General features: G+C 40.8%; 1 long non-coding RNA gene across 1 annotated transcript; it reads right to left on the bottom strand.

Annotated features, from left to right (window-relative positions):
- Positions 1–29,994: 29,994 nt before the first annotated feature.
- On the bottom strand, positions 29,995–133,449 carry LOC137301629 (uncharacterized). Its single transcript, XR_010958327.1, has 3 exons — positions 133,300–133,449; positions 49,439–49,490; positions 29,995–31,057 (listed from the first exon to the last, which is right to left on the bottom strand). It is a non-coding gene; the product is annotated as an uncharacterized lncRNA (long non-coding RNA).
- Between the last annotated feature and the right edge of the window lie 10,730 nt (positions 133,450–144,179).

The following is a 144,179-nucleotide window of genomic DNA, read 5'->3' as shown; positions in this document are numbered from 1 at the left end:
TAACCACTCATGCCCTCCACCCTGTCAGAGACCTGCCCTTTTGTTCCTTTCCTGCCCGCCTTTTCCCTGGCTCTTGCTTAAAGCTGTTCATCTCTAACACCTTCCAGTTCTGATGAAAGGTCATCGACCTGAAAACGTTAACTCTGCTTCTCTCTCCACAGATGTTGTCCGACCTACCGAGTGTTTCCAGCATTTTCTGTTTTTATTTCAGATTTCCAGCATCCAAAGTATTTTGTGTCTGTATAAAATATTGCATGTGGTATACATCCAAGATGGCAGATGGAGTTTAATTTAGATAAATGTGAGGTGATGCATTTTGGTAGATCGAATCAGGCCAGGACCTACTCCGTTAATGGTAGGGCGTTGGGGAGAGTTATAGAACAAAGAGATCTAGGAGTACAGGTTCATAGCTCCTTGAAAGTGGAGTCACAGGTGTATAGGGTGGTGAAGAAGGCATTCGGCATGCTTGGTTTCAATGGTCAGAACATTGAATGCAGGAGTTGGGATGTCTTGTTGAAGTTGTACAGGGCATTGGTGAGGCCACACTTGGAGTACTGTGTACAGTTCTGGTCACCCTATTATAGAAAGGATATTATTAAACTAGAAAGAGTGCAGAAAAGATTTACTTGGATGCTACCGGGACTTGATGGTTTGACTTATAGGGAGAGGTTAGACAGATTGGGACTTTTTTCCCTGGAGAGTAGGAGGTTAAGGGGTGATCTTATAGAATTTTATAAAATAATGAGGGGCATAGATAAGGTCGATAGTCAAAATCTTTTCCCAAAGGTAGTGGAGTCTATAACCAGGGGGCATAGATTTAAGGTGAGAGGGGAGAGATACAAAAGGGTCCAGAGGGGCAATTTTTTCACTCAAAGGGTGGTGAGTGTCTGGAACGAGCTGCCAGAGGCAGTAGTAGAGGCGGGTACAATTTTGTCTTTTAAAAAGCATTTGGACAGTTACATGGGTAAGATGGGTATAGATGGGATATGGGCCAAGTGCAGGAAATTGGGACTAGCTTAGTGGTATAAACTGGGCGACATGGACATGTTGGGCCGAAGGGCCTGTTTCCATGTTGTAACTTCTATGATTCTATGATACATCACACGTATAATACAGTACTGGGATGTTATATATATATTCAACATTAACATACTACATAAACTGAATGGCAATGTGATCATAGTGTGAAATTAATTTGAATCCTTTTCTTCTCTGTTACATAGCATTCCCAAATTTAAAAGTTATAGTGGTGAATTAATACAAGATTAAATGGTTTTAAAGAAACAATCTCAAATGAGTTCAAAATAGATTGGTATTCGATGATTCTGTTTTTGTTTTTACATTGGGCGATTATGGTGTCATCGAGGCATCTCTAGGAATTACTTTAAGAGACTAAACTGTTGAATTTAACGGCGGGGCGTTCATTGGTGGAATGTCAGATGTGCTTGCAAATTCAACTGGGATTAATTAAGTTAAATAGAGCAAATGTTTGAAAAAAAAAATGCCTGAGTGATGTGTAGCAATAGTGTGCTGAGAGCCTTCTTGTTGTTTTGTTTATTTTTTCAGTGTTGCAAACCAGCTTGTGTCAGGTTTCATCTGGCTAAAGCAATTAAAAAAATTTCAAATCACAGTTTTTGATAAACCATTGCTTGAGTACCCGCTGCTGCATAATTCATTTAAAAAAACACATATTTCAGTGAAAATAATTCTTGAAATGAATACCAATGTAACCCATATATTTAGATTTAAAGAGGTAAAAACTATCACGTAAATATGGGGAAACAACATAATCATCTTTGATATCAAGAATTATGGATGATTTAGGAATGTAGGAACATTAGGAACAGGAGTAGGCCATTCAGCCCCTCAAACCTGGTCTGCCATTCAATTAGATCATGGCTGATCTGCACCACAACTCCATTTATCGACCTTTACTCCATATTCCTTGGTACCCTTACCTAACCAAAAATCTATCTATCTCAGTCCTGAAAGCTCCAATTGTCCCAGCATCCACATCATTTTAGGGGAGAGAATTCTAGATTTCTACTACCCTTTGTGTGAAAAAGTGCTTCCTGATTTTGCTCCTGAATGGCCTAGCTCTAATTTTGGGATTATGTCCCCTTGTTCTTGATTCCCCCACCAGAGGAAATAATTTCTCCGTATCTACCCTATCAAATCCTGTTAACATTTTAAACACCTCGATCAGATCAACCCTCAATCTTCTACAAAGCGTAATATGTCCACAATTTAATCAATAAGTTAAGATGACATCATAAACCATGAAAATGAAACTTAAGTAGTTGATGGATGTCTTTTCGATCTTGAAGTTTAATTATAGCCTTATACTAATTTTCTACCATTTATTTCTTTTCATGCAGTTGTTGTTAAAATGGAAACAATTGTAATGACAAACAATGCCAAAGTTATTTTGATGTGGAGATGCCGGTGATGGACTGGGGTTGACAATTGTAAACAATTTTACAACACCAAGTTATAGTCCAGCAATTTTATTTTAAATTCACAAGCTTTCGGAGGCTACCTCCTTCCTCAGGTGAACGATGCGGAAAATTTTTCCGCATCGTTCACCTGAGGAAGGAGGTAGCCTCCGAAAGCTTGTGAATTTAAAATAAAATTGCTGGACTATAACTTGGTGTTGTAAAATTGTTTACAAAAGTTATTTTGATGATATCACTACAAAGATAATCTCACACTGTGCACAGGAAGGTAATAAGTTATTTTGCAATTTTAAAGGTACTGGATGGGCTAAAAATTGATAAAGAAGAGGTACTAGAAAAGCTAGCTGTACTTAAAGTAGATAAGTCACCCAGTCTGGATGGGATGCATCCCACATTGCTGAGAGAGGTAAGGGTGGAAATTGCAGAGGTACTGGCCATAATCTTCCAAACATCCTTAAATACGGGGGGTGGTGTCAGAGGACTGGAGAATTGCAAATGTTACATCCTTGTTCAAAAAAGGATGTAAGGATAAACCCAGCAATTACAGGCCAGTCAGTTTAACCTCGGTGGGGGGGGGGGGGAGATTTTTAGAAACGATTATCCAGAACAGAATTAACAGTCACTTGGACGAGTGTGGATTGATTAGGAAAAGCCAGCACAGAATTGGTAAAGGCAAATCATGATTAACTAAACTGATAGAGTTTTTTGATGTGTTAACAGAGAGGGCAGATGAGGGCAATGCAGTTGATGCGGTGTGTATGGACTTTCAAAAGGCGTTTGATAAAGTACGTCATGGTAGGCGTGTCATCAGGATTGCGGCCCTTGGAATAAAGAGGGCAATAGCAACATGGATACAAAATTGGCTAAGTGACACGAAACAGAGAGTAGTGGTGAATGGTTGTTTTTCGGACTGGAGGGAGGTGTACAGTAGTGTTCCCCAGGGGTCAGTGCTGGGACCACTGCTTTTCTTGATATATATTAATGACTTGGACTTGGGTGAACAGGACACAATTTCAAAATTTGCAGATTAAAAAAAAATTGGAAGGGTAGTAAACAGTGAGGAGGATAGTGACAGACTTCAAGAGGATATAAACAGGCTGGTGGCATGGGCGGACACATGGCAGATGAAATTTAACGCAGAAAAATGCAAAGTGATTCATTTCGGTAGGAAGAACGAGGAGAGGCAACATAAACTAGAGGGCACAACTCTAAAAGGGGTACAGGAACAGAGAGATCTGGGGGTATATGTGTGCACAAATCGTTGAAGATGGCAGGGCAGGTTGAGAAAGTGGTTAAAAAAGCATACGGGATCCTGGGTTTTATAAATTAAGGCACAGAGTACAAAAGTAAGGAAGTCATGATGAACCTTTATAAAACACTGGTTCAGCCACAACTGGAGTATTGTGTCCAGTTCTGGGCACCACACTTTAGGAAAGATGTGAAGGTCTTAGAGAGGGTACAGAAGAGATTTACTAGAATGATTCCAGGGATGAGGGACTTCAGTTACATGGATAGACTGGAGAAGCTGGGATTGTTCTCCTTGGAACAGAGAAGGTTGCAAGGAGATTTGATAGAAGTATTCAAAATCATGAAGGGTGTAGACAGAGTAGATAAAGAGAAACTGTTCCCATTGGCAGAAGGGTCAACAAGCAGAAGACAAAGATATAAGGTGATTGGCAAAAGAGCCAAAGGACATGAGGAAAAACTTTTTTACACAGCGAGTGGTTAGGATCTGGAATGCACTGCCTGAGGGGGTGGTGGAGGCAGATTCAATCATGGCCTTCAAAAGGGAACTGGATAAGTACTTGAAAATAAAAACTTTGCAGGACTATGGGAATAGGGCGGGGGAGTGGGACTAGCTGGATTGGTCTTGCATAGAGCCGGCGCGGACTCGATGGGTCGAATAGCCTCCTTCCATGCTGTAAACTTTCCATGAATCTATGATTCTATAAAGCAGAAATATAAGAGAATTAGAAGACTAATTTATATCATAATCTTTCAATTAAAGTTTAACAATTTAACTTATGAAAGGTTTTGATAAAATAAATTGGGAAAAACTATTTCTACTGGCCAGTAACGAGAAGACATAAAAGTAACGACTGTCAAAAGAATGAAGGGAGAATTTTTTTATTACATAGAGGAATGTTAGGACATGGTTTGCCCTACCAGAAACAATATTGGGTTTGGTTGCAAATGATTACATATAAAAATTACTAGGATGCATATTTGATTAGTACAGACGGTGAAGAAACATCAGCCCTCATTTTAGGCACTCTGACATCCCATAAATGAACACAATCGAGCATAACAAAGCAGAAATGTGCAGCAATTGATCTCCACCCACAATGCTCATCATGTGTACCTTCTAAGGGCAAAATGAACAGTGCAGGAAGGCCTCTGTATATTTCTTCTACATTGGCTTTCCTTTCATTTAATTTCTTAATTTCTTTAATTTTTTTCCTCGCCCCCTCCCACCTCACCACCCCCCCCCCCATCAGTCTTGCCAAAGGCTACCAATAGGCTGAAATGGTGTAAGAATTTTTACCCCCTCCTCCCACCTATGCGGCCACTTCTGTTTAAGTGGTCCCATCCCTTTATGTGTAATGTCTTTGATTGTTGGTATTGGGTGGTGTTCCTCATGATTGCTTTAAGTCCTTAGGATTGATGCATACTCAAATCTGATTATAGTTTTTCTCATCAATCACTACCACACTGGAGTTCCCCAATGGTGTCGACTCAATTACCTTTTTGTTTGTGCCCATCTTCTCCAAATGTGCTAGTTCTTTATTTTATCTCGTAAACCTGGTCTCCTAGGCACATGGGCTGCGAGTAGGTATTTCTGGATTTAATTGAATTTCATAGTCATCTGGCATACAATCAAAACCATCAGTCACATCCACTGTAAGTATGGTTACTGGTGAAGTATTATTAAATTGGTCTATCTTTACATTTGCTGCTAGCAGGCCTAATTCCACACAAGCTTTCTTACCAAGAATTGCATTAATGTCAAGATTTGCCATTGGCATTTCCATCCATATACTTTTTCCTGGTGGGAAACAGTTTCCTTTGCCCATCAGGTCTTACTTTGCATTTGGTGAAGTATATTAGTTTAATAGGTGATGTGCCTACAGCCTACATTGTATTGCTTCTATGTTATGGCATTGGCTTGTGCACTGGTGCCAAGTTTAACATTGATTTTAGTATTGCCAACCATGATGTCTTCAACTCAATCATCGTTATCAGGTAAAACAAATGGATCACAGACACAAAGTCAAATAGAGACATTTGTTTCACGCCCATCACTACTTTAGAAAAGTACTGATGTACTGCCTTCACTTGCATGGGCTGTGAAGTCATCTGAATCACTATGTTGTCTTACTATTGGAAATCTCTTCTTTAATTTATAATGCACATAAAATGGCAAATTAGCCGATATCTCACTATTTAAAAATCTGTAATAACTTTTGCCAATCACATGATTGATGCCCATTTGTTTATTACAGTAAAGGTTAATGTATACCCACTGCTGTTGTTCAATCATGTAACTCAGGACACCGGGAGTTTGGCTGTGGCACAATCTAAAGATGCGAATAAAAAGAAAGACCGAAAATGCTGCAAATGTAAAGTAAAAACAAGAAGTGCTGGAAATATGCAAGCATGCCTGTCTGAATCTGGAAAGGGAAACGAGAGGTTAATGTTTCAGGTGAGATCAGAACTGCAAACTGGTAGGTAAGCAATTCCTTTTATAGGACAGAACAAAACAGAACGAGGCACTGATGTTATCTGTTCTCTGCTCCCCCTCCCTTCATTTTGTCCTCTAATGTCCTATAAAGAAACTTGCTTACCTTCCAATTTGCAGCTCTAATAAAAGATCTACACCAAAAACGTTAACCTACCTTTTCTCTTTTCAGATGCTGGCAGACCTGTTGTGCAATTTTAGCACTTTTTGTTTTTACATGAAGATTCGGACCATCTTTTAGAGGTTCAGTATTATGGTTTGATTCTCTCCCTAAACCTCTCTACCTCTCCCTCCTCCTTTAAGACTCTCCTTAAAACCTACCTCTTTGACCAAGATTTTGGTCATCTGTTCTAATATGTCCTTATGTGGCTCGTTGTCAAATTTTGTTTGATAACGCTCCTGTGAAGCACCTTGGGATGTTTTATTACATTAAAGGCGCTAAAGAAATGCAAGTTGCTATTCTTGATTGTCAAGTGTGGGTGTGTTGCCATCTAGCAACTCTATCCCACATATCTATTGTGATATATACCTATTCAAGAATGTTGTATCTTATAATTGGTCATGCTTTCAGGTCACAGTCAGATCAAACCTAAATTCAGTTCAACAATTATTTATTTTCCATTATGCATGTCCTGTTACTGATTAATAGTGCTTCATTTTTTTTTAATATTCATTAATTAAATACCTACTGAGGTCTTGTGTGTTTACAAATGGCAATCCGTCCTTTTTCATCAGTTATTGTGGTAATGGTAGTTCATGGTGTAAAGCACAAAATGCAGGTAATCAAAGCGTTAAGTGGAATTTCATTAAGATGACAAAACATCAAACAAACTCTATATTAAGCTGGTAGCACCTTTACAAAGAAATGTCACTGAAGTTTACAATATGTTAGCTCAGTCGGTTTAGCTCACTGTCGAGTCTTCAATAATAATAAAATAAGAAAATCCCTTTGTCCCCAAGTGCTGTGTGTCCACAAATTAATACCACAGTGATGACATTTCTGGTTTATCACGCGGAGCATAAAAATTAGGGCTCTTTCAGCCTAAATCTAATTATAACAAACGAAGCACTCAATCAAATCGCCTGTTCTGCAGCACACAAAGCATTGGTAATGTAATTTCAGGAGATCTAGGCCATGACTGGTACGTCATGTATTAACAATATCTAATGTGGCTCCTGTAGGTAAATGAATATGCTAACAAGGCAAGGTCAATGCTAAATCTAATATCTTTAAGCTGTTTAATTCCAAATAGTCCTTAATAAATCAATTGACCAGGAGAGTTGATGCTTCTATCAATTATTCAGCAGACAGAATAAATATTTCAGATGATTTGATGGGCTGGCTTGCCCAGGTCTTATAGAAAGCTTTGCATTTCATTAATGCCTCACTTAAAGTTTTATACACTGGGAGATGCAGGTGATTTCATGTGTAGAGGATTCCCTGCCGTTTTGTAATAGCAGCTACCTTGCTAGATTTTAGTACAAAAGGAAGAAAACTAGGTCAATTTCAGACCCAAACATAGATGAGAGAACCACAGGAACTGATACTGCAAGTGTCCAATGGACATAATAATGTACATTTTATATATTGCTTCTTGTGATCTTTACAGGTTACAGGTCATTCTAATAACTAATATGATGGTATATTTACAAATATGTTTCATCTCATTAGCACAATAGTCAGTTCCACAAATCAAAGGAATTCAAGGACCTTCCTAAATCCAACTCCTGGAGCCACATAATAAAACTCTTTAGACCTCTTTACATCATCTAATATGCAAATGCATGATCTATCACAAAGACATCTAACACCATTGATAGGGAGCAGGAATTGATATACACTTAGCTTATTACAACTGTTCTTGACCAACATTTTTATTGTTCAAGTTTTTTTAAATGTGGAGTATTTACCTTTGTTGCCTAGTAATGCGATTATTATCTAATAGAGATGAGCACAAATGCAGGCCGGTCTGAAACAAAGTGGGTGGTACTAAAAGGGGTTTTATTTTATTTTTACTCAATGGAGAAATAGTAAATTGGAGATGAGCCACATTTATGCTTTGGCAGTGAGTTTGAGGAGAGAATCGTGATTGTAGCACTTTAGATCTTACCCTAATTTAGCAGCAATTAGATACACGGCCTGTAACTCATTCCATCATTTACCAGAAAGGTTTGTTTTCTGGATTTCTTTTGCTGCAATTTCCATCCATTTCCTGTTTTTTTAAGATTCCTTAATGTATCTCCTTTCTAAATCTAACGATTACAATTCTGACTCATGATTTTGGGAATATCTTCCTACTCGTCAACAGCCAAAATTCACAAAAGAAAATAAAAGGGAAGACAGGAAAAATGAGTTGCCTTTGAGGAGGTGGTGGTGAGCCTTCTTCTTGAACCACTGCAGTCCATGTGGTAAAGGTACTTCCACAATGCTCTTAGGTAGGGAGTTCCAGGATTTTGAACCAGCGAAAATGAAGGAAAGGCTATATATATTCAAGTCAGGATGGTGTGTGACTTGGAGGGGAACTTGGAGGTAATGGTGTTTCCATGCATCTGTTGCCCCTGTCCTTCTGGGTGGTGGAGGTCGTGGGTTTGTCCATTACATGTTTTCTTTTAGCAGACTATTTTTACATAAATTTGAATGCTTAAAAAATAAAAATCAGAATTACAAGAGTCGATTAAGGCCACATTTTCCCAATTTTTAATATTTTAATAAAACTTAAATTAATTATATTTCATTTCCATGTTAAATGCTTCTGTAATCCCTAAAACATTGAATGAAGCACGTGTCATGATTTATAGATTGTACAGAACCTCGAATAATTGCACTGCATCTCACCGTGCGGTTTTGAATGATGACCAAGGGATGTAAAAGAGATTTAATTCCATGAAATTTTAAAACATAGCTTCAATTAAAAATCAGAGGAAGAAGCATATATGGGATTGTAACCTAGTGCTTAACTAATTTGTATTAAGTGTCATCACAAAATGTATCATGGTGATCCTTAGCGTAAGTATTTCTTCAAAGCATTATATAGTCCACGTGGATAAGCGAAAGTTATATATCAGCCTCGTTCCCCACCCCACACCTTTTAGTCTTATGACTCTTACTTTTTGTCCATGTTTCCCTCACTTTGCCCCACCATTGGCAGCAGAACCTTCAGCCACCTCAGTCTCACTTTGGAACTCCCTCCCTAAATCCTTGTGCCTGTTCACTCTCTCGCCTCCTTTAAAAACCTTGTCAAAACCCCTCTTTTTGACTGAGCTCTTGGTCACCCATCCTAATCTTCCCCTCCGTAGCTCAGTTTCCTTTACTCTCTTTTTTTCCCATTTCTGAAGTTACCTTCGGGTGTTTTTACATTAAATGTACCATGTAAACACAGGCTGTTGTTGTACAAGGAGGTATATTTCTGTTTTTCAAAAGGAAGATGTTAATCTCTCCATTTTTTTTTGTAGACTTCTGTTTCCCATTAGATTTTTCCATGAAGTATGTTTCATTAAGGTTGGTGGCTACTTCAATTATGCAGAATATGGGCACAGTTGGAGTATTTGTCATGATCTGTCTGCTGTTAGGGATGCTTTCAGGGCTGAACTCTTAGGAAGCAATCATGGTCGATTGGGAAAACATTATAGGAACTGTTAAGGAGTGATTCAGAGAAATCATAGATGTCCGGCACTCTCTACTCTCACAGATCAGTAGGGATCTTGAGGCGATGCCTTCTATCAACAGGGATGTTTGTGCTGGTTGGCATTCATGGAGCTCTACACATGTGGGAGTACAGCCTACCTGAGAAAGCATAGAACTCAGTGTGATTATATTACAGGACTGCACTGACCCAGGCCTACCAGGCCTACTCACTGATAGAGGTAATGGGCATTCTACATCCCCTAAAGACCTTCAGTGTGCTTTGCAGATACCTGCACGTAAATGAGGTTTTCACCACACTTCTGGCAAAGTTACAGCGGCAGAGTGAGAGCAGCTCCGAGGGAATTCCTGGCCCTTCTGCCAATCTGTGCTGATCCTTGTTAAACCTTGTTATTCAATCATCGCAATGACTCCAGCTTAGCATAAAAGCACAGAAAGTCCTCATCATTTAGATTTATACCAGCAAGAAACTATTACTTCCTTGTGATAAGTCATTGACAAGGCCCAAATAAGCCTTAACAAACAATATTTTTGTCTCATTAATGGCTGTACACAATTTTTAGAATGACTGGGAAACCCTGAACTACGGCTTTTTACCCAGTTTCTCGCTCCTCTTAATATATTTCTCCATCACCCAGTGGAAAATATGTCCCAAGGTGACTTTTAGTGTGTTCATCACTCTCAAACAAGGAACTAAAATCTGAAGTCAATACGATTAGGAGAGGTAACAAATCATTCAATTTTGTGCTATCCACAAAACGAAATTGGCATTTTTTAATGCAATTTGTGACACTTCCATTTGCTGTCTGTGGCCGGAGCAGGAAATGTTGATTTTACTGCACTGCTGTTTCCTGGCTGCTCCACAGTGGAATCTTTCCCGTAAGCAGGAAGCTGAGCCCCAGACATAGCTTGGGTCACTGTCCCTGTTACTTTATGACTAACATTTCATGGAGAACGGTGTAGTTAGACTCCAATTAACAAGCTTTATGCTTGACTGCAAGTGCCTGCCATACCATTACAAGATACTCAGGAGTTCTCCCAATCTTGGTGCAATTATCAGCTATCTAGACTATAGAAAAGTATGATATATTTGGATGTCACTTTTTTTAGATTTTTCTGACCGATTAAAGTAAAGTTATAATCAGTTACTGGTTAAATAATTGTTTAATTAGTCACAATATATGTGACATATGGAACATTGCTTTCTACGAAGCAGTTATGAAGTACTTTGACTATGATGTACTGCATAAGGCTCCTGTAATTATTTAATGAAATAATAAAGGTCATTAGGGCTGTTCCTATACCATAAAACCCTGCTAATAGTGTATGCATATCATATTATGCATTAGTAATATTCATTACTGTATAAGTATAATATACAGCTGATGTTTTATATTATTTTCATTATTGTAGGCAACTAAAATGTATGCGGTATTGTATTTTACTCAATAAATGCTAGTAAGCAAGCTAAAATGTTTGTACATCAGTAGTTTATCTAAAGAATAACCTCAAGTTACATAAATATCTCCTTAGTATAAGCCACAGTATTGTGTAAATTGCTCCCTTATGCTTCCAAGGCCCATAAAGGACACCGCATCGGTTCTTGTCCATGATAATTCTTCTCTTGAACTCAGCAACTATGATGACCTAGTACCTGGAAAAGCCTTGCCTGAATAGGACAATGGTGAATCTGCAAGGTCAACTAGTGAAAAATAAATCACATAACAATACTTGCATTTATATATCACCTTATCACCCCAAAACATCTCAAAGTGCTTCACAGAGTAAATTACCTTTGAAGTGCAATGATTGTTGTTATGTAGCCAAAGAATAGAGGCAAGAAGCAAGATATTCGGATTATACATCAGCATTACAGGCCTTTAGCTAGAAGCATATTACTAATTGCTTTTGTTGCTCCATTCTATAATTCGCAAGAAGCAATTTTCTGACATTTCAGCTGCACCAGAACCAGGAAAGTAGCATTTTGAATTCCTATTCTGTGACCCTCTTTTACAGTCTTGTATTTAACTAAGTCAGAAAAATTGAGTTAACCTTTTGGGAACTGAACTTCCTTTGATGCGGCCAAACTACCTCAGAAGGAGAGAAATATCTCAATATTAGCAGGATGAGGACCCACAGGGCCCATAGGTCATCATTGACTCTTCATTCACTTTTCATTCATCCTTCAAGTTGGGCAAAAAATGAAACCTAGCTGATCTGAACAGTTACATTTGTATAATATTCCTAAATATTGGCCAGGCTCAGTTAGTAGCATTCTTATCTCTAAATCAGAAGTTGTGGGTTCATGCCTCACTATACGTCCGAGCGCATGCTCTAGACTCACACTTCGGTGCAATTCTGAGGGAGTGCTATATTGTCAGAGGAGCCGTCTTTTACATATGTTAAATGGGAGCCTTGTCTCATGGTACCATTTGAAGAAAAGTAGGCAGTTCTCCCAGTGTCCTGATTAACATTCCTCCCTCAACCAACACTATAAAAAACAAACTAATTAGACATTCATTAACTTGTTTGTGAGACTTTGCTGTGTGCGATTTTTCTGCTGCATTTATCTACAAAACAGTGATTACACTTCAAAAGTAATCCTTTGGTTGTAAAGTGTTTGGGTGATATCCTGAAGGTGTGAAAGGTGGGCTCATAAATGTTTCTTTCTCTGTCTACTATTTTGGTGGAGATATTAGCCTATTATACAGAAATGTTAAGGAAGCATACACTGATCTTGCAAAGCCCAATTTCAAGGCTACATGTATCAAAAAAGAGTTTCCGTTCACACAGATATTTTTGAAACTTCACCATCACTCTGCAATCGCACATCTGTACTCTAATTTCCTTGTGACTGTGACTTCCTTGTGCCCATTTACCATATTCTGCGATTTGCCCAAAACAAACTGTTTATCTTTCGCACAGTCAGATTGCTAACACAGCCCTATATTCAGTAACTTAATCACTGCCACTATCACAACATCACGCCAAAAACTCCTGCTGCTTCCATCACTACTTAACAAGTATCTTAACTTCGATCTCAATTTAAACATTTGTTAGCTCATCAAAGTGATATTAGTGTTGGGCAATGAAACCCTGTCACTTTTTCATCCATTATCTTTGAACATTGCATGGTCAGATTTAGAATGAGTCAAATGGATAATTATGTGGATTTTCTCTCTCTCCCTCCCTCACTCTCTCTCACTATAGAAACAAAGAAAAATTTATGGCACAGAAGGAGGCCATTCAGCCCATCATGTCTGTGCCGGTCGAAAAAGAGCTACCCAGCCTAATCCCACTTTCCAGCACTTGGTCTGTAGCCTTCTAGGTTACGGCACTTCAAGTGCATATCTAAGTACTTTTTAAATGTGATGAGGGTTTCTGCCTCTACCACCCTTTCAGGCAGTGAGTTCCAGACCCCCACCACCCTCTGGGTGAAAAAAATGTTTCCTCAGCTCCCTCTAAGTCTTCTACCAATTACTTTAAATCTATGCCCCCTAGTTAATGACCTATCTGCTAAGGGAAATAGGTCCTTCCTGTCCACTCTATCTAGGCCCCTCATAATTTTATACACCTTAATTAAATCACCCCTCCTCTGTTCTAAAGAAAACAACCCCAGCCTATCCAATCTTTCCTCATAGCTAAAAATCCCCAGTCCTGGCAATATCCTCGTAAATCTCCTCTGTACCCTCTCTAGTGGAATCACATCTTTCCTGTAATGTGGTGACCAGAACTGTACACAGTGCTCAAGCTGTGGCCTAACTAATGTTTTATACAGTTCTAGCATAACCTCCCTGCTCTTATATTCTATGCTTCGGCTTATAAAGGAAAGTATCCCGTATGCCTTCTTAACCACTTTATCTACCTGTTCTTTTACCTTCAGGGATCTGTGGACATGCACTCCAAGGTCACTCTCTTCCTCTACACCTCTCAGTATCCTCGCATCTCCCATTTATTGTGTATTTCCTTGCCTTGTTTGACCTCCCCAAATGCATTACCTCACACTTCTCCGGCTATAATATGTCTTAATCCTCAACTGAGAAAAGCATCCTCCACTTTGCTAGTGCGGTATTTTCTTTTCAACGACAACAACAATTTGTATTTATAACGCATTTTTAACATAAAAACACCCAAAGCACTTCACAGAAGCGTAATCATAAAAATAGATGCAGAGCAAAAGAAGGAGATATTAGGAGGGGTGACCAAAAGCTTGATCAAGTAGATAGGTTTTAAGGAGGGTTTTAATGGAAAAGAGGGAGGTGCAGAAGCAGAGGGATTTAGGGAAGAAATTCCAGTGCATGTGCCTAAGTGGCTGAAAGCACAGCTACCAATGGTGGAGTGAAGGGATTGGGGATGCACAAGAGACCAGAGTCAAAGGAACGGAGAGTTTGGAAAGGTTGTAAGGCTGGAGGAGGTTACAGAGATAGAGAGGGGTGAGGCCATGGAGGGATTTAAGCACAAGGAAGAGAATTTTAAATTGGACGCTTTGGGGGACAGGGAGCCAATGTAGGTCAGTGAGGGCAGGGATGATGGCCAAGCAGGATTTACTGGGGGTTAGGATACAGGCAGCAGAGATCTGGATGAGCTCAAGGTTATGGAGGCTGGAGGATGGGAGACCAGCATTGGAAGAGTTGAGTCTGGAGGTGACAAAAGGAGAGGCACTGGAGGAGGATGATATGGTTGACCATGTAAAAAGCTGCAGAGAGGTTGAGGACGACAAGGAGGGTAATGCATCAAAGTTGTAGAATGTCATTTGTAACTTTGATTAGGGCCATTTCTGTGCAGTGGGAGGGTCATGAACCTGATTGGAGAGATTCAAACAGGGAATTGCAGGAGAGATGGGATGGATTTGGGAGGTGACGACACATTTAAAGACTTTGGAAAGAAAAGCATGGTTGGAGATGGGGAGATGGTTTGTCGGGACAGAGAGAATGAGTGCCTGTTTTTTTGAGGAGGAGGGTAATGACTGTTATTTTTGAAAAGGAGAGGGACAGTGCCTGAGGGGCGGGAACCATTTAAAATGTCAGCTACATTTACAATATGCAAAGCAAAGTGTGGGGGAGGGGATGCAGCTGAACTTGGTGGGAAAGAAGTCCATGAGCTCCTCGTACTTGCTGGAGGAGAGGGCGGAGGGGGCGTAGGAGAGGTGTTTGAAGACTCATTTGGTAATGGAGAAAATAAGCCAGGGGTTATCTTTGCTCTCCATGATGATCCCAGAGTAGTGGGTGGTTTTGGCAGAAGGGAGTGAGCCTCGATAGCACGATGTGATGATGGATGGCTAAGCCAGTTGTGCGTTGGATATGCTCATGTCTGTACCCTTGGGACTGGAGGGAGCAAAGATGCCAGGGGGAATGGCTGAAATGGGATACTGTGAAGGTTTTGTTGGTGGACTACGGGTGGAAGTGAGGGAGTAGTTGAGCCAATCAACGGTTGCAGAGGTACCATGGTGAATGGAGGGCTAAAGGTTAGGTAGTTGGGAGTTTGAAAATGTAATAGTAAGTGACTTGGGGAAGAAATTTTTTCCAACAGTGGATGCGGAAGGAAGTGGAGTAGATGGGGGCATGCAGATCTGGGTGGTGAAAGATACAAGAAAATAGTCAGTAGTGGCCCCATCAGTGATCGAGACTACAGTAGTAGAGAGACCGCAGGATATGGCAAGGTCAAAGGGATGGCTGTGAATATGGGTAGGAGAGATGGAGAGATTTAGGGATGACAGAAGACCAGTGAATTCAGAGGGCAAAGGGAGCTGAGATGCAGATTGAAATCACTGAGGACAAGTTAGTTAATGCAAAGAATGAGGGAGGAAAGGAAGGAGGGTACCTCAGTGAGAAACTTGAGGTGGTGTTTGGGGTAGACAACAAAGATTTTAAAGGAGAGGTGAGAGGAGTGGAAGAGGGTGAGGTGGTCAAAGAAGAAGAAGGTATCAGTGGAGTAGAGAGAGAAACAAAGGTGTGCCTTGATGATAAGGGCCACACCATCACCATGACATATTGAGGGGTGCTGGGGGGGTGGGACAGGTTTATTTTTATTTATTCATTCATGGGATGTGAGCGTCGCTGGCAAGGCCAGCATTTATTGCCCCTCCCTAATTACCCTTGGGAAGGTGGTGGTGAGCCGTCTTCTTCAACCACCGCAGTGTGTGTGGTGAAGGTTCTCCCACAGTGCTGTTAGGATGGGAGTTCCAGGATTTTGACCCAGCGACGATGAAGGAACGGCGATATATTTCCAAGTCCGGATTGTGTGTGACGTGGAGGGGAACGTGCAGGTGGAATTGTTCCCATGCGCCTGCTGCCCTTGTCCTTCTAGGTGGTAGAGTTCACGGGTTTGGGAGGTGCTGTCAAAGAAGCCTTGGCGAGCTGCTGCAGTGAATCTTGTAGGTGGTACACACTGCAGCCATGGTGCGCCGGTGGTGAAGGCAGTGAATGGTGGTGGAAAGTATAGCCAGGCAGGGAGGCTTTAGTAAGGGGAAAGGTGTTGCCACCCGTGAGCCATGTTTTAGTCAACGTCAGGATATCAATACGATCATCCACAATAAGGTTGTGAATGGCAGGAGCTTTATTTGTGAGTGAACCAGACATTCTGGAAGGAAATGCAGAGGGGTGGTGATCCATTGGCAGAGTCCAAGAAGGCAGTGGTGAGTGAGATGGGAAGGAGGTTAGCCCCCAGCAAACATGTTGGATGGAAAGATTAATGAAAAAGGAGGATTGAGCAATTGGGGTTGCTGCATGTATGGAGAGCCTCAATGGGCCTTTGGCAAATGCCAAGAGAGGCACAAAAGGGAACCAGGACCTTATTCAAGAGGGATTCAAACCAAGATGGTGAAAGGAGAGTAGGCAGGCAGAGGAGTAGTAATGGGTTGGAGTAGGGATAAAGTACCTGAGAGGGAAGAAATGAAAGATGGCATGGCTGTGTGATAGGAAGGAAGGAGAGCAGAGAAAATGGCCTAAAAGGGGCCAAGAGAAGAAAGAAGAGAGATAGAAATAATGGGCTTGGTTCCAGAGCGACAGCCACAATGTACATGCACAGAGGGAATTCGGATTACATAGGCAGGCAGCGATTAGGAATGATATGCACTGATCATATGCAAAGGACAGGGAGGAGATGATATAAGACAGTCCAACATTAAAGTATGAGGCCTTGTGGTGGGATGAAGTCGGCTTGTGGACAGTGTGAAGTCAGTTTGGAGTGTGCATGAACTAATGTCTAGGTTCAGAGACAGTTATCGGAGCCATTTTCCCACACAAGCATCACCACAATCTTTTGGAATGACAATATTAATCTAATTTTTTGCTGTAAACCTACATTCACCATGAACTGAGTCAAAACTGTCCAAAGTATTTCACCTGATCTCCAAAGATCCACGGAAGAGAGGAGACTTTCATCCTTTCAATTTGGATGAGGTTCAAGTCAAGGTCTCAGAGGTGCAATGATGCTACTATAATCCAATGCACCACCCAGTCTCCCTTTTTATTTAAAATTTAAATGTGTTGGAACTGTCAGAACAAATACTAGACTAACTTGGCTTACCTGCAACTTAAATGAGGCTTTATGCCAATTCTCTATTTTATATACATGTTGTTCAACACTATTACAGACACAGCAATACGTAGACAAATGGGAGAGAATCCTTACAGGCCTTGCCAGCACTTTGTACAAATAGGCAACATTTTCACTTCGAATCATAGAATCATAGAATGGTTACAGCACAGAAGGAGGTCATTCGGCCCATCGAGCCCGTGCCAGCTCTTTGTAAGAGCAATCCACTTAGTCCCATTCCCCCGCTCATTCCCCGCAGCCCTGCAAATTTTTTCCCTTCAAGGGGATTCAAACAGATATTCTGCTTTAGATATTGTTGGGGGAGATGGCTTATCAGGGGAATGCAGCAAGAGCCAGGTTCGGGGCACCACGGGTGGCTCTGCTGCACAGGAGGGGAGGAAGAAGAGTGGCAGGGCTATAGTGATAGGGGATTCAATTGTAAGGGGAACAGATAGGCGTTTCTGCGGCTGCAAACGTGACTCCAGGATGGAATGTTGCCTCCCTGGTGCTAGGGTCAAGGATGTCACGGAGCGGCTGCAGGGCATTCTGGAGGGGGAGGGTGAACAGCCAATAGTCGTGGTCCATATTGGAACCAACGACATAGGTAAAAAAAAAGGGATGAGGTCCTGCAAGGTGAATTTAAGGAATTAGGAGATAAATTGAAAAGCAGGACTTCAAAGGTAGTGATCTCAGGATTACTACCGGTGCCACGTGCTAGTGAGTATAGGAACAGGAAAATAGACAGGATGAATGCGTGGCTGCAGGGATGGTGTAGGAGGGAGGGATTTAGATTCCTGGGACATTGGGACCGGTTCTGGGGAAGGTGGGACTTGTACAAGCGTGACGGGTTACACCCGAGCAGGATCGGGACCAATGTCCTCGCGGGGGTGTTTGCTAGTGCTGTTGGGGAAGGTTTAAACTAGAGTGGCAGGGGGATGGGAACCTGAGCGGGGCGTCAGAAGGGAATAAAATTGAGAGCAGCAAGAGAGGGGAAGACCCAGGGGAAATCTACAATACAAATAGTACAAACAGTTGTTCAAGAACAAGTGAGAGGGAAAAGCGTAGAGCAGTGGAAAGAAAGTGTACTTTAGGCACGACAGATAAAATAAAAACTAGAAGGCGTAAGGCGATTAACCCAGCATCAAAGCTGTGGCAGGGGCTTGGGAACCTGAGCAGGGAGACAGAGGAAAACGTGTCAGGAACGGACAGAAGGTATGGAGTAAAAGGTAAAGTGTTAAAAAAGGAAAAAGCAGGAACTAAGTGTCACAAAACATATTTGAATGTTCTTTATCTGAATGCACGTAGCATTCGTAACAAAATGGACGAGTTAACGGCACAAATAACTACGTATGGGTATGATCTTGTGGCCATTACAGAAACATGGCTGCAGAGTGACAACGACTGGGAATTAAATATGCCAGGGTATTTAACAATCAGGAAGGACAGGCAGGAAGGAAAGGGAGGTGGGGTGGCTATGTTAATAAAGGAAGGAATCACTGTAATACAGAGAAATGATATTGGGACAAAGGATCATGATAATGAAACAGTTTGGGTAGAGATAAGGAATAATAAGGGGAAAAAAACACTTGTGGGCGTAGTATATAGGCCTCCTAATAGTTGCAACTCTGCTGGAAGAAGTATTAATCAGGAAATAGTCGGGGCATGTAATAAGGGAACAGCTATAATTATGGGGGATTTTAACTATCATATAAACTGGACAAATCAAATTGGGCAGGGCAGCCTTGAGGAAGAGTTTATTGAGTGTATTAGGGATGGATTTCTTGAGCAGTATGTAACTGATCCTACAAGGGGACAAGCAACCTTGGACCTGGTCCTGTGTAATGAGCCAGGATTAATTAATAATGTCCTAGTTAAGGATTCCCTTGGAATGAGTGACCATAACATGGTTACATTCCATATCCAATTAGAGGGTGAGAAGGTTGGTTCTCAAACAAGCGTACTGAGCTTGAATAAATGAGACTATGTTGATATGAGAGCGGAATTGATTAAAGTGGACTGGGAAAATAGATTAAAGGGTAAGATGGTACATGAGCAGTGGTGTTCATTCAAGGAGTTATTTTACAACTTTCAAAAAATATATATTCCACTGAGAAAAAAAGGGTGTAAAAGAAATGACAGCCATCCGTGGCTAAGTAAAGAAATTAAGGATAGTATCCGACTAAAAACAAGAACATATAAGGTAGCCAAACTTAGTGAGAGGATTGAAGATTGGGAAGTCTTCAAAAGACAGCAAAAAGTAACTAAAGGATTGATTAAGAAAAGGAAGATAGATTATGAAAATAAATTAGCAAAAAATATAAAAACAGATAGCAAGAGTTTCTACAGTTATATAAAAAGAAAAAGGGTGGCTAAGGCAAACGTAGGTCCCTTAGAGGATGAGATCGGGAAATTAATGGTGGGAAACATGGAGATGGCAAAAATGTTGAACAAATATTTTGTTTCAGTCTTTACGGTAGAGGACACTAAGAATATCCCAACACTGGACAAAGAGGGGGCTATAGGAGGGAGGAGCTAAATACGATTAAAATCACTAAGGAATTGGTACTCAGTAAATTAATGGGACTCAAGGCGGATAAATCCCCTGGACCTGATGGCTTACATCCGAGGGTCTTGAGGGAAGTGGCAGTAGGGATTGTGGATGCTTTGGTAAGAATTTTCCAAAATTCTCTGGACTCGGCAAAGGTCCCGTCAGATTGGAAAACTGCTAATGTAACACCCTTATTTAAAAAGGGTAGTAGGCAGAAGGCTGGAAATTATAGACCAGTTAGCCTAACATCTGTGGTGGGTAAAAGTTTGGAGTCTATTATTAAGGAGGCAGTAGCAGAACATTTGGATAAACATAATTTAATAGGACAAAGTCAGCATGGCTTTACGAAGGGGAAGTCATGTCTGACAAATTTGCTTGAGTTCTTTGAGGACATAACGTACAGGGTGGATAAAGGGGAACCAGTGGATGTAGTGTATTTAGACTTCCAGAAGGCATTCGACAAGGTGCCACATAAAAGATTATTGCTCAAGATAAAGAATCACTGGATTGGGGGTAATATTCTGGCATGGGTGGAGGATTGGTTATCTAACAGGAAGCAGAGAGTTGGGATAAATGGTTCATTCTCGGACTGGCAACCAGTAACCAGTGGTGTTCCGTAGGGGTCGGTGCTGGGTCCCCAACTCTTTACAATCTATGTTAACGATTTGGAGGAGGGGACCGAGTGTAACGTATCAAAGTTTGCAGATGATACAAAGATGGGAGGGAAAGTGGAGAGTGAGGAGGACATAAAAAACCTACAGGGGGATTTAGACAGGCTGGGTGAGTGGGCGGAGATTTGGCAGATGCAATACAATATTGGAAAATATGAGGTTATGCACTTTGGCAGGAAAAATCAGAGAGCAAGTTATTATCTTAATGGCGAGAAACTGAAAAGTACTGCAGTACAAAGGGATCTGGGGGTCCTAGTGCAAGAAAATCAAAAAGTTAGTATGCAAGTGCAGCAGGTGATCAAGAAGGCCAATGGAATGTTGGCTTTTATTGCTGGGGGATAGAATATAAAAACAGGGAGGTACTGCTGCAGTTATATAAGGTATTGGTGAGACCACACCTGGAATACTGCATACAGTTTTCTCAGGGCAACTAGGTTTGGGCATTAAATGCTGCCCATGCCAGTGTCACATCCTGAAACAAAGACATACTTGGTCTTGAGGCAGTACAAAGAAGGTTCACTCGGTTAATCCCGGGGATGAGGGGGCGGACATATGAGGAGAGGTTGAGTAGATTGGGACTCTACTCATTGGAGTTCAGAAGAATGAGAGGCGATCTTATTGAAACATATAAGATTGTGAAGGGGCTTGATCGGGTGGATGCGGTAAGGATGTTCCCAAGGATGGGTGAAACTAGAACTAGGGGACATAATCTTAGAATAAGGGGCTGCTCTTTCAAAACTGAGATGAGGAGAAACTTCTTCACTCAGAGGGTAGTAGGTCTGTGGAATTTGCTGCCCCAGGAAGCTGTGGAAGCTACATCATTAAATAAATTTAAAACAGAAATAGACAGTTTCCTAGAAGTAAAGGGAATTAGGGGTTACGGGGAGCGGGCAGGAAATTGGACATGAATTTAGATTTGAGGTTAGGATCAGATCAGCCATGATCTTATTGAATGGCGGAGCAGGCTCGAGGGGCCGATTGGCCTACTCCTGCTCCTATTTCTTATGTTCTTATGTTCTAAGTATTTATCCAATTTCTTTTTGAAAGCCACGATTGAATCTGCTTCCACTACCCTTTCAGGCTGCGCATTCCAGATCATAACCACTCGCTGCGTAAAATATCGCCTGCAATATTCTCAGAATAAACATTAAATGACATGCCCCTGTAGGTCTTAAGGAGAAGGCCCACGAACCTCATACTAAAAGATCATTTCTGCTGCCCTCTCCCCCAACTCTTGAGGGTTAAATTTTACTGCTCACCCAAAAAAATGCAGTACAGATGCTATATCTGTCCAGGTGCATCAAGTAATGTTAATATAGTTCCTAATGCTATTACTTTTTCAGAACTACAACTAAGTTTGACGTTCTAATATTAAAGAACAAAACACTTTCTTTTGGGAAAATAAAATAGTCAGCCTCAATTTTAAATTTGCTTTTCAACTACAAAAATATTAGTAAAAACTAAAGTGTTTTATGCATTATTTCCAAAACCTTTTAGTTGTCACTCATGTTTGTTAGTAAAAAGATTCATGCATGTCCATTAAATTCACTGAATGGCAGGCCATGAAATAGTTTTTCCACTGCTCTGCCAATCCTTCCACTACAAATTCAATTTTGAGCTGCCAAAATGATTTTTGATCTCCAATTTAAAAAAAATATGATCTATTAGAAATATGTTCCCTAAGTGTTAACGTCATCTTTCATAGCCATAACATTATTATTTCTGTTCAAATCGCGTATGAAGCCATACTTCAGTTTTGCTTTTAATAGTTCCTCCTTCCATTCATCAACACTATTTTTCCTTGCATGCTCCACTAAAGACAATGCCATTTTCCCTCTCAACAGTGTTCTGAATTCAAGATGTGCAGAGCAATTCCGATGCTCCCTATACTTTTTATGGTACTGATAACGTTGAATGACTATTTATATTTTGTCAGGCTGTTGTTAAGGATCAACATTTTCATTTACAAACACATGTTGGATGCAAAGCTGCTCTGTGGAATGAGCTGTTGGGTTCTCTGCTCCCTTCCCCCCTACACTCCTGTTACCATGTATATTAAGCAGGGTGCAGGAAATGTGGTTACTTTTTAATAGTTCACATAAAAAAAGTTGAATCCTGATAAGTGTCCAACTACATTAGTAATAAATGTTATTTCCCGCACACCAGGAGTTGTACAGACTGCAGTTAAAATTTATACATCTCAGCCACTTAATCATTCGTTCAGCAATTCAACCTGAAGAGAAACAAAATGGAGTTGTCAACACTTACCCACAAGAATTGTCTTTGTGATCACTTTTCTAAAAATGTGTCACTCACTTTAGATGAAATTGAGCAATGGATTGAATGTATTTCATGATTTGAGGGTTAAAATATTGAAAGTTACAAACACTTGAGTCAGAAATTCTATACAATGGAAGCAAATGGGAAGTGGTCTCTTTATGAATACTGTGATCAACTTGGTGATGTTTGAATTAGGTATTTATTTGTTTGCAATCAATTGTACACATATCCTACAGACCTACCGAGTTTAGATGCTCCAAATTATGTGCAAGTCATGGTGCATTCACATTACAAGTTAGTGTGGGTGTAAAGGAGTTTCAACTTCACACTAACACTAACCTTAAGGTGTAAATCGGGTGTGAAGGCCCGAGCTGACTCCAAAGTGGAGTAGAAGGTGACTGCCTCCTCCAGGGAGTCTCACTGCTTTTTAATCATGAGTCCACATTTAAGCTGCATTTACACCATAACTGCAGGGTCAGTTCAAAACAACGCTGCAGTTATGCTGTGAAAGACCCTTAGAGTAACTACACTAAGCATATTCCTCTCATTTTCATTTTGCCATTACAGTAACTATGGAAACATTTTAAGCATGGTAGACAGTTCATTCTTGGGCACTCAGGAATGCAACATGTTTACACATCGATTCTGTCAAAGGCTGGTTACTTATTTAACTGATTTTTGAAAATCTGCTATACTTTTATTGTATCTCATTATATGCTGCCGTATTAACTTTTTATCAAAAATGAAAGTCACTGGCTAACATTTAAATGATAAAAACTTATGTTACCCCCCACAGCCTTGGCCAGATCACTCACTCAATGCTGCCTGCCGTTTCCCCCACACAACCATTGCCCCCCATTATGACCAGATCCTGAACCCTTTATTCTCGACCTACATGTAAATATGTACATATATTATGTAAACATTTATATGGATACATGTGTTCTATATGTTTACTTGTATGTGTGTATGAATCTCACTCCAAAGAACCTTTGTACTGCCCCACTCCAGCAAACATCACTGCCTTCAGGACTAGAGGAGTGAGAAGGAGAATTTAAAAGAGCAATGGGTTCTTTATTAACATACCCAGTATTGATGATCTCTAGCTTACATGCACAGCAAATAAAATAAAAAGTAACTACTGTGTTTCTGCAAAATGATATTTCAATTGAATTCTGTTTAATGTACGATGGGGAGAAATTTAACTCAAGGCCTCCTGTTTTTCTGATTTAAAATCGGCATTACACCTCAGAATTTTGTGTTCTGCCATGCCCGTATGCACTGGAAGTGCGCCAGATGCCATATTGGCTCAGGCAACTTTGAGTTGTCCTGGGCGCACACATGAAACAGGCATTAGGCTCCTTAAGTATGCAAATTGAGGTCCTACATCAGAGGTCCTACAAATGGGGGGAGCTTGGGCTGCTCATGTTCCACCTAGTTCTGCCAGGAATTGAGCAGCCTGACCAATGATCCTTAAAGGGACCACTGGAGACCGCGTAAAAAAAGGACCAGGAAATTTGAGGTTTTTATTTTTTGTAGGCCCAGGAGAAGCAGGCCCGTTGCCAGTACGCTGGAGGCCTCCACGAGATCACCTTCTCTTTCCTGCCGGACCCCACCTGTTAGCCGACTCAGTGTCGGAGTTGGCTAATTCCCCACCCTCCCCGGCCGGCAAGCGAAAGCGCGGCACCTGTTTGGCGCCCAAAGCTCACCGGTGACATTTGAATGAAGCCCAAAGCCAAAGTTGGCTCAGACCTCAGGTCAGCACGGACCGACGCGTGGAGCAATCGCTCTGCAGAAATTGTGCCCGTTTTTGGCCCAAATCGAATTTCTCAGCCAATATTTCCTCAATACAAGTTAAATTTAAGATTTTTAAATAATAACCAACAAAAACGTATGTTTTTTTTCTTGATCTATTGGAAATGAAATCTGATTGCCATAAAATGACAATCTTCAGTGATGCAGATAAATGATACTCTAAAAAGATTTTTGTTTAAATGTAAAACATCGCCTTATGAAAATATTGATTCCTATTGTGTGTAAGTGGTTTGATAGCAGGAAGCAACTTTACTGACACTTTGACTATTCAGTCACCAACCCTTAATGTTGATTGCACTGATGCTGTAATGGTGCGAGGGAAAGCTAGGACAGGTAGAACATTTAATAAATGTTAGTCTAACGTTAACAGTAAGGTTGTGCACATGAAAGAGTTAACTGCAGATAGAGAAAATGTTCTATTCCTCAAGAGTCCATGGGTTGAATATAGAAAATCTAAACATCCTTAAGGGGTTGGAGACATGACCCTCCTATGTCCGACTAAATTGAAAACGCAGGCTCCAAAAGATGTAATTTCCTACAAAATAAAAGGCGAGATCTCACTAAACATATGTGGTATAAAGAGTTCACATTAAACATGGCTTTCTGCTTGGTAACTGACAATCACCATGACACAAATCTCATGGGCAACAAATAAACCAATCATAGAGAAAGTCTCTTTGGTAGTTGTACTATAATCAGAAAATGACTAGGTACCACAAAAATCAAAATATGGACACTCAGTCTAGCATTTACAATGAGAGCAAAACAGGAACATTTCAATAAATGTACAAGTTGATACAGAGTATACAAGCAATTGCAAGCCTAGAAATAACTGTTAGCGATATTAGCGGATGAATGTCCCGAAATGTTGAACATTTTATGAGCACTATTTGAGCAGAGGTGTTTTAAGCAGCTTAATATGTACATTAAAATAATGGATAGAGAAATGTTTTTCAAATGAACTCCCTTAATATCAACAGTAATTGCTAGGCTGTAAAGAGCACACTATTGTAAGCCTGCACTTCTCTAGTTTCAAATTAATCTTTAAAGGAAAACTGAAAAAGTTCTGATTTAACTCCAACTGGAATCGCAGCTGCAACTGAAAAATTAAATGTAATATCCTGCAACGAGTTCCTAGCTGAGCTGTCCTCACTTAAGAGGGAGAATAGGAAGACCATGCTGCAGAAAGGTACCTCCTGTTGGTTGACCAGAGCGCCACTGATCGCCGCTCACAACCCACACAATCTGCTCTACGGGCTGTTTCCCGAGACACACATCGAGACAGATATCAACTGCTGCTGGAAGACCATCAACTTGGTGAAGGAGGCCCTTTGGTCCACCCAAAACCTGCTGGTCTTCCAGCTGAAGGAGTTGTCCACGACTGAATGTTGCCGACTGGCACACTCCACAGTCCAGGAGTACGTGCTGCAGGACGCACCAAAGCGAGGTGCAGCCTACGCAAAGGCTCTATGGGGAAAGGCCGCCGTGTAACGCCATCCCACCTTGTAGAGTACAGAATGTATTAGGAGGCATGTACTGTGTCTTGAATTGTAATAATGGGATCATAGTGTGTACGATCTGCATTGTATTGGTTTGAACTGTATTGCTTGAAATTTTGTTTTTCTTTTTACATTGAACTGCGTGCATTTTTAAATTTTATGAAATAAAGTATATTTTCAAATAAAAAGAAAACACAATCACAATCCGACTGAGGTTGGAAGTGTGAAGGTGAAAAATGGCAGTGGCGAGCTAATATGTGGAGAAATATAAGCATGCTTAAAAAATTCCATTTTCTCCATTTTCTTTACATAGAATCTACAGCACAGAAACAGGCCATTTGGCCCAACTGGTCCATGCTGGTGTTTATGCTCCACATGAGCCTCCTCCCACCCCTCTTCATCTAACCCTATATGCATAATCTTCTTTTCCTTTCTCCCTCATGTGATAATCTAGCTTCCCCTTAAATGCATCAATGTTATGTTTCCTGTTTTGCTTTAAATAAGTGAGCCCACTTTTATTTTTGCATTACTATAGTGATTCCAATTGATATATGCAGACTGGTACTTTCTGTTTACACTCAATACAAGTTCAACTATTTCCACTGGTTGGGGATTCTAGGAGTAGGGGGCACAGTCTAAAAATTAGAGCCAGACCTTTCAGGAGCAAGATTAGAAAACATTTCTACACACAAAGGGTGGTAGATGTTTGGAACTCTCTTCTGCAAATGGCAATTGATACTAGCTCAATTGCTAAATTTAAATCTGAGATTGATAGCTTTTTGGCAACCAAAGGTATTAAGGGATATGGGCCAAAGGCGGGTATATGGAGTTAGATCACAGATCAGCCATGATCTTATCAAATGGCGGAGCAGGCACGAGGGGCTGAATGGCCTACTCCTGTTCCTTTGTTCCTATGTTCCTAACAAACAGCCATTTATGGACATCATGCACTACAGCTCCTTATAGTTAACATAATCTGCAGACGAAATAAGGACCTAAGCATTTGAACTGAGTTAGCATTTAGATTGCTGACTAGATCATGGAAATGACTGTTTCCCTGGGCTGACTGGTTGCTTCAGTTTTCTGTTCATGCCCTGTGACACTGGATACAGCAAAGGCTGTAGGCACTGATAACATCCCCGCTATAGTGTTGAAGCCCTGTGCATTAGAACCAGTTGGCCCCCTAACCAAGCTATTCCAGTACAGCCATGACACTGGTATCTACCCAACAAAGTGGAAAATTGCCCAGGTATGTCCTGTCCATAAAAAGCAAGACAAATCTTACCAATTACCACTCTCTTAGCCTCCTCCCAGAAAGCAGTGTAATGATGGAAGAAATAATGAATAGTGTCATCAGCGACACTTACTCACCAATAACTTGTCTGCTGATGCTTGGTTCAGGATTAACCAAAACCACCTGTCTCCTGACCTCATCACAGTCTTGATCTAGACATGGATGCAAGACCTGACCAGAGGAGAGGTGAGATCAAGGCAGCATTTAACCTGGCAAAACTTAGGCCAATGTTGGTCAAAGGGGAAAATCTCTTGTGGCTGGAGTCACACCTAACACAGGGAAAATGGGCAAGGTTGCAGGAGGTCAATCATTGCAGCTCTGGGATATCACTGCCGCAGTTCCTCAGGATAATGTCCTTGGCTCAACTATCATCTCCATCATTAGGTCATGAATGAGGCTCCATTCATAACTCCTCCAAAAATGCAGTAGCCCATGCCAGCCTACAGGAAGACCTGGACAACATCCAGGCTTGGGCTGACAAGTGGCAGGTAACAGTCACCCCACATAATTGCCAGGCAATGACCATCTGCAACAAGAAAACACATAACCACCTCTTCCTAACGTTCAGTGGCACCACCATCACTGAGTCCACCACCATCAACATTCTGCTGGTCACTACTTACCAGAAGCTGAACTGGACCAGACATATCAACAACATGGTTACAAGAGCAAGGCAGAGGCTGGGTACGCTATGATGGGTGGCTCACCTCTTTACCCTCAGTGCGTCTCACCATCCACAAGGCTCAAGTCAGGAGTGTGATGGAAAAAGGCTCTGCCAAACCAACATTTTTGTGAACATTCCCTCCAACCCAACAGCACCCAAATGTTCATGACACCATGAGGAATAATAGGTGAATATTTTTGGTTGGTGATGGGTCTACTATATGATGTGTTGCTTTAGCAAAGGACATACTTTCACCTTTTTGGGGAAATATTGTTGAGTCACCAAAATGAAATGTAAATTTGGACAATTCATTGAGATTTTTCTAGACAAGCAAAGTTTTTCCTACTCTCATATTCTATGGTTGAGGTTGATTTCTTCTGGCTAAATAACCTCTGTATATATATCAGGAGGTCTGGAATATAAATAACATTGTTAGGTGCAAAAGCAATTCAGACTTTGTGTCAAACTGGCTCACTTAGTAACATTCTCACCTCAGAGTCAGAAGGGCGTGGGTTCATGTCTGACTACTGACTTGAGCACATGATCTTGTCTGACACCAGTGCAAAACTAAGGGAGTGCTGCATTGTTAGAGGTGCTGTCTTTTGGATAAGATGTTAAACTTGAGGCCCTGCCTATCTGCTCAAATGGACATAAAAGATCCCATGGGGATATTTGAAGAAGAGTAAAGAGTTCTCCAAAGGACCCGGCTAACATTTCTCCCTCATCCAGCACCACCAAAACTGTCCATTCATTCATTTGCTATGTGGGACCTTACTATGTGTAATCTGGCTGCTGTGTTTGCATATGTAACAGTGACTGCACTGAGACACTAATCCACAGGTTGTTGTGCACTTTGGGATGTCCTGAGAATATAATAAGCTACTATATAAAATGCAAACACTTTGAGAGCTCACTGCTTGGATTTCAGAGGTTCAACACCCATATATCCTGTGGAATGTACTTAATGTACCATGACCATGACAGAATAAGGTGGTTTGAGAGAGTAGTGCCATTTTTAACAATTTCATATTGTGTTTCTATATTTGCTATCGTATTAGATTTCTTATAATAACCAAATGGCAATGCTTAACTTAAGCTTGTTGATAATCTCCAGTGGATAATGTATTGATTCTAATCCGCTAAAAGCTAAGTAGTTTAAATATTTAACAAGAATAACATTCATCAAGACCTGCATACTTTGTAATGTGGGATTTTAGCACGATAGTTATACCTGACAGAAGGGAATGACTAAATCTCCATATTTGTAAATATTTACTTGTTAAACAATGTAGTATTTATATTCTCCATGCCAATAAGTAGGTTTTGTTTCCATTTTTACATTAAGCTCCAAATTAGTCATAATTTTTCTTTGTTTGATTTTTTTGTTAAACTACAGACCTCATTTATTTTTGGAGTAAAATCTAAATTGTTTTACTCCACTTTATTTCTTTTGGGGTTTGATTATGTCTTTGTTTTACTATGCATTTTGAAACATTAAATAATCCTCGCTTGAATGGATGAACACCACATCGCCCTGCTGTCCCGGCTTGAGCCCCAGGATAGCACTCCCAGCCACAGTAGATCTGCTCAAATGTTATGTAATATAGAAAGACATGACATGCCCTTAAAATCTCATTGTTTACTTTTAATCTTTGAAATGACCTAACCTTTGAAGTCTATAGCAGCATTTCTGTCACCGAAAGTAAAAGGCTTTTTTTTCCCATTTGCTATTGATAAAATGATCTATGTTCTGATCTCCTTTCCATCTATTGTATTTTAAGAGGTCATTGAAAATAAAAGATAATTAAAGATGAACACCGAGGACAGCAGAACTTATTGAACTTGTTGATGTTTTATTTATAGGTTAGGATAATGCTTGTGTTGGTGAACTAGGCACCATGGTAAAGGTAGCATATAATGAAGCAATATTGAATGGGGCAACATTCCACATTTTTAAATAATGAATGTATCTCTAATATCACAGTGTGAATCCATGTACACCTTCAATTATAACATTCATCATCAAGACAGGTATATTTAATTGGTAAGGTATGAAATGTAATTTGATGTCTGTAATGGGCCAGAAATTACTCCTGAAATAACGGAGGAACTCAATGGCCCTCTCAGTTTTTAGAGGTGAATTGAAGAAGCAAGTTCCTGCATTTGCACATGCGCACTAAAACGTGGAAATCGTGAACTTGCTTCTAATGGTTCGCCGGCAATATGACTTAGAATTAAAGGGCCATCGCACGCTGCAATCAGGGAAATCATTGAAAAAGCGCCAACCAGCTTATCTGCCCGGCTGGAAAGTAACTAATTACACCACCAAACAGGTACGCTTAAAAATACCAGGTCTAAACTAAGTTTTAAAAGCATGGTTAGTCTTAATGACTGCCAAACAACTAAAAATTAACTTTTATAAATGTGGCGTTTCATATTACTCCTTATTTTAGTAGTTTTTGGTTATTAAAAAAAACCATTTAAATAAAAAAATGAAATTTTTATTTTACTTTTCCCTTCTGTTTCTTTAATTTAATTCAATTATTTGTTTGGCTTTTTAGTGAAAAAAAAATATTTTTTTTATTTACAATGACATCCAGAATACTAACTTTAAATGAATGAAGTCTGCTTGTCTGCTTGAGCAATGCAGCCTGAATCTATGGGCGTGACTTCTCTTCCTGACAGATTTTGTGGGCGTGTCTTCTCCTCACAGACGTCTCCAGCCATGCGGCAACTCACGCTGCGCAGAGGCTGGGTTGATAGCGAGCATTTTGTTTAAAGTTCAAATTCAAGCAATTCGACATCACAGAGCCCGCAGTAAGTATTTTCGTTAATTAAATTCGCAGGAGCTGCAGTGAGCGTTGTCTCGCCGTTCTGCACGATTTTTGGTCCCATGTGTATATGTCAAGTACCTATGAGATAATCATGCACATCACAGTTTTAAGATTGATCATACAAGTGCAGTATTATAAACTGATACATTTTTGCAGTCAAGCATATGTACGAAACAATATTTTTCTCACATATTTTGATAATGTGACTTTACTGTCCCAGAGTGACCCTAACAAAAACACCTAATCAAATTCTTTTATTACACTTTGCTATTGTCACTTACTATAGCCTCAAACGACTATGAACAGTTGTAATACTGACATGGTCTGGCCTCTTCTTGGATCAAGGGATTTCACTAGGAATTGCCACAGATCATATATTTTGCAGTGAATGAGGTATGTTCATTCTCCGTCCTAAAAGTACAGGTACTTTTCTCTTCACTTATCTGACACTGATATAGATGCCATCTCTCACTCTGTTTCTCTCTCTTTATTCACAAACTCAAATATCCCACCCTGAACTTTTTGTTATAGATTCAAAGGAAGGTTATTCATGCAACCCTTCCCACCAATCATATAGTTCAAAGTACCTGAACTCTTCAAGACAAGGTCCCTAATAGTCTCTCCCTGATCACTTTCTTCACAGTATATGATCTGAAGTTAGATTCCTCACAGCAAACAGCATCTATAAAGTTGCGTTCTCCACATCATATTGCCTCTCATATTAGGTCCCAACTCAACCTTTAAAGTGAATTACGATAGCATAACTGTTATGTTATTGGACTAGTAATCCAGAAGCCTGGTCTAATAATCCAGTAGAACCTGAATTCGAATCCCACCTTGGCGGTTTGAGAATTTGAAGTCAGTTTAAAAAGAAATCTGGAAATAAAAAGCTGGTGTCAGTAAAAGTGACAATGAAGCTGTCAGATTGATGTAAATGCCCAACTGGTTCACTAATGTCCTTTAGGGAAGGAAACCTGCTGTCCTTACCTGGCCTGGCCTATACATGCATCCACTCCCATGCCAACATGGTTGACTCTTAACTGCCCTCTGAAGTGGCTTAGCAAGCCATTCATTTGTATCATCACCTTCTTGGGACAACTAGGGATAGGCAATAACTGCCAGCCTTCCCAGCGATACCCACATCCCAAGAATGAGTAATAATGAAAAAATCCACTTTTCAGCTTCACCTGCGTCCTCTTTCCACTTTTTGGTTCAGAAATGGGTCTTCCACCTTTTCAGATTTTGAAAGATGTTATCACAAGTAAAAGATATATCACCAGAAATCATTTCACATCACCCTCCATCACTGAAAGTCACCCCATATCATGCTACACCATCAGAAAGGATTCTGCGTGAAGAAGACTCTTGGCAGAAGCTTGTAAGGAGACCATCTACCCGCCCTGTCAGGCATGAGGACAGTACATGGCAATGGAAGGTCAGATATGGAACAAGAAAATCAACATAATAGAACAAAAAAGGCTACTGGTATGCACTAAGACAAGAAGATTGTCCTTTGGTATTTAGAAGGAGTGAACCCCATAAAATGTGGAGTGGATCTGTATGAGTGGTGCAGCTTTTTTGATGCCTCTAATAAGAAAATATTTTCATGCAATTTCTAAATAAGAACATTGACCCCCGACGGACTCATTACATTAGTGTGATGCAAGTCATATTTTTACATTAATTAAAATATTTAAATGTCACGACAACGATGACAATAACAAATCTAAAATAACTATTTTGGGTTACAGCATAATGAAGGGCAAACAACAGTGTCTGGTTCTGTTACAATTAGTCTGAGGCCCAATATGTCTTAAACACAATGGAAAATCTGTTTCTCCAGTAGGTCTATTAGAAATAATGTGAAATGAATGAGAACATCTAATGCTAAACAGTAAAGAACTATGAGACAACATTTAATAATTTAATTCAGACATGATATACTCATATTTTATTATTCCTATGCAATGCAATTAGATGTAGCTCTTCCTATTCTTCACTTATTAAACACGAAAAGGCTCATATAAACAATTATTTTTCTTTTTGTCTTATAGTGGCTAATAATACAGGACCTTACTGTTGCACAAAAATAAATGTTTATCATATAAATTTATTTTCTAAATTAAAGACTGTAATTATATGAAACACACTTAAACCTGACTATTCATTGCCCTCACATATCATCAATCAAAAAGCATCAGTGACTTGATTAATTGTGATTTAACATATATCGGTTTAAAATTCCCATGAGAGCAGGTTCTGAAAGGGTTAAAAGACTAGTTTTTACATTACATCACACATAGAAAAGGAGAAGCTAAAAAAAACACTGAGCAGAATGGACCAGCAGTAATAAATATGTAAAGAGTACACAGGGAAACCTTTTGATGGATTAAGTTGGTTTTTATCCAGTTGTCTGAAATGGAGTGAGTTAGTTAGCTATTTCTTTTCCCTGGCCCGCTCTTCACCAATTAAATGTATGAAGGTGTGACCCTACTGAAAGCGCTTTGAGATTAATCATATTATCTGCAGTGCCTGAATCTGAATGTCTACACGACCTTCTCCATAAGATTCCATTATCTTAAACTATCACAATAATCCTAGCTCGGGGAAAGAGGAAGAATCAAACCTAATAGATCGCAAATCAGATTAATCCACAATCTAAGTGGCAATTACACTTGGCACTGCCCTTGAACACCCAGGTGTAACCTTGAAATTCACATTTGCTAAGATGCTTCAATTGGATTGAGGGTCCCAGAAGGCCATGAGGGGGCAGCTGGCCAAATTTTACCTCAGTGCTCCGGATGCCCTATGGGAGAGCACTCTCAGGTGCAAAAAGGCACTATGGCCTCAGACAGCTTACCATAAATAAATGCCATTAACTGAGCAAGAGTAATGAAATTTCATTTAATTTATATGGGAGAAGAAAAAAAACTACTAAAGTAAAAAGAAAGGATTCTGGGAAAAGAAGCCATTAGCAATGGATACATAGCAGGCTTTTTTATCAACCGCATTGCAGTGTGTTTTTTATTAACTAGAAAACAATAACTAAAATAGTCATTAATGAAAAATAAGTTCCATTAACTGAAACAATAAAAATAAATAATTTCATGACTAAAACTAAATAATTAAAATCACATATAAAAGATGAACTAAAACAAAAGCTACTATGTGAAACCAAAACCACATTATATTATTGTCATTCAATATTTGAGTGCAACTTGATTAGCTCTATCTTTAAATTAGTTTTAAATACATGTCACTAATGATGCTTATTTTAAATTCAGCACAGTCAAATATAAGCAGAAGCTAATGCTTTTCACTTTAAAAGATTACATTAAAGTCAGGAGATTTTGGAATCACAAAGTACCAGAACAGAAAACATAGTGGGCCAGATTTTGCTGTAAAAATAATGGTGAGGTTAACCATTATTTCTGTGCAAATCGAACATCAACTTCTGGCAACCGCACATGTGCAGTTAAACGCGGAAATCCAGAAGTTGCTGACCGAGATGCCCTGCTCTGCCAAAAGCTGCGCGAAAATGGTATCTCGCCATCTGACTCACCATTCAAATGTATTGAACAGCGTGAAGTCCTGTAGTTATGTCATAGATACAGATTAAACCCACCAAAATAGTTAGGGCTTGCCCATTCCAGTGCAAGTACACTTTTAATGGTGTGGTAAGTCTTAATTACTACCAAACAACCTCTCTCACACTGAAAATTAACTTTTACAAGTGTGGAATCTCATTCCTTCAGCTTTTACTTACTGTTGGAGAATTAAACAGAACATTTAAATACGTTTTTTAAAAACTTTATCTTTCTGTCTCTTTTATTTTTCTCTCGTAATTCAAACTTTCTTTCCCTCTCTTTATGTCGCTTTCTGTACCTGATTTGACGTTGAATTCACTGTTCTAACTGATACTTCCTGGTTCAAACTCTGTGCTGTTTATTAATTATTGGTGAAGGAGATACACAGCTGCTTGCCCTGTTCACACAGGTCCCAGATGCCCTGTAGAGGGTGCCACGCTGTTTGGCTCTCTAACATACAGTAACTTGCCGTGCAAAAGCTCATAGAAAGTCTATGGGCAAGGGCAAGTCTAACGGACAGCTTGAACCATTCGTTCACCTCTCAGGGCAAGATCCGGTGCATAATTGGAAGAACAAAAATATTAACTCCAGTGAAGTAGAAAGGAAGCCACTGTTATAATTATTCCCAGCGTAAATGTGTCAGCTCAGGCTCAAAGCAGTTGGGTTTGAAATCTGTGCCAACTTTTCTGTAAAGTGCACCTAACTTCTAAACTTCTGGGAAAGTTATAACCCAAAACATACATCCACTTTTTAGTGCAAATTTACATATTCATTTTAATCTTGTAAAGGCTGAACACTTCCTGTCTATAAACCTTACTTTCTGTTGTCACAATTTTTCATCTTCCTTTTCTGTCAACATTTACCATTGTAAAAGAGAATGGGCCGGATTTTGCTCTGAACGGCGAACATCAATTAAAATGTGAAGGAATGAGACTCCATACTTGTAAAAGTTCATTTTCAGTGCCAAAGAGGTTTCTGGCAGTCATTAAGGCTTATCGTGATGTTAAAATTTTGGTTACACTTAAAAAACTTGACATACTTTTTTCTGGTGAGATTTGTTTGTTTCCATCAGGGCAGGAGAGGAACTTCGCGCCATTGCAGTCATTTCAATGGAGAGTCAACTGGCGAGATCTCCTTCCTGCAAAGCTTCTGGAGGAGCAGGGCATCTGGTACAGCAACTTCCGGATTTCCGCGTTTTACTGTTGTCGACGGAAGTTCCTCTACCAGTTGCACTGAAACGACGTTGAGCGCTGTTAGGCTTGCCATTACTTTTAGAGCAAAATGCAGCCCCATGTCAACACTTCCTACTCAATTTTGTTGTCAACTGTCACAGTGTAGTTGTAGGTTGTAGTCATCAGATGTCTCTGTCGAACAAATTTCTGGAGTTTCTTTCCCAACTCCAAAGCCATTTTGTGCATAAAAAAAAACTTGTATTAATCATGGACAATACAATGGGCAATTTACTAGATTCTTATTAAATATATGGACTGGCTATTAATTATTGTTGGTCATTTTAATCCCCAGAAGATGAATATTAATCTTAAAATATTTTCTTTCCTGCACTCATAAGGGTAAGGTAGCATAGTGGTTATGTTACTGGACGAGTAATCCGGAGTCATGAGTTCAAATCCCGCCACGGCAGCTGGGGAATTTAAATTCAATTAATTAAATAAAATCTGGAATAAAAAAACTAGTATCAGTAATGGTGGCCATGAAACTACCAGATTGTCGAAAAAACGCATCTGGTTCCCTAAGCCCTTTAGGGAAGGAAACCTGCCGTCCTTACCCGGTCTGGCCTATATGTAACTCCAGACCTAGAGCAATGTGGTTGATTCTTAATTGCCCTCTGAAATGGCCTAGCAAGTCACTCAGTTCAAGAAGGCGGCTCACCATCACCTTCTCAAGGGCAATTAGGGATGGGCAACAAATGCTGGCCTTGCCAGCGACGCCCACATCCCATGAATTAATAATAATAAATAAATAAAAGAAGAGCTAGGAACTAGTACCAAAGCTTAGTATAATTAATGTGCCAATGGAAATATTATAGTCACTGGTGGAATTGCTCTTTATCCACTGACTTAGAAAGAGCTGATAAGTCAAGAAGGTCCCTGTATATCAAATGCATGGAAATTTAGTTTAATAGAGATTATTAATTATTCAAACGTATCATGTGATATGTCTGCCATCTCTTTCGAGGTGTAACTGGGTGCCATCTTGCAAATTTCTTAAATGAAACAAACTATTAAATTCACAGCAGCAACTCAGTTCCAAATACTGCTATTTTCATCAATGACTCAGGAAGTAAATGAAATAATGTAGTTCCATGACGTGAAGAAAGTAAACCATCAAGCATTCATGGGGTGCAGTAAAAGAAAGAAAGACTTGCATTTATATAGTGCCTTGCACGACCTCGGGACGTCCCAAAGTGCTTTATAGCCAATAAACATAAGAATATAAGAAATTGGAGCAGGAGTCGGCCATACTGCCCCTCGAGCCTGCTCCGCCATTTAATAAGATCATGGCTGATCTTCAACCTCAAATCCACTTTCCCGCTCGATCCCCATATCCCTTGATTCCTTTAGAGTCCAAAAAAACAATCGATCTCAGTCTTGAATATACTCAACGACACAGCCCTCTGGGGTAGAGAATTCCAAAGATTCATAACCCTCTCTGCATCTACCCTGTCAAGCTCTCTAAGAATTTTATACCTTTCAATGAGATCACCTCTCATTCTTCTAAACTCCAGGGAATATAGGCCCATTTTTCTCATTCTCTCCTCATAGGACAACCCTCTTATCCCAGGAATCTATCTAGTGAACCTTCATTGCACCACCTCTAAGGCAAGTATATCCTTCCTTAGATAAGGAGACCAAAACTGTACACATTACTCCAGGTGTGGTCTCACCAAAGCGCTGTACAATATGTACCAAGACTTCCATACTCTTGTACTCCAACTCCATTCAATAAAGGCCAACATACCATTTGCCTTCCTAATTGTTTGTCATTTAAAAAATATCCTGTTTATCTATTCTTCCTACCAAAGTGAATAGCCTCACATTTCCCCACATTATACTCCATCTGCCTCCTTCTTGCACACCCACTTAACCTGTCTATATCCCTTTGCAGATTCTTTGTGTCGTCCTCACAGCTTACTTTCCCACCTAGCTTTGTATCATCAGCAAACTTGGATGCATTACACTCGGTCCCTTCATCTAAGTCATTAATATAGATTGGAAATAGCTGAGACCCAAGCACTGATCCTTGTAGCACTCCACTAGTTACAGCCTGCCAACCTGAAAATGATCTGTTTATCCCTATTCTCTGTTTTCTGTCCATTAACCAATCCTCTATCCATGCTAGTATATTACCCCCAACCCCATGAGCCCTTATCCTGTGTAACACCCTTTTGTCTGGCACCTTATCAAATGCCTTTTGAAAATCCAAATATACTGCATTCACTGGTTCCCCTTTATCTACCTTGCTAGTTACATCCTCAAAAAACTCGAATAGATTTGTCAAACATGATTTCCCTTTCATAAAACCATGTTGACTCTGCCTAATCATATTTTGACTTTCTAAGTGCTCTGCTACTACTTCCTTAATAATGGATTCCAGCATTTTCCTGATGACTGATGTCAGGCTAACTGGCCTGCAGTTCCCTGTTTTCTCTCTCCTTCCTTCCTTGAATAGCGGTGTTACATTTGCTACCTTCCAATCCACTGGGACCGTTCTAGAATCTAGGGAATTTTGAAAGATCACAACCAATGCATCCACTATCTCTGTAGCCACCTCTTTTCGAAACCTAGGTTGTCGCCCATCAGGTCCAGGGGATTTGTTGGCTTTTAGTTCCTTTAATTTCTCCAGTACTTTTGAAGTGTAGTCACTGTTGTAATGTAGGAAACGCGGCAGCCAATTTGAGCAATCTCCCACAAAGAGCGATGGGATAATGACTTGATCATCTTTTTAGTGATATTAGTTAAGGGATAAATATTGGCCAGGACATTGAGATGCACCAATATCTTGGAGGCAAATACGGGTGCGTTGGGTGCGGGAGGGGCTCCGCAAATCGCGCAAATCCCATTCGGGTTTGGAAGCCAGCTCCAACCCACCGGCTTCCAAGTTTCCAAGGGACCCACCTGTGTGCGGCCAGGCAATTCAAAACCGGAAGTCCCGCTGGCAATTAAAGCTGGCGGGATGTCAGTTAAAGAGCCAAATGTACCTCATTGAGGTACTTAAGGCACTTTACCTGTGACAGATGAAGGGATTAGAAAGATTTTTTTAACTTACCTGGGCGGCTTGCCCACCACTTCTGATTCACGCCTGGTGAAACCAGGTGTGAAGGGCCGGATCAGGGAACAAGTAACAAAATAAATTTAATACAAAAACATGCAATGAAGTGAAAATACTAAATGCACCTACCTTTGAAACCTGCTCCGATGTCCCCCTCTTCACCCTCCCGAAGTCCCTTCGATGTCCCCCCGATCTCACCCTCCCGATCTTCTCCTCCCTGATCTTCCCCTCTCCCCACCCCGATCTTCTCCTCCCCGATCTTCCCCTCTCACCCCTGATCTTCCCCTCTCCCCCCACCCCCCCCCCAATCTTCCAGTCCAGCGTCAGATCTTCCATCTCCCCCCCACCCCGGTTTTCCGTTCCAGCGCCGGATGATGTCTGGCTCTCTCTCTTTCCTGCCCCCCCCCCCCACCCTCGCGTTGCAGCTCCTGATGGCAGCCAACCTGTCAATCAGGCTAGCTGCCGGGCGCGAAACCCAGAGAGGACGTTAACCGCTATCGATCAAAGTGCGATCGCGTCAGAATAGATAAGTTTGGTTCAAGCGGGTTTGCTACGCGCCCAATCGCCACCACCCCCCCCCCCCCCCGCTGCCATCCCGCCTCCCCGCTAATATCGGGGCCTTTGTGGCACAAGTTGTAGGATGTAGACAGCATCACTGATTTCTAAGACGGAATCCCAAAATCTTAGCGGGCCATAAGGTGACACACTGTAAGGAGGTGCTTCCTCACAGAGACTTGAGAAGAAGGGAGATGAAGATCAAGTCAACCCAAACGTATCTGCAGACTCTGCCCTTAGAGAATAGTGTGAAGTAATAGAAGCTGATTAACAGTCTGACAGGCCGCGACGTAAACGCTCCTTCCACGGCTATAACCATCTTAACATCGGCCGATAGTGTGGTTAGTCCTATCCCACAGGAGGGTTTTACAGGCTCCCAAAACCCATATGATGGGTGGAGGGGGGTAGGGGCTACCCACACCCACCAGCACAAGTATCCTGCTGGATGTCAACGCAGAACTCAGAGCCGGAAATCCGGTCTCCATTTACCGAAGCGGTTTCGAACCTTGCACCTTCTGACTGATAGGTGGGAATGCTATCACTAAACCAAAGGCTCGCTCCCCATTGAATGATGTGTATCCCCTACTGATTGCTTATAAGTCAGCAACAGGAACGTAATATCACATAATATGGGAGAATCTAAAGAGACGAATAAATTGTTCTTTAAATTCCATATCACCTCTTTAGGCATAATATCATATGCACCATGGATTCAAATTGGGTTAATCTAAATCTAACCAATTTAACTTAAAAAAAAATGTATCTTATGCCATGAACTGCCAAGAAATACCATCCTCATGAATTATTTCTGCAGAACTATTGTTGCTCCTTATATGGACATCACATTCAATGCACTGCATTCTGTAAATGAAAGCAGCTGTTTCATTCTGATTCACCAGCCAAACAGCAAACACTCCCTCAGCAACTGCACTGTCACCCGATTTAAAGAACCCCTTAACCACAGCCAGTAACCACATTTCATCCCATCTCCTGTGATATCATGATGTCTCCATGCGTTATATCACATGCCTCCATGGTAAGTCTGCCAAACAGAATTCACTGTGTATGAAATGCTTTGAGACGTTTCTGTGAGGCGTCTTAAGGTGCTTTATAAATGCAAGTCTTTCCTATTCTACTTTTTTGACCAAGATTTTGGTCACCTTCCCTAATGTCTCCTTTTTGGCTCAGTGTCAATTTTTGCTGACAATGCTCCTGTGATGCGCCTTAGGACGTTTTATTACATTAAAGGTGCTATGTAAATGCAGGTTGTTGCTTTTTCTTCTTTTCCTCATTAATAAAATTCACAACTTATGTTTATGTTTATGCTTATGTTTATAATAAAACAAAACATGCCAGAGATTCGTTGACTTCAGTATTTTCCCATATGCCACTTAACTAGCTAACAATAAATTTGTTTGTGGATTGTGGCAATTGATAAATATTGGATCCTTGACTTATCATCTGTTTCCCCCCCGTAACTATTCCCCCCGACTAAGGATAGGAGGGCAGATGGGTGATCAAAAGGTACCTCCACGTCCATTCCAAATGTCAACCAGTAAGTGGTACTGAATTGTGGCTTGTCAGCTCTGTCTGGAATGTGAATCCATGCCTCCCAGCCTACGACACAAGTCACGAATGCACTGCACCATCACACCACCCATTGGGTCATTTCTCCCCACATACTGACTTGCTAATCATGTCGCTGAAACAAACATGATCGATGAAATAGCATGAAACCCACAATACTTATTATACAACCGGAAATGTCAAGGTGCAGCACTACTGAACCAATCACACAAACAGGCAACGGAGGTAGAGCACTAAATGAGTCAAAGGTCAAGCAAAGGAGTTTGCCCGCATGGTGAAGGTTGAGCCAAATATTAGAAATAAAAGAAACACAAGGAGAAATGTTAGTATGAATGAACTATACAAACAATACCTCTTAATTCTCCCTGTGCTCAAATTTCTCTTTTTGATGAGTATTTGATGTTGATCCTTGTTGATCTCAGACAAATATCAGCATGTTGGATGAGTTATTTAGGGAGGTGTCATAAGTTGATGCAGGTAAAAAGATTGTGGCTTTATCCAACTCCTTTCAGACACAGCAATTTGTGAAACCTTCTAATGTATTGATACTTTATTTTTCTCACCAGGCATCATTTTATGGTTAAACCATGTTGATCCATAACACATTAAATTTGCTATCTATGTCCTGGACTCCTTATTTGGGTATCACCATTCTGTGACACACAGTCAGCCTGCAGCTGCACATTTCTACCATTAGATGGAGCATCATAAGCCACAGAAGTTGCAGATCCCCATATCTATACCTCCAGCCATACCTATACGATTGCACTCTGAGGGAAATTCAATTCGGCCAGACTTCTTGTGGACAGCGCCATTGCATATCCATTAACGCTTTAATAAATGATCGATAAAATGAGCAGGAGAATTAATAATAGCGCCTTGGGACATTTATCCAAGTTAAAGGCGCTATATAAATGCAAGTTGTTGTTGCAGTCTGTCCATAATTCTATTCACTTATTGCAGAGCTTTAGCACAATAGCTGAGGATCATTGGTAAGTATGTTCTTATTTTAATAATGTGCATAGATTTAATTATTTTTATTAAACCTTTGCCAATTTGTATATATTTTATGCTGCAGTGGTATTGTGGGTTTTAGAGGAAGGTTCAGTCAATTTCAAAGGCTTGGGCCTATCCCAGTGAAACTTGAGATCCATGTGGGATGCAGTGACTGGGCTCCAAACCATCAACTGTGCATGACAAAGAGATAGTATGTGGCCGCCTTATTATTGCAGGTGCACAGAAAGGTTTTCAAGCAGGTTTTCAAGTAATTATCGGTCTGTCTGCAGGAAGGGTTATCAATCCTGTTAGGGTGTCACCTCACAGACAAGTTCAAGATAAGTATCTGTTCCATTATGCACTTTGTTCCTTTGCTGTGTCCCTACAATAATTCCTATTATACCACATTCAGTGGCCTTCTATGATTAAGTGGCAGCGTGTATTCTTATAACAAATTCCTCTGCAAACAATGGAAGCATGTTAGATCAGGGAAAATAGCTCATGTCCAGTTGATAACATTTTCTCATATGTACTTGCACGAGTTCGGTGAGAGAAGAAAGTAGCTGATTGAGTTCCCAGCACACTGCTGCTTCACTTCAGGAGCAGAATAATTCTGTTCTACCAAAAAAAAGATCCTACTTCATATCAAAATAAACATGGGGACCTAGGGTGGGTGGGGGGAATTTTGACTTTTGACTTTGACCAAAATTGACTTCATTGGAAATGAAAATCGGGAGAGCTGTATAATGGGAGGCTGATCCGATATTGCCAGTTTTATATTATCACCCAAAGTCAAAATTAGCCCCCAAGGAGAATTAACAAGGAATCATAAGCAATGGGATTCAGCATCGGGAAAGATAAAAGAAGGAAAAGGTATAAATAAATGAAATAAAGATGCATATTGACAGAATGCGATTGGTGAAGATTATTGCCGTCTTTGGGAGTGTAAGGTCTTGAGCAAGTGCCTGATGCTCGACATTACTTTGAGTTTCAATTTCCTGTACAAGACCGGAACCTAGTACTACAACACTGAACTCTGGTTATTCACAAGTGGCCCTTATTGATTTATACATTATAATACATTATATTGTAACACTTTTGATTTAATAGTTTACAAAATTCAAGATATAATAAAAAGGCATCCATTGAATAAAATTAAGAGTGCAAAACAAAATATAGGTTAAGGCCATGAATAAGATTCTTGTTTAAACGCAAACATTGGTTTATGTTCACAACAGGATTCAGTCTTATTACTGTCACCAAAGATTAATAATCACCAAAGTTGTAAATGTATATCATCTTTTAAAATATTGAAATGTAATTGAATATCCTTAAAGATGGCACGCTGTCCACAACAACAACCTTCCAATACGTCAGAAACTCATTAAAAAGCTTCATATGATTTGCCTTCGTTTGCTGCAAATGGAGCAAAGAAGTTTGCAGGATTCCTTGCATTTTTCCCACATCTGTTAAAGTCATTGTCATTCAAAAGAGAATTCATATGAATGATTTTCTTTCTTGTTTCATTTGTTTACGACTGGTGATACAATGTGGACAAAAGAGCCAGTTTGTGAAGCATGTGGTAATAAAGGAGTCTTGAATTCTTTCTAAGACAGGCATCATGTGAATACCAGAGGCTTTGAAAGCTAATGATGGTTTCAGCTTAATTTTCAATAGAATTCAATTAATATATTACTAAACTTGGTAAATCAGATGGCATGTGTACACATCTTTTGAAAGAAATGTAGACAGGAATGGAATTTGTGAAAAACACATTGCCAACATGTGGCCAAAGGCTTGTTTGCAGAAGCTTCCAACAGCAGTTATGTAATATAATTAAGTCCCATATTATCCAAGATGTTATCCATGCTTATGTAACCAACAGAACACGCCACTGTCATCATGCTATACTGTAATGAGCAGGATAAAGCAACCACTTCACACAATTTGGGATGTTGAGAACGAATTCTGCTGATTGAAACCAGACCAGTAAATGATCAAGAATGTCACATAGTCGTAAAACATACTAATGGAAGTAGAGTATGCGTCAGTGGGACCAAAGTAGTCTACTTCTCTTATGAAGCACTGTGACATTTTAAAACTTTGACTAACAACTGACTGGAAAGTCAGTTATGCTAATTTAGGACTAAAAGTTTTAAATAAAATGGCAGGATCAGCCTAACAAAGTTGTGCAGCTTCCCAGGTCACCCTCAAGGGATGTGCCTACATTTGGGATTTTGAGATATTTTGTCTAATTTTATATGTAATGATTTCTGGTCACCACAAATCAGTTATTTAAGCTCCCTATGATGGCATATTTAAGACCCAAACAGTGTGCAATGTTCTTTGTGTACCAAATGTATGCTGAATTGCGTTCATTCTCAATCAGGCTGTGTTGATGGGATTTTCCTACCTGAAAGAACTAACAGGAGTTGGGCACATTTGTCTTGGTCTTTACGTAGTTCGTGTTAGAGCTGTGATAGAGTCTGCAATTTCTCTCTGCTGCTGAAACCCTCATCCATGTTTTTGTTACCTCCAGACTGGACTATTCTAAAGCTCTCCTGACCAGCCACCCATCTTCCACACTCCATAAACATGACCTTATCCAAAACACTGCTGCCCATATCCTAATTCGCACCAAGTCCCATTTATCCCCCACCCCTGTGTTGAATGACCTACATTGGCTCTCGGTCCAGAAGCACCTCAGATTTAAAATTCTCATCCTTGTGTTCAAATCCCTCCATGGCCTCACCCATCCCTATCTCTGTATCCTCCTCCAGCCCTACAACCCTCCGAGAACTCTGTGTTCCTCCAATAATGATCTCTTGTGCGTCCCCGATTTCCTTCGCCCCACCATTGGCAGCCATGCCTTCACCTGTCTTGGCCCTAAGCTCTGCAATTCCCTCCTTAAACCTCTCTACCTCCCTCTTCTCCTTTAAGACGCTCCTTAAAACCTACCTCTTTGACCAAACTCTTGGTCACCTGTACTAAAATCTCCTTATGTAGCTCGGTGTCAAATTTGGTCTGACAACGCTCCTGTAAAGCACTTTGGGATGTTTTACTATATTAAAGGCACTATACAAATGCAAATTGTTGTTGTTGTTGCTCATTGCAACAGGTGACAGTAGTAGAAGTGAAATGCTGGGAATGAAAAGAATTAAAATATTACTAAAAGTAAAGTACAAATTCTTTAATAAGTGCAAAATGTTAAAATGAATGTTAAGTAACTTTTCAATGGACCCAATACTAATTATTATTATTACAGATCATATCAGCTAACAGTATCTAATTGAGTATCTTCATAATTATGTTTGATAAGATAAAATTGATTTAATGGAATCTTTGAACATTGTTTAACTTTGTGGCCCTTTGAAAAAAATTGCAACCTTTTCCATTTTCAGACATTGATGTCACCACGGATTGCAGCCAACTAGAAGTAGACTTTAAAGTGTCATTAGAAAAAAATTATAATTGAATACAAATTGAAGACAGACATGAGGCATAAAATAAGCTTTGTTTTATATTGGCAATTTACATTGTCTGAATGCCATTTCAGTCTGCATTTTATTGCACTGTGGCATTAAAATGTTCTTTTATGTCACAAACTGTAAATCGCACTGCTAGTCAATCATATCAAACATAAATATAATTTCAACATACATAAATAATATACATTGCTGCTAGAAATGGGCAGAGAACGTGATTGCATCAAAATACTGTACCAACGTGGCCACAAGTGGAGCAACATGAGAGGCTTTGTACATCAATGATTACATAGTAGCATAGCATTAGGTAAAGGAGTAGGCCATTCAGCCCCTCAGGCCTGCTCCGCCATCAAATTAGATCATGGCTGATCTGCACCTCAACTCCATTTTCCATCTTTGCACCATGTCCCTCACCTAATAAAAAAATCTAACGATTTCAGTCTTGAAAGCTCCAATTGTCCTAGCATCCACAGCCTTTTGGGGGAGAGAGTTCCAGATTTCTACTAGTCTTTATGTGAAAAAATGCTTCCTGATTTTGGTCCTGATTGGCTTAGCTCAAATTTTAAGGTTACGTCCTCTTTCTCTGGACTCCCCAACCAGAGGAAATAGTTTCATCGTATCTACCCTATCAAATCCTGTTAACATTTTAAACACCTCAATCTCCCCTTGGTCTCCTGTACTCAAGGGAATACAAGCCAAGTTTATGCAACCTGGCCTCATAATTTAACCATTGAAGACCTGGTATCATCCCAATTGTTTGGATATAGGGCTAAAGGGAGCAGTGCCCAAATTTGCAAACAATACTAAAAATAGGAGGCCTGGTAAATAATTCTGAGGACCAAAGGAAACTGCAAGGCAATATTGATCAGATGGTGGAATGGGCAAAAATGTGGCAGATGGAATTCACTGTCAGCAAATGTGAGGTGCTCCATTTCAGTAAAAAAAAAGTAAAGTGAAGTTGACGTGGAAGTGCAGAGGGATTTGGGGGTTCGGGTTCATAAGATATTAAAAGCAGCAGCCCAAGTGGATATGGCTATTAAAAAAGAAGCTACTGGAATACCGGCTTTTATGGTAAGAGGTATACAATATATAAGTCAAGATGTAATGGTGAATCCATAGAAAATCACTACAGTTGGAGTTCTGTATGCCGCAGTTTTGAACTTCACACTATAGGAAGGATGTTGTGGCTTGAGAGAGGGTACAGTGCAAATTCACTAGGAGACTGTCTGGTCTGAGGAAATACGAAGAAAGACTTGAACAATTGGAACTGTTATTGTTAGAACAGAGGAGATTGAGGAGTAATTTGATGCAGGTTTTTTAAATTATGAAAGGCGGGACAGAGTAGAAAGAAATTGGCTGTTTCCAATGATTATGAAGCCTAGAATGAGGAAACTATGATATAAGATTACATGTAAGAGATTTAGAGCAGAGTGCAGGAGAAATTTGTTTACACAGTGGGTTGTGAGGCTGTGGAATGCACTACCGGAGTTAGTGATTGAAGCAGAAACCATTTACGAATAGGTTAGACAGGTGTTAAGGAAAGGGGAATAAAGGGATATGGGTACAGGGCAGGCACATGGGATTAAGGCTCATGTTTGTATGGAGGATAAACACCAACACCGACTGGTTGAGCAGAATGGCTTGTTTCCATTTTGTAATTTCTATGCAATTTTATGCAACAAGGGTCTAGCCACCAGGACATGGAGTTTCTTATATTGGAACCAATTAAATCTAGGAGAAAAAGTGCCACAACATCCACACAACCCTACAGGCATCTGAGACATCGCAGGTTAGGGAAGAAATAGCCTTTAAAATAATGCCACATTATCTCATTCAAACATATAAAATTCTGACAGGGCTAGACAGACTGGATGCAGGGAGGATGTTTCCCCTGGCTGGGGGGTCCAGAACGAAGGGTCACAGTCTCAGGATACGGGTAGGACATTTAGGACTGAGGTGAGGAGAAATTTCTTCACTCAAAGGGTGGTGAACCTGTGGAATTCTCTACCACAGAAGGCTGTGGAGGCCAAGTCACTAAATATATTTAAGAATGAGCTAGATAGATTTCTAGACACAAAAGGCATCAAGGGGTATGGGGAGAGAGTGGGAATATGGTATTGAGATAGAGGATCAGCCATGATCATATTGAATGGTGCAGCAGGCTCGAAGGGCCGAATGGCCTACTCCTGCTCTTATTTTCTATGTTTCTATGTTTCTATAATGCATCAAAAGCATTGGATTTAACTTAAGAAAGAAATAGAATAGACAAAAGGTAAACAAGGCCATATTAAATGGCATTTGGAATGTATTGCTGGATGATGAACTTAAAAAGGGAAGCCATCTCCCCTACAAAAAGAAGAGACAAGCCAGGATAGGATGGGCACCTCATAGCATTGCACTGCATAGGGAGAAGAGAGGGCAGGCTCACACATCACACCCAGGGGAAGAATAAACAGGAAACTTTAGAATAGAGCTTTTGTGGATGCTCCTCAATAGGGTCTGTACATTTTCTTTTTGCTGCCAAAAGGACAAAAGATCGCACCAGGAAGTATACTGCTTAAGATCTCCTGCTGAATTCACAAGACTCAGAAACAATGGCACCTTACCTACGGGAATTGAGGGGTACTAGAAGGAATGAGGACGACTGCTGAAATGTTATACCAAAGGTCCATTCATCAGCAGGTTCTCACGTCATCGTTCCCCCAAAGGATCTTAACCCTTCTGCATATCAAGAAGAATCCAGAGAGATCTCACAAAATCTGAGATATATAGCAACTGGAGACGGTTCCCAGAACAGGGCAACCCAAAAATGAACCAGTGGTCACTAAAAAAAAATAAAAACATTTGCAATAAGCTAAATAATTTTAAGGAAGTACTCTATATTAAAAAGGGATTGATAAAGTTTTAAAATCCATATCCTAACTGAATGAGATGAACTCAGTTTTTGTAGAGTTTGTTTTCAAATCACTTCAGTACTTCGAGTAAAGTTAGTTTATTTATCTTCCCTCTTTCTTTCGTTGATTCTTTTTGGCATTCTTTGCCTGAAAAAACATTTCTTTGTTAACAGTTCAGTTTGATAGTGGATCAAAAGCTATTTTATTTTTGAAACGTGCATCGCAGGAATAAAAACCATCTGTGCCATTTGGGTCTCATGACTTTTTCTTAAGATTACTGGAAAATATTATTTGTAAACAGAACTAAACTGTTCATGATCTACTGCCCTACGTGTGTGTTGTAAGGAAAAAGAAAAGAACTTGCATTTATATAGCACCTTTCATGACCTCAGGATTCTCCAAAGCGCTTTACAGCCAATTAAGTACTTTTGAAGTGTAATCGCTGTTGTAATAGAGGGATGTAAGGAATCTTACAACACCAGGTTATAGTCTAACTGTTGGACTATAACCTGGTGTTGTAAGATTCCTTACATTTGTCCACCCCAGTCCATCACCGGCATTTCCATGTAATAGAGGGAAACATGGCAGCCAATTTGCGCACAGCAAAGTCCAACAAACAGCAATGAGATAATGACCAGATAATCTGTTTTAGTGATGTTGGTTGAGGGTTCAATATTGGTCAGGAAACCAGGAGAACTCCACTGCTCTTCTTTGAATAATGCCATGGAATCTTTTACATTCACCTGAGAATGTAGATGGGGCCTCAGTTTAATGTCTTATCCTAAAGACAGAGGCCCAGAGTTTCAAAGGAAATTGTAGGCATGTTGGGGGCGGGGGGGCTGCGAAAATCAGGAAAATCCCGAGCGGGTGAGGAAGCCGGCCCCAATCCACCGACTTCCAGGTTTCCCACAGACGCGCATGTGTGTGTGCGCTTCCCAAATGCGGAAGTCCCGCTGGCAATTAAAGCCGGTGGGATGATAGTTAAAGAACCAAATGTACCACATTGGGGTATTTAAGGTACTTTATTTCTGACATAGTGGATAGTTAAAACGATTTTAAACTTACCTGGGCGGCTTTCCCATAGCTTCCGATTCACGGTGAAACCAGACGTGAAGGGCTGGAGCAGGCAAAAATAAACAAAATAAATTAAATAAAAAACCATTGCATAAAGTTAAAAAACAAAATAAACCTACCTTTCCACCCTGTCCTGATGTCCCCCTCTTCCCCCCCCACCAGATCTTCAATGCCCTCCACTCTCTGTTGCAGCGCTGGATGACGTCTCTCTCTCTCTCCCTCTCTCTCTCTCCCCCCCCCCGCCCCCACCTCGGCATTGTAGCTCCTGTCGGCAGCCAGCCTGTCAATCAGGCTGGTTGCCACGTGCGAAACCCGGAAACAACTTTCATCATTATTAATTACATTGCGATCGCGTGGGAAAAGGTAAGTTTTTTAAATTCGTGTTTGCTACACGCAGCTTCTCCACCCCCCACCCCGCTGCCATTTCAAAATTGAGCCCAGCATCTCCAACAGTGCAGCACTCCCTCACTACTGTACTGAAGTGTTAACCTACATTATGTACTCCAAGAGCTCGAACCCACAACCTCTACTGACTCAGAAGTAAGAGTGCTACCACTGAGCCAAAGCTGATACCTAAAAAGAGGTTTAATAAAGGCATATCAGCAACAGAAGTGTACACACCCTTGATATGTCCCCAACTCAACCATCTCTGAGGAAAGTGCTTTGGTGTGGCTCGTCTGTTCAGGGTGGAGACAGGAAAGCCCTACTTAGTAGTTTCACTAACTCAGATTTGGGAAGAGGCGCATTGCTGCTGGCACTAAACGAATAAAACAAAGACGATATTGTCAAACAGTGCCACAGACCTCACCTCTAAATGACACTGTAGCAAGTCAAGATGTGCCAAAAGCACTGAATATCTCTTTACGGAAAGTATTTCTGATTTGAAACATTATGATGTCCACGACGCCCACTAGTTGCTGTTATTCCACTGCGTCCTCTTCCTCTAAATCTTTCCTATTGTTGTTGCTCTCTGAAAGGTCTACAGCGGGTGGTAGAAATGTTATATAAAACACAGCTTGTTACAAAGATTAAGTCAACTCTCTTAGGACTGTGCTATAAGCTCCCTCCTCCATAAAATCTAAACAATGGAAACACATGTTTAAAATCCCCAAAGCACACTCTATAACTAATCATTTGACTTGATGTACTTGATTATATTGTTCTTGGGCTGGACTTTGTGAATTTGACCCCAGTGACTTGAGTCACCACTTTAGATTGTAACCTCTGCCACCTGAATAAAGCGCAGCTGAAATTGTCCTCAAGAGAACGTAAAGTATAATAGAGCAGAAAGACAAAGTCTTAATCATGAAGCAGTCATCTACCAAAAGAAAGCTTCAGTCTCAAATAATCGTACAATGAAAAGTGAGGGGCTGATGGCAGGAACCAAGGAAACTGCCATGTACACTAACCATTAAACTTCCTGAATGAAAACAGCTTCATTGAGCGAAGGCACTGGGAGCAGCATGTAGGGTACGGTTGATGACTCTCAAGATGCTGGGAAATCCTGAAATAGGTAAAGAACTCACGTTTTTGTTCTTAGCCATTGCTGCGGGGTGGAAGGGAAGCAGATGAAGCAATCAACCTTCCTAAGCAAAGGAACAGTAACCTGAGAAATAGACTTTAACACTGCTGTCGGATTTTGCCCATGGTGTCACCTGCAGTGATCTGAAGGTAGCACAGGCATGAAGGGGAAACGCTGCAGTCACCTTGACTGGCACAAGTAAGACAAAATTCCCGAGGGCCTGACACTCAAAATCCTCTTTAACTCCTCGCACAGATCATATAGTATCTCCTTGTTAGATTTAAATCTATGGTAGCAGAGACTGTCCAACCAATTTCTAAAACTAATTCACCGTCTGTAATTGCTTTGCAAACGTGATTTTCTTCTGACTCTTCTGTGCCTTGAAAGAAGGAAGCCTTCAGCCATTTTGGAATTTAATTGCTAGATACAGGCACAGTTGTATGTTATAGGCTATTTCTCTGCTTAATGCTATGGAAATGTGATCTTAATAATGCCACAGGCAGAACGTCAATGCATTAGATCATCTACATGTGCACTTGCTGTGCCTTCATGCCTTTGTACATGACACAAACACAGACTATAAGCTAGAAATATGGTACAACACAAACATAATTATCGCTCCTCTATGATCCAAAAGATGCATCTCAACATCAGAAACAATAGATATCATATATAAATCAGGCACAAAAAGCATTCAACATTACAAACCGAGAAAATGTTTCATTTTCTCCCTTATTTTATTCAAAGCATACTACATAATCAATGAGGGTTTCATGCTGGTAAAATGACAGTCCAATTAAAGTAATATAAGTAAGAAGAAAAGAATAACTAATGAATACTTCCTCATTCACCTTTGTTCCCTGTCAGCTTTACTTCCTCTTCTCCTAACTGGATCCTTTGCTGGAGTACAGTTCCATCAGCCAACCTCTGCTACCACACTCAAGTCGCCTTTCTTCATAAGCCAGCCATGTCAATGAGCTATTCTACCACAAGCTAGATCCTGCCCTCATACAGTGCCTGCGCACAGCCACTTCCAATGGGGGTCACTGCACTATGCTCAGGATCATGACACCTTTTTTTATATTCTTGGGATGTTGGCGATGGTGGCAAGGCTGCATACATTGCGCATCCCTGAGGGCATTAATAGTAGTGCAGGACTGGAGTCACATGTAGGCCAGACCGGGTAGGGATGGCAGGTTCCCTTCCCTGAAAGATATTAGTGAACTAGTTGGGTTTTTAACGATAATCTGGCAGTTTTCCTGGTCATTTAATCTGGTGCCAGCCCGCAAATGACCAGATTTAATTAATTCAATTTCCCAATTTGCCATGGTGGGATTTAAACTCAAAACCTCTAGATTGCTAGTCCAGTACCAGAACCATTAGGCTACCATACCCTTAACCCAAGACCACTGAGGCCATTGGTAGCACATCTGTCACTGCTACAGTTGAGACCAACTAATTCAGCACAGATTGTGGACTGAACTTGAGATCACCTGGGTGTGTATGGCTCAGCTGATCACTGGATAAACCTGTTAAGCCATCGGGAGGCCCTTAATTCACTTTTACGTAGAGTACTAGTGGAATTATTTGTTATTATACAATTTTTTTTGACAAAGAAGGATTGCTTCACTTTTTTTTCCACAGATGGCTAAGGCTCATTCCAGATCTCCTGTATCCAGCTTATTCCCCTGAAAGCCAAGACCTTTCTGGATGGGAGCAGTAGTCTTTCAGCCTCAGTTTGTTAACCAGGAAATGGAAAGATAAATTGTCAAGTAAGTACCATCTTAGAGGAATATTCACATGCAGGAAATCATTTCTGCTTTCTCTCATTTCAAACTTCATGGGGTAATGGACAGAGGGCTTCTTCAGCAAACCATCCCAGCATCTGGACTACTGTGAGCAGTTCTGGGCACCGCACCTTCGGAAGGACATATTGGCCTTGGAGGGAGTGCAGCGTAGGTTTACAGAATGACACCCGGACTTCAAGGGTTAAGCTACGAGGAGAGATTTCACAAATTGGGGTTGTATTCTCTGGAGTTTAGAAGGTTAAGGGGTGATCTGATTGAAGTTTATAAGATATTAAGGGGAACAGATAGGGTGAATAGAGAGAAACTATTTCCGCTGGTTGGGGATTCTAGGAGTAGGGGGCACAGTCTAAAAATTAGAGCCAGACCTTTCAGGGGTGAGATTAGAAAACATTTCTACGCACAAAGGGTGGTAGAAGTTTGGAACTCTCTTCTGCAAATGGCAATTGATACTAGCTCAATGCTAAATTTAAATCTGAGATAGATAGCTTTTTGGCAACCAAAGGTATAAAGGGATATGGGCCAAAGGCAGGTATATGGAGTTAGATCACAGATCAGCCATGATCTTATCAAATGGCGGAGCGGGCACGAGGGGCTGAATGGCCTACTCCTGTTCCTACGTTCCTATGTTCCTATCCTTGCACAAAGAGGCTGACCTCTTCTTCCCAGTTCCTGAATGCTCTAAATCTGCAGCTTGGATGAATATCTTTTGACTTGGTAGAAGCAGAGCAAGTTTAGGCCTCTGGCATCATGAGGCATTGGTCCAGGAAAAGGATTTCTCTGTCTCTGACATGGTTCTGAATCATCTGTTCCACTATGAAATAAAAGCAGAAGCCCCAGATATAATTCCACAATAAAAGGTTTACACATTAGAGCTAATTATGAGTTGGTGATTTGATCGAGGTTTATAAGATAATCAAGGGAATAGATTGTGTTTGTGTAGACAGTTCGCTGCAACTAAATAGGTTAGGGAGGACCAGGGATCACAATCTCAAGTTATGGAAGGCCAGAAATAGGTTAGATATCAGGAGGTGGTTCTTTTCCCAGAGACTAGTGGACCTGTGGAACAGGCTGCCAGCTCGTACGGGTAGATGCTGATTCATTCCATTCCATCAAGCGAGAGCTGGATATGTTTCTAAAAAGGTAGGTGTTGTATAACGTTAATCAGACTAGAGCGGTCTCCTGGTCTAGTTTCAATCACCTAAACGGGTTGGAGAGGAATTTTCCAGACTTTTTCTCCCTAATTGGCCTGGATTTTCAACTGTTTCTTTGCCTTTTCCAGGAGATCACATTACTTTCGGGTAGGGTGGGGAGTGTATGTTTTGTTATGCACAAGGCATTGCAGTTGTGTGGATGGACCAGTGGGCCTTTTCCTGTCCGTCATTACTGTATGTTTGTATGTTCGCAGTCTCCAATCCCAAACTCCCAGCGGGGAAACCTGCTGGCAGGGAGCATGGGGCAGGAGAATCAGGACAGCAAAACTGAAACAGCATTATCTCCAACCTCCTCTCCCTTCGAGCACAATTTCCCCACTGGGAGCATGAAATTCTCCTTCTTATATTCCTTAAAGAACATACAAAAATAAACCCACATCTACCGAGAAACCCGAAGGAAAAAATTGCAATGTTCTCCAAAAATCCCCTCACTTTTCTGCCAAAAGAAGCCCAGAAAAAAATCTTCACAATATCTGCCAACGGAAAAAGGCTGAGATCAACACTTAGGTGGTCTCAACATGGACAGCTGCAGTTACTCACCAGTTCTCTCTTTGTTCTCTCATTCCTTTGCTCCCCTTGGTCCTTGTGGCTTGCTGGCACATGAGTTATTTGATCTCTGCATTTCCCAGGCAGTGCAAGACAAGCAAGCAAAGCTTTTTTCTCAAATGCAGAATGATGTGCTTCAGCGCAAAGCATTTTCTCTGCCGTTCTGCATTGTGGAAGCGAAACCTGCCATTATCACCTTCACAGCCTTCCTGCTGCTGGGCTTTCCTAACTCATTGGGCTCGAGTTTGAGTTTTGGGTGAGCGACTGGTGGAGTGAAGCAAGGAAGTGGCAGTGATTTTGATCTATGGCCTCATTAACAAAGGGCCTGGCAAACTGCAGGGCGCAAAATGGGCACCTCAATGCAGTTTGCCGATTGAGGCCTACCCATATTGGGCCGACTAGGCTGGCAGTAAGGTAAGTGCGGGAGTGCGGTTGCAATCATGGGGGGGGTCGGGGTGGTAGTTGCTGGGTGGCTGTTATTTTGCTGGGGCCTCTTCTCCTGTATCGCCCATAGAAACGATCAGAGATTGCACGGTGCATGCTCCAACCATTTCCAACTTAAAGGACCCTGATTTATATATTGATATGGGCCTACTGCATGAAACAAGCAAGCGCTTCAGGTGCCCAACGGTGGGCCCATTTCAAAATGGCGCCGGCCGCATCGTCAGGGTAAACGGGGCAGCAAGGCTACTGAGCCCATTTTGAGGCCATTACAGCCACATAAACGCCAAGTTAAAATCGACCCCATTGAGTCTGGCATCAAACATTCTGGTTGTTCCAGCCTTTGAACATGACCACTATGGAGTTGCAGAAATCGGACCAGTTGTGAATGGGGGAAAGTTACATAGAATTACATAGAATGTACAGCACAGAAACAGGCCATTTGACCCAAAAGGTCCATGCTGGTGTTCATACTCCACACGAGCCTCCTCCCACCCTCCTTCGTCTAATCCCATCAACATATCCTTCTATTCCTTTCTCCCTCATGTGTTTATCTAGCTTCCCTTTAACTGCATCTACGCTAGTCGCCTCAACTACCCCTTGTGGTAGCGAATTCCACATTCTAAGCACTCTCTGGGTAAAGAAATTTCTCCTGAATTCCCTATTGGATTTATTAGTGACTATCTTATATTTATAGCCCATAGTTCTGGTCTCCCCTGCAAGTGGAAACATCTTCTCTACGTCTATCCTATCAAACCCTTTCATAATCTTAAAGACCTCTGTCAGGTCACCCCTCAGTCTTCTCTTTTCTGCAGAAAAAAGCCCCAGCCTGTTCAATCTTTCCTGATAGGATGGTACCAGAGCTGAGAGTTATACCTAGTACATCTTTTTTGCACCTTCTCCGGTGCCTCTATGTCCTTTTTATAATATGGAGACCAGAACTATTAACAGTACTCCAAGTGTGGTCTAACCAAGGTTCTATACAAGTTTAACATAACTTCCCTGCTTTTCAATTCTATCCCTTCAGACTGTATTTGATTTTTTAATAGAGCTTTCTTTGGATTACTTCAGAATTGAATCCAGCCAGGTTTGGCATAACTGGGCAAATATGAGGCCAGATTGACTCAGCCCCTCACTCATTTTGTCAACACATTGTCTCATCTTTAGGTCATGATGTTCTGCTGATTTTGCCACTGCCAAGATGCCCGTCAAACAGTACCTCTTATTACAACTCCAAACCAGTTTAAAATCCACCCCAAGATCAGGGAGATGACATGCAGCAGAATTAAAAGATTAGAGCTGTTGCTGAAACAGCTGTGTCTCACCAAAATAAGGCAATGTGGAAGATAAAAGAAAATATGTTGCTTGCATTGACGTACACGTGTGTGAATAGATGGCTAAGTAGAGCAAAACAGTTATACGTCCCATGGATACAGAGAGGGTGGGGAAATCAAAGCTCTGTGTAAACCCACAAGGTAAACAGTAGTCAAGTGAAAATATTCCTACAATCAAATTAGATAAGGCCATGAAGATGGTTTCAAAACTAATTTCTAAAAAGCAGTGTTATGTTCTGTCATTGATAGCAAACATATGAGCACAAATCCTTTCCCCAACCTTAGGGGTCAGTTGTGACTATTCACTTTTCTGCTTTTACATAACTGACCAGCACTAAGAAATCACAGGTGCAATGCTATTGACAAAATGTCAATATGTTCCTTTACATTGTACACATTAATAATCAGTATTAGTAGTACTGGTTATTAACATTTATTTCCATCAAGAAGTATTGGGGCGAGAACTGATGTAGTCAAACCATGGCACTAGTGTTATGTTAAAGCTTGGTTAGACCACACTTACAATACTGTGCACAGTTCTGGTCTCCATATTACAAAAAGGATATCGAGGCACTGGAGAAGGTGCAAAAAAGATTTACAAGAATGATACCAGAACTGAGAGGTTATAATTATCAGGAAAGATTGAAAAGGCTGGGCTTTTTTCTCTGGAAAAGAGAAAGCTGAGAAGTGACCTAATAGAAGTCTTTAAAATAATGAAGTGGTTTGATAGGGTAGACGTAGAGAAGATGCTTCCATTTGTGGAGGAGTCGAAAACTAGGGGTCATAAATATAAGACAGTCACCAATAAATCCAAAAAGGAATTCAGGGGAAACTTTTTTACCCAGAGAGTGGTTAGAATGTGGAACTTGCTACCACATGGAGTGGTTGAGGCGAATAACCTTCAAGGGGAAGCTAGATAAGTACATGAGGGAGAAAGGAATAAAAGGATATACAGATAGGGTTAGATGAAGTAATGTGGGAGGAGGCTGGTATGGGGCATAAACACCAGCACAAACCAGTTGGACCAAATGGCCTGGTTCTGTGCTGTAAATTCTATGTAATTCCAGAGGCAAATAGCACTGCTTCAATCTGGACAGTCTTTGTATCAATGGGCTAAGGAGAAAATAGGTCCCTTTTCCACCTTATTTTGTGAAGAACTTCCTTGTAATGAAAATCACACACAATTTAAGTGCAGAAGTGACGGACATCAATTTTACCAGATGCAGTCAGGTCTTCCCTTTGTCTGTTGTCTTTAGTGTAGTTCAATATCTATATTTACCACTGCCTTGGTTATTCTTTTGACCATATTTACAGATAAATAGCAGTGTATCTGTCTTCCTGTATGCTTCATCTTCGTAGATGATTTTCCAGTTAATCCAATTTTCATTATTAAATAATAAATACTTACTATAATTGATTGAAATTAGTAGTTGGAATCTTGCCTCCACTCTGTAATTTAAAGATGAATGCTAAAAAGCACACACTGCAAAACCTCAAATTCAAACCTCTTGTTTCAATAACCTTCGCCCTCCTCCTCCATCCCAGCAGAAAGTCCGATACAGTTAGCAGAGGAATTCAAAGCTTAATAAGAGAAAGTCATGATAAGAACTACTTTGCTGCCTCCTGGGAGCTTGCTTCCTTCTATGGGGCTTGACTTTACATTGATCCAGTGCACTTCTTTCATCAGCATATCACATAATACCATCTACAATGGCACTGTGAAGAAATGGCACTGTCGTCTATTTAAGCACGTATTATGTAGAAGAAAAAAATGGTTGGATAGGTTGGTATTTCTCTTAAATATTTAATGATGGCAGATCATCTAAATATCCAATCCCCAGTACTGCAGCAGCTGAATTGCTCCCTACACATGCCTGTGGTTACAGGTTTAAATTTCATTGCTAGCTGACAGATGAACTTTGTGGCTACACATGTGACAAGCTGCCCAGTTTACATAGTCCCTGGATAATGTGTGGGATGCCCCATGGAAACAGATTCACTTATCTCTTAAGGTAAGGGACGCATTGAGTGTTTTGCCCCTGTACCAGTGAGCTTAGTTTAGAGCTGTGTTGGTAACATCCCATACTAGCTTCAGTGATGTCTGTGGCTTGCTTGGCCACCTTTGCAGAGGAAGGATGAGAAGAGAAGACAACCCAGAAGGAATAAAGGAGGGAACGGATGCAATTGAAAAAGGTTGAATTTCTGAATAGTGTTCTCCCTTGCCTCTACCACCAAATTATCACCTCTACAGGACCATAAATGATCTTACTCTTATAGGAGGAGACAGCGTTGCATGAAGTTACTTTGAAATGTTATCTAAGGAAATGACCCTTAAAAGTATGTCAAACATAAAACTTTTATTGAAGTTAATGTTCAAAGCAATTAGATGGGATAATTATATCTGGGTAACCAAAAGTCTCCAATATCATACATTAAATAGCTTGGTGCTCATGAATTTTGTGTATGGAATGGAGGTAAAAAAACACACTGGTTCAGTCTCCAGTCTGGCCATAAATCTGGCAAAATAAACAGCAGTGGAGGGGGCCCCGAGATGAGGGTGCAGATATCTTTTTCATGTGAAGTGTTTTTCTTAAAAAAGAAAGGTCTGCAGAAAGAAACAACTATAAATCGCGATCTAGATACATAAAACTGACATTGATATCACATTTTATCAGTGTTCTTTTTCTCTAGAACCCAGCATTTTAAAGACAAATGGAAAGAGCTGCAGAAATCTATCTGGCGTGTCGCCTCACTAATGAATAACCCCACTTTGGTCTTGCTATGTAAGCAAAAGTTCTCTTCCAGCAGCTTTCGTTTGTCATGAATCTACGAGACAGCCGACATAATATCTGGGAAACAACAGCACACTAACAGCTGTACAACTTCCATTTTCTTGCTTTGTATTGATTTTCACTTAATAACTGGCAAAAAACTAAATGTGCGCCTTGAGTACCTAATAAATCCTGCCTGGTGCTTTTTATTGGGGAGAATTTAACAAAAACAACTGACAGCTAAAGGATTTTCTTTCAAGACAGGACAGTAAACAACTCAAACAAAAAATCCACTTTGCAGTTTTCTGTTTATGTATATTGTTTGGATCTGTAGAGAAACTTGACCTTTTAAGGTAAATTCAAGTGTTAAAGAGACAAAAAAACTAGCGTTAGTGTATTTATGGGTACATGCATTACTTAGTTAGGGTTTACTGGGTACAACTTATTAAAACATTTCTAATCAGATCCACTAATGCAAATTATATGCTGAGATACACCTAGACAAATGTTTTTTTTCTGTTGGAATTCTAAAACAGTTGGACACTTATTTTAGATACATTCTGAATGCATGTGGAAAGTCCCTTTCCATTGTGTGTGCGCAAACACTTGCCCACACACAGTTCTGTGCAGACATGGGGAAGAATACGCCAGTGTGCTAACTATCTGGAACTGCCCAGTTATGTTGCCATAGCAACGGCGTCGCAATGAAGTGTAATGCTGGATAACATGCATAGAAAAGGTAACCAAGTACTATGTGCAAAGGAATTTTAAGGACATTGGTTAAAAACGTTACCATGGTTTAAAAATGCTACTGCTCCTTTAGGCCAATGGAGCATAGGTGTCCACTGTGGCTCAGTGGTAGCATTCTCCCCCCTGAGTCAGACGTTTGTGGGTTCAAGTTCCACTCCAGAGACTTAAGCACAAAATCTAGGCTGACAGTACTGACGGAACGCTGCATTGTCGGAGGTGCCATCTTTCAGATGAGATGTTAAACCAAGGCCTCGTCTGCCCTCTCAGGTGGATGTAAAAGATCCCATGGCACTATTTTGAAGAAGACCAGGGGAGTTCTCCCTGGTGTACTGGCCAATATTTATCCCTCAACCAATGTCACAAACAGATTATCTGGTCATTATCACATTGCTGTTTGTGGGACCTTGCTGTGCACAAATTGACTGCAGCATTTCCTACGTTACAACAGTGACTACACTTCAAAAAATACTTAGTTGGCTGTAAAACGTTTTGGGACGTCCTGAGGTTGTGAAAGGCGCTATATGAATGCAAGTCTGTCTTTCTTTGTTTTTCGGTACTTGATCCCCTACTTAGAGTCACAACTGAAAGTACCAATCAGACTGAAAATACAATGCTGCTTCTAAGCTTTATGATAACATTTGGTAGAGTTGTATTTGTGTTTTCCTCGCGGGCAGTGTTGGATTGCCCATTTTCTATGTATTTAGATCCTGGACCTCGTGGACTTGTGCTGGACTGACTAGCAATCGTCTTTCTTCTTCTCTCTCAGCAAGATGCGTGCGAGAGGAGATGATTCAATCAGTGCTCAGCAATGACACAATCGTGTTTAATTGCTCATCAATGCTTGCAAGAAAGTGAACTAAGAGTACCATAAGAATTGTAAGATGGAATGCAACATATATTCAGGGATCTAACATCGTTAAAACAAATGCACGCAAGTGGGTGATTTGGAGCAAAACGAAAGAATGGATCTAAAACTTGTATCTTCAAACATCATGGTGGAAGAGTCAAGTCTACTAAACAATTCTACAGGGTACTGATATTATCATAAGAGCGTAGATATCTCGAGCCCTCATGTACGGTGAGCTACCTCACACTCCACAGCTGAACATCATGGAGAGAGGGCATACGTTTCTCCAATGCATGCTCAAGGCACGTGAGGTATCTCGTCACATGTGAGGACTTGGAATATCTACCCTGAGTGCATGAATAGGACCGTTATTTAAAAATGCGATTATACTGCCACTTTCACATGGATGCAAATAGACTTCGCCTGTACACTGATGCATAAGTGGCAGCCTAACTCCTCAGGGTCGCATTTTAGAACACACTTTATGGGAGACAGTTTCACACTGCTGTGCTTTGATAATATGTGGAGCGTAACCTCACTGCAATGTGAAGTCAGGTATAAATGTGTGCTCGTGGAGTCTGTTGGAGCTTCTGGGAGCTTTATATACTTACTGCAGAGTCATTTTTAATGGTTTGAAAAAATGGGACACTTCCAGTCTCATTTGGTCATTTTAGCTCTAGAATTAAACTCAGTGCTCATCCCTACTTAGAACTTACTTACGGTTTTTCCAGAGTTTCCCCAGCTTTTCTGTCAAAGTTAATGTGGTCGAGTGGGGGAACCCTGGCAGAAGATTTAGCGAATGTCATGGACTACAAAACATAGAAAAATAGAAAAAAGGAGCAGGAGTAAGCCATTTGTCCCTTCAAGCCTGCTCCGCCATTCAATATGATCATGGCTGAACCTCTATCTCAATACCATATTCCCACTCTTTCCCCATACCGCTCGATGCCTTCTGTGTCTAGAAATCTACCTATCTCCTTCTTGAATATATTCAGGGACTTGGCCTCCTCAGCGTTTGGTGGTAGAGAATTCCACAGGATCACCAACCTCTGAGTGAAGACATTTCTCCTCATCTCAGTCCTAAATGTCCTACCTCGTATCCTGAGATTGTGACCCCTCGTTCTGGATTCCCCCCCCTCCACCTACCAGCCAGGGGAAAGATCCTCCCTGCATCCAGTCTGTCTAGCCCTGTCAGAATTTTATATGTTCAAATGAGATCCCCTCTCATTCTTCTAAACTCTAGTGAATACAGGCTTAGTCGACCCAATCTCTCCTCACACAACAGTCCTGCCATCCCAGGAATCAGTCTAGTGAACCTTCACTGCACTCCCTCTATGGCAAGTATATCCTTTCTTAGGTAAGGAGACCAAAACTGCATACAATACGCCAGGTGTGGTCTCACCAAGGCCCTGTATAACTTTTTCACATCGTTCACCTGACGAAGGAGGAAGCTTGTGAATTTAAAATAAAATTGCTGGACTATAACTTGGTGTTGTAAAATTGTTTACAATTGTCAACCCCAGTCCATCACCGGCATTTCCACATCATAACTGCAGTAAGACATCCTTGCTCCTGTACTCAAATTCTCTTGCAATGAAGGCCAACATACCATTTGCCTTCCTAACTGCTTGCTGCACCTGCATGTTTGCTTTCAGTGACTAGTGTACAAGGACACCCAGATCCCTTTGTATATCAACATTTCCCAATCTATCACCATTTAAATAATACTCTGCCTTTCTGTTTTTCCTTCCGAAGTGGATAACTTCACATTTATCCACGTTATACTTCGTTTGCCATGTATTTGCCCACTCACTCAACTTGTCTAAATCGCCTTGAAGCCTCTTTGCATCCTCCTCACAACTCACAATCCCACCTAGTTTTGTGCCTGAGCCTGAGCAGGCCACATTTCTGGACTATAATTTGGTTTTAACTTTTATGTTCTACAAGTTTGATCCAGCTGGCCTGACTCTACCATGAGCATAAACATACAGGAAACACAGGCAAAACGAGACTGAGGTGCACTGCACATAAGCACTGTGCGCAGTGCACATGACACAATGCACATGATTAATACTAAGAAAAAAAGGTATTACCTCAGATTCCCAGTATGTGAAAAAAGCAAACTTACAACTAGAGTAATTCACTCAAATGTCCACACAATGGATTCAGTATTGTCACCAATGTTGGTTTAAAGACACAAGTATTCCCCCGCTGAATTAAGCCGTGTCAGTCCATATATTTAAATTTGGTGTCCTTTACTCTTTGAGCAGCCAGCAGGTTGCCCTAGTCGCTGCAAGCTTGATCTGTAGGCTGAGACACGCTCTCTCCTTGGCAGTGTTGTGATCCATCTAGCGGATCGCTAGTATATGCCAGGCAGCTCTGTCTCCAGGTGATCATTTATTAATTTCTTCTCAGAGATCTTCAGGCAGATGAGAGCTATGGGTTGAACTGAGTAGGAACCCAGAAACCTTGCCATGCCTAGAAAGTGCTTAGTCTTTTCTTTGGAGCAGTAGCAGTTAGCATAAACAATTTGTGCAGAATCACTTTCTAAAAAAAAAATCTAAATTTCTAAAAAAAACGCTAGAAGAGAGAAATATGTTTGGAATCCCACCTCCCAAGTCTGACAGCTAACGGTGCAGCCACACAATCTCACAAATCAGCTTCTTGAACATTTCAACTTTGGCACCAATTATAACCAGGACCCTCTCTGCGGTGGTCACCTGCTCCAATTTGGACATTATCGGCAAGAGCAATTCAGCCCAAATGAGGGCTGTGACTGAGCCAATACCTTGTCCCACAGATTAGTGACAAAGGTACAATATGTTTTCTGAAGTAAGCAGAACTACCATGGGCTTGCAGCCGCTGCCTGGCAACCAGCCCACCCTGAGACCTGAGTGAGGTGAAGTGCCCTCAAGTTGGCATCTATGTTCGCTATCCAGTACAATATTGAATTCTAGTCACTAAAAGGACTCATTTGAATGAAGTCAAAAAGATTGCCTTTAATCATCACTTTCTATAGCAGACCCAATAATAAGAGCAATTCATGGAGAAAATCAGGCCATCTCATTGGCTGACTCTCTGCCTTTCTGATCTGATCTGATACAAATTGTAAACCTTTCATTGAGGATTGCTTGGATTTTGACAATATTGTTCAACAAAATTTAGTTGATTCGGCCATATAGATAGCATTCAAGATCTTCACTGTGTCACAAAGCATTTATACATCAATTGGCGATGTTGCATTTGGAATTTATACAAAAAGAATTTGACAACAAAATATGCTTTTTAACCATTTCACAACTGATTGTGTATAATATCTATTAATATACCCAATCTAACAAATTCCTGGTGTCGTTATAAATTATAACTGGCAAAGTGATATCTCGCACTCTCGCCTATTTTCCCCCAACGCTTTAAAACTGCAAAATTCCTTCACACATTCAGTCTTTCTTCCATTCTACAATCGACAGGCTTCTCAATTAAAAAAAAGTCACTCTTCACGTTAACTACAAGAGCACTGAAGCCCAATTGAGAGCTGAGCCAGAGCCACCACTATGCCCCCATCCCATAACTTAGGCGACAAAAGTATCATTCTTTTTGTCTGTGGCATGTTGTTAGTGTCGGTGTAACCAGTCCTGTGATTATTACATGCTGTCTGTTTCAATGAGATAATAAGGTCGTCCTAATCATGGAGAGAACTTAAATGCTGGGCCCATCATGGACACTTATTTTATTGGCTATTCAGTGTAAGTTCATACAAAAGTTGATTATGATTGATGATTTACTGATCAGAGCATTTTGTAATTATTGCATCTTTGTAGTGGAGGCCAATACATTATTAACATGATATATGACCATTTATTGCAATGAAAAAAATAGCTCAATTAATAAATGCTGGTTTTACAATAAACCATAGCAGAATGCCAATACAAATACTGCAAAAAATTAAGTTTTAAATCAACACTTCATCACTCATGTGAAAATAAGTTCAATCCATTTAACACATAACAGAGAGGGTCACGCAGGCTTATTAAAGCTATTGTATTATTATTGCAGTTCAGATTGACTGCTGCATTTTAGAAGTACCAATCGTCAGCAGCAAAGCTCATAATTCATTTTTCTTAACATAAATATATTTTCTTTGTTTGCCTCGACGTGAAACGGAAATCAATATCAGCAGTTCACAAACAATTAGCTTGTCATCAGTCAAATAAAGCACGACATGAAGCAGAAGGGCCATTGGAAGATTTTACCTGGCAGGACAATGAGTGGAAGGGAGAGAGTAGTTACAGAACAAACTAATAGGTCAATGAAGGGGGTGAAAAACAATGGCACAGCTTCAGAAAGAGAAGGGAAAAAAATGTGAGGTAATGAAAAGGAGAGAGAAAAAAGACAGAGACAGAAGGCACAAAAGAGAAACATAAGGATTAAGAGAAAAATCAATACAGATGAAGAGATGGGTGCTGTTACCACAGTAACAAACTTGGGGCATCATCACTAGAAGGAAGAATTATGAGTTCTGTGTACATTGTTTTATCTCTACAAATCCCCTGATGAATGTTACTGACAGTTTTTTATCTCGCTAACTTCCAGAGGCGGATTCACAGCATGATCTGCAGGGAATCAGATAGTGCACTGTGGTGTAAACGGCTGCTGTGTGTTTGACAATGTCCTAGATTGTCAAATTGATTAATCTGTGTCAAAACTGATTGTAAATGGATATATTTACCAGGTTTCAACACCCACTCAGACCCTTATAAAAATATTCTCTCCCTGACCTATAATAGTCATGACCTATCAATTTGACCTTTAATCCACAATCCTTGTATAATTCAAAACCTAATTTTTGTAGAAGTGCACTGATACATTTCTGTCTGGATTTACTTTTAAATATTAAGGACAAGGAGGGTAGGAGGAAAAAGCACCAATGATTCTGGAAAAGTCTCTCAAGTCACTCATAGAATGTTATTGCCATCCATTCCGAAAAGAGTAAACAATGTGCAAAATTATAGAAACTACTTCAAAAGATAAACCTTTGTTTGAGTGGTGCAGTGAGTGCAACACTCTCTTTTGCACCTCTTGAGCTCTGAATTCAAATGCAGTCCAGATTGTCGGGATGAAATCTCTCTTCCCCTGTCTCTGTTGGCTGCGTGGTTGCAGTTAAGGCATAGGGGGTGAAACTTTCCTCTGGTCAGACAGCAGCAGAATCAGCACTGGGATAAACTTGCTAACATCCAGTTTCCATATTAACCCTTTTCATTTACAAACGAACATACAAACATACGAATAATGACAGACAGGAAAATAGCCTCTGGCCCACCTAGCCTTGTCCCACACATGTATCACAATATATACAGTCTCCACCCCACCCTAAGCCATATTTCTATATTAATTATTTTCAGTGAAAAATTAAAACACGTAATGTAGAAAAATATGTAGTCAGTGAGTTTTACGCATGACCTTGTCTCTTTTCACCTTCAGTACTAGCTTGTAATGAATGGGTAAGTGGAATGTATGGCTAGAGCCCAATCCTGCTAACTTCATTCACCACAAAGTGGACAACAACTGGTCAGGGAATTGATTTAAATTACAACAATGGACAAGTGATCCTGTTCTCAATAACAACAGGAAATAGCATGCAGTGCATTGCTGGCCCATCCCCTTTTAGACTACTCTGCTCCATTTCTCAAGCACTGTCGTAGCTCTCAGTTAGGAATGCCAGAGCAGGGTAGGGTAGGACAGCTGAAATCTGGCACCTCTGGCGTCTGGATTTCAATTCAACCCAGACTGATGGATGAAAGCCTTCTCTGTGGGCCTGCAACGGTCCTATGCAAAATGAGTTGGGCAGTCTCAGCCCAGTTTCTAGTGAGTGCAAATCTACAGTGCAAAACTGCACATAACTCGATGCTAAATTTAGCAGTCTCACGCAGAAAGCATGGCTGCTGTGTAGAAAAGGAAACACTATTCTCTCCTATAATAGTGTTGGGTTGAAATTCAGCCACTTTGTTGGGTTATCTTAAAGGTAGCTTTACCCTTCATTTAACTCATGTTATACCTGACCTCACGGTGCTAATGTTTCTTTCTTTAGCAAATCAAGCACTTTGGCAGCTGATTATTATATACTCCCACACCAATAAAATAAAATTACCTTGCTTCACAGTACCATTTACATCTGCAGAAAAATCTTTGTCGTCTCCCCTCCTCCCTGCCAACTAATTGGTCTGCTATTTAAAGTGTGTTTAAAGTGATTTAAAGTGTGGTTGAGCAGCAATAATGGACTGCATGTGTACAGTCTTTTGGAATTACAGATAGGCTGGTTGATTGAAGGACAAGAAATTATTCAGTTTGCCCTTAACCTGACAACATAGTACACACATGCCTTTCACTGGTTAAGTCATTGAACTTAGAACAGTAGTTTCTCATTTTGAATTACAATCAGTCGTAACACATTGCACCAATTCCAAGATAAGCTGTGTTACTGTTTTATTCATAGACAATGAAAGATGATAAAAATTCTAAAATGTGCCTTATTTCCAATGAGATTATGGATCTTTGTATTCTTTCCTACAAGGTGTCAGCTTGTCTCAGCTGGTAGCATTCTTGCTTCTAAGTCGGTTGACTGTGGGTTCAAACCCACTCCAGGACCTGAGCTTTAGTGCAGAAGTGAAGGAGTGCTGCACTGTCGGAGGTGCTGTCTTTTCGATGAGACATTAAATCGAGCTGCAGGTCAGGTAGGTGCAAAAGATCGCACAGCATTATTCGAAGAAGAGCCTGGTGTTCTGGCCATTTATCCCTCATCCAACACCACCAAAAATAGATCAATTGGTTATTTGCTTTTTGTGGGATCTTGCTTTGTGCTAATTGATTGCAAAATAAGAGTGACTATACTTCATAAGTAGCTCATTGGTCATGAAGCATTTTAGGACATCCTGAAGACGTGAAAGGCACTATATGTATGACATTTGTTTTTACAATGGTTCAGTGTGGCTGTATACTTCTGTTGCCAAGAGAGTGGACAAACAGTCTGCTTCCAGACCTCCATCTATGCTGCACTTCAGCCAGCTATGAGGAGACATATGCACTATTTTACAGCCTGTATTTCAAGCATTCCTAGCTAGAGAGAGTAGCTGCTTAGTCTGACGCTAGTAGGCCTAGGCTCTGCTCTGAAATGTGGAGACCCATTTGCTGAATAAGAGCAAACATAGAGAATCATCTTTTATGAAACCAATTCCTTCAAACCAAGGCCATATTAGTAGATCCACATTCACATGGATCCATAATGACCCTGGACCTCTCCTACGGAGTGCATCTCCTGGAGGGAGACACGAAGCAACTCCTATTGGCTGCATTCCTATAATCTAAAAGTGCTGAAAACAGTATTGCAGTGACAATTCTCTCTCATACAGCTTCATGTTTAAGATCGGGAACTCAAGAGAGTGGGAGAATTGAATCTGCCCCTTCAATGCAGTGACACCGTGCGCTGGTACATCAATAGAATGAAAAAAAAGACTTGCATTTATATAGTGCCTTTCATAACCTCAGGACATCCCAAAGCATTTTACAGCCAATGAAGTACTTTTGAAGTGTAGTCACTGCTGTAATGTAAGAAATGTAGCAGTCAATTTGTGCACAGCAAGATCCCAAAAACAGCAACGAAATACATGACCAGATCTGTTTTAGGGGTTGGTTGAGGGATAAATGTTGGCGAGGACAGCAGGAGAACACTCCTGTCCTTCTTCAAAATAGTGCCATGGGATCTTTTACATCCACCTGAGAGGGGAGCCAGGGCCTCGGTTTAATATCTCATCCAAAAGACGACACCTCTGACAACGCAGCACTCTCTCAGTACTGCAGTGGAGCGCCAGCCTGGATTATGTGCTACAAATCTCTGTGATTGGGACTTGAACCCACAACCTTTTGACTCAGAGGCAAGAGTGCTACCCCCTGAGCCACAACTAACACCTCAATATACTGTACCAATATGCTGCCTGTGGCATATAACTTCAAACTTCACAAGGATACTGTCGCTTCATACACTGAGGTTTGGGGCATTTGTCATAAAATGCAGCAGTCTGCGTAAAGCCATTTGTTTAAATCATACTGCAATGGAGCAAATTAATTTGAAAAGAAAAGCTCAGAGGTCAGATTTTTGAGTAGAAGTGGAGGCAAACCTCAGAAATCAAAATTATTTTGAACACTTCATTATTCAGTATCCAAAAGAAAAAAAACTTTCATTTATATAGCACCTTTCAAGACCACAGAACATCCCAAAGCATTTTATAGCCAATGAAGTACTCTTTTGAAGTGTAGTCACTGTTGTAATGTAGGAAATGTGGCATCATCATCCACCATCATCCATTTTTCATCCATCTTATTTTGGTACAGGGCTCATAATGGAAACTGTGCAAAAAAGGACACTTATTGAACAGAATTTGTATTAAATGACATTTTAATAGTTGTTAAAGAATTAAAAACATAGCAGCATTGGCAAAGCAAGTGCTCCAATTTTGGCTGATTAGATCATAATCACATAGCAGCCAAGGAGCACTTTCATGACCTCTGAACCTATTTGCGATACAGTTACATTAACTAAGTGGGATTATTTATTTATCAGCATTTGTCGCACAGCACAACATAATGCGTTCAGGTGACACTTGATGGTTGGTTTGTTAGTGTATGGCCATTAATGTAATCACGCCAGAAAAAAAGGGATCACTTCCAAAAGCCAGGAATGAAAGTCAAGCTACTGCTAATGTCTTTTCTTGCCAAGCTACACAAATTATTCAGTTAATTAAGTAATATGTTGCATCACCTTTAGTACTATGAAAGTACTTAAATAATTGTAGCTTTTTGCCTACTTGTAAACTATCGGTGCCACTTTAGAGGTCGAACATCACCAAGTAATGATTTAAGCAAACAATAATAGATGAGAAGATGCTTAGGAACTAGTGCTTAAACACACTAATGTTAGTAACATAATGTGGGTGGGGTACATTCAAGAATAAATTTGTCGAGCCATGCATAGACATCCTTCAAAACCATTATGCAGCACATGCAGAACAAGCACATAACTAAGTAAGGCAAGTAAACAAAAATGCTCCAAGATCGATCAACGGGAAAAAGCTTGTAGGGCAAAGGTGATTATTCAGCCAAGTTCAAGATTACACAGATGCAGTTCATAAAAGAGTTAAAGGGTGCCAAGAGAAAACTTTTTTGTTTCACTTGCTCTCAGGAATGGAGCGATGTTGGCAAGGCCACGTTTATTACCCATCCTGTTTTTATTACAACCGAGTGACTTGTTAGGCCACTTTGCAGAACATCAAGAGCCAACCTTGCATGTGGGATTGGAGTCACATTTAGGCCAGTCTGGGTAAGGGGAGCAGATCCTCTTCCCTGAAGGACACTGATGGATCAAAGAAAGCTAGAAAAGGGGGGTAGTAGCAGATGCAAAACACAATGGCAAAAGATTCCTATAGTGCAGCAAAAAAAGTCAGAAAAGGAGAAGAAACTCTAAACCACGTGAGGTTGAACACAAAGATAAAAAGTTGCTGTTAAATGACTATTTCTTGCAGGTTTATACCAGGAAGAACATCAAAGGCAATCCGGACATAAGTGCCAACATTACAAGTGCCGGCAAAATGGGGAGTTGAGTCTTCTCACTCATAGACCAACCACACAAACATCACACACAGCATCTTGCAATATAAGTTCTGTTTGAAGCTGTATGAAGAGCCAGAATGCCACCATTTGTCCCCTGGAAGAGCAACCCGTCATCACTACCATGGCCCAGGCCAAACCAGCTGGAAGTATGACTCTTGCAAGATATAGAGTAGGAAATAAAAGTCTTGCAACACTAAAAAATAAATGGTCTAAACAGAACAAAAATGTAAAAATAATAAGGCAAAATAATTTAACTTTCTAACAACAAAAAGTGCTCTCCATCTTTAAAAAGCCACATCTGACCTGCCTGGCCAACTGTACATTGCTATGCTCACTGCTATGCTCACATCCTATGACTGAACAAAGCCATTAGTGAAGAGGCAGCTAAATCCAGCTCAAGACTAATTTAAATAACTTCTGCAGGTTTAATGGATCGTGCACCGGCCATAACTGTTGGATTATGGCGAGTTTCAGGGTTTAACAACCTCCATGATATAAACAAAGTAGCTTAATGCAGAAAGCATCAGCTGATTCAAAAACATAAATGACTGCCAACTTAACAGTATGTAGTAGGGTTGGAAGAATTTAATGGGTCAGAGCCCTACACAAACAGAGAGGAAGTGTATGTTTGTGTCTGTGTGAGAGACAGTGAATGATTGATTGAGTGTGATGGGCAAAGTAAAGGAACAGAAGAAATATTTCAAAATCCACCTACATTATATTACTTCGTATTTTCTCAGATGGTTGGGCTCAGGTTGCCAATCAAGATCAATCAGGACAGCTCCACCAATGATGGCTGTCCTTTCAAAAGTCCATGGCAATAGAAGAGTGGGGAGGGCGAGGGTATGGGGTGTGTTGGGGGGGAGGGGATACAGGAAGGGCCATGTCCATGAGTGATTTTCAAACTAAGTGGTTCAAAGATAATGGGAAGCAATTTAAGATCCTACCTTCCATTAATTACACCGATAGATGAATTTAGGAGGCTGTTAGTCTCTGAAATTTCTCTTAACTCTTCACCCCTTGAAAACAATAGCATTTTAAAATATTACATTCACTGCGCTTTACAATCTAGCTAAGATTTACACAAACACTACCAAAACGTATGGGGTATCTTCACGAACATAATCTGTCATGTCACCATTGCACAATCTTTCTCTTGGCATAAAAAATATAAGAATACAATGGATGAGAGTGAATGGTCAACATTCGCTTTCTGCTGCAGATGTCATAAGTCTCAGCATCAAACGGAAGCAAGTGGGTAATGAGATCAATTATCATACATTCAAGGCAAGATTATTGGTACAACAGCAGTAATTGCAGGCTTGCAATGAACACTTGCAACACTCTATGGAACAAAGATGAGGGGTCTGTAACTGAGTTGCATGGTGTGTTGGGACTCCAGATTCTCTACAATTCAGTCCACTGTGGAGGTAATGTTAAGTGACACATGGGATGCACTGTGACACATGATTAAGCAACATGGGGGCAGGATTGCAAATTGCTCTGAGTGAGATTGTGTCAGATGCAAGGTCAACTCTCCTGGGGTTAGCAACTACGGCCTACTGGAGTTAAGCACTAAGTTTGTGCCCGAGTCCCTGTGGGCTGGACCTACATGCTTTTGTGGCCCATATAATTTTGATTCGGACAGCATGAGTTTCAGGGGATCCCCCTCCCTTGACCACAACACCAAATTTACATTTAAATTTACTGAACCCTTATTGCTATTTAAAAATCACAAGAAAGTATGGAATGATTAATGTCATTCACTCTATCAAATCCCCTCCTTCCAATGGACTGCATATAATTTCTGCTGCTGAGGAGTATCTCTAATTTACTTAATCCCTGAGAGAAATAAATAGCTACAAGCAAATATTTTTTTTAAAATGAAGTCTGTGAAATTTGTCCTTGATTTTCAATGAAATCAAGCTGAAAACTCCGAGATATGCAATGAACATTGAGTCTGCATACTTCATTCAGACCAGATACATTCCATTGATGACTATCCCACAGTTCCAACAAGACTGTAGTCACAGATTCAGCAAAGTTGACTCTCTATCTTTATAATTATCATTTGTTTGAATAACAATCCCCTACATAAACAGATACTATTTAATAATTGTTTACCTATTTAAATATGTATTACTTAAATACAAGGTTTGTCACTACTGTGCTGGTGTAACAGCCCCTTGGACCAAAGGACCAACAAAGTATAAAGAGTTAAGGGGGTATGAGGGGCAATTCTGGGATTTGGTGCAGTTGGGGAGAAACAGACTTTAACCCTGATAAGCATTCTGGGGTGGGGCCATGTGCCAATGATTGTGTCTATGACATTAACCTGTTATTTTTGTATCAACTGACCTTGGATAAGCTCTTTCTCAATCCAGTCCACCAGTTCTGGTGCATTCTCTTCATGTACAACATTTCAGCCAACTGGATAGCTTGCCTTTGCATGAACATTGCTCAAACACTAAGTATACTGATCACAATCAAACCTAGCAAAATGAATTCATAACATCCATCTTCATTACAGACTATACAGGCTGTAAGGGATGCAAATACTAATTTAATATTTTCATGTTGTGTCATGCAATTTTGGCAGAAGCATAAAATTCAATTTAATTATGTTTACAATGAAAACATGATTTGCATCAGAAAATGGTGCAAAAAACTCCTTTGCATGAACATTAAGCATTATTAAAGCAAATGAGTCTGTTTTAAAGAAGTCAAAGAGAAAGTTGTTATTTTGGGTTAACAACAACAACCTGCATTTAATGTGGACTGACTCCCCAAAGCACTTCATAGAGGTGTGAGGAACAAAATGGACACCAAGCCATAGAAGAAGGATTAGACAAACTGTTATTCAAAAATGGAATAAAGAAATTGTTTTATCCTCCACGCTGGGTCAAAATCCTGGAACTCCTAACTAACAGGTCAATGGGAGTACCTTCACCACATGGACTGCAGCAGTTCAAGAATTACATAGAATTTTACAGCACAGAAACAGGCCATTCGGCCCAACAGGTTTATGTAGGTGTTTATGCTCCGCACAAGCCTCCTCCCACCTTACTTCATCTCACCCTATCAACATATCGTTCTATTCCTTTCTCCCTCATGAACTTATCTAGCTTCCCATTTAAATGCATCTATGCTATTCACCTCAACTACCCCATGTGGTAGTGAGTTCCACATTCTCACCACTCTGAGTAAAGAAGGCGGCTTACCATCACCTTCTCAAGGGCAACTAGGGATGGGCAATAAATGCCAACCTTGCCAGTGACGCACGTATCCCAAGAATGAGTAAAGAAAAAGAAGTGCCATTTTTTGGTTACGAGCCTTCTAAAAAAGCTTTCCTGCAAAATCATTGTTATGATCAGCACACTAATATATAACTAAAGAAAAACACCTTAACCTAGTCAGATTGGAAAGCAGTCTAATCCAATGCATACTAAATTCCCAGTTGACTATATTCTATCTAGCATGGTTATTTTTACAGGTACATCCTACACCTAATAATTTGAAGTCGCTTTTTGTGCTAAAAAAAGGTGAATTGTCCAATAATTTGAATTAAGGAAGGGAAATAACCCAGCAAAATAGGAATTTAGTGCTTAAAATTGAATCCTTAATCATTTGAATTAAGAGTAGATTATAGTTTAAAAGAGCAATTGTTAACTAAAATCCTAAAATTATCAGCAATCTTTAGGACTTTCGAAAACGTTTACAGAATTTAAGTGGGTAGAAATTGCTACCTGCGATGTGCCATTTTAATGTTTAATGCACTCATCAAATTCTTCTCTCTGCTATCTTATTATTTGCATTGTATCAGTCAAGGTTTTTATTAAATTCATTAAAATGTTTGTAAAACCATTAAACAAACAACTGGACCAGCAAAAGGCAGCAATTCGTGATCATTTTAAAGTATCACCTACGTAGATTGTGAAAGTGTCGTGAGGGTTGAAATGGCAAGGCTATGCACCAGCAACACAGTCTTGGAATTTCTGCCCTGTAGTGTCTCTTTAAATGTTCTTAAGGTAGTTTCCTATTCCTCAAACATCCTGCCCTTAGTCATACTGTAAGTATAAAATACCTCAATCAATTCTTAATGCAAAGCATGTGTTCTATTGTTGCAAGACTGAATTTCTATGAGTCTGACACCCTGATGACACTAACAATTCTCTGGACTCCTTATCACCAGATGGATCTGAATGAATGTGCACTATGCTATTGGTTGCACTGTCAAGAGTTTATAAGACCTTGCCTGTTGAACTCATTTAACCCTAGTAGTTAAAATAAACTTCCCTGAGATTACTGCACTTATCCCCTGTGAAGTTCTTTTCACCCTAGGTTGTATGATCTCATCACATGAGGACATAGTGCGTGATCAATACATTCTGGCCTACACTGTAATTTACCTTGCTCTATCTGACAGGGGATGTGGAAGTGGTAAAGACAGGCTTTACTTGTAATCTTCTTATCATTTTATCCTGGAGTGGTTGTGAGAAGGACCTCTCCATCACTGCCACTGAAAGCGGAGGGTTAACTTGGAAAAAGAACGATTACCTGCTGTACATGATGTGAAATACAGACACTCAGTGCTGCGTGCAGACCTTGCTGTAAGCCAGTGAGCCCCTACAACTGCATTTTGTTTCCTGCTTTTTCAACAACGGAGGGACTTGCTAATCAGTGCTGATCAAGTAATCATGAAAGAGCAACTTAACAAACCAGGGGCTACATAATGTTACAGCTGTTTTTAATTGGAATAAAATTACATTTTGTCCATATTTTACGACACAAAATGTACTAGTTCGTTTTGCACTCAATTGTCCAAGTAAGTTGAAAAGGCCAGTTCAACATCTTGCAAACAGTACTGTGTAATGGTACTAGATCTAGAATAAGATCCACCCTTCTAAGCTACATGCGTAAAATGGTTTTATAGTACGTGGGGCATACTTAGGTTGCTACCATTCTTCACGCAGTGTTCTCAGACTTGTACATGGATGAATGCGCAGCCTTCAAATGGACCAGGGTAATACAGTCCCGGAGCTGGGCTAAAGTTTTGGCTGTGTGAAAGTTGCTGAACATGCACAGGACAGCAATGTTGGAATGGCCCTGTGTACATACACACCACATAGTTAAAGAAGAAAGAACTTGTATTTACGTCAAAAGCAAAATACTGCAGATGCTGAAAATCTGAAATAAAAACAGGAAATGCTGGAAATACTCAGCAAGTCAGGCAGCATCTGTGGAGAAAGAAACAGAGTTAATGTTTCAGGTCAATGACCCTTCGTCGGAACTGGAAGAAGTTGAAGATTAAACAGTTTTTAAGCAAGTACAAAGCCAGGGAAAGGGTGAGGAGGAGGAAGGGAAGAGGAGGAAAGAACAAAAGGGAAGATTTCAGTTAGGGTGGAGGGCAAGAGTGATTAAATGCCAAAAGGGATGATGGTGCAAGGTAAGGTGGGTGGTGATGGGACAAGTAAAGAAACAAAAGATGGGTCTAGAGGAGCTGTAAATGGCAACAGCAGAACCATTACCAGCACCTGCAAGCGTAACCCTGACCTGCCGGTCGCTTGGCATTTTAATTCCCCGCCCCACTCTGACCTCTGCCTCTTACACTGTTCAATGAAGCTCAACAGAAGCTCAAGGAGCAGCATTTCAAATTTCGATTAGGCACTTTACAACCTTCTGGACTCAACATTGATTTCAATAATTTCGGATCATAACCACTTTTTTCGGAGAACTCCCCTGCTTGTCTTTGAAATAGTGCCATGGGCTCTTTTATGTCCACCTGAGAGGGCAGATGTCGACCTAGATTATGTGCTCAAGTCTCTGGAATGGGACTATGAACCCTGACTCAGAGGCGAGAGTGTTACCACTGAGCCAAGGCTGATAGTTGCTACGATACAAAATGGGGAAAAAGTAAATATTTGCAGCAAAAGTGACGTTAAAACACTCACACAAGCAACGCCCAGCATCAGACTGAGTTAGGTAAACACCTCCCAGGTACTGACCATTGATTTTAGAGCTCTTCACATGATTACATGATGAAATGACAGGTTGTGCACCTGAAGCCAGAGTAACTGAAGTTGTGCGACAGCAGTGCTTAGCAGAGGGGTGTGAAACCACTTGCTGCAGGAGATTTCAGTCCTTTGACTTTAAGGTGCACAGGAGTCAGACCGAGTACGAATTATGCTTCATTGTGCATCAGCAACTGCTTCTCATCAATGCAAAAGTGATGAGTATCAGCAGCCTTAAAGGGATTGCTGGAGCACAGTCACTTTTACCATTTTTGTGTAAGACATTATGATCTGAACGTTAACAAAGATCAACTAAATTATACTTAATTATCAGAAGCAATTTTAAATGACCCTCAAGCTCTGCTGTGATAGTCTTGTAACTATAATTCATTGCTACTGATAACTTTGAAAATATTTACAGGATAACTCTTAAACTGTTCAGTGACTGCCCTGAATGTGTCCCCACAGATGGATTATGATAGTCAGATCATAAGTTTATTTTTGACCCGTGGATCTCTCGTGATGTTGCTCATGCTGAATACCAAGATACAGTCCCGAGTCCAATACATCTGACACGTAGAAATGAATCTGACGCAGCAATGTGTTGAAATGTTTTTTGATTCACTCGACAAATACCCAGCCTCTGACGCCAGACAAGTGCCAGGCAATGACCATCTCCAACAAGAGAGAGTCTAACCACCTCCCCTTGACATTCAACAACATTACCATCGCCGAATCCCCCACCATCAATATCCTGGGGGTCACCATTGACCAGAAACTTAACTGGACCAGCCACATAAATACTGTGGCTACAAGAGCAGGCCAGAGGCTGGGTATTCTGCGGCGAGTGACTCACCTCCTAACTCCCCAAAGCCTTTCCACCGTCTACAAGGCACAAGTCAAGAATGTGATGGAATACTCTCCACTTGCCTGGATGAGTGCAGCTCCAACAACACTCAAGAAGCTCGACACCATCCAGGACAAAGCAGCCCGCTTGATTGGCACCCCATCCACCACCCTAAACATTCACTCCCTTCACCACCGGCGCACCATGGCTGCAGTGTGTACCATCCACAGGATGCACTGCAGCAACTCGCCAAGGCTTCTTCGACAGCACCTCCCAAACCCACGACCTCTACCACCTAGAAGGACAAGGGCGGCAGGCACATGGGAACAACACCACCTGCACGTTCCCCTCCAAGTCTTCATTGCAAGAGGATTTGAGTACAGGAACAGGGATGTCTTACTGCAGTTATACAGGGCCTTGGTGAGACCACATCTGGAGTATTGTGTGCTGTTTTGGTCTCCTTATCTGAGGAAGGATGTCCTTGCCATGGAAGGAGTGCAACAAAGGTTTACCAGACTGATTCCTGGGATGGCAGGACTGACGTCTGAGGAGAGATTGGGTCGACTAGGCCTATATTCACTAGAGTTTAGAAGAATGAGAGGTGATCTCATTGAAACATTTAAAATTCTAACAGGACTAGACAGACTAGATGCAGAGAGGATGTTCCCGATGGCTGGAGAGTCCAGAACCAGGGGTCACAGTCTCAGGATACGGGTATGCCATTTAGAACTGAGATGAGGAGAAATTTCTTCACTCAGAGGGTGGTGAACCTGTGGAATTCTTTACCACAGAAGGCAGTGGAGGCCAAGTCATTAGATGTATTCAAGAAGGAGATAGATATATTTCTTAATGCTAAAGGGATCAAGAGATACGGGGAAAAAGCGGGAACAGGGTACTGAGTTAGACGATCAGCCATGATCATTTTGAATGGCGGAGCAGGCCCGAAGGGCCGAATGGCCTACTCTTTCTCCTATTTTCTGTGTTTCTATGTTTCGAAGTCACACACCGTCCCGACTTGGAAATATATCACCGTTCCTTCATCGTCGCTGGGTCAAAATCCTGGAACTCCCTTCCTAACAGCACTGTGGGAGAACCTTCACCACACGGACTGCAGCAGTTCAAAAAGGCGGCTCACCACCACCTTCTCAAGGGCAATTAGGGATGGGCAATAAATGCTGGCCTCACCAGCGATGCCCACATCCCATGAACGAATAAAAAAAAACTCAAAATGGAGTGAGTTTGAGGGACTACATTTTTAAAATGTTACATGTGCTGTACACAAATCTTCAATTATATTCTAGAAGGTATAAACCAAGTATCTGACAGACGCAAACACCACTATCAGCTCTTTTCTCCCCTTTCCAATGATTTCACTGATTACCAATTTTAACAGCAGGAAAGTTGGCATTGAAGTGGAAGTCAGTTCATTGCTCTGGTATACTGACCTGCAATAATCATGGATCTCCCTGTATCTGTCATTCACAGACTCTTGCACCATTTCCATCATAAAAGTACTGCTATCTAATCAATCCAATCTGTTTAAATGCATTTTCTCAATAATTTCCTAGCACAAATAAAACTATTTTTCGCAATAACATTCAGTGCAAATGTAGTCAAGGGTAGGAATCTAATCCTTTCACCAATACAAATACATTTCAATTGGTCATTATAGCTAATTCTTTAAAAGACCATCGGAGGCTGCGGAGGGATGTTGATAAGATGGGGGAATGGGCTAAAACGTGGCAGATGAAATTCAATTTGAGTATGTGTGACGTGATACATTTTGATAAAAAATCAGCAGTAATTATACTCTGAATGGAATTGGAATTCCAATGAATGGAATGGCAAATAGGGATTTGGGGTACAAGTTCACGGAACATTAAAGGCAGGTTGATAAGGCTGTTAAAAAAGCTAATGGAATTCTTGATTTTATCACAAAAGGTACAGAATATAAAAGCCAAGAGGTAATGATGAGCCATATAAAACTTTAATAAGACCTCAGTAAGAAGACTGTGTGCCGTATTGGGCTCCACACTATAGGAAAGATATTCAGGCAGATTCACTAGGATGCTGTGAGGTATGAGGAAATAGAAATATGAAGAAAGACTTGAAAAATTGAGGCTTTTTCATTCGAACAATGCAGATTATGGTGCGATATGATAGAAGTGTTTAAAATTATGAAAAGAAGAAATAGAAGCAGACTGTTTTCCAGTAGTTGAGAGGTCGAGAATGAGAGGCCATAGATCCAAGATTGAATGTAAGAGATTTAGAACAGAGAGAATAGGAAACTTCTTTGTACAGAGTGTTGTGAGGCTGTGGAATTAACTTCCATCGTTAGTGGCTGAGGCCAAAACTATGTCAACATTCCAGATTAGATTGGATAGGTCGATGAAAGAAAAGGTGGCAAAGGCACATGAGAACTGGGCGGGTGACTGTGATCAGGACTATTTGCTCATGTGGAGGATGAATCCCAGCATGAGTTGGTTAGACTGAATGGCCTGTTTCTGTGGTGTAACTTCTGTCTATTTCAGTGTATGGTTGTTTATTTAACTCGCAATGTTTAGTCCTAAAGTTAAGTACAAGTCTTTGTCTAAGAACATACAATGAGCGCGACCTTCAGCAAAGTGTGCATATCAGTCCACAAACCCCAAACTTTATAGATCCACGAAAGGTCAAACAGCATTACACCGTCCCATTGAAAATTGAAGTCTTGCCTGAGAAAGATCCTATAGTCGCAATTAAAACAGTATCATTTAGCACAGATAGTTCGATTGTAGTGACACATTGGGGGGAGTTTTAATCCCCCCCAAGATGGGCGAGAGAGGGCCGTGGGTGGCGGGGGGTTAAATCGGCCTCTCCCTGTCCCACCAACCTGAGATGTTTCCCAGTTCCCGGGGACCGTCCGCAACTCCTGCTCCTCCTGGCCCACGAGGAGTGTTGAAAGAGCTTCTTACTTTGTGGAGTCGGCAGCTCCCATCTCCGTTTGATTGCTGCGTTTCCCCGACCGTTGGGAAACCCATGCAGCAGTAAATTTCAAATCGGGCTCCAAATTGCACTGTGGGAGTGTGATTTAAATATGTTAACTAAGCATCCCACCTCTCCACGGTGGGACACTCAGACGCCCTGATATCCACCGCTGTAAAAATGGCGGCGGGCATGTGCATATCAGCGTGTTGGAGCCATGTTCCACGTATTTCACTTTTTAACCTCCCCCCCAACCTTCTCCCACCCATCGTGGGGGGGGTTAATATGGAGGCCCATCAACCAGCTCAGACATAATGGGGGTAATTACAACCGAATCCGCCCGACAGGAAACAGACAGGATCAGATTGGCCGCCTGTTTTATTCCCAGTTGATGTCAATGGGAAAGAAAATCAGGAGAATTGTAGAGCGGACTGTCGATTCACTATCACCCATTTATCGCCGGGTAATAAAAGTTAAAATTACTCCCAGTTAATCAGTCTGATTGGGTTGGATCTGAATTCAACTTTAACTTTGCAGTTTTTTTCTTTAAGTCAAGGTTTGGTTATTTTATGATTTGGTAACTTTATCTCACAAGGTTAAAGGCAAAGCAGTTGTCAGCCATGGCTCTTGCCTCTGAGTCAGAAGGTTGTGGGACTTGACCGCACAATCTAGGGTGACATTCCAGTGCAGTACTGAGGGAGTGCTGCACTGTCTTTCGGAGGAGACATTAAACAGAAGTCCTATCTGTCCTTTCAGGTGGACATAAATGATCCCATGGCACTATTTCAAAGAAGAGCAAGTTAATTCTCCCCAGTGTCCTGGCCAATATTTATCCCTCAACCAACACCTAAAAACAGATTATTTGCTGTTTGTGGGGCCTTACGAAATGCAAATTGGCTCCTGCGTTTCCTACATTACAAGAGTGTCTACACTTCAAAAGTACTTAATTGGCTATATAGCGCTTTGGGATATCCTGAGGTCGAGGAAGGTGTTATATAAATGCAAGTCTTTCTTTAATTCACTGGACAATAATACTGGTCTCAGATACAAGCAGAGATCATTACCCTGATCGATGCTTGCAGGGCAAGAGGTCAGCATGGAGCAGGCAGAGAATGTGGTAGGCTCATCCTGATTAGCCAACATGAGACTCGGGCCATTTTACCTCCTGTGCCTATAGTCCAAGCTCAACGCCCGTCAGTACCCAGCAGGAATGATGAGCCGGCTGAGCGGTAGGAGACCGGTGCCAGGGATCCGCGGAAACAGTCCCCTGCAGTCAGGTAGGTGGATCAGGGTGGGGAGCTTCGGACCCGATCGTAGGGAAGGAAGGAAAGTACAAGCATTTATTGAGAGGGAGTAGGGGATAACTGCCAACATGAACTGTGAGCAGGGGGAATAGTGTCAGCTTCATCAGGGGCGAAGGATGTGGAAGAAGATCCACCAGGTTGAATTGAGGGGGAAGAAGAAGAGTTGCAGGTTGATTGAGAAAGAGTGCGTGAAGAATGCGTGAAGAATGCCAGCATATCGGATTTTTTTTCTTTTTTTTATTTGTTCATGGGACGTGGGCATCGCTGGCAAGGCCGGCATTTATTGCCCATCCCTAATTGCCCTTGAGAAGGTGGTGGTGAGTCACCTTCTTGAACCGCTGCAGTCCGTGTGGTGAAGGTTCTCCCACAGTGCTGTTAGGTAGGGAGTTCCAGGATTTTGACCCAGCGACGATGAAGGAACGGCGATATATTTCCAAGTCGGGATGGTGTGTGACTTGGAGGGGAACGTGCAGGTGGTGTTGTTCCCATGAGCCTGCTGCCCTTGTCCTTCTAGGTGGTAGAGGTCGCGGGTTTGGGAGGTGCTGTCGAAGAAGCCTTGGCGAGTTGCTGCAGTGCATCCTGTGGATGGTACACACTGCAGCCATTGCACCTGCAGGTTTGGTAATCAGCATTATCTATCTGCAGTGATTTACGCATAGAAAATGGTAACAACCTACTTAACAAAGACAGGTAGGCTAAAATAGTATTATTTACATTTTAAGCTCTGCAGAAATCTATAAAGTTGTGCTGCAACTGGCACAACACAGTCATTTCTTCTGACAACTTAAAGGGTTTTGGTGTGGCAAGGGCATTTGACCTTTTGGATCAGATGTCATACCTCCAGTTCCAAAAGTTAATTAGAACAATGATAGTAAATTTAGCCTATGATCCCACCTACATTGCTGACTAACGGGTAACGACCAAAGGTAACAAATATAAAAATCAATACATTGACACATTTCAGTAATTACAGAGAATCAGAAGTCAAATTTTCTTTTCAAGTAAGAGTAATTTCTGAGGTACTATGGTATAAAAAACAAATGGAGTTATACCACTTTATTGTGCCTCCTTCCATTTCCCAGAATCCTGTTCTTTCTCCACAACGTTCATGCTTGCATTTCCTTAAGGTAGAACTGTCATCGCAATCCCGTGTTAGACACTTTACTGAGGTTTTCAACACGGCTGGTAAGATAATGTCACCATGTCACCGCATGTACCGTTTGACTTTGTGTGTGAACTTTCCCAAGCATCAATCACGGTGGTTTTATAGTTCAGACTGCTGCAGGAGCCTGGCCACACAGCACTGCCCTTCAAGCATTGTTGGAGACACATTGTTCTGTTTTTACATCCTTATCATTCCACTTCCTATTTTTTTGCCTTATTCTTCCTTCTTTGTGGTTTGTTTCTTTTCCACTAGACATTCAAAACTTCGAGATCTAGGTTCGGAGCACTTCAACTAAACACTTCCCCAGCTTTTCTTCGTCGAGATTCAAGGAGCTCAACGACCTGGTTCAGTGACTAAATGCACTCGTTACGAACCCAAGTGCGCACTTCCATCAGCAGATCAGTTACATGTTAAACATCCCGCATCACATATTGCAAAATGTTTTGCCTGCGTTTAGATTTTAAGTGTTAAAACTACTCTCTGAGGAGAAGACAGTGGGTGAAAAAAAATGTAAATTTTAAAAAGGTGATATGTTCAACCTTTACTATAAACAAAACTGCTCTACCTCTCCAGTTTTACAAGAGTGCCTGAGAGATGCTAAATTTATTACATGCTCTGCATACCTAAATAATTACATATTTTATATATGTGAAACATTGTTAAGGATAGCTTACACAATGACACTGAGGAAAGTAAAAAGGCAAAAAAAAAAATCACCTGCTGGTTTCAAGTTGATCTTTGATAAGGAAAAAGTGGAATACTACACACTTGACCTTTTTTCGATAGCATGACTGCTCATAAATTATACAAGCCAAATTGTCCAAAATTTACATGGGCCCATGTGGATAGACCTGTCAGGCGATGCAACAAAATACTGAATCTCCTGACAATCGGAGACAAAATTAATCTTGTCTGGTACATTATGAAATACTCAGATGACATTTGCTGTTCCTGTCAGCCCTAATAAAGATATTTTTACATATATATGCTTATCCAACGATTCGAGAGTCAGGCAATTTTGAAATTATTTCTGATTTACAATGTCCCTTACACCGCACGTCACCTTTGCTGTCAATTATCTGGAAAGCAAATGCTAAGTGAGTGCTAGTCGGCGAAATTAATAAGAGGAACCTTTTCCGTGAGGTATGACAGGCTGTAAAGGGATTAGGCGTCGTGACATTAAGGCTGCTCTCAACCCAGGGTTCAAAACTCTGTAAACCAACCTGTCCATCACAGACCCTAAAGCTTGCTGTTAGACATTTAATCATATTACTTCTCCCTAAACCATCAAAGCCAATTTAATCAAATTGTATCAGTGGCATTGGAATTATTGTTTCCTTGCCTATTAGGAAATAAAACTTGGCACTTATTATGTGCATGCTCTCATCCTCTTGCTATCTGGTCGCTTTGCTTTGCTTTGCTTCACATGGCGATTTTAGAAGCATTAACCATTTCCACTCTAGGGCGTTTCTTCATCTGCAGTGAAAACTGTCAGTCAGTTCTTAACGTCACAGCATTAATTAGCTGACCATTTCTAAAGGTCAGTGGCATTATATTCAGGACATTAATAAATAAATAGCCTGTGAAGTAGTCACCTCCTGTGATTTTTCATCAGCAACACTTCAAGGGCTTCAAGTCAGATAACTTCAAAGATACTTTAAGGTTCATGGCCAAAAAACATTTAAAAGATTTACTCTCCTATCTTCAATTTCCAATAGACTAGGATAGAAGGAAGAAAAAAAGATCAGAATAAATGTGTGCTGAAATTTGTAAAGGATAAGTTTATAAAGAGAGTTTACTAATTAAAAGATTAATTTACTAATGAAAAGATTAACTCATTTCTCCAACTGGACTTTAATGAACTTTTGTGCATCTACCTACATGTGCACAGACATTAGTTTGGGGCCTGCATGGTAATATTGCTATAACCTAAAGTGTAGTGTACTTTCTCAATGGAAAGGAGTGTGCCCACAGTGTTGTTTTTAAAACTGACTACTAAAGTGTAGTAATTAATTCTCTAGGGAAAAGCAAGGTGACTCAATATAAATGGAAGTGAAAGATGTCCATGTAACAATGAACAGTAACAATTTATACATAGATTCAGAGAAAAGAAAGTTGTGAAACATCAGCGAGCTGGATACCTTTCCAGGCAGTGGTTGAGTTCAGTTAGCATTTCTCGTATTGATGTGAATGCACTACCTTTTCAGTAACATGATTTGACAGCTACACTGTTTGGCTCATTCTCTTTGTAAACAGAGAGAAAGAAAAATGATGCCCGGTATCAGCGCAGTTCATGGCAAAGAACTAATGCAGATTGTCTAAAATGGTTACCAACAAAGGAACACAACCGCCCAATGTAACCCTCAGACACCTGAAACAAGTCCATGAAGGTGAGCAGGAAGATCAGAATTATGGTTCACCAGGGATTTGTAAGAGGCTTTTTTTACTTATTCATAAATTCAAGGTAAACTCCTTTTCTCATTCATTATTGACAACTTAAAATTATAAATGATAATTTTGAAAAAGCTGTGTTGACGCAGTATGTTGGAGCCCATGAGCATGAACAATCAGGTGGAGAGTCACTCGTTAGCCACTTCTTGTGCATCCCTGGACAGATGTCAGAGCGACATTAGTGGAGATCTGGGAGAAGGTCATCTAATCACCATCCACTAAAAATCATCAGCAGAGTTTTGGAAAATGAGGGCAAGGGCAGAAGGAAAGACCAGCTGTGAGTGAGCTGCCATGTAATGGTTATGTTACTGACCGAGACTGGACAAAAAGCTGAAAACATCTGCATCCTGTTGTGAACATGGTGTGATAAAAGAGTTTACAGTACGAATGCAGTATGGGTTTAACCATCCCTACTACATATAGTAAGATACCTGAGCCTTTTCTCTGTATTTCACCAATTAGAAGGAAGAGATCACTGTTGTCCTGAAATTTGCCTGATTAGGAAAGGAGTGTTGAGACTCAAGAGACTTGAGTGTTCATGTTAACTTCCTAGAATGAACTAGGAGGAGTCAGAAAACTTCAAAGATGACTTTAATTGAGACAATGAAGCTGAAAGATTTGAGCTCCTAAGGCAATTGGGACTGGAAGTAGCTTACTTTGCCTTTACAGAGCTAAATACTAAGGAAAACGAGGACTTCCCTTCTTCATTTACAGGAATGTGGGAGACAACCTGGCATTTGATTAAAAGATGAAAAGAAAAAACTGTAAATGATGAAAATCTGAAATTAAAATGGACAATAGTGGAAACACACAGCTTGCCTATTTTCTGGTTTCCACTGCTAAAAATGGGTCCACACCCACTAACATATCCTTTTATGAGCAGATGCTGATAGACACAATCTGTGGTTTCAGCAATTTCTGTTTTTGTCTATGTTATATGGCTAAGATCACAGTTACAGGACCAGATGAAACGAGTAATCAGAAAGTTAAATGCCAGGAATCAGACATGAAACAATGGATAGTGGCCTTGATCTGAAGTGCTAATTAGTTTCCCAAAGAGAGATTGGCCAACCATAAACCCATTTATCTATGCAAGTTTTTGTAGTTTTGACACAATGGGAAATAACCTAAGGGTTAGCTAGTTAAAATCATGCCACTGAAAAGCATTTTGGGTAATTAATAAAAACAGTGGGCAAGAAATTGGTCTAGGCCTGTTTTCGGGCCTGAAACAGGCAGCGCGCTGAGAGCGAGCATCAGAAGCTGGAAGGCCAAGGCTCACCCAATATTGGGCTTCAAGCCTCAACTGCATTTTGCCGGCGAGTTGCCTCTGGGTGCCTGATTGGTCAGACCAAACAGTCAGGTCCATTCTTGGAGTTTCATCTAATGCAACCCCCAGCCAAACATCCAAATCCCCATCTCTCAGGAGAAAAATATAGGTCAACAACAGTGAACCATACATCGGCAGACAATACAAGAACCCCAGCCAACTTGATAATTATTAAGCAGGATGCCCTGTTACCTGATCTAACTGAACCACAGATACCAAAACCCAAAGAACAAAATTACAATAATTGGTATTAAAAAGTGATTTTCCTGTTGTTACTTTGACTTCACTTTTCCGTTCATCATTGTGTAATGAAAATACTTTTAGAATATATACATAAATTTGAATGTGTGAAAATTCAATTGAACAAACTTATTATTAAAAAGTTGGCATGAGAACAAGTGGGAAATTTCAGTAATAGTAAATATTGGGCGAACAAACTACAGAACAACACAGGAAGTTGGACAGTTCCAAGTATGGCTGGAATTGCATTACCTGCTAAGCCAAATCTAAGAGTCAGTTGAGGGACTGATTGGATCTAATCAGTAGTTTATCTCCATTGCTGGTGGAAAATAAACACATTAGGGGTTAAATAGGATAACCCCTGAATCCGGGCATGGGGGGCACAGTGTGCGATGTAGGCAGCACGTGAGATTTGTGCTGCTGGACCATCTCCATGATTTCTGCTTGCAGCCAGTGCTACATGCGCTGTTAAGTGGCTGCACGCACCCACATGGGCCCGATATAGGGTGTGGCCGGCACCTCTTAAAGGCAGCCTGCACCTCTTAAAGGGGAGATGCACTGTCAATGCAATCAGTGGTGGAAGACAAGTGTAATGGCTGGACCTGCAAGAGAGTGTTCACCAAGGTTCTCTGATGACACACTGGAGGCCTTGGTGGAGAAGTGGATGCACGGAGGACTATCCTGTACCTGCAGGGTGATAGGAGTTCCTCCAGTCACCAGCTGTGGAGGCAGTGGGAGGAAGTGGCGCTGGAAGTGAATGCCAGGAGCATTGCACCATGCACATGGATGCAGTGCAGGAAAAAGTTCAATGATTTGACACGAGTGGTGAAGGTGAGTGAATTCAAGTGTCAAGTGGCACATCCTACCAACTGCACCACTGCTCCACGCACGACACCCCCCCGTCACCCACCCACCAACAAACGCTTCCCATCCATATGCAATGCCGCACTTTGGATGCTGTGTCCCACCCTCACATAGCACCACTCTTGCAATCCACACACCCACAACCTCACAGGTCACACACGCTGGCAGCTATTCAACCATGACAGGCACATCACCCAAACATCTTGTAGGACACTCATTGACACACTTCCCTCTGCCTTGCAGGAGAAGATGGCGCATAACAGCTGGAAGCAGGAAAGAACGGACAGAGGACAGACACGGCTACATGTTCTCACCCTCATGGAGTAGACAGTGCTGGGGATCATTGGGCGGGCCGTCGCTGCGGCCGTGGCCACTGGAGGCACTGGTGGTATTGACGATGAGGGTCTCTGCTTACCTAATCCTCTTTCTCGTTTCCCACATGTCCCTCATCCTAAAATCTTTTCTGACTCATGTGCTGCAGATGGTGTCAGCACGCATGTCTTACTTTCTCTTTGCCGCGGTCCACAACTCAACCCGTCTCCCTTTGTCATTGCAAGAACTGGAGCTGGCACCCTCCGAGGTGGAGGAGGAGGAAGACAGTGATAATGAAGCCACACTGTCACTTGATCTGACACTCCCATTCACCAGCTCAGATACTGACACTGCGTGTAGTGTAGAGGGTAGGTTAGAGGAGGGAACTGCATGTGGTGAGACACCGACCAAAAGCACGCAGGAGCCGAGGCAGGAAGAATGGATACCACAGGTGCCAGCTCGCTGGAGGGCAAGTTCGGCTGCCGAGGAGTCAGATGATGACTTTGATGGGCCAGGCTACAGAAGAAGGCTGTTAAGCGTATACAACCAAATGCTTGGTGCACTGGAAAGCCTGCCAGAAAGCCTGTGGACAATGTCAAAGGACATGGAGGAATCCAGCTCCAACTTGGCACAGGGCTTTACACAGAGCTTGGAGCCCACATGGAACGGGTGGTCACCTCCATCAGCACACCTGTGGAACCCCCCATGATGCAAAGTCTGATGTCCGATGTCTCAACTCCCATTGCAGCACAAACAGATGCCATCAAAGGACTGCATGCTTCATTTGGAGCTCAAACTGCTGCTTTGGAAGCTCAGACTGCTGCGTTGCAGGCTCAGACTGCTACTATTGTGGCTCTAGGTACCACTGTGGAACGGGGCTTCCAAGGCGTCACAGCACCCCAGCAATCTGTTCTCCAGCAGATCACCAGGATTGCTGAGGCGCCGCCCGATGTGAGTGGCAGTCAGACCTGCTGTCCTCTCTCAGGATGACGACATTCCTGCTCTCACCCCTGCCACTCCGCCATTGCCCTTGCTATTGGCTCTCAGCCAGCCAGGCCAGACTGCTGTAGCCCATGCCGAGATGGTGCAGTCTGAAGCCGGGCCCTCCCAGCCCACAGCTGCTCGAGGTCCTCCTCCAAGGCCATCTGCACTCTCCTCAACTGAAGGCCAGCAGCCTCCCACCACCCATGCTCCAGTCACTGGGGAAACACCTCGTAGGAGCACTAGGAAAGGAAAAGGCTCACGAACGACAGGCACGAAGAGAATGCACAAGGGTGAATAGTGTTGTATACATGATTTCATGTGTTTGTTTATAAATTTGTATTTGAAACCTCAGTTGGCAGTGGTTTTTATTTGTGCAATGAGCTGATGGAGGAAGCAATGTATAATCATAAGGAGGATGATGGGAGAGGAAAAGATGAGGAGTGTAGGACTGTTGGTGACTTGGGAGGTGTTGGTGAGGTTACTGATATCACTTATGAATAAGGTGAGCGTGCAGAGCCTGGCAGACAGGGCCTGTGCGCCTTGTTGACTCCTTGCCTCCTCCTCCACTTCCTCCTCCGTCTCCGTCTCCTCCTCCTCCGCCTCCTCCTCTTCCTCCTCTTCCTCTGCCTCTGGCTCAGGGTCTTGCCGGATAGGCGGTGGCAAGGGCTGTCCTCTCATTAGGGCGAGGTTGTGCAGCATGCAGCGTACAACGATGAATCTTGACACCCACTCAGCGGAGTACTGCAGGGCTCCTCCAGAATGATTCAGGCAGCGGAAGTGTTGCTTTAGGATGCCTACATTGTGCTCAATGACGTTTCATGTGGCCGTATGGCTCTCATTGCAGAGCTGCTCTGCACGTGTGCATGCGTGCCTGACTGGAGTCATGAGCCACCTCATGAAGGGATAGCCATTGTCACCCAGCAGTCAGCCGTTTTACTTGCCGTGCCCGTTGAAAGATAGGTGGGATGTTGGACTGTCACATAATGAAGGCGTCATGACTGCTGCCAGGGTAGCGGCATTGACCTGCATGATGCGCTGCGTGTGGTCGCACATCAACTGCACATTGAGGGAATGGAACCCCTTTCTGTCCATGAAGATGGCCAAGTTGAGATGCGGAGCACACCTGGCAATAGGCGTGCAGTCAATGGCACCCTGCACTGTGGGGAAGCTAGCAATGCGAGCAAACCCTCGTGCTTGCTCATTCTGCTGCTCTCTGTCAAGAGGGAACGTTATGAATCTGTTGCGCAGCTCGTACAGAGCCTCCGTGACCTCCCTTATGCAGCAGTGCACTGCAAACTGCGAGATGTTGCACATATCGCCAGCAGTGGCCTGAAAGGATCCAGTAAAAGTTCAGCGCCACAGTTACCTTCACAGGCACAGGCAATGCTGTCCTTGCCCTGCTCTGAGGCTGCAATTGTGGCTGCAGCAGTTGATAAATCTCAGTCACAACCTCTTTGGTGAACCGCAGCTGTCGAATGCACTGATCTTTGCTCATTTTGAGGTAAGAGAATTGGTCCCTGAAGGCCCTCATTGGATATGGCCTCCTGCTTAGTGCCCTGCACCTCTTCCTCCTCCTCCTCCCTCTCCTCACAGATTGACCTGCTCTGCGTGGCCTCTCTGCATGCTTCCAGTCGTGTTCAATGCCCAGCGGGAGCCTCAATAGGCCACCCATGCTTGGCAGAAACCTTGTTCAGCACACTGTTTTAACTGCCGCCAACAACAATGCAGGACCTGCTAGACCATTCTCTATATAATATTGCAACTTTTTCCAAGTATAGGAAGCATCAACGAACACGTACAATTGTACCAGCAGCCAGAAGTAATAATCCAGCAACTAACCTGCGACAACTGCATGATGCCTTTAAATAGCGCTGGTGGGGGGGTCCTCCATGCTGTCCATGACCTGTTCAACTTTCTGGTTAAGACAGTGTGCTGGCTGGAGCATTGAGTTCCAAAATTGCATCTGTCCCTTTAACTCAGGGTTGCACACTGATCTACCACATATTCTCCCTACTTTACATGGTGCCAGCGTTCGTTATCTGCACGTGCACAAACGCCTTTACCAAGATGGCGTCTGGCGCATGTCACACTCGAAATGTGCGCGCACATTCCAGATGCCATTTTGGGTCCTTAGGAGGCCGCATAGCGCCTACAAAATGGGCACTTTGTGGCCCAATTTATAGCCCATTGGGATTTCTTAAATGGATTTACAATTTTCTCATTTTTAGGTACTCCTCCTATTATTGATACTGGCTTGCCACTAAAAGGTGTTTTTATATTCACCATGGCTCCTATGTATCAATATTTGAGGAAATAATATGAAAAAGATTATTGATTGTAAGCTGAGGAATCATAAAGTAAAACACATGGGGTACAGAAGAATATTTTCTCCACGGACTTTGTGTAACAAAATCGTAAACCCATTTAAAAGAAAGTTGTCCAGTGCCACAAAGGAAATCATCCCCTGGGACCAGTACTTTTAATGCCAATGACCTGCAACACTAAAGTTAGAGGTAACCATTCAAGGAATGCTTCTGCCAGGTTATAATTTCTAATATAAAGATCAATTTTCTGAATGTGCTGTCCGGGTGTGGAGCCTTGCCCTGCCAGAGCACGTATCAGGAAATCGCAGGCATGCTTCCCATGATGTTTTAACTGGAAAATTATGGGGAGCAAACCTGCAATTTCCAAATATGTGCTCCAAGGGAACAAGACTCTTAATGGGGATCACGCAGGTGGAAAATCGGCTCTATTGTGGACGTTTCATTGAATATTGTTGTGCGTCCTTATGGGAATGCACCATAGCTTTAATTCAAACATCATCTTTTCACTCTAATAGTTCAATAATACATATCATGTCACAAGTATCACCAGTTACACTGAGTTATTCTCTAAATTTATTGCATTTTTTTATCATAGGCCATTTTACTAATTTTGTACAAAACAACAATGACTTGCATTTATATAGCACCTTTAGTATTTTGATTAAGTAATTACTTTCCTCAGTTGTGTAATCATTCCTTATCAGGTAGTTTGAAATTGTTTGCTTTTTTTTGTAAAAGAAAATTCCAATTTCCTATTTACATTTTTAAATAACAGCTAATGTTAATTAGAAACTCATCTTGGTATCTACATCTTATTATTTATTTGGGAAGGTGGTTCCATTGTCAGTTGCCTCCTCTCCAAAGATACTTCCCTTATTCAGCTGACCCTTCCCAACAGGGAAGTCTGTATTGCCTAGTGTTGAAAGTCATCATAAGAGTACGGGGTAGATCATACATAAAACTGGTGTTGCAATCGCCCTCCTCTCTGTTATGTTTCATTTCCATTCCAAATCAGGCAGCTTCTATAAAGAGCAGCCGATCTGGAACATCAGTTTTAGGCCTGATTGGCAAGTTGACAAACTATCCCTATGGGTCGCAGGGGAAGATTTTGTCTGTGGCATTATATAATGCTCTTTATAAATGGGTTTATGGTTTCTATCCCTCCCATGTCTTACTTTAATATTTCTCAGCTTACAATGAAACTATTCATCTTATTTCCTCAAAAACTGGTACTTGGGTGAGCATCATCACTATCCATCCTATTGTAGCTAGTTCAAGCTTCACAGCCTGCACAACATCAGTAATTCACTATCAACACACGTAACTCCAGTCCCACGCTATGTGGTCGACTCTTAAACTTCTCAGGGATGAGCATAAAATAGTTTTCAGTGTCACTCACATCCCAACCACATAAAAAATAAATGCCTAGAAGTGACTGTTTGTGATATTAGTGCATGAATATTTAATATGATCATGGATCATTTCTCTGAGCACTACTTTAACAAAGCTGCAAAGAGTTTATTTTAAATGGCTTAATGTCTCCCATTCAATAGAACAACAATGAACCTCATATGAACATTAAGTGTCAGTGCACTAATATGGCAAACAGTAATTCTAGGTTTAAATATTTAAACACAATGTGTGTTTAAAAAGCAATGGTGGAAAAGTTAACAACACAAAAAATGTACCCATTGTTAAAAGTGTAATGAGGTAAGACTCCATTTTTAAATTGAGTAGCCTGTAGTTATCTCTGAATTTTACATAAAATTTATGGTGTAGCCAAACAGAATAAGAGATGTATTTTGCAGTAATGAGCATTTTCATAATATTCATGATCAAGAATACTGTCCTGTCACTGAAGCTCTGAATATCTATCTACCATATTTTAATGATGTTCAGTAGATGGTCCTTTAAGAAGTGAATGAGATTGTAGTTTCAAATCTTTCTCTATTTTTCAGAACATAGTTTATTAGACCCCAAGTAGATTTTACTCAAGAAACAAAAGTGGCAGATCATGTAAATCACTATATGTGTAATAATGTTGCCTGTTATTGTAACCAGTTCCACCACAGAGGTTAGCTCTTTTTTAACCTGAAGTAATTAATTAATTGGATAACCAAATCTTGTTTCCATTCTAATACACTTATTCAAAATGGACAAAACAATGCTCCCTCGCAATTTCCTTTTCCCTAGCCAGCATAGGTCATATTTTAAAGCTATCAAATCCTATTCATAGTAGACAGGCTTTTAAATATTATATTCAGCAGAATCATTATTGGGTTAAAAAAGACAGATTGTCAAATGCTGTAAATACATCCTGGGGTATCATTACCTGATCTGGAGTTTGTTTCTCACAATTCAAACTAATGCTTTTAGATTGCCAAACAATTGACTTTGCAAAAAAGGAAAAAATAGGGTGTGGGATTGATAACCTCCACAGGTCAAACCATCGTGGAAGGGTTTGATCATACACTTCACAAGTATAAAGCCTAAGCTTAGTTGTTGCAATACAAAGCAACAGTTAGAGTTCAAGAAACATGATATGAATCTTATCGTTCAAGTCAACAGGTTTTCCCATGCTCTGCTGAGGCTGAATTTAAGAAAATTCGAAGTTTGCAGTGTGTTTCTCCAAAATTGGCTGATCTCAAAATTGCTTCAAGAAAAGTTTTAGAAAGCACTAAAGCATTCTGGCGATCTATTTTGTAATGATTAGCATTATGTCATGTCACAGTTTCATTGAAACCTGTCTCTCATCACCACATTATAAATTATGGTTCTGAAGCGGTATAATTTGATACACTAGGAAGGCAAGGATTAAGCTAAATTAATACTTTGGCATTATAATTATGGGTGCAGTGGTTATATAATGCTATAATTGATAAGCTCTTGCAACCATAAATCTTTGTATCTTTTAAGGACATAATTTAGTAATATAGTTTTGGGAGTGGGTCACGCCTGAACATTTAAACACTAATTGGAGATTGGCTAATAGTTGCACTGTGCTTCTCACCAATAACATATCAGAGATATGTTCATGAAAGTACAATATATTATTCAATTGTTAAGAGAATGTTTCATCAGAAAATTTGTAACAAATTTATAGCCTCCTGTCATAAGATGAAAAACAGTAACTTTTTGCCTTGGGTCTTTGCATATAACAATATTTCTTGACTCTCCTCTATTAGAATTGCATATATCTTATACAGTTCAGTCAATGGGAAAACAATGCTGTCAAACGGCTGTCCCTTCAGAGTTCACACTTTTCATTACTAACTAGTAAGTATGCACACAAATAGCCAAGAAATTCCTGAATGCGTGGAAATCAGGTGTAAACGCATGCTTCCACTGCTTGCACTCGTGTGTCTGTGTGAGTTCCTACCTTCAAAATTCTAAGGGGCTCCAGCCGCAATTTAAATGGCTGCATTCTCTCCTGCAAGACAAGTTACCTAATCCCAGCACAATGGAGGGCTATCACACACGTGCATCCAGATTTGTTGGTGTTGCATTGGAAGTGATTGAAGATACTACATTGGACACCATGGGCTATATGATTATACAACGAGTGGGGGAGGGTGATGCTGGAGGTTTCCACCAAGCTCAGGGTTGGTACAGTCCAGCTATTGTTATATCTTATAGAATCATAGAATCAAAGAAAGGTTACAGCAAGGAAGGAGGCCATTCAGCCCATTGAGTCTGTGCTCTATGCAAGAGCAATTCAGCTAGTCCCACTCCCCCGCCCTATCCCCACAGCCCTGCAATTTTTTTCCTTTCAAGTACTTATCCAGTTCCCTTTTGAAGGCCATGATTGAATCTGCCTCCACCACCTCACACCATGAATTACTCATTCATTGGCACACACATAAGCAAAAAACCATCACACAAAGTACATTGCAGTGCTAACATTGTCTAAAGGTATCTCTTACTGCCAATATTGTTACAGAAGTCCTCCTCTTTTTGCAGCCCCAGAGGAACATTCTGACAGCACCGACTGTGGTCTTGAGCAAGACAACACCATACGTAATTTCCACGATCTGTTGCCAGCGCCAACACAGCTGGACACAGCCCGCAGGATTTAAATTGTGAAGTTAAGGAGGTAGCACTGCATGAGTCACAGTGCATGCGTGAGGAGAAGCAAGTGGGGCTAGCAGTAGAGGAGTGGGAACCTGTTGGCTAGAAGGCCATTTCAGTTCTTTCTTAACTGCAGTGCCTTGGGATTCAAGCTTCATGTGACCTGATCAAGCTTATCTGGAGGTGTCAGTTGGTGTCCAAGATACTCCAAAAGCATGGTAACTCCAGAGGTATCTTCAGTGGAGCCCCCAGTGGAACAGGTCCTATGCTTAGTCAGAGTAAAGAAAGAACTTGCGTTTATATTATATAGAATGTCCAGTGCAGGAACAGGCCATTCGGCCCAACTGATCCATGCCAGTGTTTACGCTCCACACGAGCTGTTAGCGCCTTTCACATCCTCAGGACATCCCAAAGTACTTCATAGCCAATGAATTACCTTTGAAATGTTATCACTGTTGTAATTGACAGCTATGATTTGTACACAACAAGGTCCCTCAAACGTTCCCCTCCAAGTCACACACCATCCCGACTTGGAAATATATCGCCGTTCCTTCATTGTCGCTGGGTCAAAATCCTGGAACTCCCTTCCTAACAGCACTGTGGGAGAACCATCACCACACGGACTGCAGCGGTTCAAGAAGGTGGCTCACCACCTGTAGCAAAATTGTGGAACATACAGCAGAAAATGATGGTCTCCTCTACTGTAAGGTGAACCCTGATCTGTCAAAGCACCTAAAGTGACACTGCAGGATGCCAATTGTATGTTTTTAGCTGCAAGGTTGTCTGCAGATTATCTTGAAGCAGATGTCACAAAACTGTAATGGCGTCCCTGCTGAATCTGAGTCTGTGGAGGGAGCTTTCCTCCATCATTGCTAGTTCGTTATGCCTGCACTTATAGTTGCTGGCATAATGATTGTTGTGGCCTGTCTGTCTTGGTGTCACCTGATGTCCCTGGCGTCCTTTCTCGGTCTCCTTCATCATCTTCTATTAACTCCAGTGAGAGAGAAGCATAGAAATCAAACCCACAACTCACAACTGATGGCAGCAAAAATAAATCAAGAGTCAACCATGATCTTATTGAATGGCGGAGCAGGCTCAAGGGCTGTATGGCCTATTCTTGCTCCTATTTCTTATGTTCTTATGCAAGAGTGCAACTTTAAGAGGTCCCAATCAACCATGCATGAACTTCACCAGCTTTTAACACCCCTTTGGAATGGGTAATATTAGCACATTGCACATGCATTGCAAGAAAACAGGAAATCAAAGGCTTCCTCATTAAAATTATTTTGATATTATAAAAAGACTTGCATTTACATAGTGCCTTTCATGACTTCAGGACATCCCAAAGCGCTTTACAGCCAATAAAGTACTTTTGAAGTGTAGTTACTGTTGTAAGGTAGAAAGCACGACAACCAATTTACACACAGCAAGCTCCCACAAACAGCAATGAAATGAATGACCAAATCATCTGTTTTTGGTGTTGGTTGATGAATAAATATTGGCCTGGACACCAAGAGAACCTTCCTGCTCTTCTTCGAATATTGCCATGGGATCTTTTATGGCCACCTGAGTGGACAGACTTGGTTTCATGTCTCATCCAAAAGACAGCACCTCCGACAGCGCAGCACTCCTTCAGTATTGCACTGGAGTATCAGCCTAGATTAGGTGCTGAATTCTCTGGAGTGGGACTTGAACCCACAACCTTCTTGCTTAGAGGTGAGAGTGCAAGAACTGAGCCACAGTTGACACTACTTAAATATATAATGCACATTCTGTATAAGAAAGAACAGCACCAGCAAACAACCACAACACGAATGTCGTGCAGAGCATACAATGGGCAGAAAGTGACCGAGTTGATGAACTTGAAATTTTCCAACCTCCATGCATGCAATTCCCATGGCATAAACACTTTCTCCAGCAGACTTTGCTGAGAGGTCACATTGTGGCTTTTTAAGTTAATGTTTTGAAAGCTTCTATTTCAAGGAACATCTTCCGATAATATAATAGTGATAAAATAAGCCTAGAAATTACTCTGTGTGCTATGAATGTACAAACACTTAACTGATTCATACAAAATGACTGCATCCACTACTTTGATGAAGATATTAACCCATTTATTGCAAACAGACAGTCACCATTAAACAGCAGACAAAATATTTCTATATAAACATGTTAAACATTCATAGAGTAATATTACACAGTGTAATTTTTAGGTTATGGTGTTTTCCCTTCATTACTGCCCTCATAGAAATATAATATTTTGTTTTTTTCCTGAGTATGCTAAATAATGAATCACACATTTTTCAAGAAAGTCAGCCATTAATGCGTGTGCCAATGAAATTAAATATATATAATATAATATTATATAATTTTATATGTATAAAGAGAAAGAAATGATTTTAAGAGCAAATGGAGCTGAAAAGCTGAGTGTTGAAAAAGGCAGGTAAAAAGGTTAACACATGAAGCCATCAGTTACATCCCATATTTTACAAATATAAAACGCCCTCTGGTTAATTTTCCCAATGCTGTCATTGCAACGGGAACATTCACCGCTGTAACACTAACTAGATGCTTAGAGCAATCAAAGTAGTCTTACAGCCAACTACAAACCATTCAGTAGCACATTCTTCTTATGCCAAGATAGTTTTGTGGTGTCCCACAATATATAGAGCACGAGGACTGCCAGGAATGTTTTTTTGAAAAATTATGTTTAAATGCATCTTAAACTACTTCAAAAGCTTTCCAATTGTTTCTGATCTTGTTATTTTCACAATGAGGCCTGTCCTGTTTCTTTGGACAATATTGTTATGTGAACACACCAGTTACGTGCAATATTTGTAAAACATCACACTTTAGCTTTGAGTTTAATCATAATTTTCCCAGGCAGTCTTTCCCAGTCATCTTAAAATCACAGATTCGTACAGCACAGAAGGCGGTCATTCAGCCCTTCATCCCTGTGCTGGCTCTTTGAAAGAGCTATCCAATTAGACCCACTTCCCTGCTCTTTCTCCAGAGCCCTGCAAATTTTCCTTTTCAAGTAGATATCTAATTCCCTTTTGAAATTTATTATTGAATCTGCTTCTATCACCCTTTCAGGCAATGCATTCCAGATCATAACAACTCGCTGCATAAAAAAAAATTATCCTCCTCTCCCTTCTGGTTCTTTTGCCAATTACCTTAAATCTGTGTGCTCTGGTTACCGACCCTCCTGCCTTTGGAAACAGTTTTTTCCTTATTTACTCTATCAAAACCCTTCAGAATTTTGAACACCTCTATAAAATCTTCCCCTTAATCTTCACCCATCTTTGAACTGTGTCTTGGTGTAATGTTACAAGTTTTTGTATTTTGCAGAATCCCATGATTCGGAACACTTGAAATCAAAATATCAATGCCATTTGATAGTTTCCTGCACATCGGGAGATCCTATGAAAGAAAATGGCAAGACATTGTGGGATAAGAGGTAAGTCCATAATCTAAATGGCTTATTATCAGTATGTTATGTATCTTGGGGTAGGGAAGTGAAATTTACCAAAAATGTTTGCCAGAAAGGATAAGTTCTGATACTAACTAATCGGCAACTTCTCATGCTAGCAGTTATTACAGAGTGTCCAGTATTAAGGCCAGAAGTCATATGTTATATGGCACAAGAATCAGAGAGGAGAAAAGACACAGGGCACTAAATTGGGCCGTGTGGCGCCCATTGTTTTGGCGCAACACAGCCTCTCTGACATCCAAGATGGCGTCTTAGATGCGCACGCACATTTCCAGCATGACGTGCGCCAGACGCCATCTTGGTACAGGAGTTAGCGCATGTGCAGATAACGAACGCTAGAATCATGTAAAGTAGGGAGAAAATGGCTTCAATCAGTGTACAATGCTGATTTAAAGTGATAGACACCATTTTGGGTCTTTACGCTCAACTCAGTGCACAGTCTTTACCCCGACCATCTGAACGTGTCTTAGTGTGCCTGGAGGACCCCCCACCAGCGCTATTTAAAGGGACCATGCAGGATTTACAGGTTAGTGGCTGGATTATTGCTTCTGGCTGCCGAGACATTTGTAACTGTTTTTGGAGGTCTCCTATACTTGAATACTAGGACTAGGGGGTATAGCCTAACATTTAGAGCCAGGACGTGCAAGAGTGAAGTTAGGAAATGCTTCTACATGCAAAGGGTGGGAGAAGTTTGGGAAGCTCTTCTGCAAACAGCAGTTGATACTAACTCAATTGTGAATTCTAAATCTGAGATTGATAGATTTCTGTGAACCAAGAGTATTAAGGGATATGGGGCTAAGGTGGATATATGGAGTTAGGTCACAGGTCCACCATGATCTCATTGAATGGCAGAACAGATTCTAGGGGCTGAATGCCACTGCCAATTGCTGCTACTGATATGCGCTACCTTCTCCTGCAAGAAAGCGGGACATGTGTCTGGGCGATGTGCCTGTCATGTATGAATAGCTGCCAGTGTGTGTGGCCTGTGAGTTGTGGGTCGGCGGCTTGCAACAGTGGTAATGTGTGAGGGTGAGAGGAAGCATCTGATTGGAAGAGTTGAGTACTGATGGAAAGAGATTGTTGGTAGGTGAGTGTTGGGGAGTTTAGTGCGTGGAGGAGTGGATGCGGCTAGTGGTGCAGTTGGTAGGAGACGCCACTTGACAGTTGACCTCACTCACCTTGACCACTCATGTCAAAGCATTGAACTTCTTCCTTTACTGCATCCATGTTAATGATGCTGTGCGCCTGGAATTGACTTCATCCCCTACTGCCTCCCACTGCATTTTCGGTGTATGTCTGGAGGGCCTCTTGCTCCCACCACCCCCTGCGGATATAGTTTGTCCCTCCTTCTGTCCACTTCTTGCACCAAGGCTTCTAGTGCATCAGCAGAGAACCCTGGTGCATGGACACTCAGATCGGCAGATTGGTGAGGTCTGGCATGCAAATTGGAGGATGTGGGATTTAGTGGTGCACAACCTTTATTCAAACATAACTCATCAGTATGTAAACATAGGGATGGGACCTGCATTTGTGCTTTACGTGTGCGATGTCTGATATCCATTCAGACTCCGTGCATACAGCAGGCTGTCATATTCAGCAAATAACAGGTACCAGCTACCTTTAAGAGATTTCTAACAGACAGCCTGCCTTTAAGAGATTGGAGCTCCGCCTGCTGGTGGAAAGTGCGAATTGCATGGAATCCTCGACCAACGCTTATTTCCAACGCAGAGTCCTGAGGCCTGCCGAAAATCTCATCCTGCCTGCGCAGGGACCATTGGGCGCGGGGTAATTGCGGATCACGCTACCCCCGCCCAAAAAAAGGCCCTATCCAATTTTTCCCCCTCAATGTCGGTAACAAAAACAGCTCATAGGATACATGTATAAATTCATATTCAATACGGTGTATCTTATTAATTACTCGGTATCAGGATGACAAAAATGTTTACTTAAAATTTGAACCAAATCCAACCCAAATATTTGCCACCAAAACTATTATTCTATCTTTGGGGCCAAGGCAAAGCCAGAACTGGACTGCACATCATGTTCGATTTCACCTTTAAAAAACAAAATCCAAACATATTCATGACTGAACCTAGCTAAACTCAAAACAATCAAACTGCTTATATTGCTCAAACTTGGCTTTCAAAACTGGATTTATGTCTTTGCATGATGTCTGGATCCATAATTTGTTGGATGGATCAAATTCAGCCAAACTTGTTTGACTATGGTAGCTCAAGCACACCATAACCCCTGCTAGTTAAGTCTTGAAACTCATTTCATTGAAGTGCAAATCAAGCTCCATAAAATCAAAGTGTCCATTGGTGATCCTATCCTCATAATTAACCAGCAATCTTTTAATTCAATGGTACAGCTGAAGCAAGATATTCATCTAAGTTTGAAAAGTTAAACTACATGACCTTGTGGGACCCACAAATGGCAACAATTCCATTTTACCACCATCGGGGCTCTGTAAATGGAGCACACAGCGAAGCTAAGAGAATTTCGTGGCTGAAATTATTGTGAACCTGCAACATTTTATTGAAACAACTGTTTTATTCTTTGAATTGCTGGGCATCAACAAAATCCATATCAGATTTAAAATGTTGTAATTAGCTTCAAAGGAGACTCTTAAGTTAGTGTCTGCCACTGACTCCGAATAAAATTAGTACATTTTTTACTAGTCTTTCCACCATTAAAATAATTTATAGCATTGATTTATTTTTGTTTTTGGAGAATTTGGGACTCCTGTCTCTGCTAATTTTAAACCAAAGCAGACACCAGTAAAAAAAAAGTGGTATAATATCAATAGAAAGCTCTAATGGACAATTCATCTGTGTTTGACACTGATCTTAGGATCCTAAAAAGGCTGGTGAAAAGTGAGAAAGCAAGATTAATTTTTGCTTATTGAGGCTCGGTTAAAAATCATGTCTTTTACACCAAGTGGAATCCAAAGTCAGTAAGCTCACTGAAGGGAATGATTTCCATACATCACCACAGTAGAAAAAGACGCGATTAGTATAGAATAGTTTTCTAACTGATGGCATGGGTGTAACAGCCATTGGTGCATATATCGCAAGGGAGCAGAAGGTGAGTGGGGAGGAGGCAAGGGTATTCAAGGAACAGAGGAGGCATAGTAGGCACACAACTCATAGCAGATACTATCCCAAGCAGCACTTCTACCACTATAGAGTGAACTACCTGGTCACGCCAGTGCAGTAATGTATGAGGCTACCCAGTCTCCGTGGCAATGTGGTGACTGAAATGTGCTACTCACATCGAGTTATATGAAGTCTAGGGCACAGAAACAGGCCATTTGGCCCAACAGGTCTACGTTAGCATTTATGCTCCATACAAGCCTCCTCCCTCCCTACATCATCTCACCCTATCAGCATACCCTTCCATTCCTTTCTCCCTCATTTGCTTATCTAGCTTCCCTTTAAATGCATCTATTCTATTCACCTCAACTACTCCTTGTGGTAGCCCGTTCCACATTCTTACCACTCTTTGGGTAAAGAAGTTTCTCCTGAATTCCCTATTGGATTTAATAGTAACTATCTTATATTTATGACCTCTAGTTTTGGACTCCCTCACAAGTGGAAACATTTTCTCTACATCTATCCTATCAAACCCTTTCATTATCTTAAAGACCTCAGCCTTCTCTGTTCTAGAGAAAGGAGCACCAACCTGTTCAGTCTTTCCTGATAAGTACATCCTCTTAGTTCTGGTATCATCCTTGTGAATCTTTTTTGCACCTTATCCTTTCTATAATATGGAGACCAGAACTGTGCACAGTACTTCAAGTATGGTCTAACCAAAGTTCTACTTGGTCCACAAAGACCTACAGGACCATCCCTTGATCGCCACTAATCTTGACTTTTATGCCATGTGAACCTCCCAGACACACCTCGCATATTCACCAGGTCTCAGCCACTTTGTTTGGCTTAACATTATTTTCTGTGAAGCGTTTTGGGACATTTTATTGCATTAATGACACTATATAAATGCCAGTGGTTGTTGTTTTCTGAACAACCAAAGATTCATAGACTGCAAAGTATGTTAAAAGTGAATTCATTTTATTCAGTTGCACAAATACTTAATATGTTTGCATTTCACATATATCCTTTATGCATAGTGAACATCTCCTTGTTGATTGTATGCATGCCTTGTTACTAAGTGCTTCTCTTGTTGAGGATGTAATACTGGCAGGAGTCATTGTTGCCACTTGCTATAGCTTGTGCAATGCTGTGTGATGACATGAGCGCCAACCAGCTGTAGCTGCGTTATTATTCAAAATATGCCACTGCTACAGGGTAACTCCTTATGATGCCCACTCTCTTTCATCAGGTTCCCTCTCTTCAAATACTGTCCCCCTCTGCTTTAAATCTGCTGTCATCACCTCACTCCTCTAAAAAACCACCTTTGACCCCTGTCTTTGCAAACTACCACCCATCTCCAACCTTTCTTTCCTGTCCAAAGTTCCTGCATGTGTTGTTGCCTCTCAAATCGATATCCATCTTTCCTGCAATTCCATGTTTGAATTTCTCCAAACAGGTTTTTCCCCTGCCATAGCACTAAAATAGCCCTAATTAATGTCACAAATGGCATTCTCTGTTACTGTAACCATGGTGCGCCATCCCTCACCGACCTCCCCAACCTCTCTGCCTTTCATACAGTTGACCACATCATCCTCCTCCAATGCCTCTCCTTCATTGTCCACCTCGCTTGGTTCCATTCTTACCTAGCTAATCATAGTCAGAGCATCTCCAGAATTGACTTCTCTTCCCGCTCCCACACAGTTACCTCTGGAGTTCCCCCACAAATTCATCCTGGACCCACTTCTTCCTCATCTACATGCTGTCCCTTGGCGACATCATCAAAGATATGAGATCAGCTACCACAAGTACGCTGATGACACCCACCTCTACCTCGCCACCACCTCTTTCGACCCCTCCACTGTGTTGTCAGACTGCTTGTCCATCATCCAGTCTTGGATAAGCTACAATTTCTTCCAGTTAAACATTGGGAAGACTAAAGTCGTCGGGCATAATTTTAGCTGGGAGCTGGGAACCCAGCCCATCTTTAGATATTGCCGTGGGGAACCCACAAGCCAAATGAGTGTGTCACTATTTGCAATTGCAACTCAGCTGAAGGTAAGTGTTTGTGCTTCCAGGCTTCCCACACACCAGGCAGCCAGATTGGCAGGCTGGCTACCTGTCAGGAGGGAAAGAAGCCGTGAATCAGAGTGGGGGGCCGGAGGGAGAGAGAGATCTTGGGCCCTGGAAGAAATCGGAGGGGTGGGGGGAGGTGGGGGATGTGAACGACATCGGGTGGGACTTGGATAAGATCTGGGGGGGGGGGTCCAGCATCGGGGGGCTTGAACATCAGGGCAAGGGGCCCAACATCGGAGGGGGGGGAGGAATCCGCTGATCGTGGGGGCATGTCGCACCAGGTGAGCTTGTTGGGCCTGGATGAAGCACTCCAGCTCCTCCAGGCCCACAAGCAGTGCAATAAAGGCACTCACCTCATGTATCCAGCCCTTCCCACCTGCTTTCACCTGACATGAATCGGAAGTGATGGAAAACTCGAACAGGTAAGGTTAAAGTTGTTTTACTTTTGTAACACATAAAAATTTAAGTACCCCGACTTTTGCAATGAGGTACATTGCCCCTTTAAGTATCAGCCCGCCGGCTTGAAGTGGGGGCAGGACTTCTGGGTGTCTGTTGCACGCGCACATCCAAACTTGCCTGGGTCAAACCCGGAAGTGGGCGCGTTGGAGATGGGATGCAGTCCCGCTCCAGAAATCCACTATTTTTACTGATGACCTGCCCCCAGCCAACCCGTTCTTGGGAGTTAAAATTACCCCCATCATCTTTGATCCCTGTAAAAAACCTGTGCACAAAATGTGCCTATCAGTAATAATTCTGATAGAATTAGAAAAAGATATGAATTGCATAACTCTTTGGAAGTGCAATGATTTGTAAGAAAAAAAGAAATAACTTGCATTTATATATTATTGCCTTTCACAACCTCAGGATGTCCCAAAGCACTCCATAGCCAATGAAGTATTTTTGAAATGTTGTCACTGTTGTAATGTAGGGAAACACAGCAGCCAATTTACACACAGCAAAGGTCCCACAAACAGCAATGAGATAAATGAACAAATAATTTTATTTTTTAGTGATGTCGGTTTGAAGGTGCGTCGGCCAGGACACTGGGAGAACTTTCCTGCTCTTCTTCGAACATTGCCATGGGATCTGGTAATGATAACTCTTGCATTTCCCTGCTTCATGTCAAAATTATACTGGATGAGCACAGCCATTCTTCAGGATGGCATTCACATTTTGTGTAACCTTGTGCGGGAGCTGAGCTCACTATAAGTGGAAGAGTGTTGTTTCAGTCACTGTAAAATGAGTCATACATCACTACTACTAGAAAGCTGCAAATTAATATGAAGATGGCCCCAGTACCCTTGATACAATTATAGCAATACAAGATCAGTATGTTCATTACATTTTTATGATTTCATTAACTTGGCCCCTTCACGTATTACCATAATTTCAAGGTTTTTCTTGAAAAGAAACAACACATAATGAATTAATATATAATGATATTTAATATGATATATTCTTACTTCACATCAAAAGAGGCAGCTGAGTAAAAACTAACATTAGTCCTGGAATAATAGTGGTACTTTACAGCTATTAAAATACCATTATAAATATTGGAATGACAAGGAGAAGAAATTATATAACCAATGCTATTTTTGGAATAAAGAGCTAAGATTACTGGTCCATTCTTATAAAATACAATTAATTCACTTTATTCGGATGATATCTTGCACAAACTTTCTGAATGCCATAGTCTTACAGGCTTGTTTCACTGTGTTGTGAGTTGTACAGACAAGGCTCAGTTCCTGGAAGCAGCTGGGATCAAAGTATTCTTATGATGGCAGCAAAGAGGCAACTTTTGCACCAGCAGGTGTTACATTTTGGGATGTTTTACGACATTAAAGTCGCTGTATAAATGCAAGTTGTTGTTCTATTGAACTTCAATTCACATGTTTTACTTCCCTTGAGTTTGTAAGATGATTAGAGATGAGGAAGGCCATTCTGTCCATTTTAATTCATCCATCCAGAAAAACCCAAAGTCCCCCCTCCCCCCGATTGCAGCATCCAATTGTTCCTGAAATTATTCCAGGGTTTTCACTTCCACTACTCTATCTGGAAGTCTGATCAGTACATTGATCTCTTTGTGTGAAGAAGAATTTCATGATATCAGTCCTCAGTTTACTGTTTACTAGTTTGAACCTGTGCCCTCTTGTTTTAGTCTCCCAATTTCATTTAAAGTAATATTCTGGATTTACCTTTGCCGTTCCTTTAACTTTCTTATATACCCTAATAAGATTGTGTCTCAGATGCCTCCTTTCAAGGCTGAGAAATTTATGTTTCTCTGGTCTTGCCTAATAACTCAGACTGTTGACACTAGGGTTCAGCCTCATGGCTCTTTTCCGTACTATCTCCAACATCTCCTTTGCTACTTATTGACCAGAACTGGCAGTGCTCAAGATGCAGTTTAGCCAGAGCCCTATACGTTTTGATCACGGCTTCTTATGACAAATATTGTACTGTTTTGGTTACATAGTTCAAAATTCTGTTGGCTTAGTAGATTGCTACTCTGCATTAGTTGGGATTAAAACATGTCTCTTCCCAAAAATCGTTTTTCTTTCTTAAGATGTCAGGTTATTTTGACTTCCCAATGCAATAGAGTGTGGTGTTACTAAAGGCCACGAATACTGAAGAGTCTCATACTTAGTATCACAACTTCACTCATTGAGGTGCTGACCATAATACTAAAGGGGGTGGCAGTCTCCTTGGGGTATTTTATTGGCCTTTAAAATTGGCAGATAATGCCAGAACATGCAAATCTTGCAGAGTACATGGGAAGAGGTTTGACTCAAGCTGGGATGATAGACTGACACCATAAAACAAAGGAAAGAAGGCATCAAATTCAATAGTAGATTAAAGTACAAGCTGGGACTTGCTGTTGCCACTAAAGTTGTTTGCAAGATTGCAGAACGAGTCATATTTGATAGTAAAAGCAAATTCTCAAGCAAAGGTGAGGTTGTCAGAAGTAATCTTGTCTGAGTAATAGCAAAGCTTAAACAATTCAAGCCTCCGAACCTCCTCTCTCAAATAAGCGAGGTTTGGCTACAATAGAAACATTCATCTTTACTTCTTTAGTAAAAGTTTAGAGCAGAGCAGCAGCTCTCGTGTTAGTCCATCAGAGGCAAACTGGAAGAGTTGAGTTTGAATCTCAGCCCCTGCTATTTGTATTTAAGCTTTTCATGGTGGATGAGTTTCTTCAATCCCAGTCAGTATAAATTGGAGAGAAGGATAAAACTAACAGAAGACGAGTGAGGTAAAACGAACAGGGAAGAGAGGGAAAAGGAAACTAATTTAGAAGAGAGGGAAAGGGAAATGAACACAGTAGAGGGAAAGGGAAAAAAGGGACAGAAAAATAAAGGAAAGGGCAAGAAAAATAAGAGGGAAGAAGGGAAGGGAAACTAATAGGGAAAAATAAGAGTAATTAACAATGAAGAGTGGAGAGGTAAAATTTACAAGGAAGAATGGAGGGAAACCTATCAGTGAACCAGAAGAGAAAACAAATAGGAAAGAGTAGGAGGGGAAGAAGTTATCAGGGAAGAGAGGAGGGAAAGTGACAATCTAGAAAGGAAGAAAATATTAACAGTAAGGAGAGAGATAGAGGGAGAGAAGAAATGAACAGGTAAAAGGGGAGAAGCTAACAGGGAAGGGAGGGAAAATTAATAGTGAGGAGGGCAAGTTCATGGCAAAATGGGAGAGAGTTGGCGATCTCTCCAACATCACATGAACAACATCCACAGAGATGTCTGTGATAAACTCTAGCTTCCTGATTGAGGGGATATTGTGGACTATCTTGGAGAGAGGGAAAGAGGGAAAAAAATGGAAGTATGAAACAGGAAAGAAAGGTAGATAAACTCAGCAAATTCAGAATTTCATATCTAATGTTTTATTTTCAGGATCATGTTCACTGTGAGCTTGTGCTTCAAAGCAGTCAGAGTCATTATGCACAATCAGTTAAATAAAAAGTAATCAGTGCAAACCATTTGTTTTCTCTTTTAGCCCTCTTCTAATCAGTCAGGAGCATCTAATCTGACAAATGCAGTAAATGCGTGAAAGAATACCCAATGTCAGAAAAGGTGGCTGAACTGATGAAGAGTTCCAATGAGAAACAGGACTTTTAAGTGTCATAAGAAAATAAAGGATGATTTCCTCTTCGTTCCTTCAATCTGCCTTTAGAATATTAATGTTTTTCATCTCCTTGGCATCTGGTTAACAGCTGGGAAATTTACAGGTCGCAGGGTGGCTTTCAGGCAAAGAACCACAAATAAACTGTAAACTCTTTACTACGGGGAGGAGGGGGGGCGGTGAGGCAGCACTCGAACACCAGCAATCAATTACGAGATCAAGGCTCCCAGAAACACATCTGCTACACTGAAATTACAACCAGCTGAATTCTAGGCTTTCTTGTAACTGCAAGATTTCTACACTTTCAAACTACAGCAATACAGCGATAGTTGTTATTAATGCCATATTAGTAACATTATAAATCTAGTAAATAACGCCAGCCTTTTTGTGTAAATGCTCTAAAACATATCGCTCGGGCTTAATTTACAACTCACACGCTTGGAGAATCTGCAGAAAGCAAAGTGTTTTTCTTTCCACTGCAAACGCATCCCAGCTGATGAACAGAATGCACAATGCAGGCAGAAAATAATTTTTGTGGCTGGAACCTAAATAAATTTTTCTTTTTACAAAAATTCCTTTTAATTTACAATTCTGTCGTACTTGTGCTGACTTTAAAATGTATTTGCTAATCTCTTAAAAGATAGGATGAAATGTGCTGGCATCACACGATTGATTTTATAGACTGTCAAGTTAATTAAAACACAAAATGAAGTCTATTGCATAATTTAGAAGACCATGCTTGAAATCGATAGCCTAATTGCCACACCTTAAGAGAAACTATATCTGTTTATCCATTTAACTCCCAGCATATCTATGCTGATTTTGGTGCATGTGTACCCAAGGTGATTTGCTGTAGCCTTCAATTACTGTTCTGACTTGTAAAGCGATAATGAATTGATAATCAATTAAACTTTGTTCTTTAAATTTTAACAGGGCAGGTCCTTTTGCTGGGCAGTTACATGCATTTCTTTTAAATTGACTGTGCTGATCTTTAAAGTAGTAACTAATGGACAATCAATCCGACTTTGCTCTGTGAGTCAGGACAAGGCAGCAATTTCAGAAATACTTGCTAAGACTTTCTTTTGTATAATTAAGCGAAATAGAATGAAAGATTGAGAAATGCCCAATTATCCACGGCTATAGTAATTGGCTGCATTCTGCTCAGTAAAATGCCAGTGTCGCAGACTCATTTGTTCATAGTCTACTGACTATTGAGAGGTCAGTTGCTCCAAAACCAACGACAACCATACAAAACACGGCTCCGAATGTGAACCAGTGAAGCTGACCTCAGACGGGTAAAACGTCAACTTTAACCAGAGTTTTATCCAGTCATGTTTCTCATTGAAAGGAGAGTTCTAATATTTCTTAAAATGCCACATCAGTCAAGTGAAATCACTTGTATTTGCACGGTGACACGATCGGAGAATTGTTGATGTATTTTCACCATCACTTGTGCTTGCTGGTAACGTTTTTTGAACTTTATTAACCCTTAGATTGCCAATAGCTCCAGTGAATTCTGCCCTCTATGGGCTGAACAATCCCCTAATATTACAGCTAGAATGATATTCAGGTGTCAGGAGCAGCTTCATTACTATAATAATATTACAATATAATTATATAAGCTGTACTATTTTCACATTTTAAGATAAAATACAATATTTTGAAAATTTTACTTCTGTTCTGTTCACTTTTCTTTGACATTTCCTCATTCTCTTTTCTTCCATACTCTTTCCATTCATTACTTTTTATTTTTTGCTTCTCTATTAGTTAAATATTACATTTTAGCAATCATTTGATGTTTAAGTAATCCTCCCATCTGGTTTTGCCTATCTCCTCCAGCCCCCTACTTGAGAAAGAGCTGATAACTCTCTAATTAGGATGTCACAAGGGATGAAGGGAGATTTGAGAAGCTGAGAGGGTTAGAGGGTGACCTGATAGAGGTTTTCAAGATTATGAATGGTTATCATAAAGGTAAATAGTGATTGATTGTTTCCATCAGTCAGCAAGATAATAAAAAAGGTCATAAATTTAAGATAATCAAAACGAAGAATTAAAGGGGAGGTTAGAAAAAAAAATTATTTGAACAGAGGGTAGTTAAAATTCGGAATCCTCCACCACAAATTGTTGTTGAAGTAAAGTTTATAAATTGTTTTAAAGGGAATTAGATAGTCACTTGAAAAAAAAATTAAACAAAAGAAAGAACTTGCATTTATCTAGTACTTTTCATGACCTCAGGATGATCTGAAGAGCTTTACTGCCATTGATGTGTAATCACGGTTGTAATGTAGGGTAACATGACAGCCAATTTGTGCACAACAAGGTCCCGCAAACATAAATGACCAGATAATCTGTTTTAGTGCTGTTGGTTGAGAGATAAATGTTGGCCAGGGCACTGGGAAAATTTCCTTGCAATTTTTCAAATAGTACCAGAGGATCTTTGACATCAGGAGGGCATACGTGGCCTCAATTTAACATCTCATCCAAAAGATAGCAACTCCAAAAGTGCAGCATTCCCTCAGTCCTTCACTGAAGTGTCAGCCTAGATTACATGCTGAAGTACCTGGAATGGGGCTTGAATCCACAACCTTCTGGCTCAGAAGCGAGAGTGCTACCATTGAGCCAAGCATGACATTAAAGTGTACTGTGAGCAAGCAGGAGACTGGGATTAACTAGGTGGCTCATAGTGACAGACATGATGGGTTGAATGGCCTATCTCTGTGCTGGAACATTTGATGATTCTGCAATTCTTTGGGCCTGAAATTCCGATGGGGAGCGAGGGCTCAAAGAGGGAAGATCACCGAGGGAGGGGAGGGGAGGGGAGGGGAGGGGGAATGTGCAGCTACAAGTTTCCACCCCATGTAACAACAGCCCAAATTCCGCTCTGGGTGGTGGACAAATCTTCCACCCATTTCCCTCCCCCATGTCAAAAGACAGCTTTGGGGAGTTGCCCTGCTGCCCCAGTAATTCCACCCATAAAGCCCTCCCTAAGCCTAACAGAAGCCATACCAACCAGCCTGAACTTTGTTATAGGCCTAATAATAGCCCCAAGAATGGAAGAGTCAAAGTTAATTTGTCCTTTTCATTCTTGTGGGATAAATCAAAATGCGAGGCACTGAAATCTTCCTTCCTTCAAGAGCCTCGTTCCCTCCATCAGAATGCCATTCTGATTTTATGGCTAGGTGCAGTCTTGTTGCCCTGACTTTTTAAATGACACCATCCCCATAATTTGTGATGGGAACAAGATCGATGGTCATCACTGGCTGGGAGTCCTTCTATTCTACATTTCTGGCAGTGGAGCAGGGGCACCAGATCTCAAACCATATTATTCTAATTTAAGTACGTCTATGATTGACTAAAACTGACCCCAAAGACCTTTTAGCCAACCTGAAAACTGAACGCTGTGGTCACATTATTGGAGCAACTTGGTCAAATGATGGCAAGAACTTGGGCCAATGTTCCCAGTGAGATCATTTGTTTGATGGGCACCACCCAGACAAGTTCTCTAGATGGTGGTGCTCAAATATTTCTTCAAAAAAAGGTGAAGAGATCCATATGTCATGAACATGGCAACTGTTCATTCTGAAAAGATCAGCTCACTGGATGACACGGTAGGTATAGATTCACAGTAACAGGGAATGTGACAAGTTTGTGAGTTAAAAAGAGCATTTCCAGTTATAGCATTTCCAATTAGAGCTAGGCCGTTCAGAGATGATGTCAGGAAAGGGTAGTGGAAATCTGGAACACTCTGCCCTAAAAAAGTTGTTGATGCTGGGGGTCAATTGAAAATTTCAAAACTGAGATTGATAGATTTTTGTTAGACAAGGGTATTAAGGGTTACAGAACCAAGGTAGGTAGATGGAGTTAAGATACGGATCAGCCATGATCTAATTGAATGGTGGAACAGGCTCAAGGGGCTGACTGGCCTACTCCTGTTCCTGTGCTTCTGTAGAATCCAAGTTGTTAGTTTGCAGGAGTGATGAGTAATGGGGTATTGAGGTCTCCAGGAGCCTTTCTCAATTGCCATAGGGGGTCGGAGAGGAATTTCCCAGCGATTTTCCTAAGTTGGCTTGGATTCTATTTCTTTTTGCCTCTGCCAGAAGATGATTAAAGTATCCATGGTTGCACTATGTCTGAGTGGAACAGGCTTGATGGGTCTCATGGGATTTTACAATCCTTATTTTATGTTTGTATAATGGCTAAGGATCGCTCAGAAACTGAATTTTGTCTAATGTTATAGTAAGCCTGCAAAGTTCCAAGTTCCCATTTCAATTGTTACAAAATAGTCAAAAGTTTATGTTATTGACAATCCATGTAATCCATGAAAGGTGTTTTTTCTGTCATGGAGAATTGATTACAAATATTCATGTAATTTGATGCTGGCGTATTTCAGTTAAAACCTCCCATTGTCACTTTTTAAAATTGTGATAATAAAATAATTTATCATTAAAATAATAAATATTGCTTTGCTTTCACTGTTAAAGTTTTGAAACATTCTGTTTCAGAACAATCTAAAACTTAGCTGGCATGTGCAGCGGTCAAATATGCTTAAAAGTCAATGGGGTAGATTGTCAACTTGCCACCTTGGCATTTTGGATTGGCCACTCATTATAGAAAGTGCCCGATTTTCATTACAATCGAAATAAGTTGAAAATCCATCTCAACATCATTTTATGTAACTAAAAGACAAATGAAAATGAATACAATTGTTTTTATGCCTTCTTATAATGTCCTGGCTAACATTTATCTCTCAACCAACATCATTAAAACTGATCACTACAACAACAACAACAACAACAACAACAACAACTCACGTTTATATAGTGCCTTTTAACATAGTAAAACGTCCCAAGGCGCTTCACAGGAGCATTATCAAACAAAATTTGACACCGAGCCACATAAGGAGATATTAGGACAGGTGACCAAAAGCTTGGTCAAAAAGGTAGGTTTTAAGGAGCGTCTTAGAGGAGGATGATGTGATTTTCAAATAAAACTGTTGGACTATAACCTGGTGTTGTAAGATTCCTTAAAGGAGGAGAGAGAGGCAGGGAGACGGAGAGATTAAGGGAGTGAATTCTAGAGCTTAGGGCTTAGGCAGCTGAAGGCATGGCCACCAATGGTGGAGCGAATAAAATTGGGGATGCATAAGAGGCCAGAATTGGAGGAGCGCAAAGATCTCTGAGGGGTGTAGGGCTGGAGGAAGTTACAGAGATAGGAAGGAGTGAGGCCATGGATGGATTTGAAAACAAGGATGAGAATTTTAAAATCGAGGCATTGCCGGACTGGGAGCTAATGTAGGTCAGCGAGCACAGGGGTAATGGGTGAACTGGTCATTATCACATTGCTGTTTATGGGACCTTGCTGTGTGCAAATTGGCTGCCGCATTTCCTTCATTACAACAGTGACTACAATTCAAAAGTACTTAGTTGGCTGTAAAGCGCTTTGGGATGTCCTGAGGATGTGAAAGGCACTATGTAAATACAAGTTCTTTCTTTCTAAAATATTCCTATTTTTCATTTTCATACATGGGATATTGTCCAATTTGAACCCAATGATTGTGTTGAGCATGACTGCATAGCTGTGAGATGGGTCAGACCTAACGCAGAGCTTCTCTTACACTAACCAATGGGGAAAATATTCTCTGTGCACTATTTCTGACAAAACTATAAATGTGCTCTTTATAAATGGGTTTACAATTTAATTATACAAAGCTCGCAGAAGAATTCTTACCCAATGTAACCAACAAAAGCACTGAAGTAATATTTTCATTTCCAAATATTTGTTCTTCATTGCCTCTCTGAGTAACACTATCAAATTGGTTTCAAATGGCGTTAACTGCAATCAGTTTAGTCCTGCAAATATAGACCCACCGGGGAAGAAGATGTCTCAAATTCAGTTACAGTACACTTTTATACTGGAATTATACAGAGACCTGCCAAAAATGGTACTAAAAAGTCCCACAAAGTCCTAAACTCACTAAGGTCAGAGTGAAAATCTCAGAACGTGGTGGTTATCTGCTGTCATATCAACTGTAATCTAATCAATACTTTGTCGCTGATGTAGCGATCATAAGTTTGATTGAGTTAAACATACTAATTTAACAATCTGATATATGATGATAGGAATCAACTGCAAACTTGGCTTGAGTTATAGGATCATCTAAATATAGAATGTATTGTCCAGCCATTAATTAGAGCAACAAAAAAAATCTTGGGTCAACTTCTAAAAATGGATGCTGTCAAACAGCTGAGAAAGATGAAGGAGTGCCACAGGATAGAACGCTAAGAAGACCACATTTATTGCTCATAATAGTTGCCAAACTGAACGGGTTTGCAAAGCCATGTCAGAGGGCATTAAGTATTAAGCACATAGTGTGGAATAGAGTTATATGTAGGCCCAGACTGGGTAGGAGTGGCAGGTCCCCTTCCCTAAAGTGAACCAGTTGGGTTTTTATGGTAATCCAGAGGCTTTCATGGTCATTTTCTTCTGGTGCAAGCCCACAAGTTACCAGATTTATATCTAATATAATTGATAGTTATTTTACACTTAACTAAATTATGCATAACTATCAATAGCACATGTTGAGCAATTTGGTGAGAGCTTTGAGTTCTGGTACATGTGACCAATATAACTAGATCTGCCTTTGTAATACTGACTCGGCATAAAGTTCATCTGATTTGATTGCTTCCGACACTGCCCCAGCCCATCTGCTGTTGAAAATCTCATCCATGCCTTTGTCATTTTTAGAGTCGACTATTCTAATGCTCTCCAGGCGAGCCTCCCATTCTCCACCCTCAGCTCATCCAAAACTCATCCTATCCTTCATGGACTCAGCCTTCCCTATCTCTATAACCTTCTTCAGCCCTACACTCCTCTGATCACTCTGCGTTCCTCCAACTTTGGCCTCTTGTGCATCCCTCACTCACTTCGCCCCACCACTGGCGGCTGCTGTTTCAGCTCCTAAGATCCACGTCCTGGAACTCTTTCCCTAAACTTCTCTGCCTCTCCACCTCCCTCACCTCCTTTGAGACCCTCATTAAAACCAACTTCTATAACCAAGCTTTTGGTCACCCCTCCTAATATTTCCTGCTTTGGCTCGGCATCCATTTTATTGAATACGCTTCTGTGAAATTATGTTAAAGGTGCTACATAAATGCAAGTTGCTGTTGTTATTATTGAAATATCTGAACTCCATTAACATCTTACCAATTACAAATGGACCAAACTTTTTCAATTATATGTCACAGTACTGTATTGAGAGTAGTTTCATGCTGCTAATTTCATAAACGATAGCACCGACTAGAACCGGTAGAATTGGGTACCAACAAGATCACTTTTAAGAACTAGTCTGGCAGCAGTTTAAAGTTTCCCAGCTGCAGTATAACTGACAGACAGCATCTTCCAAATGCAATATAAGTGCCAAGTTCACATGCAAGTCTTTTGAAAATTAAACCCATCTTCCCATATCCTTTGAAGTTATGTACAAAATTCTACTAAAAAACATACTTTAATTAGAATGGCCAGCATTGCAAGACAGCTCCTTTCCCTTTTTAAAAAATTGTTAAGCAACTTTCATTAAATAGGAGTTTGTTTTGGGAGTGTTTTTGTTAAGTTTGCTTACAAGATCCAGAAACTCTACAATGAGAGATTGCTAATCTGTAAAAGAGATGGCAACCTTAACTTGCTTGGCACTAAACTACACGGATGTGCTTTTGGTTTCAGATCTTATCAGTCAGAAGATGTGGAGTTAGAGCCAGGAATCTGCAATTTATCAAAGTTAGGATGGGCTCAGGAAGGCTAGCAGAAAGAGGAAAACCAAAAGATGGATAACAAAAAGGCAGACAGAAATGAAAGACATGAGGAACGGTTGAAAATGTACAAAAAGACAGTTTACAGAGAAGCATAGCAGGATGATGGTAAAGGAAAATAGACGCTACAAAGATGAAAAACTGGAGTAAAATCCTTTTGCCCTTTCAGACCATGAGAACATAAGACAAGTCAAGGAAAAGTCCATTTGGTCCTTTGAAACCCATACCTCTAATACCCTATATCTCCCATTGTAGCATCCAGCTGTACTTTGAGGTATGTACCAATGCACTGAGCCTAAATGAATGGAATGCCCCGAATACCAATGTGTTTGGTCTGAGATTGCTTACATACAACTGCATACAATATGATATGTATAATAGAGGTATTATCTGACATAGCTTTCAGAGGGAGGGAACATTCAGTCATGAGAGTAGATTCACAATCTGTTCTCAAAAGTGAAAGGACAATCATCTATCAAGTTGTGCCACCTAAATCTCTTTTCTCCATATACGTGATACAAGCTAAACAACGAGAAAAGCAGAATGCATGGATTCATAAGTCCAATTCCATTCTTAAATATGATCTGGTTCAGGCAAACATTCAAAACAAGTATTATTCATGCCTACTCTGCAATCTCAATACCATGTTTAACATCTTAATTAAGTTATCCATTGGGACATATAAAGAGCCATAAATAAGAAAAAACTTGGATTAATAAACAACCTGCATCTATTAACATGTGAACAGGTATAAATTACTCTCTTTCAAATACTCTACATAATTGTATGTTTAAATCAAGACATAGATTAGATTGTAAAATTGTCACTGCGTTTATGCTATTTTAACAGCATTTTCTAAGCTTTGATCTCATTTTATGTGAATCTGAGTGAACAGAATGATGACAGAAATCACAGATGTTTTATCTTGGTAATGCAAGTTAATATTTTTATATGAATTATTGTCTACTTCAGTACAAACGATTCATAGACAAATGTGCAGAACAGTAAGAAACATAAGCTAAATATGAGTTTATTCCTGCAAATAGCTGACATAAAATCAAGTGCTCGATTTTAAATACAGTTCCAAAATTATGCTCCTTTGGGTAATTTTGTGTAATTTTTGTCTTTAATAAAAGAAGCGACCAGTATTTATTCAATTTTTATGCATGGATTGCATAAAGTGTACTTTAAGATGGTTACTGTATGAATTGTTAATCTATTGGAAAAGTTCGCTGTGGATACATTAAAATTGATAAGATCTGCAATGGATAATTCAAATTGAATGGAGAAATTTGATTCATAGAATTTTCATAGAGTTAGAGTTTGAAACTTTACTACATAAAAAAGAACAAATTGCATTGTCACTTTTATAAAATTATACAGATATAAGGGTAAAGGAAAATGAAAACCACATCAGTTAGATCAAAATCATTTTTGTGTATGCCTCCTATTCTTGCTAAATTAATATCACCGGCAGAAAATAACACTCTATTTGCAAATAAACAGATAAATCTTGACAGAAATTGATGTCAGAAGTTGTCCCTAATGGACTAAATGTGTATTTTCAGAATTTTGTATAAAATAATTTGCAATGCGTTTAATTGTTGTTTTGCTTTTGGCATGTTTTTCATTGATGCTACAAATCAGATCAAGTCCAGTTTATAAAAGGGATAGATCTTGACTTTGTGCGATAGTGTGAAACGGGTGATGGTGAGTCGGCAGCCGGTTTTTATTTCCGTTGACTTCATTGGGGGTGATGTAAAACGGGCTGTCGACTCGCTATCACCCATTTTACACTATCGCACAAGGCCAAGAGTGTGTAGCATTGTTACACAAATGGAGGCCTCGATATTGGCCTTCCACGACAGGTGGGAGAGGGTCGGCCGGGGTGAGGGGGGTTTAAAAATTTTAAATTGGGGAACACATCCTCAACCCGTCGCGTAAACGCCCGCTGCCATTTTTACGGAGGCGGGTTACATGACGTGTGTGTGTGCCATCTTGGAGAGGCAGGACACTTCATTATCATTTTTAAACCAAGCTCCCACAGCACAATTGGGAGCTTGATTTAAATTTACCAGCTGTTGGCTGGGTTTCCCAAGGCTCCGGAAAGCCAGCAGCGAAATGGAGGCTCCAGCAGGTGGCTCCAGCAGGTTAGTGCTTTTTAAGAGCACTCCTTGTGGGCCAGAAGGAGCAGGAGTGTTCCCCCGCCCCCCTAAGGAAGCCTTTGGCCTCCTTTCTGCTCTGACCGCCTACCTCTCCCTCCCCATCCAGCTCTTCCCCCACGCCCCCGCGCCAAGCTCCGATCCTGAGCCCCAGTCTTTCTCTCCCTCCCTCCCAATTGCTGGGCTCTGAACACCCCCCTGCCTCGACCAAGCTCCAATCTCTTCCGATTGCCAGGGACCATCCCCAATGGTCCCCGGATGCAGCCTCCCACAACTGGCTTTCCTGGCCGGACCTCCTGTCAATTTGGCCGACTGTCATGCGGGAAAGGGAAGAAGAAAATGATAATGAGGTCCTGCCGTTAATATCAGCAGGACTTTGGTGACCCCAGGCTTTCCGGGTCTCCCCACCACCATCAGAGCACTCCCCCACACCCTCCCCACCTCCCCGTATATAGCGGGGCCGAAAGGTCTGAGAGGAATTCTGAGAATATGTGTGCCAAAGAACTAACGTTCAGATAAGCTAAAGGGGGGGTGGGGGGGGGAGTAATCTCGATTGAAGGCCATAAAGGACATCGCGATGGTGAGGTTTTGTGGTGCAAGGTGTAAAACGGGTGATAATGAGTCGGCAGCCCATTTTACATCTCTCCCAGTGAAGTCAAAGGAAATAAAAATCGGGAGAGATGTAAAACAGGGCTGCCAACGTGCTACCAACCATTTTACACTATTGCACAAAGTCAAGATCTACCCCATTTTATTTAAACTGGATTTGACCAGATCTGTAACGTCAGGGAAAAGCATGCCAAGAGCAAAACAACAATTAAACGCATTGCAAATTATTTTCTACAAAATTCTGAAAATGCACATTTATTCCATCAGGGGCAGCTTCTGACATCAATTTCTTTCAAGATTTATCTGCTTATTTGCAAATAAACAAAATGCGAGTATTGTTTTCTGCAAGAGATATCCATTTAGAAAGAATTGGAGGCATACGCAAAAATGATTTTCATCTCTGATGTGGTTTTCATTTTCCTGTATAATTTTATAAAAGTGACAATGCAATTAATGCTCCTCCTGACCCCACAAAAATCATTTACAAACCTGTTTGTGAACTTTCTTCAGAGCGGCCCTTTAATGACCTCTGGTTAGGCCATAAACATCAGGTGCTGCGCACGGGGGGGCACGTGCAGGGCACGCTCTTACCTCAAAACTGCCTCGGGATTCTATTGCCATGATGTTCATGGGTTAATAAGGCTCCTGCCTGAGGAGAGTGCCCGGGTTTCCCATCTCAGGCCTCCAACAAAAATGGTGGCCATCGGCGGGATAGGGCCGCTAAGGGGGCCGCACTGCTTTTTTAATCGCGCTACTGTCTCGATCCAGCCTGGTGAAGGGGATGTAAATTGGCCCCGCTAAGATTATGAACAAGTCTGTGTGATTTGATTAGCATGATAATTGGTATAAAAATCTGTAGTTTGTTTTATCTTGGTTGAGGGAGCATGATGACAAGGGCTTCATTAGAACTAGGCAACTGGAGAATATGCCTGTCTATTCTCTCTCTCTGTCTCTCTTACACACACATACACTTATGATGGTTACTTACTGATAGATTTTAATGAAATTAGCTCGAGATTTCAGATGAATGTGCTCCTTAAGTATCCTTCATGTGGATTTTCCTGTTATCCCTCAATACTTTCCTCAGATCTCCTCCTACTATAAAACTTAATGAAATCTCTGACGATGAAGGTATGTTTTTGCCACATTTTTCATCTTGAAAGTGTTTTGCGACAGTAAACTAAATTCAGCCAAAACGTATGATGGATGAGTCATTTTGTTCGGTTCAGGTATGTGACTACAATTTCAAAAATAAAACCATTTGATGTGAGTACTTCTTGCCCTCGCTCCTGTTAATGCAATGGTCTAGAATTGTACTACATTGAAAGGCATCTCAGTTGAGGAAAACGCTTTTAAATTATAACGTTGAATATGCAATATAGGTGTAGACCCAAGAAAAATAAGTGCAAACTAAGCAACCAGCCCCCAAAATGGATGAATGGAACAGTTAAATCAGCAATAAGAAAATAAAAAGAAACCACCCAAAGAACACAAGAACAGGAATCGATACAGTAAGGGGACCGAGACCAATGTCGACCCTCCTCGGCCACCATGCCTCAGCAGCCTGAGGCCCGGCTGATTTTAACTCTTGGGCCTCATCTGCATGCCACTGGCGAGTTGCCTGCCTGAAATGGGCAGCAAGCGGCAGCTGGCCAATGGGCAAGAGCGGAATTTCAGGTGGCAGGAGGCCGCTAGCAACAAGGTAAGTCATGGGGAGAGGGTTTTGGGAGAGGAGGGGGGGGAGCACATTGCAAGGGAGGCCTAAACTTTCCTTGTAGGGCCTGGAGGAACACTCCTGCTCCTCCTGATCCCACAAGAAAAGTTAAAAAAAAGTTAACTGTTTGGGCCTCTTTTGGTCTGGGATTCTCTTCCCTTTGCATTCACCAGGCAGGAAAGCCACAATAGCTTCCCCACTCAGGCCACTGTTAAAATTGCAGTCGGGGCCCAATGATGTCATCGGACTCGTATCTGCATATTTAAAGAAGGACCCTGCTGGCTTCAGGCGGGTATCCTTCCCGCCTGCTCAGAAGATCAGGTTAAAATTGAAAATGGTTGAATCCATGCAGGATGTCAGCAGGTCTGATTTTAACTGCCCATCTGCCCAGTTCCTACCAGGCGTGTTGGGTTAAAATCTCCCCTAAAGAGAAATGAGGGGAAAATCTGAGAAAAAATGTAGGAATTTAATAAAATTAAAACAAAATAAAGTTGGAAACACACAGCAGATCAATCAGCCTTTGTGGATTGAGCTGTCAACGTTTCACCAGAACTGCATTGTCTTTATACAAGGTTTTGGTTACGCCTCATTTACAATTCTGTATCCAGTTTTGTTCCTCTCAAATGGCAAGTGATATAAAGGCCCTGGAAAAGGTACAGAAGAGTGCCACTAAATTGATAACTAGTTTAAAGATCTTTAGTTATCATGATAGGTTTCGAATGCCGAGGCTTCTAACTGTAGAAAAGCATAGACTTCCAGGTGATTTGATTGAGGTCTTTAACATAATGAAAGGATTCATTTTCCATCCATTTGGACAGGCTATTTGAGTTTAAAAGGTTAGGGAGGAGGAGGGGACGTGTGTATAAGTTATGTACCTGTTGATCTAGGTTAGATATCAGGAAATACTTCTTTTCACAGAGAGTCATTGACCTATGGAACAAGTTGTCAGCTTTGGCAATGAGTGCAGATTTGCTGCAAACATTCAAAAGAGTTCTGGACCAGTTCCTGATTTCAGCTGACAACTACGCACAGGAGGTCGGTGAATATTGGACGATGTAACACCCAGTCACCGTGATCTCCTAAAACTTGTTTGATCAACTTCAGGGGTCAGAAAGGAATTTCCCAGAATTTTTTTCCTAAATTGGCCTAAGGTTTTTTCTACTTTCTTTTGCTTCTGCTGGGAGGTTGTGTGGGTGGTTGGTGGGGGGAGGAGGAGGGATGGGGTTCATGGCATTCATAAGTTGCACCTCGAAAGTATGGAACCGGCTCCATGGACCAGTTCGACTTTTCCTGTCCTGCGTTTTCGTAACCCACGAAAGGTATGAATCTCAAATGCCAACTCTGCAGTTTTTTTCTGTTTCTGTTTCAGCTTTTCAACACTTTGTTTTTGGGAAGTTGGTAAAATAGGTTCAAGAAATATATTCGAGGCACATACATGGTCCAAGAGATAAGAAGGGTAAATTATGTTAAGCATTATGCTAACACATTCTTGTAGCGTCACAGGAGTAGAGTAATAGGCAGAAAGGAAGATAGAGGACTGATTGCCTGATCAGATGCATCCTGCATGGAGCGCTACTCACAGGGTGCACTGGTTTGGAAGTTGTAGGCCTGCAGCCCATTTTATTGCTTCTCTCTATTGCTCAGTATGCATGACACAGCAAGATAGACTGACTGATCGGTTTCATTTTGTCTTTTTACCTTTTTCTGTTTTAGTCGTTACATCATTACCTATTCCAGCTGGTTACTTAGCTCATGTATCATAAAACATTTTATATCTTGTATATAATTTATTCTCGCATCAATCATGTCATATCATAGCTCGGGCATTTATTATGATGCCCTGTTTTGTCCCTATTTTGAAAGTTACTTCTTTCCCTTTTTAAGGTCCTTTGTGCCAAAATTCAATGTCTTGCATTAGAAGGCAACAAGAGGCTTTTTGTTTCAAATGATTGCCTTTGTCAGTCTTCAGCCAACTATTATGTTGAATGTATTGACTCACCTGCTGTTTTCCCTGCTTCCCTCTGGAGTTGCTCCATCTCAGTTCAGTGCCACCAACAGACATCTTGACTGAGACCAGTGTATAGAAGACACATGTCCTACCACTCTGTGATGTGTGTTTCAGTAAATCATGGATCTGTCCCACAAGGTGGAGGCCATTATGGCACCATTTTTCATCACTTTTGCTAATGTGGGAAAATTTTCATTGAAGGACATGACCTCGTGATTGACGTCTAATCTATGTCAGCTTATGATTGTTTCCTCTGAATTCCTCTTGCTCAGCCAACTTTAATGTATTTTAATGATCTCCATGCAGTTAATAATGCCATTTCCTTTTCTCTACTTAGATAATCCATATTTTTCTGTAAATTACCATTCATCATTTTGTTAGCTTTTATTTAAGGTATTCTAAATTAAGCATTTCAAGTGAATGTTGTCTCTACTGATGGGAAGGTTTTTTTTGTTCAATGGCTTCACTGTCCAATTCTCTGAAATAAAAATGCCTTTGAAAAACAATGTCTTTTGGGTTGAAACAAAGCTTTACATTATGCTCCATATGATACATTTCTGGACCTCCTGTACTTTAGACCATTCCCTGTTCATGTCAACAGCTGCCTATTATTAATCCTTTGGGCCCACACATTTACTGCATTAGAACTTGCCATGATTTCCATATGCTTAGATTCTGCCTTTGTTTTACATTGCAAACATAGTTTTTCAGAACATGCTCCTGCAATGAGGTTTCTACATTTTTCAAATTAAGGTAATGGGAATCTGGATTTTGACCACATAAATGCACCATTTATATTAAGTGAGCTATTCTGCTTCTTGATTCCTCAATACAACTTCTTCATTCTTCGAAGATCCATTGAATTATGCATGGCTTTAAAGGCAGACTCATGCTTACTTCATTTTCCAAAATGCAGCATTCAGTATTATGACTGGTGACCAGACCCAGCACTTGGATAGGTTTTATTTTGTAAGAAATGAGCACCGAGGTGGGGCCAAGATCCAAACTCATGGAAATGTGACGAGCTGGACAGGTTCAGTCAACTCAATCCAAACTTTTGTTTCTTCAGATAGTCCACAGCCTGAACATATGAATATTAATCTGAGTTTAAATACTGCTGCCACTAGCACTGGAGGCGGTAGATTTTGATTTTGTACGATAGTGTAAAACGGATGATAGCGAGTCAGCAGTCCGTTTCACATCTCTCCCGACTTTTATTTCCATTGACTTCAATCGGAAGAGATGTAAAACGGGCTGCCGACTCATTATCACCCATTTTACACTATTGTACAAAGTCAAAATCCACTCCAATGAGCACTAAGAACTGACAATCCCATCTTAATTTGGACACTGCTCTCCCAAAACGTTTTTGGGAAAATGGACAAAATATTAGCAGGTAATTTAACTGTTCACACTTTTCATCCAAATCATTACCTTCACACCTGGTAATTTTGAGAGAACAGCGTCCAATTTACATTGAGTCACTGTATTCCATTACAGTCCTTCAGTTGTGTAGCAAATAGGATCTAAAAATACCGGAGACACGTTCTCACAGATTTTGAGGAGGATCATTGTAAGACATGCAGGTGTTTACATGTGCAGGGTTTGTAAAAGTCTAACAAGGTTTGTCCTGATTCCTTGCTCGTACCTGGAAAAACAACACCCAAAGTTATCTGTTCTGGATTTTCAGCTCCTGGCCATCTGTTATAACAAACGGTGGAAAGCGTGCTGGAGTTCTATTCCACTGGAATTCCGCCTGCTTTCGTGCCTGCCCAATTTTCCAATATCACTGCCGTCATCTGGGGAAATGCCCCTACCTTGGCAGGAAAATGCAAATGAGGCAAAATGGTGATATCATGACCCCTATATTTATGGGGAGGGGGTGGGGGAGGTATAGCGGCCAGGAAACTTGGAAACATGGGTTTCCCGGAGGTTCTGGCAAATTTATTGGTAGGACCGGATTTAAATTTTTGAGCTCCGTTTCCCGGCCGCAGCCAGCCAGATTGAGGGGTTGGCTGGCTGTTGGGTGGGAAGGCTAGCAGCACCAGGCCGCAGCCAAAGAGCGGAGAGGAGCGAGGGAGATATCGTGGGTCGGGGGGACATGGTGGGGGTGGAGGCGGCCTAGAGAGATCGTGGGATGGGGACATCATGGGGAGGGCACGGAGAGATTGGTTGGGGACCGGAGAGGTGGATCAGGGTTGGAGATATCGCGGTTGGGGACAATCGGGGGGGGGGGTCTGATTGCCGGGTGGGTGCGATTGCGAAGAGGTTAACAGGTTTGCTTGGTGGGCCGGGGAGAAGCACTCCTGCTCCTCCTGGCCCACAAGCAGTGCTGGAAAGGCACTTACCTGTTGGATCCAGCCGTTCTCACCACTCTTCAGCTGTTGGGTTTCCCAAGGCCTGGGCAACCCGGCTCGCTGACGTTAAATCTGAAACACAGCTAAAATTTGAGGCAAGCAGTCTCACTAAAATTCTTAAATTAGGGACCCGCCTCCAGAGACCAGGTTAGTAGCCCACCCTCCCAAACCGACTCTGTTAAAAATGGAAGTGGCCGCGTTGGAGACAGGTTGCGGTCGGGTTTCCCATTTTTGAAATTTTAACTCCCCCGCCGGCCCGTCCTGGGATGTTAAAATGGGAGGTCAAGTCTATTTTCTGCAACTGTTACCTATACAACATCCCAGGACATGAGTTGAGCATCAGTCCTATGAAGTCCATGCAGCTAAATGACTCACAACTGGGCTCCCGTTGCACTCTGGAAACACACTTCAGGTGCCTGGATCATTACAGAGGTGCCCTGCAATATAGGGTCTCAAGGATTGCATTACAAAGAGGAATGCAGCCAAGAGCAGTAGCAGGTTTTGCCCAGAGGAGCAACAGCAGCCTGAAGAGGATGAGAAGCCAGGCCCATTACCAACTGCCTTGCTAGCATCATAGAGAAGGGTTTCTCTTGACTTCCACATCTGACCTGTGCATCAACAGTTCTGTCTACATCTTCTCTCTTCCTTCCACAAAGATGGCACATCTTCAGTCCCTTCGCTCAACAATTCACTAAGCTCCCATTCATGTTACTTAATGAAAGCAACTTCCGCACCTATCCAAAAATGAAGTCTGCTAGCGGAACAGCTTTAGTGCCATCATGATTTTATTGTCAATCCATAGTGTGTATATGTGCTAAATGCTTCTTATCATCATACTTTTTGTTGTTGGCAGTATGTGAAGTATGAACTCTTAACTCTAATCTCATGCTCCTCCTAGGTGCTACCTCAATTGAAGTCCTGACTCAGGATTGTCTGCATCCATTTCACTAAATCTATTGAAGCCAGATCTGGCACCCCAGGCCTCCCTGGTAGCAGTCTGAGCTTCGGTTAGAACCTCTAACCGATGTCCTTGGACCTGCCAAACTCTCCACGGTGAACTGCAGTGCTGTTAAGTTGTCCTCCAATGTCCTGAACTTGCTGCTCGTGGACTTCTCCACCCAACCCAGCATTTGCAGCACATTGTTTTAGACCTACTCTAATGTTTAACCTCTATGCACTTCCTGTCATTACTCTACCAGGAACTCGCAGAGAAGCGCCTGCCATTGCAAACTCTAAATACAACTACTGAAATCCTTGCTAGTCTCTTTTCATCGAGGCACAGCTTTTAACTACAGCTCCACTGATTGGTATATTATTGTACCAAAGCATGGCATTTATAATTGAACCAATGGGGTCGCTTAGCACTCTCAGTACTGGGACACCAACCAGCTGAAGAGTCACCCAGATGAGACTCCCCAAGGAAGGAACGGTAGCGGAGAGAACTACAGACAAATTGATCAGGTAAAGATTGTGAGACTATAAGCAGCCGACTTCCTGCAGCAACAAGAGCCTGGCAAACATCAGCATGGCTGCATAGCAATCTTTGGACCAAGCTGGCATCATGTTATGAATACTCTCCAGCGTCTTTGGTTCCATCACAGCCTTTTGCACCAGAGATGGTAGTGCCATCTCAGAATGAGTCCCACTTGACAATACCTGAATTTAACATTCTATTCTCTTTGTTCTTCCTTGGCAATTTTCTCCCCGTCCATCCTCTCCTGATGGCATTGAGTCCCTCCCAAGGTACAGTACCACCGGTGTTAGGACCTTGTCCAACTGGCCGTTATTCATGCATAAGCATAGATAGTGATTGTTGATAGGCTATTCAACCATATCTGAGACTAAACCAATCATTACTCGATGTCCACACACAGGTACTTACAGCTAGGATCACTGAATAGTGACATGGAGAAGGTACATTGGTTAATTTTCCCCTTTGAAACCCAGAGATGCTGACAACAATTGTCATGCCTCTTTGCCAGCCTGGCTGAGATTAGTTGACTCAGCACAAGCATTCTTATTCTCAACAAAAGTTTGGCATTTTTCTCCTTTTGTCTTAAAACAAATTGTGGCTTTCAAATTTTCCCACCTCACGTTTGGAGAACAATCAAACCCATTCTGAATTTGTCACATTATTTGCCTGTCCTTTAGGTTTACTTGCATGCATTGTAGTCAGACTTGGGATTGTCCCATTATAATCTAAACTCTCGTCTCCAAAACCAGTTTTTACTTCAGCTCATGACTGCCTCCATTCCCCCATTTGGAGATCTGCCTGTTGTGTTATATGCGGTGGGAGGAACATAAATGTGAAATGGCATGGATTGAAAATGATTCAGGTTTTATGTACGTATACTTGTAAATAACCTTTACATAAAGCAAGGGATTCTGAGCCACAATGACAAATGGCATAAACTTCCCAGTAATGTTGCTAGAAAAGCAACTTCTGGCAGTTCAGTCCTCTGTGCATGCTTCCGTGCCTTTTCTTATTCCAGGGATATCTCTCACTCTGTCTCTGTAAAATCCCTGTGATATCAGTTTGCGCTTTCCTATGACCTGGTGATCTCTTCATTTATTTTCATATCTATATGTCCATTCTCTCAGCCCTGGAATAGAATTCACATGTTTCTCTGTTGCACACATGAGCAAGGTGAGTACATTTTTGTTAATATCAACAGATAATGTATTCCACGTGTGCCTTATCATCTTATATTTGTATTGGGTATTATTTTATCTATATGGGGAAAAAAGAAATAAAATATCTATCTCTTTAATAAAAGTTTTGTATCAGGACGTGTCTGACATGTACACACAGCATGCGGTATACAGATTATCTCAGGTTCGCTAGCAACCAATCAAAAACCCTCACTAGCATATACACTAATTATCTATCAAAAAAATCCAAAAAGAGTTAATCAAAGTCATTTGAGCACACATGTTCGTTGTCCACTCATTTCACTATAGGTGTCAATCCACAATCCCACACTGACAACAGGAAGCCACACTCAAGAGAGCAACAGGCCAGAGAATCATGGCTACAATGTTGTAGGCGTCTCACTGACTCACAGTCCCTGTGAGCATGGCTCCTCTGCTTAAGAGAGTGGGATAATGGATTTGCCCCTCATGTAGCACTAAAATTAAAATTTAGAACATAACAACTCTGGGGAAAAAAAATCACAACTCCCCCCATCACTGGAATGTGTGTATCCATGATCATATTCTCCCAGCTTCTACACATGTGTGGTCACAATGCTTCCTGGCCTTCTATTCATGTACAGAAATGAAAAGAATTAAGAGGAAAGAGAAAAAGAATTAAAGGAACACAGAGAAGAAAAGCAGAGACAAAAAAAAAGTAGGAAGAAGAGAATGTGAAAGTTATTTAGAAGAGTTAGCATTGAAAGGAAAAATGAAGATGCAGCAAGAAATAGAACTGAATAAGGCACAAAAGTGAAGGCGAAGCAGTAGAGAGATAGAAACTGAATTGATGGAGGAATAAGAGAAAGAGAAACAGGAATGAGAGAGAAACAGAAGTGAGCCGACATCATAAAACAGCATATCCTCTAACTCACTAGGGGCATTGTCGCAGGATAAGGGGTCGGCCATTCAAGTCTGAGATGAGGAGGAATTTCTTCACGCAGAGGGTTGTGAATCTTTGGAATTCTCTACCCCAGAGGGGTGGATGCTGAGTCATTGAATATATTCAAGGCTGAGGTGGATACATTTTTGGATTCTAGGGGAATCAAGGGATATGGGAATCGGGCGGGAAAGTGGAGTGGAGGTTGAAGATCAGCCATGATCTGATTGAATGGCGGAGCAAGCTCGAAGGGCCGTTTGGCCTCCTCCTGCTCCTATTTCTTATGTTATCAGAACCAACATCATGGCAGGTCCACTAATAGGAACATAGGAACAGGAGTAGACCATTCAGCCCCTCAAGCCTGCTCCACCATTCAATTAGAAAATGGCTGATCTGTACCTCAACTCCATTTACCCACTCGAGCTCCATATCTCTTGATTCTCTTACCTAACAAAAATCTATCAATCTCAGTCTTGAAAGCTCCAATTGTTCCAACATCCACAACCTTTTGGGAATCTGTAAATTCCAGGTTTCCACTACCCTTTGTGTGAAAAAGTGCTTCCTGATTTCCCTCCTAAATGGCCTACCTCTAATTTTAAGATTCCGAACAGTAAAACCCTTGAGAAGGAATCTCAGCCACCACCAAACAAACCGTTTTACATTTGGGTAGAATTAAGAACTGCTGGGGCATCTCTAACTTCTGCATTATATTTGGAGATAGCTGTTTGCAATTAAGAATCATAAAAATGAATATCCTTGAAACGCAGCATTCACTGTTCTTTGAGAGCTGCTCTTCCTTCTACAGCTTTATCTTTGTATTTGTAATCTCAAAGTAAAAATCTAAGAATTTTCAAACATCCTAGATAAATTTAACAGTTACAAACTCTTGCTTGTATTCAGGAATATTTCATTTTCCTTGATTCATTTCTGGTGTTCAAAATGGCCAAATACCTCTTAAGAGGCTCAATTCTTAATAGTTTAAGCTGCTTGTACATATCTGTAACAACAGTTAAAATTGTATTGTATACCAGGGTCATCACTTTATGATCAGTGCTTCCCTGACTTTTAAAAAATAACATGCAATCTTAAATACTGTCTGAAATATTAATTTTAATAAGATAAATAGATTTGCTGCAAAAAAATATTTCACAATAATACAACACGTTCCCAGATTTGTTGCTGTACAGTTTTATAGTATATGAATTATGCTTCATATTTTCAAAGGTGAACTCTCCTCTTAATATAAGAAAGTTAACAACAATCTTTTATTTCACCTGCTTTAAAAATGAAGTGCACTTTTACTGTGAAAAGCATATTAGTGTAAAAAATAAGCAGCAGCTAACCTCTTTAATTTTTGGTGGCAAAGAGTGCAGTTCTAGTTAGAGGTAGAGCTAAGATTTATTTGTCCTTATTTTGCCTAATAGGGACCTAACTTTCAGGTCTTGCCCTTGCGGTAGGTGGTAAGGCATAATATGAAGGAGTCTTTTGTCACAGCTATTCAGTGTTGCTAATTTACTGTATCTAATAAAGAACAAAGGAATAAAGCTTTCACTAGCAGACGTTATAGGTTATAATAACCCCCTACCCCATAACCTTCTGCTATCGGAATTAATCAGAATTTATTTTTAAAAATTCCTATTTTTACTGTTCTCTCTTAATTAAAGGGCCTAAGATGTAAATAGGAAGAGTGACGATGAACATAGTGGAGAGCTGTAAACAAGGCTCATTAAAAAGATGAATGACCATGCAGATTGTTAAAATTGCTTACTGTGCAAGTGTATATTTTATAATTTCCTGACTACTAAAAGGGCTAATGCCACACAGTCATCTCACATTTATAATAGATGGTAATTTTAAACAGTGAAAAAGGAAAAACAGATCATGCTATTAATCAACAAGCTTAAAGGTCAGTGTTTCTATCAGCTGCAGCCGCTGGATATAAAATGCTCATAAACGAGAGAAAAAAAGAGGGAAAAAAGACGAAAATTCCGTTTTGGTGCACATGAAAGCTGTACATTGGCTCATTCCTCGTAAGTGACATGAAAAGTAAACACCAGTCATTTAATAAGCAAACTTTATTTTATTGTTACTACCTTCGTTAATTAACATTATGAACTTTTTAATTGCAAAGGGGGGAAAAAAAATAATGAGCTTTTCCATTCAAGGAGCTGCATGCTGATTTTATTAGCGACCTGAAGGGTTAGTTAGCCATGAACATGCACAGAGATAAACTAGGACTACACCATTACAAAATGCTCAAGCTCGCCTGATGCCTTTAGGATTCCAAGAGTTTGCACTCAAAGCAGGTCACAACATAAATACTACCATTTTTGAAGAAATGCGAAAGGAGGGAGCATCGCTCAGGTTAACTACAACAATTTTTTTAACCATTCATCCACATTTCTCTGCGTTATCCTGTTTCAGACAAATATTTTCCCTAATCTAAAAAACACAATTATTAAAATTAGTCCATTCTTTAAAATTTCTTGAGCTGATTCATTGCAAATTTTACAATTGGAAATATTCTTATTTTAAAATGCAGTGTTACCACAGGTTACATAGAATTACATCGAATTTTACAGCACTGAAAAAGGCCATTTGGCCCATCAGGCCTATGCTGGTGTTTACGCTCCACACAAGGTTGGACAGAGTATTTTCAATGCAAAGTATAGCCCATATTTTTAATCACTTGCTAAATATGAAGATGAGTCTTGTATGATACTCCTGCTCAGAAGAGTGAGAATGGATGGCTTTGGTGACAGCTCATTTCAATATTTCAGGAAATTTGTTAAGACTAGTCGCAACTTACACCTTAAAGGGACCGCTGAAGAAAGAATTTATCTTAACTTACCTCAATGTGGAGCCAGGAGGAGAAGGGAGTGCTTCTCCTGCCACCACATTAATACTGTGCTCGCCTCCCACATCCACCACCCCCCCCTCCAACTTCTTTTCCAAACTTACCTCCAGACTGCATCAGGGGAACTTGATTGGCGCCTGCAGCTCCCCAGATTTATTCCAATAAGGCCGGAGCACAAATTTAGGATGGTCCTCGGGCATCACTCTTCTAACTCGCAAGTCTAGCGCGCCAATCATTTTGTGCCTATTATCAGGTGTTATTGAACTTAGGCCCCATTGTATCTGCGTGAGATGTAGAGGGTAAATACTTAATGATGATAATGCACATATCCACCTACGTCCATGTTCTCCTTCATGTGATATATTTGCTGTGATTTAGTAACTAAAAGAGTATGTTACATTTTTGTAGCTCAGTGTCTTTAGCAAATGTTCAGTTATGCCGTTTTTTTCAAATGAAGAAGTTATTTTGTTTTAGTATAACAATGAATCAGAACGTTTATCAGTGATTAAGGGTGCATTGACACTACAAATCTAGTATGAGTGGAAAACAGTTTTCATTTCGCATCAATACAAACACAAACTTGTTGGGCCCAAACTGAACCCCTCCAACACCCCTGACTCAGAGTGAAGCAGTGTGAGACCCTCTCCTCCAAATCAGTGACTCCTGTCGAGTCGGGGGAGCACTCCTGTTTTCACAGGAAGGTGCTTTTGAAAAAATAATTCAAAAACTTACCTTTGGTTGGCCACTGCTGAAGAATCCTGTGTGGAGTAGGCCCGATGCCTGTCCCACGTATCAGGTGACTAATTTGTGAATGGGTCCTTTACTAGGCGTTAGCCCCTAATTTACATATTCAAGGAGCCTCATGCATGTTTTAAGTGTAAAAAAGGCCCCCACAAATTTAGCAGTGGGACCAATGCCTGTCCAGATTGGTACGTTTTGCGTCCATTTTATGCCCGTATCAATTTCTAGCCGGCTGTCTTTTGGATGAGACATTAAACTGAGGCTCCGTCCACACTCTCAGGTGGATGTAAGAGATCCCATGGCACTATTCAAAGAGCAGGGGAATTCACCTTGGTGTCCTGGCCAACATTTATCCCTCAACCAACATCACTAAAACAGGTGATCTAGTCATTTATCTCATTGTTGTTTGTGGGACTTTGCTTCATGAAAATTGACTGCTGCATTTTCTACATTACAACAGTGACTACACTTCAAAAATGAATTAGTTGGCTGTGAAGTGCTTCAGGACATCCCTAAGATGTGAAAGGTATTATATAAACACAAGTTCTTTCTTACACGATTTTCTTTGCAGGTTATAGAAAGCAAGTTAAATGTCAGTACAATTGTTTAGTCCAGAAATCTGGCATTATCCTTGAAAATTGAAAATAATACTTCAACTATATCTTAGTAATATCTTGCTTATATTACCACTCTATGCATGCCATATCTTTTATCTGCTTGTGCCCAGGTCAATATTTTTGAATAATAAAATAATTATTCTTATGAATTTTGTTTGGTCGGGCACGAATGCAATGGTCCTAATGCACAGACGATACATCTTCAGTCATACAGAGTGTTATTAAATACAGCAAGACACAAATATGTCCAACAAAACGATATATGTACCACATAGTTTTAACAATTGAAAGGTTTTTTTAAAAAATGCAGTCTGAAATGTAAAATATGAAGAGATATTTACAAAGAATCAATCTTTAGTTTCTAAATGATCACTTAATGCACTGACTAATTGCTACAAACCCTCCCAAAACTAATGAAAATTGGACACCTTAATTGCAGAGTTACATTTTCACCCAGTTTTTTTGTGAATTCGTCTCACTGATTATTTATGTGGGTCCAGATAAAACTGTTTATCATTTCTGAAAGATATACAGTCTACCTTCCCAAGGACACTCGACCGTTTTGTTTCTAACTTAACAGCCTGACAAGTTGACTCTATCATTTCCTATTTTTCCAGCCAGCTCCCGCCTGTGCCCAAGGCAGCCTCTCTGAACTGGAATTATTCTGCCGGGAGCTATTTTACAAGGAAGTTACTTCATTTCCATCTTTTGTGTTGTGCTGAATGCAGACGGAGCTCGTCCAGCAGTATTCAGCCGTTTAAACTCCCATCTTCAACCTTACATAAATATACACCCCTTCTCAGACCATAATTCACGTCAAGCCTAGTTACTTCCTTATTGGTTCTATTCCCTTGCAATGCCAACAGCTGCACACCCTCACCTCTGTGGTTCCTTATCTTTAAGTTTCCATTTGTCTCTGTGCTCCACCAACATTTCCAATAAAACTTCTTATTAAATTCTTATTTATGCATGTTGAAAAGGGTTCACAAGTTTGATCTTGTGCAGATGCATCCGATCAGCAGGGAAAACCAGAAAGAATTGGCTTCAAGGAGCAGAATGCAATTAGCTACGATTCTTATGCACTGAGTTCATACCGGAAACACAAGCTGATAATAATTCCGAAAAAAAAAATGTTAAGTAACTAAAGGTCAATTCTTTGTTTATAGGAACAAAAACTTCAGGCATGTTTAGTTTTAAAAGAAAGACTGCACATGAGAAAAACCACCAGAGGTGAAGAATAAAGTAAAACACAGCTAAAGACCTCACTCAAGTGCAAAAATGATTAATGTTTGGTAACGGCATTGCACATTTCTTGGCAATTGTTTGACCCAAGTTAATGACCATTTGGTGACAGCCCAGACCAGTGATGCTTCCATTGTCTTCTGAGGCAATGTCTTGGAAATCAAGTGATTGTTTATTGTTAAGCAGCTCACTCCCCTCAAAATTTTCCGACATTTCAAAATTCTGTATCGCTTGATAAAATTCAAGACGGAAAACACTCCAGTGGAATTTCAATTTTCTGGTGACAACAGTGACTTTGAAAAGTTGATACTTCTTAGTGAATCAAAACAAGTTTTCATATACAGCTCCTTAACACTAAAAGCCTAATTCTAGGGAAACTGGGTAGCTTGGCGGGTTGACAATGGACTTTCACCTGTGGAATCTGTGTCCAAATCCAACCCAGACTATTAGCATGAATGTCTTTTCTGTCTCTTGCCTGTTAAAGGTCCTGTGTGAAATGAGTTTGAGCAGTCTTAATCCAATTCCTTGTGAAGTACAGGTCTACAAGATAACAATCTAAGTATGTGAAATTATCTCGTATTTGATATATTCTCATTTATCAAACACTTTAAGTGTTTCTATAAATGTTAATCTGCCTAATCTTCCAAATTAAATTATACAGTTTCCCTTCCTTGTAATTAAGAAGGGCAGGGAGGGTTGGTAAATGGGGATGGGATTGGTCAAGGATAGGGGCTAGTACGTATGGCTCCGGTAGTCTTTTCTTAGCCTTGATGCATAAACATAGATTACATCTGTACTATAACTCAAACAGTAATTATAGGGAAGGGTGCTCATAGCCATAAAATAGTCCTGGATGCCCCCCTTTGTATTTTGAATCATTCATTCATATTCTACATTATTTCCAATTTTCCCCCCAAAAAACTATGGCTCATTCATGCCCAAATAATTAACTGTATCATTTTACATTTATTAACCAGATTGTACACTTCTTAAATTACGCACTCACATTCTTGACTGTGGCACGCTCAAGCACTAAACAGTGTCCTTTTAGTTTCTACCAACATTTCCGCCAGAAAGAAAGAGTGGTGTCACAATGCTCTGTCTCAGCATTCCTCACCCAATAAAGAGACCTGCGTGATCCAGCAAAAAAAATGTCTCCTGATAATCAGCTGAACAAAAATCATGTGTTCACTACAAATGAATTCCTGTAAAGCAGAATTCTATAATGAGAGAGTGCCAGATGTCAACCTGCAATCTACATGCCAAGATATACTTATGATGTCTTTATGGGTTTGGAGCCTATTAGCACTGCTGTACGAAGCTGTCAGTATTGAACATAATAGCCAGGTACAGCTTTCCACAGCACCTCACATTCTTACCCTTTCTCTTGCCTTTGCGATACTTTTTAGGGAGGAGTCACAAGGCAGTAGCAACAGTGATCAAGGTTGGTTGCGGTGACCACGGACAGTGCAGCAGCAACAGGAACACAGTTTGGTTGTGGAGATCAAAAACTATGGGATGGGGATTAAGGGCACAATTTTGTGTTGACCACTTAAATAGAACCACAACTACAATGCAGTGATCAGTACTGGTTCATTTCTACTTTAAAGAAAGCATCCATGAGGACCCCTTACACACTGTCTACAGGAACAAACTGGAACCTGCCAAGCCCTAGATAACTGTGATTCTTTTACTAATCCCATTTACTTTTCATTGGGTCATTTTCTGAATTAAGTATTCATTATTGTTCTTAATTATTAATGATTTGTGATCTATGATCAATTATTAGTCAATTATCAGTTGCCTTTGCAATTTACTTTTTTTGAACACCCATGATTTAAATAATACATCATGTAATTATCATTGTATATATAATTAGTAATAGTGAAAAAGATAGGGGAATCTGAAGGTGCATAGTTTCTGAATGAAGAATGATAACTTTCTATGCAATTTGATTATATTTATCAGGATAAGCACATTTTTTTTTGTTTTAATTTATATAATGGAATTGTCATTTGTGACCCAAGACTAATTACTTATTCCATAACTAAAGTTTCCTTTAATTAATGTTGTGTTGGGCTAATGATAATATTCTGCACTATTAGCAGAAGACTCACATCCCACTGAACACTTACTGACCTGCATTGCTGTCTGAGAAATATATTACACTTCCAGCCATTGGGAGCAGATGCCCATTAAGAAAATAGAACTAATGATATCAAACTACTTCACAGCTTGTTTTGAGAGCTGACAAAGCTGTCATCCACATAATCTAAGAGGCTATCGTAGCATCCTCAGAAAGCCATACCACTATACCATTTCAGTCCAATTTCCTAATAATGGACCTGTCATAAATTCTAAAAGGCAACAGGACAGTGAGTACTGGTGTAATTGCTAGGGCTTGGCTACTACCATGAAGACATGATAAATATAAAAGAAAATGGTTGTCACTTTGGGCCCAGACCCTATTACATAGTGGTAATTTTAGTAGCCTCAGCACCCTACATCATCCTCTTGTTGTGAAGTGATGCCTTTTTTATTTGCTGCAAGATTGAGTTGCATGTCATCTGATGTCCTTTAAAAAGACATTGTTTGCCCCACAAGAGTTTTTTTAAACTTTATTCTGCAGCTCCAGATAGTGTGTAAAATCCATTCCAATCAATTATTACTCATCTATCAGTGATATTCAGATATTTTGATACTTCATTATTTGTACAATTTGTTTTCCAAGGAAAGAATTTGCCTGGATCACAGGGAACGTAAAGGAGATGGTTCTTTTGCTTGATTGAAACAGCTAACAATTAAAATGAATGCACTTTGTGCTTTCAACTATGTCCAATTACATGGAAGAGGCTGTGTTTTCACCTGTGAGATATAAGCAACCACAAAGAGTAACCTCCCGGCTGTGAAATCTTCACTTTTCAAAACTATTCCGAGAATTCTGTGTTTTTGTTCCTGATAAGATGTCACACATTCTTGTGAATTATGCCCGAGCAGAAATAAACTCACATACAAATCTTACATTAACTATGTTCATATGTTCAGTTGCCTATGCAACACAATTGTACTGAAACACAATAATCAGGTATACCAGAAGACACAGTGGGTCCTGTTCTGGCAAAGTTATGCTGAATTTTGTATAATCTCTTAATCACTTGTAATCGCTCTTCATGAACTCTGATTTTACACAAATGCCTGAAACAGCAGTGCAGGCAACATCTGGATTCCCTCACTTTGATTTTTGAGGTATTTTACAATGTCTATAAAAATGTGATAATGATTACTATGTCACTGTTATTTGGTATATTAATTGTGTTCACCCACAAAGCTGACCTGTTGTACACATGTAACATAATCACAAGGTAGGATAATTATATGTTGTTTACAGACTGGAAATTGCAACATCCAATGGACACACACTGCGTTTACTTCAACAGTAATTTACTATAATTGGTCTATAGTGATTACACTATTGATATACTGATCTTTTCTGTAAACCAAGCTCTAATTACCTTTTAAGGTTCACAGGTAACTTTATCAATTTCTTCAATGTAGTTGCTTCCAGACCTTGTATTTACCATATATTCACAGCCTCACTGTGTGATGGCTATCTCACTTGAGGTGTCACAGTGCCCAGACATTCAGTCCTCCCTAACCAATTTCTGTGAGATGAATATGACTAATAATCAGTACAACCATTGGATACATACCTCATGGTGTCAGAGCAGCCATTAAGCCATTTCCTGGGTCAGTACAGAGCTCGTCTGAAAGCCAATGCTTGGTCTTAATGTCATGGCCCCCTCCTTCCTCAGACATTCATTTGGTATGGTCTGGCATGAGTTATAGCCTGAAAATGCAGATCTATAACAGTCGTATGGTTATAAGTGAGGGATCTTAAGGGTCCACTCACTTACAGAGGAAATTAACCCTTTTAGTAATAAATTCATCATACAGCTTGAAGCAAAGTAATAATATGTGCTAATGTTCTGGGGCTAATGTAACATGCAGTACTGCAGTGCTCCCAGGGTTCAGGGACTTGGAACAATATATTCTAACGGTTAACTCTTTTGTAGTCTTTTATTCTGGGATTTTGTTTTGTGCGGTTTGACGGAACATCGAGTCGTGAGACTTAAATCTGTGATAGTTTCTTTGTTACACGTCTGCCTCATTTAAAATAACCTCATCCAGAGAAGTAGTACACGGCATTAATTTAGTGTGCCGCAGAATGGTCATAATTTAGCACGTCTCTCCTGCACCCCTCCCGCTCTTCCAACAAACACACACAAGTTCCTCACTGAGGCCAGGCAGGTCAGCAGGGGAGGCACTTCCAGAGAAAAAGCGAGGGGAAACCTTAGAACGTGTGCAAGTTCATTGTGACTAAAGAGTGCCAAAGGCCGAATGCTGTCATAGATTGCTTGCCCGCCTTCTCTTTAGGGAACTAATGTGGGAAGTTGGGAGCTGGCGGAACAAAAAGGGGGTGAAATAGCCCGCAAAATGACAGGAATGGATCTGCACAGCGTTGGAACATTGCAGAATGCCTCCAGCCTCTACTGGGCAGAGTTCTCACAGCACAAACATTACTCACAGTTTAAAAATAATGTCAAAGTAATCTTAAAATCCTGTGAACCACTAGGTCAATAGAAAATACTTTCAGGCTTTGTTCATGTAAAAGATTATTCCAATGAGCAGTTCCAGGGTCATAATACTAAAATGGCTTTAGACATTATCTAGTCTGGTCTGCTTTTGGGATAAATATTATATCCAACAGGTGCATCCTCTATTTACCAATATTTAGCTCCAATTAAGTTCATTACTATCTTGAGCATCTTTATTGATTAATAGTAATTATTATCAAATGACAAAGGGGAGAGACCCTTATTTTTTGTGTATCAGCCGAACTTAAGTATCTCTTAAATGGAATTGGACAATATATGGTCAAGTCAGAATTGCACTTATTAAAAGTTGATAATCTGAAGGCAGACGAAGATTGCAGGAAGTAGAATTCAGAGGGGAGCACTTGGTGAAGGTTACTTGCTGTCACACAGTGTTGCCCGTGTGACAGGACATTTAGAAAAACGCTTTGTGCATGACGTTGCTCATAAGTGCGGCTCAGAAAACAGCCATTGACCTTTAGAGAGGAAGCTGACATCATAAAGTGTAGCTTGCCTCAGACCAAATGGGAATGACATAGCAGATTAAGGTGCTTTTAAATTATGCATTTACTCCAGACACCTGGGGAGATAGCGTGTGACAGAGAGGAAGAGACAGAGAGAGACCTTACAGAAGCAAACAAAGGAAGGAAATAAAAAAAGGAAAGGCAAAGAAGGTGCAGGGAGGATTTTATAGTGCTTAGAAGTACTTAGCATGAAAGTACAAAGCTAAAAAAAATGCAGCGCTTCATTTTATTACCAGTACTACCACCAAGGTCTGATTTACTGTATTTACATAACTCAAACATTATTTAAACTCCGAGTACTCTGTACCAGAGACTAGTTTATTTTCTCATTCACACTCCTCTGACAAATGGATCCTTGCAAGTCTATAACACAAGTGGACAGTTCCAACTGTTTTCTCACACCCTTGCTAACTGCCGTTTTCACACGTTATTAAAGGCACACCAGAAACTACAAAATACATCCCAGCACCTTGAACACAGTGATGCAATGTCTGAGTCCTGCTGAATCCAGTTAGTTTACTGTAGACAATTTCTAATTTAACATTTTAGTAGTGATGTCAATGGAATCTTCTTATGATCTTCAGATTAACATGCACATAAAATAGACAGAGTGAAACCTTTATATTGTCTCACATAAAGCAAATTTAGCCGAGTTCCAGTGTGTTCTAGTGTTGGTACTATATATCCATTCCTCTTATATGGAAGTCTGATTATAAGCCCATCCCTATTGAATACAAATTAAAATCAAGCCATTTGCATTTTATCCATTTAAATTACATAGGAATATCACACAAGTGTAACTATTAAAATGAACTGGACCGTATGAACTTGGCGAGGCGCAAGTATTAATTGCAAATTTGGGTACAGACTGCACACGATTTTCCTCCCATTTACTTTAGTGGGAGAAAAATTGGGGCCAGTTTGTGCCCAGGTTTGTGAGTTATGCTAGCCAAGCTCGGTCGCCCGGACGCTAAAGAGGGAAATCCATCCCATCATATCAAATTGACTACTTTAAACTTGTTTCAATTCAGCTACTGAATCTGGCTTTCTTAAGTTTTGTTTTAATGAACGTATTTTGTTTTGTTTAATATTTTAGGTGTCAGATTTTCCTCTTTTGCTCTTGGGTGTTCAATAATCAGCCAAGTGAAGCACATAGAGGAGAATCGGGTGGCAGGATCACATACCCATAACTAAACCCACCTAGTTTTCCATCCAGTTAAAGTAAAGGACCGTAAAGCGGTTGTGCTCTATTGTGAGTGAGTGATCCAAGCATAAAAGAGGAAAATCTGTCCCTAAAAATGAAGCTCTACTGTATCTACTGGTTTGACATGAGCAGTATGTTTGGACTGGATAGCCTGGAGTTATACTACCCACTTCCATCACTCTCAACTCCGGGGAAGTAGAGTTCTATACATGCGTACCCAACTGTAGAAACTTGAGGGTAAAGCTTGCGAGGCTCCGCACCATCGGCACATTTTACCCTATAAAGTTTAAAATATTGGCTTTGCCACAGATGTAGGGATACTCCGGCCAGTACGACACTGAAGTGATGTGAAATGATTGTGTCCAACGCAAAGTGCCAAACTGATGCCAATTGGACTGCTATGACACTGTTACTCTTCCAGGGCTCTGACATAGCATGGATACAAGATTTGCAGTATAACTCGATTATATTACAGGAGATTTTTAAAAGAAGCACATGCAACTAACATCCTTACATTTACGGATAATCATTAATTCATGGTCAACACCTGTTGGGATGCAAACAAAGGGTGTAACCCCATCCTTAGGAATCCCTGCACATACAGGTAGTTTGTCAGCAGCCTTTCAATTCCTGAGCTCAGCTGGCTCCATAATGAAAAACCATTGGCCCTACTCCTAAGCCCTGAGATAAGATCTTTCAGCCCCCACTGCCATGCAGTTTCAGCCCAGGTCCAAGCTATTGCCCATTGGTCCAGCATACTCCCAGAGTCGCAGGACAGCTTCAAACACCCGCCACCCAGAGACTCAAAACCTCCCACAGACTTTAGTTATTTAGTGACTAACATTGACTCATATTGTATTCAACTGACAGCTCCTAAATGTTATCTCAGGCTTAGCCTGACAGAATCCCCGCCTCAGACTCAGACTCACTCATGTTCACACACCGCTGAGGTCTGGTCATTGGGTGAGCAGGAAATTCTTTGCTGTCAAGCAGTGTTCCATTATATTTAATTGGATGGGCAGGTTCATTAATAGCTGATTTTGAACTTAGCATTCAAATGTGGGAGTCAATATTAAAGACATCTTATTTAACCTAAACTGGGGACTATGACTACTTGCTTAATTGTGTTGGTTGTTCTCATAATTGCTGCTGCATCTCATTTGTTTGATTAGTTCAATCACACTGGTACACTGATGCACAAGCCAGTCCAAGCATGGGTTGCAACCAGAGATGAGTGCAGGGAGCATCTGGGACTTATTCTATAATCCTGGATACGCCTCTGGGCATAAATTGGTCAGACTGGTCTGCTGAAGGGGGGCAATTTTAACCTAACCCACCCGGCATATAAACTGACAGGATCAGACTGGCCACCCGTTTCACAGCCTGCCCAAATTTTGCTTCCATTGACTTAAAAAGGAAAGTAAAATCAGGAAGGGTGTGGAACGGTCAGTTTCCCACCGGGCAAGTTAGGTTAAAATTACCCCTAAACTTTGTCTCCCCCAAAACAGCTCTTGTATTTCTTCAACATTTTACTTTGGAGCAAAGTTTATAAAATCCTGATTCATATTTTGGCTCCTTCCAAAGATGCTTTAATCCAATATTACTCTCAAGGATTATGTGCAAATATTTCATCTCCATCCGATTCCAACATTGCCAACAGAAAAAGATTTAGTTGTGTGACTTAAAAACAAACAATGGAAAAGATTGTTTTTGTGATTTCTGATTTTACAATCCCTGAATTCCATGAATGTTGTCTGGCCACCACTGCTTTCGAGACTGTCCACCTGATTGAGATCTCACTTCTTACGACATCTTGGCCTACATTTCGGCCTGGCCTTTGCCAGATTCAAACCTACTCCCAGTATACAGCGAGGTGAGAAGTTTAGTTCTGTACTTTGTAGCTGGTTACAATTAATCCTTAACAAAAATCTGCAGTCATTATAGCCCTACAAGAAATGGGAATTTAGCTACAAATTCAAGACGGACAGTATCTGGATAGACTGATGAACACTGGACTGTGACTACAATAAAGCTTGTCACCACCCTCTGGAAGTATTTAAGCCTGGCTTCTGATAAGACTTACCAAGAGCAAGTGATCTGATTAGACTTGAGGTATTGTTGCAGTGGTTGTCTGACAGCCATGGCCTTTGGTGTCTGGAATATGCCGTGTGTGTCTGTTCAGCATGCGTGTGCAGTGAGAAATTATATGGCATCATTTGGAGACAGAGTGCGCTAATAAGCAGAGTTCAAGGGCAAAGGCTATAGTGTTGCAAATTGCAAGTCTATACAGATATATTGCATTCACTAACAGGGACTAGACTCGATAGTTTATTTACTGAGACTCCTAAAAGGAGGTGTGAGTTTGGTACAAATGAAACCTTTCACACTGTGTCCTTACTGCTTTCACAATAGGGCTCAGGATACATGGTGCAAATTAGAGAGCAAAAACCTTTCTATATAAATCTTCACAGCTGCTGAAACCAAAGAACGACCTTGACTTCTCACCACAAAAAAAGTGTAGAGGGGGCTTCATGTTTGTATCTCGAACAAAGTTTTTGAACATAAAAAAAGTCGCCGTCAAGTTGACGATCTTAGATCATTATCAGATGCCACCTCAAGCGGAGGTAAATTACCAAGCCAATGGAAAGAGGGAAATTACCAGAGGTTCCCTCGTTGGTTATGATTCAACAGACTGGTCACAGACCAGAACTAGCAAAGGCTGTAGAGATGTCCATGGTCATCTGCCTCACAGCACATTTCAGGATAAAATAAACAGAAGAAAGTGAGAAAATCATCTTGAAGCCGAACTTCCTTTGAAACCAAAGCTAATTTCACAAGTTGGGCCATTTAGAGCCTAATTTATCTCGATCTGAGGATTTTAGTGTTAAATGTAGCACTTTTGATTCAAGCTAATATGGTGTTCAGTGAAGTTAATTCAGTGATGTCATCATTATGTGATTGGGACAAAAATAATTATTGACTATGTTTAAAAATCCAATACTGTAACTTGAACCAGTCCATTATTTCAAATTAGGACAGATAGGATTTTGGCAATGACTAAAGCAAGCAGAGAGGAGCAAAGACTTCGGAAGAATGAATCAATGCAATTTATCTAATCCTAAAGCAGAAGGAGGATGCATTGCCTCCTCGGGTTCCTCTCAGGGTGTACCCATTGTGAATGGTGCATAAAATTACACTACAGAATATGAAGGAATGTCCGAAATTTTCTTTGCTAGAGTGTAAACTTCAACTTATTCACTGACAGGTTTTTCACACGATGATGTACAATAAACCTTTGGCACAAACTTGGACTCTGTAAAATGACCAGGCTGATTATTACACTGCAGAAGCTGTATAAGTGACGTCTTCATACAATGAAATACTTTAACACTGACATTATGGATGTGCTGCAATAATGGTGCTACATAAGCTAAGAATGTATCCAATATGGAGGCTGTTTTCAATCATATTCTGTCTCTGAAGATTATTTGTTGATCAATCATAGAATCATTGGGTTCCTAACAGCTGCGTTTAAAAATTTAAACAAGTTGATTGTAGGACATGATTAATAAACTCACCGCTGCCAAAAAAAAAGGCCAAATGTGCCATCTAAGGTATTTGCAGATCTGGATTAGAAATAATGTGAGTGCATGAAATTTCTGAGGTCAAACTTTGAATAATATGTTCATAAAAAATTGTAATACATTCATCTTTACCATTATGTAAATGACCTGACGTCATTCTGATGAAATAAAAAAACCTTACATTATTATGTTTGCGTTATATAATAGTTAATAATTGCTTCATAGAGCGAAGTGATAGGAGGTGAAATTGAACATAGGCGGGGACACCAAACAGGCGGAATCACATTGGTCGCCTGTGAAACGATCCGTCTACATTCAGTTCCACTGACTTCGATAGAACTGAATATCATGGCGTGTGGTATAACGGCCGGCAAATGCAATTCCGCACGTTTTGTGTCCCTGCCTTTCACCCCCATAATCTTATACATTATGGTAAAAACTATCAATATGCTCAATGGCACATGCAGAATAGAGTAAACAACAACAGCAACTTGCATTTATATAGCACCTTTAGCGTAGTAAAACAAGGCGCTTCACAGGAGCACTATCAGACA

This window comes from Heptranchias perlo, chromosome 34 (genome assembly GCF_035084215.1).
Source record: "Heptranchias perlo isolate sHepPer1 chromosome 34, sHepPer1.hap1, whole genome shotgun sequence".
Lineage (NCBI taxonomy): Eukaryota > Metazoa > Chordata > Chondrichthyes > Hexanchiformes > Hexanchidae > Heptranchias > Heptranchias perlo.
This window is presented reverse-complemented; position numbering and strand designations above follow the sequence as displayed.